We start from the raw sequence: 144,179 nt of genomic DNA, 5'->3' as shown, positions 1-144,179 counted from the left end.
TTGTGCATGCACCTGGCTGTCATAAAATTTGCAATATCCATCTACCTTGCCCTTCTGCCATGATATTTTTGTCTTCCACAGTTATCAGTGAAATCATCTATCTGGCTAAAACCTGAGTCTTTATGACAAAATAAACCTCTCCTTTGATTTATGTCAGAGCAATGAAAAACCAACATACCATGCATGGTTCATCTTTGCTGAAAGCATATGCATCCCATTTTAGGCCCCTTGAATTGATTTTCTCTGTCTCCTTGTCTTGTGTATTTTTATCTCACAGACATTTTGTATTGTTTTCTGGGATGTTAACTCTTTTGCTCATAGTTAATTAGTTTAGATTTTTATATCTCTTACTGTGATTTGTTTTGATTGCTTGGCTTTCTAAAGCTGGTATTTCTTTTTTGGCTAGTAAGAGAACCAGAAAAAATGTATTTTTAAAACGTGTTAATTGAAAGGTAAATACAGTTGGGTTGATAGGGTTCCATGGTGGTTTTATAATTCAACGAAGAATGATCAGAATTCGAATATCATGTTGCATTTTTACTTCTCACCAACTCTGAAAATGCCAACAATAAAGAAAGCTGGATTGTAGAAGACAGCACAGTGGTAACCCCTGTCATAGCATCGGTGCCTGCCACGTCAGGTGCTATGAGCACTACTGTGCCTCCGGCAGAGTAAAGATAACGGGGGGAAAGGCTCCTGAGGATCTATAAATACTCATAAGCTTAGCCTCCCCTTCAGATTTGTAGTGCTTACTTTTCTTTGCCTAGAGTCATTCAAGCTTTGTGAACTTTGTGAATTTAGGACTATAGCTGTTACTGATGAAGGTAGTTGTTATAGACAGGATTTTGAAAAAAATATGTAATATGTAATAAAACTTTCCAATTATTCTAGTCATCATTTTGAAATGTATTTATAAATGTAGTTTCTGTACCACTTCCAGGTTTAGTGTGAGTCATGTGTTTTGTTAGGCAGAGTTAAGCTACTGCACTGTAGGGTTCTGGATTTCAGTTATTGTTTTGCTTTGCTTTTTTTTTTTTTTTGATTTTTGGTACTAGAGACAAATCTAGAACCCTACTTGTACTTGCACTTACTCTGCAAGTACTCTATTTTGGAACTACACTTCTAACCTTTCATCTTGGTTGTTAATTATTTTCCTGAATTTTTAATGAAGACTTTAATTTGTGATGTTAAGCTTTTGAGTTTCATGTGTTTGACAAGTTTTGTACGTTTAGGAATAGCTTCTTTAAAAGACAAAACATTGGGGCTGGGAAGGTGACTCTGGTAGAGTGCTTGCCAGTGCATGAGGCCCTCAGCACCACATAAGCAGAAAAAGCCAGAAGTGGTACTGGGTCTCAAGTGGTAGAGCACTCGCCTTGAGCTGAAGAGTTGAGGGACAGCGCCCAGGCCTAGAGTTCAAGCCCCATGACAAATTAAAAAAATAAGTAAATAAAAGACAACACATTTTGAAAATAGAAATGGTAAAACTAGCTCTTTTGAGTTAGAGTAATTGGGTAGTGCATAAAACGACCATAGTAGGCTGTGGTTGTCACTCACTGGAAAAGCCCTTGTCTAACCAATGCCTAGGCATGATGCTGGTTTTGGACTTTAGAACAACAGAAGATCACATTGCCTATATCATAGACCTGGGTTCATAAATGGAAGCCTGTGACCCTATTGTGCCTTTTTCTGCTTCTCCTACTTCTATACCTCTGAAATTAAGCCAACTATAAAAACAATCATGTACACACTGTTCGCTAATTTTACTTTTTATGTAAATTGTTCTTATGAAGGGTTGGTCCACAGTGCTGCATAAATTTATTAAATGCAGCAATAACAATTTGATTATCATAAAAGACATTTAAATCGAGGAGGCTTAATTGTAATGATAATATCCATAGAATGAAATGTTAATGGACACTATTAATATTGTTAGTATTCTTAGTGGGGATTGCTAATATTGTTAGTGTCATTATACTTTTAACTGCAGGTACTATATCTTTCTAAAGAATAAGTGATAGTGTCCCTCCTGCCTGCCTGGCTTATGGGAAGTGTGAGGGACATGCAAGGTCACATCTCAAGGTCACATCTCATGGTTAAAAGCCAACACTAAATAGGGTTTGCTATACCTTTTTTTTTCTGGTGCCATTTTCTAAGTTTTTTCTTTTTCTGGTGATATGTTTTAAGATTTTGCCTTTATTATTAAAGAAATGCTGAAGTAGTGCTGAAGTAGTAAAGTAGTGGGGCTGCAAAATCTATAGAAAGCAGTGTGCAGGCTGATATTGTACAGTGGCAGATCCTCTCACATTCTTGATGGCAGGTGTAGGTGTGTATGCGCATGCACCTGGGTACTTTTTTTTCCAGAGTTGATGCAGTAGCAAGTTATGTGGCAAGCAGATTTTGTTATATAGATTGATAGTCCTTTTCTGTGTTCTTGAATTATTGATAGGCACAAAATATTTCTGAAAATACTTACTTGGACCACATTATTTTGGGTAATTGTTTTGCTGTTGTGTGGGGGTTGGGAAACAGTCTTTGTTGCATTGGTGGCTCAAGTCTGCCATCATTTCATAGATACATGTGAAATGAAAAATCCCCTCAAGAGGTAGACTGCAGCAGACTAGTGCAGAGGTAGACTGCAGCAGACTAGTGCATTCAGAGGAGCTTTCGGCAGCATAGCTCTGGTTTTGTAAAGTACTTTGCTGTACATTAGGCAATAGGGGGAGGATCTGGGACTGTTGGTTTCGTCAGGAAGACAGGGTTGTTGGGGGGAGAGGAGAGATCAAGAGATCAAGAAAGAGGCAAGGTGGGCAAATGCAGTCACAGTACTCAATAGACATAGGATAAAATGGAACCAGGTAAATTGAGGGAGTGGGTAGGCTGGAAGTGACGAAGGAAAATTGACTAAGATGCCGTTGTACAACTATTTAAAGATAATATTAATAAAGAGGATGCCATAGATCTTTTCTCATATGTTCTTTGTTGTAAAAATACTGTACAGAGGGGTTACAGTTACATGAGTAAGGTAATGAGTACATTTCTTATTAGACATTGTTACCTCCTCCTTTGTTTTTCCCCTACCATCCCTTCTCTCCCCACCTCCCCAACTCCTCTCCCCACCACCCCAAGTTGTAAAGTTCATTTTCAACATAGTGTCTTGTATATCTCATTGTTACAATGGATCAGCCTGTATCCTTATCTCAGCATTTTGTTATTTCCCTTCGCCCTCCTCAAATTAAAAAAATATATATACAAGATGCAGGGCACCGGCATCAAATGCAGTGAAAACAGGGGTTATACCATGGAGGAAGAACATACAAGAGAAACAAAAAATCGTATAGTATATTTTAAATACGTTAAAAACAATAGCTAGAAAGAAAAAACCACTTGTGTCCCTATCTTGGGGTTCATTTCACTTAACATCATCTTATATGGTCATATGTACATAGCTTCCGAGCTTTTCTGCTTGTCCTAGACTTAAACTATTTATTGCAAATAAGGGAAACCATGGGACCTATGTTTCTTTGGGCCTGGCTTACCTCACTTAATATAATTTTTTCCAAGTCTTTCCATTTCCTAACAAATGGGGTGATGTCATTCTTTTTGATGGAGGAATAGAATACCATTGTATGTATGTATACCACATTTTCTTGATCTCATCTACTGAGGGGCATCTGGGTTGGTTCCATATCTTAGCTATGTGGTAAATAATGCTGCAATAAACATAGTTGTACTGGTAGCTTTAGTATAGCCTTGTTTGTGATCATTTGGGTAAATGCCCAAAAGTGGAATTGCTGGGTCATAGGGGAGCTCTATGTGGAGTCTTTTGAGGAACTTCCATACTGCTTTCCAAAGTGGTTGAACAAGTTTACATTCCCACTAACAATGCAGTAGGGTTCCCTTTTGGCCACATCCCTTCTAGCATCTGTTGTTATTAAAGTTCTTGATTATAGCCATTCTAACTGGGGTGAGGTGGAATCTCAATGTTGTTTTGATTTGCATTTCTCTTTTGACTAGGGAGGTTGAGCTTTTCTTCATGTGCCTATTGGCCATTCTTATTTTATCTTCAGAGAAATTTCTCTTTAATTCTTTAGCCCATTTATTTATCAGACAGTTGTTTATTTGAGGATATGTTGTTGGAGGATTTAGTTTTTTGAGTTCTAAATGTATTTTAGATATGAGACCTTTGTCCGTTGTATGGCTAGTGAAGATTTTCTCCCAGTCTGTGGGCTTTCTGTTGATCTTGCACCATAGATCTTTTTGAAGAAATACTGTTATAAACAAATGTCTGTCTTCTTGCAGGGCCCCTGTGTCCATGATGAGGACTCTGGCATGTCACTCACAGGAAAGCCTGCCCTTCAGGCTCTTTTGTATCACTACCACTTTTATGAGCATTTGACACAGATGGTGAAACATTGTTTCCTAGGACGATATATTTTCCATTCGACATCTCCTTTTGCTGGGACTTCGGGGGGCAATGACTTAAGTAGTAAGTATAATACCTTTATATATTTATTTTTCTGAAGTGTAAAATTTCAGAAAGATTTAAAAAATATGTGGTTCTTTTATTTTAAAAAGAAGAATAATAAAAAGTACCCAAGAAAAACAGTGATTTTCAATCTTGTTGTCTGGAGACTGCCCTGGTTGTGTTACGGTCATTTCTTTTGGTCTTCTTTCTCTGTAGTGCTTGTGTTTGTTCTGTGTAATGATGTTCATGTCAGAGCTGTATTTCTGTATTCCCTTCTCTCACTAAACATTGCCTAAGCATTATTCTGTGCTATGAATTCTTCATGGAAGCCACTTTTAACATCTTATTAATGTTTCATAAGCTAATTTATGCCATTCAGTAAAGTTGCATAGCTTTTCTCCTCCAACAGTATCTTAAACTTTTTTTTGAAATATTCATTCTTCAGCAGTCTACAGTTCTTGGTTTTGTTGTTTGTTTTTCACTGTTCTTATTAATGAGTCCTTTTCCATGAAATTTTCAGAATCACCTTTGGTTTGTTACTCATTTAGCAAAGTAACCCTTTCTCTTTGTAGATGGTTAGATTTGCTGGAGAGCAAATTGTAGCAAATAGGAATAATAATTTTGTCTCATATAAATAGCTTGTACTTTTAAGTTAGTTTTTTTTTGGTCGGTTGTGGGGCTTGAACTCTGGGCCTGGGTGCTGTCCCTCAGCTTGCTCTGCAGCTCAAGGCTAGTGCTTTACCACTTGAGCCATACCACCACCTCTGGCTTTTTCCACTTATGTGGTGCTGAGGAATTGAACCCAGGGCCTCATGTATAGAAGGCAAGCACTCTACCACTGAGTCACCTTCTTAATCCCTTTTAACTTAGTTTTAAACAATTTTTTATTTTTATTTATTTATTTATTTTTGGGTCCAGTCGTGGGCCTGAACTCTGGGCCTGGACGCTGTCCCTCAGCTCTTCAGCTCAAGGCTAGCGCTCTACCACTTGAGCCACAGCCACTTCTGGCTTTTTTCCTTTTTGTTTATGTGGTGCTGGGGAATTGAACCCAGGGCCTCATGCATGCAAGGCAAGCACTCTACCACTGAGCAACCTTCCCAGCCCTTAAACAATTTTTTAGGTTGTTACCATCCTTACATACTTAAAAAGAAAAAGGCTCAGGAATAATACAAAATTCCCCAATTATTAATATCTTACTGTATTTCTTCATGTGTTTGCATATGTGATGTGAGTATGAGTTAATTTTATATGCTTGTATGAAAGTACATGCATTTTCATTTATTTAAGATTAAATTACAGGCATGTGGTTCCTGTACCCCCAAGTACTTAAGTGTGAATTTATAACTCAATACTCTGTTCTCTTCTTGAAGACACTGAGGAAAAGTGGAGTTTGACGAAGCCTCTGAGACTTATAAAAACTGTCTGTGATTAAAGTGACTTGCTTAGTTGCTACTTAGAGCATGGCCTAGAAGCAAAGGTCTTGGCATGTCCTGGGAGCTTTCTAGAAAGGCACATTCACTGCTCCTGCCCTGGCTTAGGTCACTAGGTCCTGGGACTAGGGTTCTCAATGACTCTTGTGCATACTGAAGAACCTCTTTCTTTAATTCATGGTTAGTATCTCATAATAAATACTTCTTCTGTTAAGTGTTGCATTCCCCAGGAGAGTGTCCATCCATGTTAATAAAATTCTTCTCTGACACAGGTTTAGATGACTCTTTCAAGTTTTGGAGAGCCTCGTCCAGAATGTCCAGTCAGGATCATGATCCAAGTTCTCTCTCCACCTCAGAAACAATGGTACCTGTAACAATGCCAGAAGTGCTTCATTTTAAATATGAAAAAAAAAATCATGTGTGGTAGGGAGATCAGAATGATGTAAAATTTAAGGTTATGATCATAATAGTTGTGGTTTTTTGTCTTTTGAAGTGCTTTCAGAGCAGAATTCTGCTCTGCATTTACTTAAATTACAATATTTGTTAGCCACATAATGGCTGCCTTTTTGCTTTTCCACGTGACCAGGTTACTGAGAAGTGAGGTGACTCTGGTCAGTGGTGCTGTAAGTGCAGAGCTAGAATTGCTGCCGTGAGAGGTTGTCTGGCTCCACTTACAGCTGTGCTGTAAATTATCCTTCCAGTCTTTTTCAACCTTCTTTCCTGCCTTGTATGGTGCAAACAGAAGCAGAAAAGTGCCAAAATGTTTATCAGAAGTCGTAGAAAAGAACAAATCCCCTGTGATTAAAAATGATTGATTGTCCTGAAATGTTCTAAAGGCAAGGCAATATGTGAAATTTCCCCTTCTAATGATCCAGCCTAACTCTGATCATTTTAAACATGTTTATAAATGCACACATCAAATAGAAAGTTGTATTGCTAATCTGAAATACTGAAATTTACGTATGCCTGTACGCCTTCCTTCCCTCTTCATTCATGCATAAGGACTTTGTTCATAATGATAGATACTAGCTTTCAGTTGTATACAAGCATATAAAAACTTTTTTTTTTTTTTGCCAGTCCTGGGGCTTTAACTCAGGGCCTGAACACTGTCTATGAGCCTCTCTGTGCTCAAGGCTAGTGCTCTACCACTTAAGCCACAGTGCCATTTCCGGCTTTTCCTGTTTATGTAGTACTGAGGATTCGCACCCAGAGCTTCATGCATGTTAGGCAAGCACTCTACCACTAAGCAACATTCCCAGCCCAATTAAATATTTCTAAACTAGAAAACTCATTTACTTCTTAAATATTTCTGAGATAATGGCTATGTTGTAGAACCTATTAGCAATGCAAAAAAGTTTATTAAACCCAGCTTTCAAAAGTAAAAATAATATGAAAAAACAACTAAATAGAAATTGTACATCCATTAATCATACTTACTTCCCAGAATCCTTAACTAGAGTAACACTTTTTTCCTGCAATTTTAGTTTTGTTTTTTTTTAGATTCAGAAAAGTTTGTGCTTAGTGCTAAATTGGAACCTTATGTGAAAAAGTAGGCTAATTATTCTGCTTCCACTAGATGTCATGCTTTCCTTCCCATCCTATAGAAAACATATGTTTGTTTCAGGAAGAAAGATAATACATTTAAATGCCAAAATAATGTAACTTTTTCCCACTAGGCTCTGCTTCCTAAAGCTTCCACCCCCCTCCCAGGAGTGCCATCTCAACAGAAAAATCTGGGTAGAGTGGCATATCCTGTCATCCCTATAGCAGTGGGTAACATAAATAGTAGGATTGTTGTTGAGTCCAGCCTGGGCAAAAAGCAAGAACATCAGAGCAAAAGGGCTTCCAGGCATGACTCAGTGCCTGTCTAGCAACACAAAACTGGGCTCAAATCCCACTAAGGCCAGAACAACATCAGAAACTGAAATAATTCTTACTTTTACTCTTTCACAAAAGAGGAGATAAAAGCATGGCTTGCGGCCCCAGCATCTGGACTGGTAGGATGCTTGATGCGCAGCACTTGGTACTGTTGTGCCCACAGTGCTGCATTCTGCTTCACAGCCAGTGTGATCACTGTCTCTCTGACAGATGTGAAGAGTCACAGGCAGGGTACAGGGGTTTCCACCTTAGGAATGGTGAGATAGAAAGTGGTTTTGTGTAGGAGTCAGCAGTGGAAATGGACTGTAAAGGACCAAGTCCTTGTAGTCTCTCTCATATTTGCATGCATATTTGCAAAGGGTTGAAATATGCAAGTATGTCTTAAGTATATAACGACATAGTTAAATGTGACTAATAACAGTCTAAATAGAAATGGATCCAGGGGACCTTTTGAAGAAAAAGTCATTCTGGCATATGCATCAGGAGTGTCTGTGTACATAACTGCATTTTGCATGTATTTCCTGGAGTTTTGCTCTAGGAAAACTAGAGATGGCAGTGTGCATCACAGTGGGGAGAGTGAAAGAATAATGCACTTTGAGACTAAAAGTCTTGTATATTGTAGTTAGAAAGGAAATAGAAATGGTATCTGAGTTCCTATGTATTATATAGGCCACTGGACTGCAATATAACAAAAACAAATCTTGTTTTGTTTTTAATTTCTTTTGGAAAAAAGTTTATTAATAAAACTTAAATACTAATGTTAGTGACATCTATATATTAAGTTTTTTTCTAGTACAGTAATGTTTAGTATATAACAGTGAACACAAAAGCAGTTGAAAGTATTCATGTGCTCTATTACATAACTTGTATTATGTGGTAAAGAAAATTTTAAAGTTCTTTTTTTAAAAAAAAAAAAAAAACAGTTTAAACTTCCTCCTCTTCCTTCCCTTCCCCTCTCTTTCTTCCTTACTTTCTTTTAAAATATTATATGTAATCTGTTGGATGATGAATCTGTAACAGAAGTGACTTAAACTTGTTGTAACTTGTTAAAATGGATGATTACAAATTGCCAGGCATACCAGAGCTTTTCTGCTCTTGAGTCTAAAAAAGAGAAAGGTATCACTTATGAAAATAAACATGTGTATCTAGAAACCCCTAGAAACTTTCCATACCTCACTATGTTTCATAAAGGTTGTTAGATTTGTACCCTAATTTTTTCAATATGGTGAATCTTTGTTTTCTTCCTTTGTACTTTTTCAGTTAATCTGCTTAAGTACCACATTTTTAATGAGAAATGACAAACAGTATTATAAACTTATTTTGACAAATGCAATGTCCTCCTCTCTGTATTTCAAAATGTTAGTTAGTATCTAGTGAAGTCTTATTTCTGGAAGACAGAATACAGAGATCATTTTAAAATCCTGATTCATTTTGTTTATATGACAAATTGTTTATACTCAAATTTTACTTTGACACACAGCAAATTGGCTCTTCTATTTTCTGCTGAATCAATGGCCTGAAGTCTGAATGGACTTTCATGATTGCGGTACTTTTTATTTTTTTAATAAGGAATTCTTCAGGAACTTGCGTGTCATCATTGTGCATGGGCGTGATGGTTATTTTACATTGAACTCTAATTTAGAAACCATTAGTTATCAAACCTGAAGAAAAAGCATCTTTTTCAGTTCTTTCCAACAGAATTTAAGTCTTTTTATTTGTTTCCTCTGGCTTTATGGAAGTATATATTTAAGGTGCAAAATATAATCTCCTTTGAGTTACTGATTCATGTAAACTAACGGTTCCTGTAAGAAGTGGTAGGAAATGCCATTAACAGAAACCAGCTGTAACTCAAGAGTGGAACGTGGCCTAGCTGTGTACCAAGTGTAGTTTTGCTGTGAAGCTTGCTGTGAATGTTGCCTTGCGTGTTGCTGTTTGCTGTTCATGTGAACACTGCTATGACATCATTTCTCCTTGTGATTCACAGGTGACAGCTTCAGTGGAAACTGCTGACTTTCACCCACTTGTGTCAGCAGTAAATCTTCCGCCTGAAGCTTCGCATGAGCAGTTTGTGGATCAAGGTATTCTTTTGCATGGCTATTCTGCTTTAAAAATAAAAGTAATAAATCAACCCAGAAAAACATTCTGAAAATAAATGAATGGCAGAATACTGAATGTCTCAGAGGCTAATTGGGTATGTGGCCAAAAATACAGGCTCCATCTCAAAGGGTCGTTTCTATGTCAACATCAGAATAGATCATAGTAACAGTATAGTACTCAGAGGACTCCTTGAATTGTACTGAGTGAATGAGTGACTGTGGGGGAGTGCTCTTCAGATACTAGAACATGAAATTGTTAAAAAAAAAAAAAGATGAGAAAAAAATCACTATTTGGCACAAATGGAATCACCCTAGTTTTATAATGGAGAAATGTAGACACTCCCTTCATGAAATAGCCAACGTTAACACCTGCAATGGGAAAACACAAATCAAGTTTCCTCTTATTAGTGATACACTTCCAACCATGAGGAAGCCTCAGTTAATTTTACAAAACCTGACTTCCATTCTTCATAGAATGTCTGGGTCAAGAAAGAGAATGCAAGCTGGGCACAAGCGGCTCAAGCCTGTGATCCCAGCTACTCCATAGGCAGACATTGGGAGGAATGTGACTCAAGGCCAGTGTGGGCAAAAAAGTTAGCAAGATCCTATCTCAAGAAATAAGCCAACCTGGCTTTATATGCCTGTGACTGTACCTGTTGGGAAGACATAGATAGGAAGATTATCATTCAAGGCTAGCCTGAGGCAAAAACGTAAGGCTGGCTATCTGAAAGTTAACTAAGAGCTCCCAAGGGCTGGGGGAATGGCTGCCTAGTAGAGGGTCTGCCTAACTAGCATGAGGCCCTGATTTCAAAATCCAGTATTGCCGAAAACAAACAAAAAGACAAAGCAAGACTGAGGGACTTTTCCACTTTAAAAAACTGAGACAAAACAAGGTCCCCAATGGGTCCAATCAAGAAAAGTAATTTGTTTTGTTTTGCTGTAGAGAAGGTTTGGGTGACGATTGATAAAAGTTGGACATGTTTTATAGATAACATAGTGTTGTTCCATCAGCGTTAATTTCTTGTTTTTTAAATAATGATGCTATGGTAATAAGAGATAATGTCCTTGTTTGTAGGAGATTAATAAGGGGCGTTATATCCTCAGTGTGCACACAATTAAAAATACAGGCCAGTGGAAAGGTAGTAAACTAAATATGGCAGAACAGTACTTAGTTTATCTGGGGTAAAAGTATCTGAGAATTCTTTGTACTTAAGTAAGTAAGTACAAAGTCTGAATTTTTTTTCTGTAAGCTATGGTTTTTTTTTGTTATTTTTTTGGCGGTTGTGGGGGCTGAACTCTGGGCCTGGGCGCTGTCCCTCAGCTCTTCAGCTCAAGGCGAGCGCCCTACCACTTGAACCACAGCACCACTTCCCACTTTTTTCTGCTTATGTGGTGCTGAGGAATCGAACCCAGGGCCTCATGCATGCAAGGCAAGCGCTCTACCACTGAGCCACCTTCCCAGCCCGATATGTTATCTTTTAAAAAGGTAAAGTGTTAAGACAGATGGGACCCTAGCTTCAGTTTTAAAAATCCTGAACTACTGAAAACTTACATTTCCTCAGATCTCAACTTGTCCATACCTGTCAATCAGACTTGACCAGGGGCCCTGTTCATTCCTTTACTCAACCTGCTATGGATTTTTGTTTACTTCACCATTGGAGGTATTAATGAATTTGTGGCACATGAATCTTTTTCTAAAATCTAAAGTATTTCAGTTTACAACTTCTTTTGCCCCAAGAATTTCAGAAAAAGATGATGGACTATCTGTCCCTCAGTGTCTGAGGCCAGGGGTCACACACACTTCCTGCCTGGGCTGTTCTCCTCTCTCCCAGGAGGTACACATGCACTCATGTACACATGCGGACTCAGACATGTGTGCGAGCACAGTTGGTGCCTCCTGTGACTGGCTGTCCTCAGGGTTAAGAGCAGCCACGTAAGCAGGAGGAGTGGCCAGCCATCCCTCGGCATCATTTTCAACAACTTGCCTGTGACTGTAAGGACTTGAGAACAGTGTGAATAACTCCCAGGTAAATAGTAATTTTGATGCCCATTTTCAATAATAGGTCCACATGGAGCCATACCATCACGACCTCTCCGTGACTCATCCCTGTCCGCCCAACTGTCCAAGCCAGTTACCCCATCTCTTGTTACCCCATCTCTTCTCTCAGCAGTCTGCAGCCTCTTGGACAACCTCTTGGTAGTTGCTCCAAGAGACACTGCAGATGCCTTGCAACAAGCCGGTCTCCCAGAGCTTCTCTGTAGGTAAGAGAGCTACTTCATGGTATGTGTAGTGGTAGACACAGCTTTCTGAAAGCGCTTTTCCTGCATTCATAGAAGACACCTTGTGTACTGGGAATAGATTCTCATTCTTTTGTTTAGTCATTATACTATCTGTCAAGCTTTTACTGTTGCTACAATTGTCTCAACACTTTTTATTTTTTTTTTAATACACTTGTATTAACTTTTTATCTTGATGGTGAAGACCAGTGTTGTTGGGTTTTAAGGGTTCTAAGCCTTCAGGCATATTCAAGGAAGGTGGTGCCATCCTAATTCTGCTTCCTTGTAAGTGAAGGACCTGTCTCCCCAGTAATCATATCAGAATGATGTTCCTGGATTGAAATCATGTGGAATATTGGATTATGAGAAACTAAACTTTCCTTCAGAAACTATTCCAATAAAAGTTAGAGAAATAATTATTTCATTCTTTGAATTTTCACTTAGCTAGTTTATTAAGTCTCTGTTATAATTTTTTTCTGATTTTCTTACACAGCATAATAGGAAAGGCCTATATTGAATTCAGGCCTATCTAAAGTCATAATTAATGCAGTCAGTAGTGGGATATTTTGTTTCACTTCACTGGGTTGTGATTATGCCTTTAATATTTATTTGCCATGTTTTTCTACTGTGGTGCCTACAAAATTTGCAAAAGTAACTAGTCAGGTGACTCCCTTCATGCCTGCTCCTTTATGATCAACGGGAGCTCTAAGAGCATCTAGGCTTCATATGAGCCAGCTGAGTTGGCTGTGGTTCTAAGACCATAATGCTCTGGAAGCAAAGGCTTACTGTATTTTCACATTGCTTTTTATTTCTTCTTTTTACATTTATATTCATTTTTTATTATCTTTAAAAAATTTATTGTTCTTATAAAGGGTGAAGTACAGAGGAATTATAGTTTCCTAAGTCAGATAAAGAGTACATTTCTTTTTGGACAGTGTCACTCCTTCCCTTGCTCTCTCCCAATTTTTCCCTTCTATCCCCATCCACAAGTTGTATAATTCATTTTCAGCATAGTGTCTAGTGAGTACCACTGCTACATTGTTCACCTTTTGTCCCTCCATTTCTGTTTCTCCCCCTTCCTCTACCAAAGAGAGATAAATGAACAAATAAGACAAAAGGAAAAGAAAAAGGCAAGAATAGAAAAAAAAAACAAAAACCTCTGTTTCCATTCCTAGAGTTCATTTCAATAAATATTATTTTATATGATCAGATGCACATAGCCTTTGTGTTTTTCCCCTAAGAGTGTTCTCCTTTGGTCTTACCGTGTGTGAATGCCTACAGTCCTGTATAATTTATTATGTCCCAATGTATTTTTTTAAAAAAACATCCAGTGTGTTTACTTGTAGATTTATAGGCACATTCTAGCTACTACAAATGAGAGAAACAATGTAACTTATGTTTTTCTGGGTCTGGCTTACTTTTTTTTTTCAGTTCTTTCCATTTCCTTATGAATGGTACAATATCATCCTTTTTGATGGATGAGTAAAATCCCATTGTGTTTGTATATCCTGTTTACATGATCCATTCATCCATTGAGGGGCATCTGGGCTGATTCCATATCTTGTCTGTGGAAAATAATGCTGCAATGAACATGGTTTTGCTGGTAGCTTTAGTGTGATCTTGTTTGTGTTCTATTGTATAAAGCCCAGGGTAGCTTTATGTTTAGTCTTTTGAGGAACCTCCATTACAAAGCCATTATAGTAAAAACATCTTGGTACTAGCATAGAACAGGCCTGAAGACCAATGGAATAGAATAAAAGACCCAGAAAGGAACCCACAGATCTATAGCCATCTGATATTTGATAAGGGAGCCAAAAACACAGGTTGGAAGATAGACATCCTCTTCAACAAATGGTGCTAGATTCTTATATATCACCTTGCACTAGAATCAATTCAAAATGGACCAGTGGCCTCAATGTAAGGCCAGAAACCATGAACTATTACAGGAAGGGATAGGGGAAGCACTAGGATCCTAGTTACAGGTCGAAACTTCCTATGTGGGGGCTGGGAAGGTGGCTCAGTGGTAGAGCGCTTGCCTTGCATACCTGAAGCCCTGGGTTCGATTTCTCAGCCCCACATAAGCAAAAAGAAAAAAGCCGGAAGTGGCGCTGTGGCTCAAGTGATACAGCACTAGCCTTGAGCTGAAGAGCTGAGGGACAGCGCCCAGGCCCCATAGTTCAGGTTCCACGACCGGACCCCCCCCCAAAACACACACACACACACAAGAACTTACTATGTAAAGATCCAGAATCACAACAAACCAAAGAAAGACTGGATAAATGGGATTATATCAAACTTAAAATTTGTTTCTGTATGTCAAGGGACATAGCTAACAAGCTAAATAGAAACTCCACAGAATGGGAGATTTTTTATCAGCTGTGTATCAGACAAAGGCCTAGAACTGTTTTAGTCTTCAAATAGTTGTACAAAGGGATTTCAGTTCACCATGCCAGTATGTACGTGCATCTTGATCAGTGTCACTCTTTGCTCCTTGCTCTCTTCTTTCCCATCTATCCCAGCCCTTATTCCTTACTTAAGAATAATTTCCTAGCTGGGGACCAGGCTCATTGGCACCCTGTAATCCTAGCTATTTAGAAGGCTGAGAGCTAAGAATTGAGGCTTAAAGTCAACTGGGGCAGGAAAGTACATGAGACTCTCTATCTCTAAGTAACATGAGTTGTGGCTCAAGTAGAAGAATGCTAGCCTTGAACACAAAAGCTCAGGGATAGCGCCCAATCCCCAGGATGTGGATGAAAAAAAAATCCTGTTTGTTTACTTAACTTTGTCTTTTACTTTTAAAAGATGAACATATTCCCTAGCTTGTATTTTTCTTTTTTTAATGGGAAAATAAGCACCAAACTTTTGTATTTTATTCCACTTTTAATAAGTAAGCAAAGGTATTTTTGGCTTCAGAATTCTTTGTTTCTCACAAGATATATTTCTGTATCAAGATATATTCCTGTTTTCTGAAATGCTGGGTAGAGATTCTCTTTAGTTATAAAAGGATTTTCTTTCGATTTAATTCAGGTTTTCTTTCAAACTTAAAGTCCAGCTTTCTTAATCTTCAGTAAGATGCATACTAAGAAGCTGAAGGATATTTTTCTCTGTCCTTCCTAGCATCGTGGATGTCCCACTCATGGAGATGTGCATCCAGGACCTCAGGACCCCACTACCTGCCTCTCCTCCAGTTGAAGACACTCAGGCACAGGTAAGTATCTCATCTGCCTCTCACCTGGGATTTCTTTGCCCTCAGCAGTTCCTGCTGAGGGTGAGGGTGGGGGTGGTGAGTCTAACCATAAAAGGATGACTCTTGCAGTGTGTATAGTACGATGTGGCTGTTGGAAATAGGTTACTTACAACTTTGAGGCCCCCTGCATGCTATCATGACTCCTAATTAACCAGCTATAAACTATTAATGAAGTGTCCAGATATCATGGTGCATCACTTTAAATGGGCATTGGTGTGGCCCACCAACTCTTTCTGTGGTTTTATGGCTTTATCACATCTGCTCTTTTCATGTGAGTCAGGTTGCTAAAACTTAAAATTAGCTGGTAGTTTAAAGCCCAATCTGATATGAATACATCTATTCTTTTTTTTTCCTTCACAGATGTTTACTATTTTTAAGTTCTGGTCTATAGCTAAATGACTTTTGTGTAGTTCTTGCTACTAGACATTTTATTTCAGAATACAAATTTATTTGGATTGTAGAATCATTAATCTTAAGAAATGATGTGTTTAATACAGGTGATAAAGTCAAGGTGAAACCACTGTCCTTTTCTCTGAGATGTGTTCTTAGAGCAGGCTAAATGTGGAAGACCTCACTATGGGGTAGGGAGCACTGTGAATCATCTCTGGAGCAGTGTTCCCATTCCAGTTTGCATCAATGTTTTCTCCAATTCTTATCTGTCTTTTCAGCAAATCTATTATTTTCTGTGTGCCAGGATCTTTCCTACATGAGTAGAACCAAGATTTCCCCCTATTTTTAGGAGACAGAAAATGAATAAATCTCTGTATAACTGAGGATGACAAACCTAGAGCAGGGGAACCTCTCAGGCAGTGATGTGTGAGCCAGTGAGTGGGAAAGCTGGTCTTGCAGAGTTAGCAAGGCCCTGGGGAGGGGATGTGCTTAGAGCCAGAATTGCTGGCGTTGAATCTGAGCTGGACACAGCGAGCCAAGTGAAGGAAAGGCCTCTGGCTTGTGTTGGTCTATTTTGTTTCCTGGAAGTCTAGCATAACACTTTTTCCAAGGCTTACTTTCCATGGTGCTCACTTAATACTTAAGCAGTGCATATGGAGTATTAGTGTCAAACTTCATGGGTGCTTTATACAGTCCCCACAACAATAATATCAAGTTCAGTAGTGCCATCAGGTTACAAAGAAAATGGCAGAGGCGAGGATCTCACAGAGCAGCGGTGCTAACCATGTAGGTGGGTTCCAGTCCCACAGTCTCAGTTCTGCACTGCCTGCCTTATGTATATTAAATATGTCCTGTGGATTGGTGCTTGTATAGGATCTTACAATTATTCCAGAATATTCTTCAGCTTTTATCAAATTTTGCTTTGCTTGATATTGATACATAACGTGAACCAGGACAGAAGATGGTGACAAATAGCTGGAACAAATCAAATAAGGATGAGTTAAAAGGGTATGGAAGCCGGGGAGGCAGACAATATTTTCAGTGTGTGTGGTCAGAGAAGATACCACGAAGGTGCCCTTTGTGCTGATGAGTGAGCACTGTGGTTGTGGGGGCAGAACATGTAGACAGAATGGGTGGAGAGTTTGATGCAATTTAAGGCTTTGTGTTCCAGCTTGTGGTTGGCATACTTCTCTGGAGTCATACATACGAAAGTTACTTTGTGAGTTGTCATGTCAGTACTTGACCACAAGGGTGAACAAACTCCTGACTCTTCATCAGAATAGGATGAAGTATATGTGTGTGTACATGTGTATGAATATGTGTTTATATATATTTGTATGGAATAGCTCATTTCGTGGGTGTGGTAGAGGAAGAATCATGGGGTTTTGCTTCATTGTAACACATTTAGAGGATTTAAAAAAAAGAATATGGATGGTATAATACTTATAATATTAGAATTAGGAAATTCTAGGTATAGGTTTATTGGTAATATTCTGAGTTTAATTTCTTTTTTCTTTTATATTTAAGAATAGATTTTTTTTTTTTTTTTTTTGCCCAGTCCTGAGGTTTGAACTCAAGAGCCTGGGTGCTGACTTTGAGCCTCTGTGCGTGAGGCTAGCGCTGTACCACTTGAGCCACAGCACCACTTCCAGCCTTTTCTGATTAGTTTATTGGAGATAAGAGTTTCACAGAATTTTCAGCTTCAGCTGGCTTCGGCCCATGATCTTCGTATCTCAGCCTCCTGAGTAGCTAGCATTCTGGCTAAAAATAGAATTTTTTATGGAGAAGATAGTGAAAGACAAAGCAACATATATTTATTTTATTTGTAACAAACCTAGGCTGGTAGGCTAGAATTTTCCCCTCTTGTGCACTTTGAGGGGTTTTGTTGTAATTTTTCTTATCAGAATTGTGTGCTTTATGGCTCTGGAATACCCTTCTATGCTTCTTCCAAATACTGATTCTACAGCATAGCTAACTTAAAACTATGAGGACTTTTCCTTAAGAGAGATGTGACTTTGACAATACTGCTTTGTTTGGTGGTAATATAGTCCCTAGTGCTAATTGATGACATGCTTATAATATGAGAAAAACAATGCTGTACCTGATATGTATATATGCATATATACATATATGTGTATATGCACACATGTATACACAGATATATTTATTTCTGAGCTATAGTAATTGTACTTATTAGCATTTTAACTTACATTACAAAAAAGTATTTATTATAATGCATAGAACAGTGAGACACTATCACTCAATGGGAATTTTTGTATATATTTTCTTATACATTATTTCCTTTTGCAAATAGATTTCCTTTCTCCTGGAATACCTGTCCTCATTGTTCAGGCTTTTGCAGTCCTGTTTATTGGTAGATACTAACCTTGTGACGCAGGACAAAATTCTGAAGCCACTAATCACTAATGTCATTGGAGTTTTCACCATAGTCATCAAAGATATATCAGGTAAGTTTTCTTTCTTTTGCCAGTACTGGGGCTTGAACTCAGGACCTTGAGCTACACAACTACTTCTGGATTTTTACTGTTTAATGGGAGATAAGAGTCTCTCATACTTTTATGACTCAGCTGGTTTTGAACTGCAATCCTCAGATCTCAGCCTCTTGCATAGCTAAGGTTACAGGTGTGAGCTGCTGGTGCCCAACCAGTTTTATTGTTCTTTGTGTAGGTCAGAAGCAAATAATATTGGAGAGAGAGAAAGAAAATCTTTGCTCCAGATACTAACTTCAAGGTTACTTTTTGTGTTGTTTTTTTTTGGGGCAGTATTTTGAAAGCCTTTGATGGTGTGTTTTATAGTTTGGATGGTTTTAAATGGTTCCAGGAGACCACTTAAGGCAAGTATGCCGTAATAAAGACTGTCCCTGTCTGTCAGTTGAAATAAGGGCAAAGCTTTCAATGTCTTATTATAAAGTACAGTGGATTTGAGGTGTTAATTATTCTTATAAACTGTGGCTAAGGCCAAGTGATGTACCAATAAGTCATTTGCAATAACAATATAAGCTCGTCTGGCATATAATATCATATTTTACCTAAGGTCTTAAGTTATTGGAAAGTATTTTGTGAAGATAAGTTGAATGCAGTGCTGAAGCTTCCCTTCTACTAAGGGGGAGAGAAAATGAAGTAGAATCTAGGCAGAGGGTAGCGCACAGAGCTAGAAGCACTTGCATTAGGCTCTCCCTAGTGCTGAGAGGAAGAAGGGGAAAAGAAAAGAGATTGTTTATAATAAAATCATAGGTAGTGATAAAGTAACGGACCATTTGGTAATGACTCATTCTGACTTCATTCTTATTTAGTCCTGTGAATTGTGTGGATTTGCTTGGTGTCACGTCTGGAAAGTGAAGTATATGGATGCCAGCAAGCCAGTCCTAGGCATCTCACCCATGTTGAAATTACCCCAGTGCTTGAGGACCAGTAATTGCACAGCTGGCAATTGTGCACGTGACTTTGACAGATTAGACTCTGCAAACTTCACGGGACGGTATCACCCCACTCCCCTCAAAAAGGAAAACGGCTCCTTGGGGGACAAGACTGAGGCAAGCAAGACAAGCAAACAAGCAGGCACAAAGCATCTTAGCTGTCACAGTGGTCTGTGGGCCCCCAGAGCTCAGCTGGGCCTGCTCAGACTTGTCACTTAGTGTTTAACTTCTCATTTGGGTTTTCCTGGTCCCTCGTGAGGCAGTAGCTGGTGGGATATACACAGATATGCGCAGCGATAGAGCCACAGCCTGTTATGAGAAAGAGGCTGGGGACTCTGGTCATCTGCTGACCTGAGAGTCATGTGCAGGAGATGGCTTGAGCGCTCTTGCTGCTCTTGGTGGCCTTTAGATACAGTTTACTATTCCTCTTGCCTTTGTGACTTCTTTGACAAGTAACTAAAAGTAGTCTCTAATTTATTACTGTGTTATTTAAAATATAATTTACCTGCCATTTACTATATTAAGTAGTAAGAGGAAGAACAGCAGGAATATCTGAATGTATACATAACAGCTATCTATGTTAAAAGTTATTTTCTGCCAGGCGACAGTGGCTCATGCCTGTAATCCTAGCTACTCAGGAAGCTGAGATCTAAGGATTGTGGTTCGAAGCCAGTCCAGGCAGGAAAGTCCGTGAGACTCTAATCTCCAATTAACCACCAGAAAATTGGAATTGACGGTGTGGCTCAAGTGATAGAGCACTTTCTTTGAGCAAAAGAGCTCAGGGAAGAAAAAGTTGTTTTATAATGTCTAGCAAAAGTATTTTTCTAAATGTACTTTTAGGGAATTAAGTTTTTAAATTATGTTTTTTGAGAAAACCGGTTTGAATAATATAATTAAAATTTGGTCTATTGTCACTATTTATATGAATTGCTAACTTATACATATAACTCAATGCATTATAATAAATAAATAACTCAATATAATATATAACATTTTATAAAAGTTATTACACAAAGTAATAAATGCTAGTAGTTTTTTTTTTGTTTTTCCCCCCAGTCCTGGGGCTTGAACTCTGGGCCTGGGTACTGTCCCTGAGCTCTTCAGCTCAAGCGAGTGCTCTACTACTTGAGCCACCGTGCCACTTCCAACTTTTGGGGGTAATTTGTTAGAGGTAAGAGTCTCACAGTTTCCTGCCTGGGCTGGCTTTGAACCTAGATCCTCATATCATAGCCTTCTGAGTAGGTAAGATTACAGGTGTGAGACACTGGCGTCCAGCAAATGTTAGTAGTTTTCATTTTAACTTGCTTATTTTGTTTTGTGCAAGTCCTGGGGCTGAACATATGGCCTAGGTGCTGTCTCTCAGATTCTTTTGCTTAAGGCTAGCACTCTACCACTTGAGCCATAGCTCCACTTCTGTCATTTTGGGTAAATTAGTGGAAATAAGAATCTCAGACTTTCCTGCCTGAGCTGAATTTGAACTGTGATCCTTAGATCTCAGCCTCTTGAATAGCTAGGATTTTAGGTGTGAGCCACCAGTGCTTGACTTACTTTACTTTTTAACTTAAATTTAATTTGTTATTCTTATAGGTTAAAAGGGTAAACTTTGTACTGTCTTTTTTAGGTAAAACTCAAATGTGCATATAGAACATAAACATACGTGTGTGTGTATATATATATATATATATATATATAAACTGTGTGTGTGTGTGTGTGTGTGTGTGTAGTGAAATGTTGTGGGAGCATTAGTGAGTAAAGCCTTAGAGAGGCAGTAGTGACAAAGTGATTGAAATACTAAGGATTGCTAAACCCCAGAGTCCAGGGAGTCCTCTCTCCATTGTCCCCTGGGTGCTGAAGGACACCTTGCCGAGGGCCTCCATTCGTTTTTAAGCATAGTTTGATGAATGCTGGTAACTGCCTGCCGCCCTTGGCATTGTGGCAGGGAGCTCTGAGGCAGCCACTCCTGCCGCTTATCTTCACCTGACTCAGACCTGGGAGCTTGCCCTTGAGGGTTCATGGCTGCATTGTCAGCCATAGGAAGGCTGTAAAATCCTCTTTTGAATCAGTTTCTTGATTGTGTAAAAGAAATTTTTTTCTGCTTGACCTTGATATCTTCTGTTTTCCTTCTTACCTCTGCCCAAAGCTGGAAAATAGAGAGAACAGGAGAAAAGTGTCTAACAGAGCTAGCACAATGTCACATTGTTACAATGTGCCCAGTATGTACTTCTGCAGTTGTGGCTAATATTCTGTTTGTCCTACTTTCCAATGGTTGTTCAGTGTGTTATAAGAAGATGAAGGTATGTGTGGGGCAGGCTATGGAGGGGAGATATATTTATGAAATAACGGAGATGGGCATTGGTGGGTCACTCCTATAGTCCTAGCGTCTCAGGAGTCAGATCCATAAGGCATCCTGGGCAGAAAAGTCTGTTAGGCTCCATCTTGAAAATTACCACCCAGATCAGCTTCTGTGGCAAGGCTCAAGTGGTAGAGCACCAGCCTAGCAAGTGTGAGGCTCTGAGTGCAAATCCTAGCACTGCCAAAAAAAAAAAGGCAGTAGAAAAGGTAAGTTCATGGAAATGACTTTTAGGTAACTACCGGTTGTATTTGGTTTCATTTGATTAGTGCATATTTCTTACTATAAGTGTAATAATGTGTCATGGTAAATGTGTTTTTTGAAAGACTCTTCTTTGTTGTTAGTAACTTAAAATCTCTGGATAAATTTTATAGATGCAGAGTTGGAGTCGGCGTTTTATCTCATGTGGACACATGTGTGTGGTCTTCTGACCACACTCCTGAGGAAAGCCGGGTCTGTCTCCCTCCCATCTGTCACTTCCGCTCTGGCCAAGCACTGGGAAGCAGTGACTGGTAAGGAGATGCCTTCCTACCACTAGAATTAAGGCAGTCTGTATTCCCAGTAGTTACATCAATCCTCTGGAGTGCAGTGATCAAGGAGGGATGCAGAAAAGCATGCCAGAGAGCTTAGTGTCAGGCATCTGCAGTGTTCTTGAGGCGCCCTGCCCCCTGCAAATTCATTTGTGCAAACTGAAATACATTGGAAGATGACATGAAAGAAAGAAAAGCCTATTGTCTTATGAACATACCTATGGTAAGGTTATAAAGCAGTGAGGTAGATTTTCCTTTGGTGGTGTAGAGGGATAGTGTCCTCTTTCTAACATGTGTACTCTTTGTGAGGGAATCTGTACACAGAACCTATATGTACAATGCCAGGGGGATTCAAATACAATCTTAACCCTTGTTCATGCTGTCAGAAGTGTCTGCTACGCTGGAGGCTAACTATTTTTGTATTTTCCATTTAATCTATACTTCCTACTTTAAAAAAAAAGTGGTAGTTTTAAGTAAGGAGTTTTTAATCTTTTAAGGAAATCTCTTCATTTATATGTTTTTATTTCTTTTTAAATTTGAGTAGCTGTGCAAAGGGGTTTCAGTTCGACAAGTGGAATTCTGAGTACAATGTTGCCCCTTCCAACATTCTCCCACAGCTTTTCCCATCCCATTCACACTCTCAAGCCATGAAGTTCCAGTTTTACAGATAGATGGATAATGATTAGAATGATCGGATTTGCACACCCTTCCACTCTGTTCCTTTGTTCCCCTTCTCCTTGTTCCACTCCTGACAGTACATGTTTCGGCTTCCTGGTATTCTTTGTTAAACTGTTCCTTAGTTGTTCAGAGGAGTTACACTATTAGAATCCTCCCCAAAGTATGCCATCCTTAGTCTGTATATTTGCATGTGACCTTGTAAGTGTTTTCATATATTTATAACTTAGATCTAACTTCCATATATGAGAAAACGTGCATGCATCATTTGTCCTTCTGAACCATCAGATCCTGTTTCCCTGCAAATGACATAATATTCCTTCTGTATTTTACTAATTGATCACATTTTCTTGATACACTCATCATCTCAGGACATCTAGGCTGTTTCCGTAACTTGGCTCTTGTGAATAGTACAGCAATGAGCATGGGTGTCCACGTGTGTTTATTATATCCTGACTTGTAATCTTTTGCATGGATGCCCCAGGAGTTGCTGTAGAATAGTTCTGTGTTTAGTTTTTGAGGAATCTCCAAACTGCCTTCCAGAGTGGTTGCACTTCCCACCAGCACTGTAACAGGGATCTTTTTTCCCTTCATCCATCCAGCATTGTGTTGTTGGCTCTTGCTTTTTGATTCTGGCTGCTGTTCTATGTCTTTTGATTGGAGAGTTGAGGAAATTGGCCTTTAAAGTTACTGTTGAGAAATATGATCTGTTTCCTGTCATTTTGATGTTTTTGTGGTGCTTGCTTCTTTCCCCTTCCTGTTTCACTAATTTCCTCTAGTGGTGTGTGTTTGTTCCTGTATTTCTTTGGTTTTTATTTATTGCCTTCTTCTGAGGCTTGGATTCCCTTAAGTGCCCTTTGTAGTACTGGTTTAGTGGTCATGAATTCCTCTTGATTTTGTTTAGTATGGAAGGTTTTTATTTCTCTGTCAATTGTGAATTATAGCTTTCTTGGGTACACTAGTCCAGGCTGACTGTTGCCCTTCATAGACTGAATTACATCTTTTTAGGCCATCCTTGCATTCTCTGGTCTCTGTTTAGAGTTTTGTATGCCTATGTAGATTTGATCTTTTTTTTTTGGTCAGTCATGGGGCTTGAATTCTGGGCTTGGGCACTGTCCCTCAGCTCTTCAGCTTAAAGCTAGTACTCTACCACTTGAGCCTCAGCTCCACTTCTGGTTTTCCGGTGGTTAATTGGAGATAAGAGTCTTACAGATTCTGCAGTCATCTGCAGAACCTGGAAAAGCTGTTGCTGCTATTGATGCATAACATACTGCTATTATTGGCCTTTTTATATAAATATATATGTATACATATATATAATTTGAATTTTTGGAAACTTTAGCTGTGCTGTCACCTTTGGAAAAAGTATCCCAGTTTACCGTGTTGAGTTGGCATCGTACAGAAATTAATAGCCATATTGGTCTAGAAATGTTAAACTTAATTTTTTTCCATTTGTACAGGGGTAAATGCACTGTATTAAATATGTAAGGTCTTATCTATGTGGGTTTGATTACAGAAACTAAAGCATTCTCTAAATAATGAAAAAAAAAAAAGAGTCTCACAGACTCTTCTGCCTGGGCTGGCTTTGAACCTCTGTCCTCAGATCTCAGCCTCCTGAGTAGCTAGCTAGGATTCCAGGCATGAGCCACCAGTGCCCAGCTAGATTTGATCTTTTGATGGAGGCTGAGAGGTCTTGCCTGTCACCTAGGTATATGATGAGTGCTTTTTTTCGATGATTTATCTTCTGCATTGGTCTTCTTCAGTTAATTTAGCTGTTTGTATCTTCTTGTTGTTGGTTCAACTTTTCTTACTTTTCATCCAGCTTTTCAACATCTGTTCTTACTTTGTGGATGATTTCTCTCAGCATTACTTTTAGTGAGTCTATTGTTGTCTTTCTTTCTTTTCACTCTCACTTGACTCTTTCATTGTGCCATATTTGATTTTGGGGGTGACATGTTGTATTGTTTATTCATGAATTTTGTGATCTTTCACTGAGATTGAAATCTCTTCATTTATGTAAAGAAGACTTTGAAGACATTTTTAGAGCAAAAATTTATGGTGTGTGTGTGTGTGTGTGTGTGTGTGTGTGTGTTTGTGTGTGTGTGTATTTGTACTGGGCCTTGAACTCAGGGCCTGGATACCATCTCTTAGGTTTTTTACCCAAGGCTGGCACTTATTCTACCAGTTGAGCCAAAGCTCTACTTCTGGCCTTTTAGTAGTTAATTGGAGATAAATCTCAAGGCCTTTTTTGTCTGAACTTTTTTTTTTACAGTTTACTGGACTTTATTTATTTATTCTTTATTCATTCATTTATTTATTTATTTATTTTTATTGTGAGAATACCATACAGAGGAGTTACAATTACATGGGCAAGATAACGAGTACATTTCTTATCAAGCATTGTTGCCTCCTCGCCGTTTCCCCTTCCCATCCCTTCCCATACTCCTCCCCTCCCCCGACCCGATCGCCCCACCACCAAAGTTGTTAAGTTTGTTTTTCGACTTAAGGACTTGTACATCTCATCTCGTTGTTGCAATGGGTCCACCTGTATCCCTAGTTAAACGATTTGGTTTTTTTCCCTTCCCCTCCACAAATTATACCAACATCAAAAACAGTGAAAGTACGTCTGAGCTAACTTTGAACTGTGTTCCTCAGATCTCAGCCTCCTGAGTATCTAGAATTAAAGGTATGAGCTGCTGGCACCTGGCTGTGTTATCTTTTAAATAGCCTATTTAGGTATATTCAAAATTGAGTTCTGGGCTTCCAAGTCATCTAGTAATTCAATTGGCTCTTTTTAATAGTGATTTTATCATTGGTCATTTTGTAAACGTAATATAATACAGATTGGTAGGTTTGAAGCAATGTTTATGGGGAAATACACGCTCAGCCAGAAGCAATTTTCTAACATAGCAGTTTGGAATTTATCCTAAGAGGTAAAATATCCATGCTATAGATTATTTTATTAAACGAGATGGAAATTAGAAGCAGTTGCCTGATTGAAAGATGGAGATGTTTCTTTTGCACCCATCAGGGAAAATTAGTTTACCACCTGAATCACCAACTTAAAGCAAAATGCTTCTCTTGTTAGAGACGAAGGCCTGATGGTCAGAGTTGTCCTGCTACCATTTTGCTAAGCCTTGCTGGAACACAGACACACTCAGTCACCCACGCATTTTCTTCAGTAAATGGCTGCTTTCCTGCTGTAAAGGTTAAGGTGCATAATCACAACAAAATCCTGTGAAATGCAAAGCATTCAGGGCTTCCTGTTCCACCTTTCCCAGAGGAAAAGTTGTTGACTTCTGACCTAAGCCTGTGTATTTGACAGTATTTCCCTAGGATAATATGTAAATATACTAAATTCAGTATCTTCCTAGAAAATATACACACAATATTATAGACTAACATTACTAATCAAAAATAACTTGCTCCATAAATAGGTTTGATATTAATGAAAACAACGAAAATGTTGATATTCCTTGTTTTGGTTGGGTTTTCTCCTTTGTTGTTTTAAACAATCAGTTTTCCTCCTATGCATCCATATTATTTTTATATTAAATATAAATATTTATATTTATACATCTGTGGTTATTATAACTTCTGTTATCTATAGCAGACTTTTTTCAAACGACTAATAGTTGGAGATTATTTAAATTAATACAATTTTCTCAAACCTTTGCTGTTAAGCAAAGTTTTAAGTTTGTATAAACATAAATGTAAGTAAAAATTATGCAATGTTACAATTTTTACACAAGCAATGAAATGAACTTGTTAAGTCCCTTACTTTTCAAATTAATAAAGAGTATTACTCTTTTCTACTCCCCCTTCCTCCCATCACGTATGGGGGATTGAACTCAGGGCTTCATGCTTGCACTCATGAACCACATACTCTCTCCTACCCCAGTTCTTCTACTTTAAGTTTGTCAGATAAGGTTTCCCCATGTTAGCCTCAAACCATGATCCTCTTTTTTTTTTTTTTTTTTTTTTTTGCCTCTTCAGTAGCTGTAATTATAGGTATGGCTTACTCTGCCTGGCCCAAAGCTGTTATTTAGATTAAACTTAATGTGTACTTACCAAAAGAAACTAGAAATGACTTTTTTCCCCTTGATTTTGTTGCCTTGCCTATTCTTTCTCATCTATAGTATTACAGCTTAATTTACAAATCAGTTCACAACCACTTCTGTTCTTCATGATGTTCTATGAAACCTTTCCACATCATTCCACACTGAATATTGTCTTACTTTTTAATACGTTTTTATTTGCTTTGCAGTGCTGGAGGTCTTGTATGCACTAAGTGCTCTAACATAGTACTTTATGCACAGCCCTTGGTCTAGGCTGGCTTTTAACTTCAGTTTTCTGCCTTAGGACTCCTTAATTTTAAATATAGTATAGTTTTTCTTATTATACTTGAGCTTTTGATAGCTTTTCATCTGTGGAAATAAAAAAGCTATGAACTTGATTATTTAGTCAATCTGATTCATTTCATCTTTTAATTTTAAACAAGTTTTCTCCCATTTACCTCTGAACTCCCTTTCCTTTTCAGATATGTTCTGCAGATGTGTGGGCTTGTCCATCAGGTGCCCTGCCCTGTGTTCTGCCAGCCTGCAGCTCCTGTCTGTTCTCTTGATGGAGGAAGAAAAACAGCGTGTGCAGAGTAAGGGCAGAGCAAGTGTATGCCCTGCTCTGACGGTGGCTTCCCTGCTAGATGAAGGGCAGGAACACCAGAAATCTGCAGAAAGACTCAATGAGGTCATTCTTCAGGTATGTGATTTCTTGGTTTTTTCAATGAAGACCCAAACTCAGCCTTGGGTTGTTAAAAGTTATTTCAATCATAGTAATGTTCATTATGACTGCTTGAGGAAAAAAAACGTCCAGGTACATTAACAATTTAAAAATAGGACTAAAAGCGTTACATATGTTTAAAAAAACTGCAAAAATTACTAGTTTTTTTTTTTTTTAAACAATACGAATCTTTTGGTCAGGTGTTGGTAGCTCATCCTTCTAATCCTAACTACTCACAAGGCTAAGATCCAGTGGTTCCAGGTTCAAAGCCTGCCTGGACAGAAAAGTCCATAAGACTCCATCTCCAAAATAACCAGAAGCAACAACAACAAAACCATTCTGGGAAAATGGTTCAGCTTACAGAGCAGTAGCTAAGCAAAACAAACCAATGAAGTGTGAGGCTCTAACTTCGAATGTCAGTACTACAAAAGAAAAAAAAGGAAATTCTCCTGCTTACTAATGATAGAGTTTCATGACTTTTGTCTTCTTCATTGGAAAGTAAAGCCATAGCAGTATTTTGCCTGAGTATTCGCGTCAGCGTCTCAGGAAGCTGGCTGCATTTTACAGAGCTCTTCTATCTGCTGATGCTACTCCTTGGTCACTTAGAATTCGCAGATGACTCACTTCTTTGTGGTCGGTAGGGGTGGTGGCCGTAAAGATGTTTCTGGCATAACTGTGTGTGCATTTTGAGCTCCGGGTTGATTGTGTCTAAAGGCTGTAGAAAGCTCGCAAGGACACTCAGTCTGAAAGCTGTATATGAGGGGTGTCAGCAGAGCTCTTTGAGGATATTTCTTCTCCTGCCCCGTATAGAAGTCAGCTGCCTTTCTGTTGTTGATAAGAAGACTGATAAGATTCTCTAGCATTTTCTCCTTGGCCTCCAGCATCTGTCTCTAGGGGAAAGGGTTTTTAGTGCATTCCTCTAAACCCCTTATTCTCAGAGGCCTCAGTTCCCTATGGCTACTACTACCCCATTCACTCAACTTTCCATTGTCAGAAGGTTGTCCCCTGGTATCTTTCACTAGGAGAACAATGACACTTCAGTCCTCCAGTGCTCAGAGCTGGATTTTGCATTTTAAGAACATAATGGGCCTGGGCATGATGGCATATAACTGTAATGCCAGCTACATGGCAGATAGAGATTGAGAGGACAGTGCTTTAAGGCTAGTTTAGGCAAAATGTTGGGGAGACCCTATCTCAACAAACAGTGGGGCATGCTATTTTATGTTAAGTATCCTTTAGAAAGCGAACAAAACAAAACCCTTGTTGAGGAAACCCTTAGATCATTTCATATAGGTAAGGAGTTAATTCATAAACAAAGTTTAAACTAATTCCTTTGGCTCATATATTCTTTCCACCTATTTTATTGTTTTCTTTTAATGTCTAAATAATATGCTTACATTCTTTTATCCTGCAATTCAGTTTTAGACATTATCTATTGAATTTCTTCAGTGGAAAATGAGACTTAAGCTCTCTCATGCCCTATGTAGCTCTTATGTAAATGGGTTCCTATTTGTCCCAACAATGAGTAAAGAATAGACAGCTTGTACAGTGTTAAAACCTGTGAAAACACTGCATACATTTGAGACAGGTGCTTTTCCTGCACAGTTTTTGTTTGCCTAGAGCTAATTATTGTTTGTCTTTTAATTTCTGAGACTTCTATTATCTCTACAAGTGTCCTATTATTTGCCAGCAGTCAAATGTCCTTGTGTTCAGAACCATCAAAACATACATTTCCTGGAAGAAATTCCTCCCATTTCCCTTCTGAGGACAGCCTGGTGCTGTCCTGGATTCTCTGCTTACCTTGTTCCTAGAGACACTTTTCATCTCTCTGCTCCATGTAGTCTTCTGTGTACTCCCCTGTGTTCTTCACTCCGGGCCAATGACTTCCATTTGGTGTAGAGTCTGTTCTGTAGCTGTCAAGAAAAAGGTATATAGAGGTGTTTCTACTAACTGTATGACGGAAAGTCTTTATTCTACCTGAGCTTTTTTTCCGCTCAAGGCTAGTACACTACCACTTTGAGCCACAGCTCCACTTCCAGTTTTCTGGTGGTTAATTGGACATATAGGGGTCTGGTCTGACTTTGAACCATGAGCCTCAGATCTCAGCCTTTTGAGTAGCTAGGATTATAGGCATGAACTACCAGTATCCAGCTACCTGTATAAATTCTAATTTATAGCTTGGCTAGTAATAATTTGAATTGGACATAATTTACTTCAAAACTTAGAAGACCTTGTCTGTTCCATTTAACCCCCATTGATACTGTGGAAAATCAGGAGGCCATTGTGATTCCTGTTTCTCTCTCCACAGACGTTTTAGAGTCCTTCCTTTCTAACATTCTTTAATTTTCTGATGAAGTGTATAGGTATGGGTCTGGTGTATCCATTGTGTTGGGCTCTCTAGTGGGTACTTTCCATGTATAACTCATTTTGCTAAAGTTCCTTCATCGACTTTACTTCTGTTTCATGTGCTCTGTGTGTTGAAACTCCCTAGGAAGTTAGCTCCTCAATGCATAATCTCTCTTTGCTTTGCTGTCTTTTTCTCTACTTGGTCTCTATTTTCAGGTTAGGGACTTTGCAGAAATATCTGATTGTCTTAATTACCCCTCTATTTAAGACTGGGAGACTTCACCCATATCTGTAGCCCTGAGTCTGTGAGAGGTGCTTGTCAGCTAGTGCTGTGCAAGACATATAGGTGTTGTTTGTGGTGGTGGGGCTGCCTTCAGAATCTTGTCAGATTCCCTAGAGAAAAGCCTCTGGTCACTTGTCTGGAAGTGAGCAACTGCCAAGGGATTTGTGGCAAAGGAGGTCAAAAGAGCAGAGATCTTAGAGTTTCATTTGCACATTTTTTTTTTTTTTTTGTCTTTTCTTTTTTGGTACTGGGGATCGAACCCAGGATGTTGCACTTGCTAGGCAAGCGCTTTGCCACTGAGCTACATCCCAGGCCCATTTGCACGTTTTTACTTAATCTTCCTGACCTGGGCAGAGTCCTCCATATCCACAAGTGTGCCTGCCCTCTGCCCAGCTCAGAATGCTTCTGATTCATGTACTCCAGGGACACGAGCGTGATAGCTGAAGAACTGGGGTAGAAGAGGGCTTGACAGTGCGCGTATTGGTTGGCAGTGGGTGCAATCTGGGAGTCTTCAGCTATTTCTTGGAGATTTTTTCAATAACACTCCTTCAACCGCACCTCCATGCATGGTCTGTCTGAGTGCCCTCAGCCCCAGCCGTCCAGTGCATTGCTGGGGTACGCCTCACGAGTTGTGGGGAATTCAGACCCACGTGTTTGCCATTCACCCAGCAGCTTTCGATGCTTTACTCTTTCATCATGTGTATATAAGTGTGGAATCCATTTTTGTCATCTTAGTGGATCTTACCAAGAGGTGATCAAAGATGTCCATCACAAATCTGTTCCATTAGGAATCTCACCTAATTCCCTCCTGATTCTTCACCTTATTAACATCCTGGTTCAATACAGCACAGAAGTTTTTCTATTAAGGCTTTTATAGAAAAAATAGTAATACAATTCATAAGAATACATATAATTCAGGCTGGGAAGGTGGTTCAGTGATAGAGTACTTGCCTTGCATGCATGAGGCCCTGGTTTCGATTCCTCAGCACCACATAAGCAGAAAAAGCGGGAAGTGGCACTGTGGCTCAAGTGGTAGAGCACTAACCTTGAGCTGAAGAGGATGAGGGACAGTGCTCAGGCCCAGAATTCAAGCCTCACGACTAACAAATAAACAAATAAATAAATATGAAAATGAGAGCTGGAACAAAGTAAATCAGCAAGAAACAGGGTATATTCGGTAGAAAGAAAGGAAGGGAAGTTTGTCCCCAAGAAAAAGGAAGAACTTTTTTTTCCAAAGATGACTCATTCTTGAGAGTGATTATTAGCTTTTCTATATTATAAAGTTTGTATGCAGTCTGCCTACACAGAACATTCTGACATTAGTGGTTTATCAAATTCCAATGAATTTCGCATGAAAGTTGAAACCTACCAATACATGTTAGGCAGAATTCGAGTTTGATTCACAGGAGTTGAGCTCCAGATTTAATTTTTCTTCAAGGCAATTTGGTCTGTATTCTCTGCAGTGCTATGAAGGAAAATCCTCCAAAGATCCCCTGAAAAGACCTGCAACAAATGCCCTGCTGTCACTCCTGGCTGCCAGCAGAAGAGCTCAGAGGCATGCCCTAAAAGGTGACCCACATGACATACCCACTGTTCCATGGCATACACCAATTCATGTTTTGGTCCTTGTTCATTGCAATGTTTATTTGTTCAAAGTGTATAGACCTGGAAGTGGTGCTGTGGCTTAAGCAGTAGAGCGCTAGCCTTGAGCTGAAGGGCACAGAGACAGCGCCCAAGCCCAGAGTTCAAGCCCCATGACCGACCAAAAAAAAAATAATGTATAGACCTTGTAATCTTAGTTTCACTTAAAAATACAGTGCTTTTGCACAAATTGCAGTAAACATTAATTTATACACAGCTCAGTGGAAGGCCTCTTTGCTTATTATGCACAAGACCCTCATTTCAATACCTAGCAACACAAAAAATAAATAAATGAATAGATGAAATTAAAAGATTATGCATATCATTTATTTTTTATTTAACATGTCATAATTATTCCTGTAGACAATCTATAGCTAAATATTATAGAAGATAAAGAAATAAAGGAGTCACATTACTCAGTTTTGTAATGATTAAATGTTAGTATACACAAACATTTTGCGCATCAGTAAAGACAGTATCAGATGATCCTATGTTTTCATGTAATTTCCCCTGTAAAATGTTGTCATTCCTCACCTGGACATATAAGAGAATAATAGCAACATAAAGTCTATTCAGCTTGATTAAGATTTGCTCAAAAACACATTATGCAAGTCCTAAGCTGTAAGTTATTGGGAATATCTTATTGGGAATTGAAAATTAGTGGGCTTCAATATTTTAATTTTTTTCCTCTCTCATCTGTAATCTTTCACTGATAATACTAAACTAAATTTTGTTGGAAATGTAAATAATTTTCAGACTTTCATTATATGTGGTTTTAACTTATTTGGAAGTGAGAAACCTTTTGACTATTGCAGATTTTTCCTTTTAGCTGATCTCATAGACAGCTGCATGGAGCAGATGAAGCACATTAATGCTCAACTGAGCCTAGATTCTCTTAGGCCTGGGAAAGCCATACTGAAGAAAAAGGTAATTCCACAGTGGGACATTCTGGGTGAAGGAATGCATGCACACCGTGGCCAGGTGTCCAGTGTCCCCCGCCCTGTAATTAGCACAAGGTTGAAATCATGACCCAGCAGTTAGAAAAAAGGTACAGTCAGATGAAGTAATGAGATTTTTATAGTGTAGCCTTTGGCTGTACTATAAAAGATAAGTGAAATGTATGTATTGTGTATTTTTGTTCCCATATACATATGGTCATGTCTACATGCACATGATACTGTGTACATGTACATAATACTGTGTCAGGTAAGATTTTATACAACAATAAGAAACTCAAACTCTAGGCAATGAAATCAACTGCAATTGTGTGTTATATATTAGACAATATTTCATATTTCATATTTTTATTTCTTCTCATACGCAAGCACTTGTAACAACATAATAATACAGCAGGCAATTGATAAGGGCACCGTCAGGGAAATTGGGGTAATGTTATTCTTAACCTCTGTTTATCTTCTGGGGTTGATGAACTTCTAGTACTAAGTTGCTGGACAACTGTTTCAACTTCAAGTTCACAGAAACACAAAATAACATATTTAGTAGTTATGGCTAGTAATATGATCGATAACGTGTGCCCCACAGACTATTCAGAAAATGAATGTATATGTATATGAATATATAAACGTACAGATACTTATGTGGTTAGGGCTACTGTAGAAACACTGTAGGTAATACCAGTAATTATTATTTTTATTATTATTATTATTTAATAATTAGTACACTAGATTGATGCATGCTTGTCAGTTTCTCCCATGCCTCTTCCTTTTTTCCTCTCTAACCAAAAACCCTTAACTTCATCATTGAGAAAGTCATCCAGTACCTGGTATGATTGAAAACCAGCAGCTGCCTCACTGGGCTGAAATGAAACATGGAGGCGGTTATATGTCTGAGTTTCCCCCATGCTTGATGGATCAGAAATAGGACTGTTTTTTTTGTGGTGGATGTGTTTCTGTATATAGTCATCTTTCAGAGATCATTGGCTTGTCAGTGCTCTTGAAGTTACCATGGCCAGGCATGAGCAGAGCACAGCCGCATTTACTGTGACCTGGGAGGGGAGAGCGTTGCTGTACATGAAAGTGGACAAGGCCTCTGTGTTCACATCTGTCAGCTGCCTTGTGTTTAAACAGGAGGACGGTTTCACCAAAGAGCTCGGCACTACCATGCAGCTTCTAAGAAACTGCCTGTATCAAAATGAAGAATGTAAAGTAAGTGAAGTTTCCCCTTGATATTTTGATAGCACTGTTGGTATTAAGCAGTTTAATTTTTACATTAGGCAACATAAGACAAATGAAAAAGGGAAATTCTTTGACTTTTAAATGGTGCACAGTTGATTAATCCTTACACTCAATTAACTCTCAAAAAATTGTTGTACCTAATCTCATTGTTATTCTTCCTTGTTAATACACGTTTTGTTTATGTCAGGTTTTAACTTTCTCATTGAAATGTAACTTCACAGACCTTAGCTCATTCTGTACTGTTACTCATTTTAGATGATGTTATTTTTTATTTTTATTTTTTGGTGGTACTCAGTGTTTTAAATCAATGCCTCATACTTACGAGTCAGACATGCTCAGAGTCATGTCCAGCCCTGTTTTTGACTGGTGATTTTAAGGTGGAATTCTGCTTCCTGCCTGGATGTCCACCTGGAGGGCGATCCACCAATTTCAGGCTTTCCATTGTTGCTATGATGGCCGGCACTTCACTGTATCCAGCTTTCCTCCACTGAAAGGAAGTCTAATGGCCTCTTCTGTCTAGGCAAGCCTCCCATACTGAGCTTCTGGAATAGTTTGGGCTATAAGGGTGAGCCAGCACCCCCACTTTAAGTGTTTCTTTACTAGGACAGAATGATGGTCGTGAAGGTCTTATACGAGAGATGTTTAAAAGGTGGTTGTCAGACCACTTATTCTAAAGAGAATGAGAGGGGAGGATCTGCAGCTCTAAGGAGAGAAGATGTGTTTTCCTGCTTCAAGTAGAAAATTCTTCCTGCTGTGCTTAGATTTGCTAGATTCACCTAGAATAGGAAGTTGCTGACATTTCAGTTCTGCTGACCTCACGAGGATTAGACCAGTCCCTGTGGCTGCCCACTGATATGTCTTCCTTAGTTTCCCATTTCTGATGATTTGTCTGTAAGCATTGGTGCTCGCACTTTAAGTTGCTTCATCTATAGTGATGCCACACTCTTGAAGCACTAACTTTAGGCTTAGTGTAGAAACTTTGTGCTGTTACTTGTGTCTGTGAGGTAAATGCATTTAACAGTGGCCAATACTGGGCAGGGAACTGTGGTAGTCCAGGAAAAACATGAGCAGACCTTAATGTGGGGAGAGAGAAAGGTGAAGAGAGAGAGTGGGAGTAAATTTGAAGAACTGAGGAGAAATAAGAAAATTCTAGAATAATTTTAGATAGCTTAAGTGCTTGCCGACGCAGCAGTGTGTGGTTGACAGGATGTGTGTGAGAACAGATCCGTAGTTCTGCATGTGCTAGTGTCAGAACTCAGAATGGAGCACAGAAGGCTTGTAGTCAGTAGACTGTATGGGTCTGTCTGTAGCCCGTAGGTGCTATGACAGGCAGGAATAGTAGGAGTATGTGCATATTCTTTACAACCATGATGTGTAAGCCCAGATCCTATGTTTGGAGAATATGAACATTTAAGAGAAGTCAAGAAGAGTATATTGGAATAGGAATTTGGAGACCATTCAGGAAGCATTGAAGACAATAAACTTGTTGAAAATGACATAGTGCTAACATTGCTGAAGACAAAGGTGGGAGTGTTCAGAATGTTCATAGCAGAAGTCCATTGAATGAACTGAGGGTGAATGTTGAAGTGGGGAAATGGCAGCCGTCACTCTTCTCCCCACAGGCTGATTGGCACAGGGAATTAGTATGCTTGGGTCTCCTGACATGTAGTCTCCTGAAACACATTCAGAGAGGTGAGCAAACTTGGGACTGGCTATTAAAGAAAAGGAAGGAATAACTAGTGGAAGAATGAGGTCCCTGGGGAGGCAGGAGACCATGGACATATCACTCTCTGCCCACAAGAGGAACACCTGTTCCTTACTGCCCAGCAGACAGGGCTTAACAGACCAGCATGTCAGCAGAATGGCTGGGTAGACAAAAGATCCTAATCATGTGTGTGCCTAATCATGTGTGTGGGACAGTAAGCAAGGGCACCTGCGTGCCACACTCACAGAGTGGACATGGAGAGGAATGTTGGGTGTGACTTCAAACCTATGGAGAGCGTTGAGCATAGGAATTGCCTCTCACCTCTCTGTGATGCTGCATGCTGAACACCGTCTAAGTACGTATGTGTGTGTGTGTGTGTGTGTGTGTGTGTGTGTGTGTGTGTGTGTGTGTGTGTGAAGAAATACCTCATCACAAAAAGACACTGCTGCACTTACTGCAGGAAGCTGTCCTTCACAGTATGTCCCAGTGGCGGTAATACTGGCGGCGTGGCTCAAGTAGTAGATCACCTGCCGAGTAAGGCCCTAGTGCAAGCCACAGCACTGCCAAATAAAGTAACAAGACAAAACTAAGATTCATCTAACATACATTTAGGATAAATTTTCCTATATGCAGAAATAGTAACTTCGGGTATATGGGCACACAATCTAAAGGGCAAGAAATTCGAGAGTTAATCAGAATGTTTACTTAACCAGAAATTCTCATTTAAAAAATGTCTTGACCATAGCAGAGACTTTATAAGAGTATTTATTATTGGGAGACCTCATTTGTCTACTGAAACAGGCTTAGTGACACATGCTTGTAATCCTAGCTAGATGGGAAATGGAAATTGGAGGATCATGCTTTAAGGCCAGCCTAGGCAAATGAAACTCTAATCTCAGCTATGAGCCTGGTCTAATCACCTATAATCCTACCTGTGAGCAAGTTGGAGGTAGGAGTCTCATCCATGTCTAGCTCTGGGCAAAAAGGACAAGAACCCCTACCTGAAAAATAAATTAAAGCCAAGAAGGCTGGGGGTATGGCTCATGTAGTAAAGAGCTTGCCTGGCAAGTACATTGCCCTGAGTTCACACCCTAGTACCACCAAGAAACTCACATCCACCATTGGGCTGCATTATTTGCACGGTCTGTAGCATGCTAGGTCTCCAACGGGCAGATCCTCGCTGCCCGCAGAGGAGAGGGCTCAGCCTCGGGGCAGGCACGCACCGGCCTGGGGCCTGGGCGTCCTGATGGCCCCTTGTACTTACCGAAGGTAAATTCAGCTTTGTGGTTGGGAATGAATGCACCTTGACATCAAGTGGTCAGAGTGGTGATCGTCCTCTGTCCTCCACAACAGGAAGCCGCTCTCGGTGCTCATCTTGTCCCTGTTGTGCACTCTCTCTGGCCTTGGCTTTTGATGGACGATTCACTGATGCAAATTGCCTTGCAGCTTCTTTGTGTCTACACCGCAAATTTTCCCAATGGTAAGTCAGATCCATATGGACTTTCAGGAATAAGCTAGTTTCATATAATGTTGTTACAGAGAACTGAAAAGGTTGTTTGTTTGAAAGTGTTTCTTCTACTTATTGCAGATAATGCTAAACAAAGCCAGTTTCTTGTAGGTAGTGTAAGAGGAGACAGGTGTTTTAACACATGTTTAGTGACACGGGGAAGATACTAGACAGTTCAGGGGAAATAGATGGGCCTCATTATATGGCAGTGGTAACCAGAATTTATAGGAAAATTGAGGGGCTGAAAATTATAAAGTAAAAGTAGGGTAAGGTTAAACGTCCTTAGATTCTAAAAGAGATGAGCATGATGAAAATGAGTCCCAAGTGTGATTGCTCTTGTGATAGACAAGATCGTTCCCTGGCTGTTCACTGGCTGAATGCACATTTGCTGCGGACCTGTCATGGGTGGGCAAGCGACAGGAGGGTGCGTCGTGTGGAGCCTCCGAGACCGGAGAAAGCGTGGATTGCAGCTGGGAAACAACAGGAGGGCGCATCATGTGGGGCCTCTGTGTGGGGCCTCCGAGACCAGAGCAAGCGTGGATTGCAGCTGGGAAGTAGATGAGCTGATCGTGTTGGAGAGAAGTGGAGAAGGGATGGTTGGGGGCAGCCCACAGCCCTAGCAGCATGGGCTCTGAGCAGTGAAGGATGTGCAGAGAAGGACTGCAGCTCAAGGCAGTTACTTGTCCATCTGGGCTGCACCGTGCATGGACAGAAACTCAGGCTGGCTCTGCTTTGCCAGCCTGTTGTCTTGTCTCCAGCCAGCATGAACAGATGTAGACAGACCTTCATACCCTTGACTGTTGAGCTGTCGTAGTGTATCTGATGCCAGGCCCAGATTGCCCCTGTCGTCTTTCTGCTGCTGTTAGCGTTTTTGTCTCTTCCTGCTGCTTGGACCATCTCCTGTTTGTGTCTTCAGGGTAGCCTGTCCTAGAGCATGACCAGATTCCATTTGAATCTGGGAAATTTGTATCCATCTTTACCAACTTTTCTTGGGTCCGGTCTGGGCCTGGGCGCTGTCCCTCAGCTCTTCAGCTCAAGGCTAGCACTCTACCACTTGAGCCACAGCGCCACTTCCAGCTTTTTTCTTTTTGCTTATGTGGTGCTGAGGAATTGAACCCAGGGCCTCAGGCATGTAAGGCAAGCGCTCTACCACTGAGCCACCTTACCAGCCCCTCACTTTTTTTTTTAATACCAATACGGGACTTGAACTCAGAACCATGAATTCTCACTAGGCTTTTTTTTTTTTTACTAAATTTTGTGGTGCAGAGGATTGAACTCAGGGCCTTATACATGCTAAGCAAGCACTCCTTCACCGAGCAAACGCCCCATTATCTCTTTGGGCTTTCTTGCTTGTGGCTGGCAATCTGCTATTTGAACTACACCACCAGTTTCAGATTTTTTAATTTTTAATTTTTTTTTCTGTCTAATTAGAAATAAGGGTTTGTGGGATTTGTCTGCTAGAGCTGGCTTTGAACCTTGATCCTCAGATCTCAGCCTTCTGAGTAGCTAGGGTTATTGGCATGAGCCACCAATGCCCAGATACCCTCTTCTGTAGGGTTTAACAAAGTAAGGAGAGATAAAGATGTTGCTAAATATTAATCAAAAGAAACATATACTTTTGGCGCTGGGAAGGGGGCTCAGTGGTAGAGCGCTTGCCTTGCATGCATGAGGCCCTGGGTTCGATTCCTTAGCACCACATAAGCAAAAAAAAAAAAAAAAAAAAAAGCTGGAAGTGGCGCTGTGGCTCACGTGGTAGAGCACTAGCCTTGAGCTGAAGAGCTGAGGGACAGCACCCAGACCCAGAGTTCAGGCCCACGATCAGACCCTCCCCCCCCCCAAAAAAAAAAGAAATATATACTTTAATACAAAAGTACACTTTGTGTTATTTTTAAATAGAAGTTATTAAGTTACTCCTAATGTCTGATTTTTTTTCTAAATAGAACTGCATCTTCTAATGACAAATTTGTGTATCAGGTCATGGAAACATTGGTATTTGAATAAAGCTGTAAACATAGGAAAGAGCACCATATTTTTGTGTTTATTCATCTCATATGTGTTTATTTAGGAGAATATATTTGTTTTTGCTGTGATTATCTTTAAGCTGGTCTCCAGTGTGAACTCTCACAAGTTAAAATTCTCTTTGAGGGTTCCTCCCCGCCCCCCAGTCCTGGGGCTTGAACTCAGAGCCTGGGCACTGTCCTTGAGCTTCTTTAGCACAAGGCTAGCACTCTACCATTTGAGCCACAGCACCATTTCCGTGTTTTTGTTTTGTTTTGTTTTCTGTTTATGTGGTACTGAGGAATCGAACCCAGGACTTCATGCATGCTAGGCAAGCACTCTACCACTAGCCCACATTCCCAGCCCCTCTTTGTGTATTATGTTACTACACCATTATATTGCCTCAACACTAAAATGTATTCCCAATTGTTTTTATGATTTTTCTCCCTCAGTAAATTTCCTATGCTTATTAATTTGCTGAGAAAACACTGACCCGTTATTCCTCTTACGTTCTTCTCTTCCGAGTTGTACAAGGGTTTCATGTAACGTGTCTATTTATTGTGGAATGTGCTGTCCATCATGTGCCCTTTACCCCACCTGTTCCAAACCCACCTGTCTTGCTCTTCCTGCTTCCGCATATGCACACTGAATGTTAGAATTAGGTTTACCCAGCATGCCTCTTTGCATTCACCCCCTCCGTTCACCTGTCAGTCAAAACACTGTACACTTGGAGAGCCAGGAGCCACCACTGATCGCTCTGACTCCAGGGAGCTGGTGAACCACCTCCCACTGGACTCGGAGCTCTCTTCCTTCCCTGCCTCCTGTGGGAATAGTATTTGAGTTGACCTTACTTCATTTGTCTCTCATAAAATGAAAGCAACAGACCAAGTTAATTCCCATTTCTAAAATTCTGTTCTTCCACACAGCTTTCTATTTAGCTGCTTTTAAGACTATATTAAACAAAATCCCACATTTATTTCATTCTTAAAAAAATAAACTTTTAAGTGCTCTGTTGAACTAAACCTTCAGTGTGGACTGGGAATCCATTAGGATGAAAGCACACATCAGCCCGAGGTAGCCTGCGGTGGTAATTTGCAGCTCACAGGTCAATGGCCATGTCATTTTGATGGACAGATGTGCCTCACTTGGCGTTCTTAAGAAGCTGAGCCTTGGAACTGGGGAAACATTGTGACGGCTGTTGTTTTTGAAGGTTGCAGTTCTCTTTGTTGGTCAAGTTACGGGCAGTATGTCCAAGCTGCACAGAGAGGAGCCAGCAGCAGCCTGATGCTGTGTGTCCTGAAGTTGGCCTCTCAGGTTCCTCTGGAGAGCACAAACGTCCAGCAGATGGTCTTCATGTTTCTTTCAAACCTGGCTTTGTCTCACGACTGTAAGGGAGTAATCCAAAAGGTAAGTACTCAAACTTTACTGTGTATTGTTTTGCTGAGATACTCAGCAAAACAGAACTTCCAACCCAAAGCTCAAAATTTAATATGTTAAGACATTTTATTTTAAGAGACTGTAAAAAGATTAAGAGGTTCACGTATTTTAAGCCAATTTGTAGATGATAGATGAAAAATGACAGGCTAGACTGTGATCAGACCATTTCCCTTTAATTCATCTTCTTAGCTTTTGGATTGTGCTTTATCTGTCTCAAAAATGATTTTAGAAAGACAGCTGCCTTACATTTATTGGAGGTCATAAAAGTAATGTATCTGATGTTTAAGTGGACCACTTGAGCAGTAACAATTTCAGTTCAATTTACATTGACAAAATGCTTTATGAGATCAGAGTCCCTTTTCCCCAGTTCGACTTTTACTTCTTCATGACAAAGTAGACTGTTTTATCAGTTCTCCGTGCTTCCACTAGTTCCAAAGCTGGACTTCTTGTCACTGATATTAGCTTAATTGGAAGGAATAAGTGAAATAAATTCTAATGTATATGCGCAGTTGGAGCCTTTATTTACATGTGTATGAACCAAATCCCTAACTGGGAACAATCTCTTACTCTCTTAAAAATTGGAGAGTATGGGTTACCGTGATGCATGCCTATAATACTTTTGAGAGGCAGAGATCAGAAAGATTGCAGCTTGAAGCCAGCTTAGACAGAAAGTGAATGAGACCCTATCTCAATCAGTAGCTAAGTACAGTGGTGCATGCCTGTTATCCCAGCCACAAAGGAAGCTGAGTTTGGGAGGATTGAGGTTCCAGGGTAGCGCAGGCAAAAATGTTTCCAAAACCCCATCTCAACCCAAAAGGCTGACTGTGGTGGTGTGAGCTTTTGATGGCTCCTATTGGGCAGGAACATTTAGACTTTGCTTACATGTAGATTATTACATTCCACGAGGTAAGAAGAGTTTGATGAGACGTGGTGGGAGGGGCTTTATTTGAATATTTAGACAACTCTTACCTTCTGATAATAGAGGTTTCTCATCTATACGTTTAACAGAACGATATGTAGCCATGAGAAACAGTTATCTGTAGTGATAAGCAAGTTATGTATTTTATGTTTAGTACTATTAACAGGGCGTGAACTCAGGGCCTCTCCCCCTTTGCTTTATCTGTTTATGGCTGGCATCCTACCATTTGAGCCACACATCCAGTTCCTGTCCATACATTTAAGTAAATAGGAAAAGGAAACACAGCTCTAATGATACTATACCTTCACTACCACATGAATTGGTAATCCATGTCCAAGACTGAACTGAGTTGTTTCTTTTTCTCCCCCGTAGGACATCTTTTAATGAGTGAAAAATTGCCAGAAGGTAGACCAAAAGAGAAAACGCACGGGGCTTGAAACAATCTCTAAACTGCATTATCAATCCAAAAATAATTGAATAGACTCTATTTAGTCAGTCCATCATCAGGGGAAAAAAAATGAGCAAGGATTAAAATTGGAGGCCTGTTTTGTTCTCCTTATCTTTTTATACTTGGAAATAATGTAGATGGAATATTTAGACAGTATTGAGAGGAAAGACAATATTAAAGTTGGGAAAAGGATATCAAAATGCTAGCTAATTGGTCACCCAGGGAGTAAGAAAATGACAAACAAGACCCAAGAAGAAAATAATATTGTCTCTGTTTGCCCACAGAGTAACTTCTTACAGAACTTTCTATCTCTACCATTGCCAAAAGGAGGAAATAAACATCTCAGTAGCCTGGCTGTTCTCTGGTTGAAGTTACTTCTGAATATATCATTTGGAGAAGATGGGCAGCAAATGATTCTGAGGCTAGATGGCTGTTTAGACCTTCTCACAGAGATGAGCAAGTACAGGCCGAGGAGCAGCCCGCATCTGCCCCTTCTTATCTCTCATAACATTTGCTTCAGCCCGGCTAGTAAGCCCAAGATCCTGGCGAATGGTAAGCTTTCACATTAAACTAGACACACATGCGCTTGTGCTCGCGGCGCGCACACACACAGAGACACTCTCTCTCTCTCTTTCTCTCTCTCTCTCTCTGCATACACTTTTTATACCCTGTGATTATTCGTAGACTGTTCTCTGTCCAGTTCTTCCTAGGGAAGGACTCAGGCACAGCTTCAGCCTTCCGTGGTAAGCCTCGAGAGGTTAAGAGATCATGTCAGTCATGATTACTGGTCCATGTCATGGGCGAGTTGGATGCAGAGGTTCCCCGGGAGGAGCAGTGGGGCAGGGATGCTCTCTGGCGTCCACCCTCACTCCTGGCTGTGCCCTTCTCTCCTGCTCCTCTCCTCTCTTTTTCAACAAATGCTACTCTGTCAGTGCAGACTTCGTAGACTAGCTGGCGACCTCTTCATCCTGTCTGCTCTCCTTGCCTCTCATCCTTTTATCTCCTTTCCCTGGATTAGTTCTCTCCATAGCGTGACCAGTTTCAGCTACCTGAGTAATTGATGTGGATAGATGTTTCTGTGGACACATACACTAGCACGTAAGCTCTATTTATCTGAAGCACATAGAATTGTGCCTCCATAACTTTTAATGAAGGAGGGAGAGCCTAGTTGGAAAGACAGTGCAGGTCCAACCAAATAGCTGAATTAGCCGCTCAGAGAGGTCATCTCCCAGGTGTAGGGTAGATGGAGGTGATAATTGATAAGGACTCAGAAAGAAATTGAAGCAAGAAAAAAGAGAAAGCAATGAAGAGATAAGTGTCTGTAGCTGTGACTGCCTCTGTTGGGTGTGTCTGAGCTCATGTTGGAGGTTTTGTAGGAGACATTGATTTACGGTGGCATGAAACATCCTCCGGCCCCAGACCACCATTGCCTGGGCCTTTCTTTCTAATATCTGCATCTACAAGGCAAGCCTCTCCATGCTTTCACAAGAGACAGTGTGCAAACTTGCGTCCAGTGCCCCACACACCTCTCCTACATGGAAGGTGTTCAGATGCATTATTTTGCTTTTGAACATGTGGATTTTTTTACCTAAGTTTGCTTAAATAATAATAATAATAGTAACAATAATACTGATGGTGTTGCTCCACTGTTTGGGGATGCACCTCAGAGGGTTCCATCCCCTCCTCTCTGCCGAGTCTGCTCCGTCCCCACATTGGCAGAATGAGGATAATACTAAGCACACCTCTGGGCAAGTAGATGGACATGGAATATCTGTTGCCAGTCCTAATACATGGGAGCGACTCATAGCATCTCTTATTGTTTATTCACCCTTTTCAGAATGCAGACTTTCTTTGGGGGCTTCTTACTGCAGTCTCACTGGAGAGAGAGTTGGGAGAAGGAAGTGCTTTTAGGGAACTGAAGGAGAAACCCGCACTTTCCACATTAGATCCCTGTGGGTTTCTTTTGAGCATCTTGTAATCAGGAACGTTTCTCTGCAGTTAGTTTGAAGCAGATGGACTCGTGTGGTGAGCAGAAGCTTCCCAGTGCCTGGAGATGGGGCTCAGCGGGCTTTCCAGGCAGGGATAGGATGAGAGACAGCAGCTGCGCAGGCTCTCTGTGGAGCTGTTAAGGGATGTCGTGGCTTTGGCTTTCTCTTCCACGTGGGGATCTAGTGAGGAGGCCCTGGCAAAGCCGGCTAGCTTGAAATTTTACCAAGGAAATCTGCTGCCTGATCTGAGGGAGAACACCCAGACACCTGGTGTGCCAGGTTAGGAGTGGAGTGTGCCTGGAGTGGACCTTACTGATGGCAGTCAACCACAGCACGCCTGGGTTTTCGTACTGTGAGGCTCGATCTATCCAGTCAGTCAGAAGACCGGACAAACTATGTTAAAACTCACCTTAAATAAGCAACTAAAATACTAATGAGAGAGGGAGGGACAAACCGTAAACAAATGCAGCAGTGGTGCTCACTAACACTATGGTGAATGAACTACACAACTTGTGGATGGGGAGGAGGGAAAAACTGAGAGAGAGTGAGGGAAGGTGCAACATTGTCCGAAAAGAAATGTACTATGTACCTGACTTAGGTGACTAACCCTTGTGTATGTCACCTTTATAATAACAGTTCACAAAGATAATGGGAGGTAATATAATTTTGATTGGACACCTATGTTCAAGTAAGTAAGAAGGATGTAGAATGCTCTGTTGCTCCAAGGACATTTCCTGGAATTACACTGAGCTTTTGTCATGAGTGTGGAGGAGAGGCCAGAAGAGAGGCAAGTGGGGACTAAGACACCAACGAACTAGTCTCCTAGGAAAGGGGTGAATCAGAGTCATCTAGACGATGACTATAACTCGAAAAAGAAAGCAGGGAGCAGCACTACAGAATGCCCCTCCCAGGGCTCTTCTCCCCAGGGATGCTTCGTCTGTGTGGGCCATGAACCTGGTTAATAGATAGTGCCCCTGAGTCCCAGCAGAAGCAGAATTCCTGTCTGATAGAGGAGAGGAATAAATTACCACCTTCTCTCTCCAGACTTCATAGATAGGATTAGATGACTTTAATCATACCATATGTAGGTAAGTAAGTGATAAGCTTGGAAATATTTTCAGGAGCTAGGAAACTAAAAACTTGGCAGATCTGAAAGAGAGGAGAGAGGAGCTATTTAAAAAAAATAATGGCTACAGATTTTTAAAACTGTTCTAAGACATTAATATGCAGATTCAAGAAGCCCAGATCATTTTAGGCACATAAAAATAAATAATGCATTCCTAACACAGCATGAAGGATCTATAGAAAACTAAATAAAAACTTGCCTTATAAGAATAACTGAAAAACAGGAAGCCCCAAAGTCCAAAAACTATGAAAGACATGGAGTTAATGAGAAACTAGCAATATACAAAAATCCTAGGTTCAGTGATGTGTTATCAGTGAGTTATACCAACCACTGAACAAAATAAATGAGTTATAACTCATTAAGTACTTCCTTCTGAAGTACTGTTGTCCTTCAATAAATACACCTTGTGAATTTAGTCCAGGAGTTTAGGTAGTCTTGATCTCTTTGGCTGTTCTTCACCTGCCGTGAAAACCAGTGGTCCTTCTACATAACACAAGTCATAAAAGATGGTTCTGGCCACAGTTTGTCGATACCTACTTTATATATGTTTAGTGGGAAAAGCAGATGTCCTGCTAGTCCGATAGGAAAAAGCAGTATACTGTCTGGAACTGAACTTTTTGGTAAATGTGTTTATTTTTAGAAAAAGTCATTACTATGCTTGCAGCCTGTCTAGAAAGTGATCATCAAGATGCTCAGAGGATTGGAGCAGCTGCACTTTGGGCTCTGACTTACAATTACCAGAAGGTCTGTTTTTAAAGTCATTGTTCCTATGGGATTATCACAGTGAAATTCCCCCATACTCTTAATGTATGCAAAGAAAAAAAGAGAAGTCATTGGTATACGAGGGCAGGACAGGATAAACAACTGGGCCTCTTCGGATCATCCAGGAGACCTGTATTCCTCTGTTCAGTCATATAATTAGTACTCCAGTAATTGAAATCCTTTTCATTTTGTCATTCCATCAGAATGTCACAGTTCAGAAGAATACCCCTGTTTTGAGTTTCCTTGTCAGTTTAAATTGATTTGCCATTTTGTCCTAATTTTATTTTTCTAGAGATGTTTTAAGGAAATGTGCATCTTGATATAAGGCCAAGTAGCAGCGTTTTGTCCAGTTACATGATCTTTCTCTCCTCTGTGTGGTCACTGAGTTCTGAAATCGGTTCCGGTGAGGGCCGGCTTGCCCAGCGAGCATGTCATGCTGCGCACAGTGGGCACTTCCGTCCATTCTCTTCCCTGGTCTTGGTCTCCTCTTTTATGGGAGACATTGCTCACTGAGGAGAAGTCCCTATCAGGCTCTAGCTGTGAGTAAGTAAGCCGATGACAGCTTCCTGGGTTAGGGTCTGCGCCCGGGTGCTGTCGCTCTCCTTCCCCATGGCCTGGGGCACATTGGAAGTTGCTGCTGTGGCCGCTCACCCACTGTCCCACAGGATTTGGCACTTGGTTGCCACTCAGTGAATATTTGTTGGTCCAGTTGTAATATTTGAAATACTTTATCTGAAATCCAATATTTAAAGAATGTGAAATTCCCTAAGGTTGACTAGTTCAAAATGGCAAATTGGGAGAAGGAATAGAAGGTAAAGACCGTCAACAGTAGTAAAAGGATTGAGTTACTTCTGAGAAGGGTTCAGCGCTGCAGTTAGCACTGGGCAGAATTAGTATTATGTTTTCCTGATCCTTTTGGTGGGGACTTAACTCTCCTGGATTGTCCTTTATCATCTGTAGGCAAAAACAACTTTGAAAAATCCATCCATAAAAAGAAGAGTGGATGAAGCATATTCCTTAGCAAAAAGAAGTAAGTTTTCTTATGTAAGAAATTATATTTAAACATAGGAATAACTAAATAAATCCTCTGCTTATTGAAATATTAGGATAGGTCAAAATGGAGTTTTTTGGTTTTTTTTACACTGTTAATTGAACTTTGAGCTTGTCAATGCATTGTAAAATTTGTCAATATTTGGTCCACTCAGTTCATTGGAACATTTTTTACGTAATAAAATATTCTGATACCTCATTTTGAAATGAAATGTTTGAGACATAATGGGTTCTTAACATGTATCTTTGTTCTTTCTTCAAGTCCGTATTTTTTGACTAAAATTTCAGTGACTTCTACCATGCTAAAAGGGTGTTTATAGGGTGTAAGAGCTGTGCCCAATTGGAACTGACCTTGAGCAGAAAACCTTAAAGTAATATCAGGGAGAGGACTTGCAGTCTTCTAAGAATAGATCACAGTGCCCACCTATCCACCTTCCGCTTCAGTCTATACGGTTTGAGAGGATTTCTTTTCACGTCACTCATTTTTAAGTGACACCAGTTTTCAGTGGGCATTGAACATTGAAAATTGAACGTTCTTTATTATTTAACAATTGAACTGTGTCTTTCCTGTACTGCCACGGATCTAGTGGTTACTAATTTGTTTTAATAGTCTGACTATTGATTTTTAAAGGAGGGGCGGTTTTGGTTTGTTGCTAGCTGTGACTATGAATTCAGGAGGAAGTGAATAATTAAGTTCCAAAGTTTATGTTCTAGGAGGATGGTGCCTAAAGTAATTGTGTTCACTTGATCATAGTTAATTATGTCTACCTCTAAGGTGCATCTCTAAATACATTTGAGATAAACTATTAATAAAAAATAAATGTAAGGTCTGTAAATTGATCTTTTAAAATATGAAACATCTTGATCACTTTTAGTGATTAGGAACTAAAACAGAAGTTTATATACAAATCTAATCCATCTGTTTGTGTAAGAGATTCCACTCTTACGCGTGGTACTATTTAATAATGTGACATTGCTCACTCATTATTTTCTGTTTCAGCTTTCTCAGACTCAGAAGAAAACCCACTAAATGCCTACTATTTAAAATGTCTTGAAAACCTTGTGCAGCTGCTGAACTCCTCCTGAGCCATGAGCACTGCACCTCAGGCTGACAGCCACGCAGAGGAGAACTGGACCTGAGAACTGGGCAGCCCCTGCGCCTGCAGCAGGTGCCCGCTCTGCAGACTGCTCGCCGCCCTCATCCCGGAGAAACAGAGGAACACTGACGCTGGTGGGCGACGCCCACCGCGCCCACTTCTGTGCTTCTCTAGAAGACTGACAGACCCCAGGGAAAGCAGCGTTTTTACCTACTGCTATGCAATTTACTCTGTAAAAATCCTATTTAATATTTAATAAAAACAATGTTTTTAGAAACTAAAATTTACCTAGTCATTGCTACTTGCACATTTTTCTGAGTCTCATATCAGTTTTAGGAACTAAAAGACAGTTTTGTGTTTTGGTTTCTTTAAAAAAAATGTTTTTGTTTTTGTTTTGTTTTGTTTGGTGAGGAAGAGAAAGCAATTGAGGATTATTCTGAGCCAAATGTTGTCTGAAACACTATGGTGAAACCCCTCAGGACAGTTAATACACACTAAACACCACCAACTTCCATAGGAAAGTTGCCAGGTGCCAGTGGCTCATGCCTGTAAGCAGTCTTAGCTACTCAGGGCTGAGGTCTAAAGATCAAGATTCAAAGTGAGCCCAGGCAGGAAAGTTCATGAGATGCTTATCTTCAATTCACCGAAAGTGGAGGTGTGGCTCACATGCTAGAGCCTTAGCCTTGAGCAGAAAAGCTCAAGAACAGCATCTAGACGCGCGTGCACGTGCGTGTGCATGCACGCGTGTGCACACACACACACACACACACACACATAACAATAGCTAGGTGCCAGGGCTCATGCCTGTAATTCTAGCTACTATGGAGGTTGACATCTGAGGATCGTGGTTCAAATCCAGCCCTGGCAGGAAAGTCTGTGAGAGTCTTATCTTCAATTAACCATCAGAAAACCAGAAGTGGCACTGTGGTTCAAGTGGTAGAGTGCTCACCTTGAGCTAAAGAGCTTAAGGACAGCGCTCAGGCCCAGAGTTCAAGACCTATGACTGACAAAAAACAAAACAAAAACCAAAAAACCAGGCTGTGATATGGGAGGGCTAATGAAGAACATGAAGAAGATGAATATGGCCAACGTAGTTTACCAAAAATAGAATAATGAAACTCGTTGAAATCATTAGAACAATTATAAGAAGAAAGAGTGGGAAAGGCAGATTGGTGGAGGTGAAGCCAGTTGGGACAGATCACATGTACATGTGGAGAGGTAGCAATGACTGTCCCTTTATGCAACTAGTGTATGATAATTAAAACTGTCAACATGAATTTGGCTTTTGTCAATATAAATCCTTAACTTTTCAAACTTTTATATTATCCAGAGCATACACACTGGTAAACTATAGTGCAAGTAAATATATATAATTCTGTATCTTTCTCATGCCATTTTTTAGTGATATTCCTCTAAATGGTTTCTCAATCAGTTATATCTAGAATTTTCAGCTATAGAAAGGTTGTATAATAAAACGAGAAACGCACTTGTGGTCCTGTAGGCACAGCATGAGCTCTGTGTGGCACTTTAGTACAAAGCATTTATTTATTATATAGACATACATAAGTACATGCATACATAGAACATACATACACACATACATACATATGAACTGCCCTTCCCTTGTGGCCCAGGCTGGCCTTGAACTCAATCTTTCCAGTTTCCCAGGTGCTGTGATTGCCAGTGTGTACCACTGTGCCCAGCTTGCAGAACTCTTAGTTAACTTATAGTTGGGAAATATATATGCTTTAAGATTTTTATTGACACAGTTTTGCATAGTCTGAGGAGTGCGCCATTTTAGTTCAGTACTTATATAGGGTGTAGAATAATCAGTATTGTATTATCTTGAGACAGTGAATTTCATATTTGGCATCTTTTGTGTTGGAACACTCAAAATCCTTTTCTCTAGCTATTTTGAAATACACAGTTGTTTTCAAGTATGTTTTCCTTCTGTGTCATAGAACATTATTACTTCTCTATCCCACTGTGCCCTCTACCTGTGGACCGTCCTCTCCTCTCATGATATTTTGAAACCAGAATCAGTCTAGGTATCGTTTAATTCTCTGAAATCCCAAACTTTTTACATGTAATTCAAAATGCCCTGAAATCTGATCATTTTTGAAAAAAAAATCAGTTTTAAAATTTACTAATAAAGACTACGTAGTTATTACAACATCCAAGAAACTGTAATCTGAGGCATTTCTCGCCCAGGCCATCTGTGATACAGATCCTAAACCCATGCTCACCATTTTTAATAGTTTCCCCAAAACCTTTGAAAGAAGGGGAAAGAAAAAAAGAATAAAGTTGCCTAGTTGGCCTGGAACTTGAGATCATACAGGTGTGTGATGTTATTTAGGGTGGAAGTATGAGGACAAAGCACACGTTAAGTGTTACAATTGAAATGGGTAGGTGTGTGCTGCCTGAGAATCTCTGATTGTGATCTGCAGAGTAAACTTAGCCGTTCGGGAGTTCTCAGCAGCCCAGGTTAATTTGAAGCAATAGCGGCGTCCGTTATTCTAGAAAACTCACCAGTGGAATCTTCAGAATTATTTCTCCCTTTTCTCTTAGGTTATCATATTCTGCCTTGATCTCGTGGCATTTCCTTGTAAGTGCTCACTGATGAGTAAATGAGATGAATTTCATTATGACTTCCAACCAGAGTTTTTTTCCTATGTCCCAGTCATTGTTCTTAGCATTTTGATTATTTAATCTGTCTTATTCTGTATCCTGTGTTCAGAATGAATAAACGGACCTTGGAGTGGGAATTTGCCCGTTGCCTATGCTGGTTAATGGTTGCATTTGGATTCCGGCATACCTGCTCACAAGGCTGACTTTTCTCAACCACCAGGCTCTACTGTCTTCCTCTATTACAATGTCTGACGTTATGTTTGGATTTTGCGGCTAATCACCATTTTCCTATAAAAATTTGCTCTCTTTAGCGACATGAGCCCTTTCTTCACGGTTCACTGATTGATTGCTCCACACATCAGAGTGTGCTGTACCGATCATCTCTTTGGAACCAGGAAGACTTGTGATTATTTCTCACAGGAGTTCATGGTAGGACCATAAACGAATGGGATTTGTAATCCATTAGTCAGACCTCTCCGGGTGCTGCCAGGTGCAGAGGACTGCAGAACTGGGGCAGGAGAAGGGCGAGGTGTCGGGAAAACGTACACTAGGCATGTGCTGTGTCCACGAACAGCAGGCTCAGGACATGCAGTGGTCCTGGTCCTTGACAGCAGTCCTTCCCATGTGAATCTCAGAATTGTGTCCCCAGTTTCACAGAAAATTGCCCAGACCATAATGATGACTTAATGTCCTTGAGACCTGAATCAGTCTCTTGAAAGGCAGCTCTAGTTCAAGCAGGGATCGTGAAAACTGGCAGGGAACTGCTTTCTAGCCTCCATTTTTCCATTTCCTGGCACTTTAGGATGGGTGGGCTGGTGTGGTCTCTGTGTTACAGAGACCAGCACATATAGTCTATAGGTTATGAAACTGCCAACAAGAATGCTGAGCTTCTGAATCTGAGACCCAGAACAGATTTGGGAAGGAGGCCACCATCCATTTCCCCTTCTGTGATGTGAAATAAATTTGTCCATCGACAGTAACTTTCCAGTTGTTCCCAATTCGGAAGGTTTCTGGAGTCTCTAATCTTAAACTATGATCTTACCCAGACTTTGCAGAATGGTGGCAAGAGCATGATTAGCATAGCTGCCTTGCCGATACTCGGGGACTGTTGAGTTCGAGTATCAGACAGAGCCTGAGCCCAGCACAGTAATTCTAGCTACTCAGGAGGCTGGGATCTGAGGATTGCACTTCAAAGCCAACCCATAGCAGGAAAATCTGTGGGGCTCTTTTCTCTAATAAACCGCCAGAAAAGTGGAAGTGGAGCTGTGGTTGAGCAAAATGCTCAATGTGGTTGAGCACTAGCCATAGCAAAAGAGCTCAGGGACAGTGCCTAGGTCCTGAGTTCAAGCCCCATGACCAACAGAGAGAGGGGTGGGAAGGAGGGAGAGATAGGGAGAGGGAGATAGAGGGAGAGAGAGATAGGAAGGGGGGAGGGAGGGAGAGATCCTGAGAGAACAGTTAAAAGCAGAAGTGCCCTGAGCCTTGTGGAGCTGGGAAAACCCGGCTGGGGCAGGGGGGTCACTGCGTGTCCCCCGAGACACGCTCAAGGCTCTTAAGGTGCCTGCTCTGAAGTTTCTGAGAAGGCCGAGTGCATAGCATAGTAGTTGGGACGCAGTTGACTGTCCTTGAGATGTGATCAGTGGTTACAAAATTCCCTCAAATTCCTCTCTAATAAAGGGAGTCAATCTTTTTTTTTTTTTTATCCTTCCAGACTTCTCTCCCTTCAGGGAGGGGATGTGTTGGGAATGTGTTGTGCTCCCACAGCTGAGGTTCCACGTTCTAAGGGACGGCCATCTGCTGGGAAGATCCATGGCCACCCGCTCCAGGCTGAGCCCTGCCGTCCGTCACTCAGTGAGTCATTCACTGGGAACCTCCTGTCTGCAGCCAGGCCCAACATACACCAGCATGACCTGGTACGTGTCACTTGTCCGCTTATCTGCTTGTCTTGGTTAAACGTCATGTTCTCCATTTCGCGTGTGAAGATGGAAAGTTCCAAAAATGACCACCTCACTATCCAAAAGAAAGAATGCATCCATTTGAGAGAAGCCGTTTGTGGTGGTGGTTGTGATTCCCTAGAGGAAGAGAATTGGTCATCAACATGCTAGAGTTTCTGTGAACAAGAAAACTAAGTTCACTCTTCCCAAAGAAATTTCTCCTACAACTGAAGTGCGAAATCGTGTGGGACTGAGCAAGGGGAGCTGAGCCTTGCGGCTCTGGATGTACAAAAGACACTGCAGGACCCCAGGAATTCTGTGATTTGGCAGCCATGCACACAAGGCACTCAGCATGGTGATGTTCTAAATGTTCCGACAACAATTATCTTTGTGTTGCGTCTGCTCCTTCTGCATCTGAAAATCTGTTTCTGAAAGAAAATAATAATAATAAAAATCAACCTCACCAAAAACCCTTTTAGAACAGTGCTGCGCAAAGCATCCTTATGGAACATACAAAACAGTTCTCTTAAAGGAACCCTTTTCCATGCATTTCTTTTTCAGCGGCATGGGTCTGCGTTCTCTCTGCTGATGGGTGTGCCTCTGCTGTATCTGCATCCGTGGGAACATTGGCAGCAGGCATTCTGGCAGCAGATGGCCGCAGAGCTGTGTAAAACTCTGAAATTCTGATGTAAGGCCCTCATGAATACGTGTTTGTTTTTTCTTTGACTTCCCATGGAAAGAATCAGATTATAAAATGGAAACCTACTGTTTTTTTCCCATTGTCACTAGCATGAATTGTAGGGAGGGCTCATTTATGACATGTCCATGTATGTGTACAATGTACTTTCCTTCACTCCCTCTTTTCCCAAACCAATCACAAATGTCTTTGCTCCATTTTCACACATGTACATAAAGTATTTTGTTCCTATTCAACCTTCCTTACTTTATTTACCCAGCCCCCTCCTACCTGTACCCACACTTCAAACAGGACCTATTTTGCATTCTTACTCAAAAATATCACGTTTTTACGTGTATGTCAGTTGTTCAAAGGACTTTCCCTATAGTATCCAAATACCATCATTTAATCAGCTTGACCCACTCACCAATGCTGACTTTCCCCTTTACCGCTACTCTTCATTTTTCAGTGAGGGGAATTGACTAATTTTAATTGTTTTCTCTTATTGGTCATATGACTGGGTTATGAAGAATTTGTTTATGTGTCTAATATCTAGTTCAAATGTCGGTTAGGGAAAGCCATGATTTTATAGGTGTGAAAGTCCGAAATAATAATGGCTTCATTTTTTTTTTTTTTGGGTCCGGTCGTGGGGCCTGAACTCTGGGCCTGGGTGCTGTCCCTCAGCTCTTCAGCTCAAGGCTAGCGCTCTACCACTTGAGTCACAGCACCACTTCCAGCTTTTTTTTCTTTTTGCTTATGTGGTGCTGAGGAATCGAACCCAGGGCCTCAGGCATGTAAGGCAAGCGCTCTACCACTGAGCCACCTTCCCAGCCCCGTGGCTTCATTATTTTGAAGAGATTTTCCTTTCTTTTTCCTTTTCCTTTTCCTTTCTCTTTTTTTCCCTTCCATTGTTCCTGTGGTCCTTCTTGCTCCGTACCTGGGAACGGGCAGGTGATTAGCACTTAGGTGAGTGTCCCAGAGGGGAGGGAGGGTGCCGGACTCTGCTTCCGCATCGCTGTACCTTCCAGAGCGTAAATTACCTTGTGAGCACCGGGAAGGAGGAAGAGAATAGAAAAGGGCTCCTCCAGCTGTCTGTTTTCTTCTCAAGCAGCCTTCCTTCTTGTCAGGCCAGTTCAGTGGCTTGCACCCACATAGAACATGGTTGCTTGTAGCTGCAGAGGGAGGCTAGGAATTGTCCTTTCCTGGGGGTCTTGCCCATTTGGTTGCACAGTCCTTTGGGAGTAGAGAAGGGGAGGAGGTGTTTAGTTAGGCAAACACCAGTCTCAGCCCCATGGGCAATGTTCTAAGAGAAAAATATGATATTCCTTGAGGCAGAAAGAGGCTTCCTTAATGTATCCAATCTGCATTTAGACTTTCTGCAATTCCAGAGCTAGAAATAGCAGTGTGAGAATGAACAAAGCAAGATGTCTGTTCAGCGTTTCTCCTGTACCTCGTGTGAGGCGGAGCCTTCTGAAATGGAAGCGTGGGCTCTTGCAATCCTCTTTGTTGCCATGGAGAAATGAGGCCCGGAAGACAGAACAATCGGTCGGACGTGCTTCCAGTGTTCTTGCATTTGAGAAATTGGACAATATGCATCTCATTTTATTCAAGATATGAAACTGTGTGCTCCTTTTCCAAGCTTTTGGTCCAGCAGCCCTCTGTGACTATAGTTCATGTATTCCTGTTAACTCTGGGGGGAGGTTTGGTCATAAATCACTCAATGCATTTGGATAATTTACAGTTTCTGTTTCTGGAAGGGAAGCAAAAACTGACACACATATTAAGCAATCCAAATGAACTGCTTCCAGATTTGCTTTACCTTTCTTAAAATAAAACAGAAACGAGGAATTTATCCAGGTATCTTACAGCTTTTTACTCTCTTGCCATTAACACTCTGTTTCACATCAGATAGTACTTTGTGATTCATTGCTACCAATTATTCATTTGCAAAAGCCTTCAACTTAGTTCTTCTAGAAAGTTTTTTTTTTTTTTAATTTTCACATCTGTCATGAACAGTTTACCAAGTTCTGTAATGACAAGTCTGTGTGTTGGAATCATCTAGGCGCATGCACAGCCAAAGCTTGGTAAGCAGGAAGCTCACCTAACAGAAGCCAGAGAAAGCTCTGTGCTGGAGCCTGACCCAGTGGCCCATGCTGGTGTTCTCTGGCATTGCCAGTGTGTCTCACGGGAGAATGAAGAGATGGTTTAATCCAAGCACCTCCCTCCTGAGGTGTCAGTTGTGAACAGCCAATGACTATGCGTTTTTGAGATTTCTTCCAACTTTCATTTTTGTCGTTACTACTTGCCTTATTCCCTCTAATTAGAACAAAGACGGAGGCTATGTGTATGTGCTCAGAGTTATTCTCCACTTACCTCTTCCCCCAGTGTCCTCTCCAGCTCTCTGGTTTGCTTAATTATGCCCTCCCCCGCCCTCTCTGACCTCTGATTTACTTCAACTCCCTTCTGGTAGATTTCTTCCATCCACCTCTGCATTTCTGGTTCTGCCCATTGTAAAAGGCCAAAATGAAATGTCACCTCCCCCATGAAGCTGTCGGATTTCCCAGCTGGGATTCTTTACTCTCTTGCATTTTCCAGACTCTGTGTTGGTTTGCTTTGTGTTCTGACTGTGGTATCACTTAGCCCCTTGGCTCTGGGCTCTGCTCACCTATACAGAGTGACTGTTCTGTGGTTGCCATGAAGACAAAACTTGGTTCAGGCTTGGGCCTTCTTCTTTACACAAAGCAGATACTCAATGGATATTTACTCGAATGATTATGAAAAATGCTTTGTAAATAAAAGCTATAGAATTTTAAGATATGTTAACCTCAAAATTCTAATCAATTTGTCAATATTCAAAATCTAGAGAGTGAGTTATGGGGGGGGGTTAGTTTGATTTTTGATTTTTTTTGTGCCAGTATTGGGGCTTGAACTCAGGGTTTTGCATTATCTTGACTTTTTCCCACTCAAGTCTAGCTTTCTACCACATGAGCCACACCTTCCTTTTGCTGGCTAATGAGATAATTTTTTTTTCTCTCTAGCATAGCTTTGAACCTGTGATCCTCAGATCTCAGTCTCCTGAGTGGACAGGAATCATAGACATGAGCTATCCATTCCCGGCTGCTGTGTTTTGTTTTGCGTTGTTTTAGGTTTAGAATATATTTGTGTTATGATCTTTAAAAAAAAAAAAGAAAGCAAAAGAATGCTTCTTGAAAGCAAACTATATAACAGTGTTTTAACTTAGTAGAGGAAAAGAAAAAAATCATTTTTAGCTATGATCTGAAAATATAGTCAGCACCCAATAAAAAACAGAAACCAACAGAGGCTTTCTGGACCCATTGTGTTACTAGGAATCTTACTTGGGATAAAATGTCAGTATCTACTTTTTGAAAATAGAGCAGTAAATTCTGAAAGTTGTAAAAGCCACAGTTCTACTTCAGGAAAACCAGAGACTGGTTAGCACCACCCACCCAGGCTGAGGAACGCCCAAGTCAGCATCCTTCGAATTTCCCCGCCTCAGCGCGCACACTTGGCAGCTAGACTCCCACAGACCCAGAATGCAAATGAATCCAACGTGACACTGTCTTCTTTGTACTGAAAGAGAGGAGGGGGCGGTAGTAAAGTCCAAAAGGAAACGTAATCGTTCAACTTAATGAAAATGGATGGCACTGCTCATTCCCTTCTCTTCTTGCCCCGTGTGGGGAATGGCATTTCTTATGGTCTCACTTGGATTTTTTTTTTTCTAGTTTATTTCTTAGCAGCAGCTGACAACACACAGCTTCATCTGGAAGAACAGGGATGCTGCATCTCCTATGGATAAGTTTGAGTCTGGGCCTGGAGGGAGACTTTCTAAACAAATAAAGTTCAATCACAACTGGTAGCCCCCCACGCTCACCCAGCACTTGCAGTGTGTGTTTAAAGGTTTTCAGTGGCTGAAGGTCTGATACTGAACAAGATGCTGGACTCCCAGGACTGCTGATCCCTCTCCTAAAATTCATGTGTAGGACATGTTGATGTTCATGAGAAACTGAGGCACAAATTGATTGAGAAATAAAGGGTGTTATGTTGAGGTCTGGCCATCGTGGTGGGAAGCTAGTTGGGACAAAGCATTTCTCAAGATTCTTCAATTAACCCACAAAATGTTGGGCTAGAAATATGGCTCAATAGTCTTGGCTGTGAATAGAAAAGCCAAGCAACAGCACCAGGCCTTGAGATCAAGCTCTACGCCTGGCTCAAAAGAGAAGAGGAGGGAGAAAGCAGGAGCGGGAGAAGGAGCGGGAGAAGGAGCGGGAAAGTCCTCCAAAGTCTTACAGATTTCACATAACTTTTCTTTGCCCCGATACAGGTTAGTAACTTTGCGGGGCAAACTCCTTCATTAACACACCTTGGAAGTGTCCTTGTTTCCAGTTTAATCTTTATGGTAAAAGCTGAGCATGCCCAGAGGCATTCTTGAGGACTCAAGTTGAGCATGCCAGACTTGGACATTGTCAGCCATTTTAACCTGTCAATCATCCTGTGTGCTACAACTTTGAGCTAAGTGTGCCCAAACATGTGCCCACCATCTTTCTTTCTTGTGCTATTATGACCTTACACTGAACATCCTCAGGAATACACTCCTCAGCAGCATGCTCAGCAATGTGCCCCGCCTCAAATTTCCTCCTGTAGGAATGTGTACAGGTTTCCCCAATAAGATTCCTAGTGCCCTTCAGTAATTGTTTTGAATTAACTCCACATGCAAGTCATCAACCTTTCTCCATTCTCATGTCCTTGCCGTTCTTATTTTGGTTTTGCACTTCTCGAGATGTCAACCCATTGCAACTGAACAAGGAGCATGTTAATATAAGACATGAAATCTTGAACTACTATAGAAAGAAGTAGAAGAAACATTAGAACAATGGCATAGGCAGAATTTTCCTGAGTAGAATTCCAAGTGCCTCACAGTAGGAGGAAGAATTGACAGCTGGGTTTGCAGCATGATAAAAAGCTTCTGTACAGCAAAAGTCATAGTTACTAACCTAAAAAGATAGCCTGAAGAATGAGAGATCTTTGCTAGCTCTTTATCTGACAAGGGCCTAATATCCAGAATATACAAGGAGCTCAAAAACTAACCCCTCAAGGGATCAATAACCCAATTAATAAATGGGCTATGTACAGAATTCTCAGAAGCGAAACTAAAGTGGGCCAATAAATATGTGAAGAAATGAACAACATTGATAGCTAGAAAGGAATTACATAACAAAGCATCGAGCAGGGCACCAATGGCTCATGCCTGTAATCCTAGCTACTTAGGAGACTGATATTTTAGGATTACACTTTGAAGCCAGCCGGGGCAGGAAAGTCTGTGAAACTCTTATCTCCAATAAACCACCAGAAAACCGGAAGTGACTCTGCCTTGAGCTGAAGAGCTGAGGGACAGCGCTCAGGCCCAGAGTTCAAGCCCCAGGACCAATCAAAAAATAAAAAAAATAAAATATATCATGAAGGGGGAGGGGGAGATGGGAAGGGATGGGAAGTGGAAACAAAGGAGGAGGCTGCAATGCTTGATAAGAAATGTACTCATTACCTTGCCCATGTAATTGTAACCCCTCTGTACAGTACTTTCACACTAAAAATAAAATAATAAAATATATCATGAAGAGTAAGTGGACTAAACATAAATGAAAGTTTGAGCTGAAAACTCATATGAGGCTGAAATGAAAGGATTAAAAATGTAGTAAAAATAAAATTGATATTATTTTCAACTAATTTATTAATGGAGAATAAATTTCATTTTAAGATGAAACATTAAAGATAAAATGGTATAATGATAGAACTTCAACTCCCCAAAAGATTTTAAAATGTGTACATAGATTAAAATAATATTAAAATAGATGAAGCAAAAAGTGCCAAAATTCTTAGGATAAATGAATGAATCTGTAATCACAAGAATAGGTTTTATTGTATGCTTTTGATTACTTGTACCTCAAGCAGGCAAAAATCCAAAATAGACTTTGAAAACTTGAATGACTTTTATCTAGTATGTCCAAAGTTCTAACAAAAAGTAGAGAAAATAAACTTTTTCCTCCTCTACAGGAAGCATTTGAACCGAAATCGATCTATCTGAAAGATTTCACACTATATAAAAATTTCAAAATAAAATAGTATGTACACAGATTGGGAAATGAAAGGCATTTGTAAGCAACCCAGAGTTAGAAACTACAATGGAAATTTCCTGAATGATAATGAATGCAGCATATTTACAAGGCCTGTGAGAGGGAGCAGAAGTGAAACCCTCTTCCTTTATCTTCCTGTGAGCTGTATAAATTTAAACAGGCATAAAAGAAGAAAGCGGTTCGGGTGTGCAGGTCTGAAGGTGCTTTGGGCTACTTCCCTTTGGACTACTTCCCTTGAGGAAGCTGACTAATAAGCCAGCCCTGGCAGAAAAGTCCCTGTGAGACTCTTACCTCCAATGAAGTGGTACTGTGGCTCTAAGTGGTAGAGTGCTACCCTTGAGCAAAAGAGCTCAGGGATGGCACCCAGGCCCTGAGCTCAAGCCCCATGACCGACAATCAATCAATCAATCATCAATCAATATAAGCAAGAGGAAAGAATGAGACTGTTGGGGATCTTGTAAAAGGTCTAGAGTCAGACAGGCCCTGGGACCATAAACACTTTACTCATTGAATAGCCAGGCATGCAATTTCTTTTACTCCCTCCCATGTATTCTCTCAGAAGCTACCGTGGTGTGTGTCTATCACGAGGCCAAGATGTCACACTGGTCCTGGAACAAATTGACTGCCTTGTTCCTCAGGTCAACCTGTGTCCAAGAAAAAAAAAAAGACAAAGCCAGGAAACAAACCAAACCCAGCTTTTGCCCTACTCCTACCTCCCTTCTCCTCCTGGTCTCAATGAGTGCATGCAGTCCCCACTCCTCCACCTGAATCCCTTCCTCTCCCGATTAACTTTCTGCCTGCGAGGTTTCTGCTCATTAGGTCCCTTTCATTTGTAGTTTCAGGGAGACTGAAGTTGCCAAGTGTTTGGTGTTAATTGGTGGAAAGAAAAACATTAAACATCTAGGAGCTAGGATCTTTGCTGGAAGAAGTCTCCAGCCCAGCGTTGAGAGTATCACGTGGCTTCTTATATAGAAATGTGAGAAGAGAGAGATGAATTCAAGATAGAATTTATTTTAAAAAAGAGGAGCAGAAGTCAAAAGGATTGGAGAATGTAGCCAGCCAGGCGGTAAAGGGTGAAAACATGTGCTTCCTTCCATCTTGTCGTGTTGCAATGGTTTGACCACTAGACTATGAGATCAGCAAAGGCAGAAGGAAGTCACAGGTAATTTACCTGAATACTGAGGGAATGGCTCTAAGGCATCTAGGAGATTTGGCAAGCTGCCACGCCCACCGCTGGCGGGTCCTTGCGGGCAAGATGAATTTGAGGGAGGAGCCCATGTCCTTTTTGGGACCTGGGAGCTCACAAAGCAGGCCCACCTTGTGTGCTCCACGCATTGTGGCACAGAAGTCCCTACTCATCCCACGCTGAACAACTTGAATTGCCAGTGAAAATTAAAGGTCTGCGTATTGGATTCTAACCGCCTGCAGAGAGTTGACCAGTGCCTAAATCAAGTAAGTACAGTTACCAATCACAAAGAAGATACCTGTTTATCCGCCTCTGTTTCCAATTTGGAGAACTTTGGGTCCCAGTGCCCGGACAGCAGTCACTAATTCCCTTCTCTCAGTCTGATTTATTAGGCAAGACCTATCATATCTGAATTTTAATATGTGTTTGAGTGTGTATGTGATGCATATTGTCATTATTCTTCTTTAAGAGTGGGTAAACTGGTATTAGTTGGTCTGCGGGTCTTAATTTAACATGTACTCATTGGTACTTTGCTATAGAAACGTAATATTATTATTGACTGCTCCTTAAAGAATTGTTGCTAAACTTAAAACAGGTCTGACAGCTCTGGTGTTCATTTTTACTTCTGTGAAACGGTGAACTAGTTCTCAAATTCTGAGAAATTGAACCCATCAGAAAGGTCTGAGCTGATAAGAAAGGTTTTAGAAATCAGAAATTTGGGGGGTGGTTTGTGTTATTTTGGGTTTGGTTTTGCTGTCAGTATTCCTCAGCTTTTGTTCCCCAGTGCAGTTTCCACAAGAAATCAGACGACTTCTTTTACCTTTTTTCCTTCCCTGGGAAGCGCCTCTGTCTGCTTATGAAGAGTTTGTCTCTTTCCTAGTTGCTCTTTCCTCCTCATTGTCTACCAGTCTTCCTCATGCCTGGACTTCCTTTGTATTTTATGTCAGTCTTGGGGCTTGAACTCTGGGCCTGGGCGCTCTCCCTCAGCTCTTCAGCTCAAGGCTAGTGCTCTACCAGTAGAGCCATAGTGCCACTTCCAGCTTTTTCTGCTTATGTGATGCTGAGGAATTGAACCCAGGACCTCAGGCATGCAAGGCAAGCGCTCTACCACTGAGCCACTTCCCAGCCCCATGCCTGGACTTCTTGTGTCCGGTTCAGCCCTGGAGGAAGGCAGGCTTGCACTTCACTCTGTGCAATCAGTTTCAGAATCTTTGAGCCACCAGAACCTTCTCTTACCTCTGAAAGTCTACTTTGTTCCACTCAGTTGGAGTTCTGGATGGACAGTTTCAGCACACTGCAAAGAATCGCCAGATAGAGTCTGAAACTATTCTGCATCTTCTTGTCCATAGATTTTTTTTTAAAAAATAAGGAGCTATGGAGATTAAGTAATAGCAAAGAGATTAATGTTTGAATCAGAAATAAGTATCCTTCTAGAAGTTCATGTTTATCTCTTCTTCTGCAGTGTTTCCCAATTGTGAGTGGGTAATTTCCCCCCCTTACATCCGCTGGTCTCATCCAGACTGGGACATCACTGAGTATGCCTCATGGCCAGCTCTGGAACGCTCATGGTGATCTTGATCCTTGTAACATCACTTCTTCGAGAATCCCAGCTTTATCCTATGGAAACTCAAGGGGGAGGAGCCTGTGAGCCCAACTGCGTACTCAAATATAAGATGTACCAGTGCACCTAGAGCTTTCCAAAATATAGGATGGCATTTTGCATAACCCATGAGAAACTAGGCTGAGCTCTTTCCTTTCATCAATTGGTAATAGAGGAAGGGAGGAATTAATGCCAGATTTATGGAAATACTGCAGCTAGATCTTTGAAATCCAACTCCTCTTAAAAAAAAAAAAAGCCAAATGGGAAAGATATAAATTCCAACTACTCTCAAGGGCAGGCTGGCTTAGACCACCTTACAGGGCCGCCATGATGCTCGGCGAGCGTCCCCAGTGCATTCCAAGTTTGTTGGCATCATCTGGGTTGGGACAATCCAGCTGTGGTACTTGACTGTAAAACCAAGCAACCAAGTTTGCAGGGAAAATGAAGACCACAGTGCTTGGTAGTAAGGATGGTATAGGCCTGCGGCCCAACTTGCTACTTTATATTTCAGAAGAGGTGGGGATGGCTCTTGGCTAAAAGACAATGTTCAAAAATGATTCACATTTGCAGAGTCATAATGATATTAACATTCATGATCTGTCTTCCTTCATTCCTTCTTTGTTCTTTCCTTCCTTCTTTCCTGGTTTTCCTATCCTTTTGCTTTTCCTGTCCTATTCCCTTCCCTTCCTTTCATTTGTTTATTCTTTTTCTCTTTTCTTGCCTTATTATGTAGTCCTAATTGGCCTCAAATTTTCCATCTTCTTGCTTCCTAGTGTATCACTGCAGCCAGCTGATGACCTCTTTTTTTTAAAAATTAATATGTATTGGGAGGATGAGAAGATAAGGGAGTGAATATGGATGTGTGTGTAAAAGAAAACAACTTCAGTGGGCTGGGAAGATGGCTCAGTGGTAGAGTGCTTGCCTTGCATGCATGAGGCCCACATAAGCAGAAAAAGCCAGAAGTGGTAGAATGGCTCAAATGGTAGAGCGCTAGCCTTGAGCTTAAGAGCTGAGGGACAGCGCCCAGGCCCAGAGTTCAAGCCCACGAATGACAAAAACAAAAACAAAAAAACCACAACCAACTTCATCCACTGTGAATCACACTTGCTGGGCACACCGTCAAGGTGTGTCAGGACATGTCAGACAGATTTGGGAGAAAATGTTTTTGTTTCAAAAACAATCAAGCAATTGCCATTTTGCCTTCCTCTGAGTTTGTGTGCAGTTTTCTCTTTCGTGTGCAAAAGAGGCTATAGCTAAAGGAAGCAAAGCAGAAATAGGTGAATTCGAAGGCTCTGGAGGAGCAGATTGTTTAGGAATAAGATGTGAGAGGAATAACCAAAAAGAAGAAGAAAAAAAGACTGGAGAGTGGTTGATCGCCGGAGGTCACAGGTGAGGAAGTCTTGGTCTCTAGGCCCCAGAGGCATGACCGTGTTCCGGCATCTGTGTGTGCCAGGCGCCCTGGGCCTGTGCTGTGCTGTGCTGAGGTGCGGCTGTGGCCGGGAGTCCAGCACCACAGCCCTGGACGCTGCTGCAGTAAGGGACCACACACCAGGCAAGCAGAGGTGAAGGCTGGGAGGAGGGGGAGGACTTAGACCATGGGGAGGAGGGCTTGGCTGTTATTGGATGCTGGGTGAGAGGAGGTGGGGAAGTGGAAGGAGTGGAGCAGCCTTGGCTTAGGAGAGGTGAAGGAGCCTGAGGACTGGGGATGGCGGTGGTTGATAGACTTATTTTTGCCTGTGCCCACGCAGGACCAGTGCTGGTCCCCCCAGATGGCGCTCGGTAATGTCTGCAGGGAGTCCTGGCTTCGCTAGTGGAGACTGGTGCTGTGAGGGGCAGGCAGGTCTGCGCGCTGTTCTGGACACATCCCTGATTCTAACTCTGCTCTCAGCAGGCAGAACTAAGAATTATGGTTCAAAATTCACAAACCGACACAGATACTTTCCATTTTAGCTCAGTATCAGAAGTTGTTCTTTTCAGTTTCCCAGCCCGTGCTAATCTCTCTTTTCTCCGTAGTGATAACCCTGGATCTCCGTCACACCCACCTAAACTCCTCTCCTCATGTCCTCTATCCTGTGACAGGAATACAATGGTCTCCAAAGCGCTACACGGCGGCTACTGCCAACAAGCTGGCACTGCTTCACAAAGAGGAACGCTCAGCCAACTCCGTTCCTATCCATGCTCTCTGCTCCGCTTGTATTCCGTTCACTCTCTCTCTCTCCTCACCCCTTCCTTGAACAATTCCAACAAGTTTCTTTGTTCTGTCATCACACACCTAAAGGCTCAACTTGAACACATCCATCCTTTCACCCTCCTTGCTGGTCCAACCTCTTTTGCTGTCACCAGCCTTCCCCAGAGCCCATGTGTCTTTCCTCACCTACCCCAACCCACATGATCCACTGGCCCACATCGTTCATTGAAACGCTTTATGAGTATATATATATGTATATATGTATAATCATAAGCTATATATAACATATAGGTATATATTATATTATAGATTTATAAATATATATTTTATAATAGCATTTATAATATATTTCTAAATTATATTCTAGAAATATATATTTATCTAATTGTATATGTAAAATATTCATATGAATTATAATATATCTAATATAATATGCATATTGTATATTATATATGTATATATAATGTAAATATATACTTAACTTGAGATGCTTAGAAAGCTGGATTTTATATTATAGATAGGAACCATATGTATTCCAAAAAGATTAAAAAGTTTGTGGATTGTCACAGTGTTGCTACTCTACCAAAAAGTGGGATTTATTTAAAGACTTGAGAAAAACAGCAGCCTTTCTGTCTCAAGTCCCCGACTTCACGGGCCACAGTGAGCGGCGGTACACATGTGTGGCCTCTGGACTTGGACTCAGGTTCCCCAAGGTCGTCCTAAGACCAGCCTGCTTCAGACTAGAGCCTTGCTTTCTTCAAGTTAATTCATGTGAGATGAGCAGAGGAGGAGACCCTCCCTCTCTCTTCAGAGGCTGGAATACTGTTTTTCTGTGAAAGGGAGGGATGGGTAAGGGATTGGGCCAGGGTAGAGGAGGAAGGCCGAGGTAGTGCTTCCTGCCTGCTCTGATCCAGCATGAGAAAGCAGACCAGAGCGCATCCTGGAAAAAGAGCCTGTTTAACACAAGGTGCTTGGAAAACTGGATGTCAACATGTAGATGAATGAAACGCAGCTCCCTTCCCTGACCCGGTGCAAAAATCAGTTGGGAAATGGAGCAAATATATTAACATAGGATCAGAACACAAAAGGAAACTCCTAGAGGAAGACGAGGAAAATATTTCAAGACTTAGGCCTAGGCAACGACTTTCTCCAGTAGCTCAGGAAATCCACACAAGAGTTGACAAATAGGGTTATACCAAGTTAATATGACACGAGTAAGTGCAATGTTATGGAAGGCTCAAATGGAAGAGCTCTCCACTGTGGGCTCCATGGTGGAGCCTTGGGTTCTTCTGTGCATGAAGCATGTGCTGGCCACGAGGCTGAGGCTTTCAGAATTCTAGTTTAAAAGGACAGACCATTTAATTTTTGGCTCTAATAACAACAAACAAAATAATGACATTCAGTGTGCTTACACAAATATCTGAAATTTGATCCATGCTGGTAAAGGAACGTCAGCTTTCCTAGTTGTACTCCAAGGAAAGTTATTCCTGTGAGGCTCCTCTGAGCAGGAGTGAAGGCACAGACAGGCATGCCAGGGCGCAGAGTGAAGAGAGACAATCCGAGGAAGGACTGAAAAGGACCCCAGAGAACTCAATATGCATGAATTACAGAAAGGTCAGGGAAACATGGCTTCGGTGGCAGTGAAGATGGTAGCGGGTGGGAAACTCGCTAACACTGACTTAAAGGAAAGCAGCTGTGTGAAATTTAGCACACTCCACAGACATCGCAGTGCAATTTGCCCTTTGTGAGAATCGAGCCTGGCTTTTCCCTTATTGCTTTTTTTCTTGGAGAATGCTATTAGATCCTAACCTTTGGGAACCCAGAGGAGCCCTGCTGCTATTATCGGGAAGCAATAGGTCTACAAAGATTTGAACCAGAAATAGTTCAATAGTTTAAGTTTTGGTTAGGACTGTACATGAATGTATGCATGTATGGCTTAGCGTTAATTACAATTTTTCTTCTCTCTTGTGGTCTCTACCTCCAGCAGACTTCAGTATACCAACCATAGAGCTGAACAGCCCGAGCAAGCAAATTTTCCCAGAGAATTCTATTCAGTTGGGTGCTAAGCACTAAAGCTTTGATTTGGTCAAAGCCAAGGCTTCCAGGAAGAGGGAAGGAAATTGACTCATTTGCATTTGGTTTTTGTAGTACACCAATAATGACCTCCCTCCCCGCCATGGCAAGATATGCACATTCTAATCTCTGCAATTTCCTCTAAATATTAATGAGTTTTGCGCCATTGCACAATAGAGTGAGGTCAAGGACTGCAGAGATGGGGAGATGATTCTGGATTGTCCCGTGGAATCGTAAGAGTCCTGAAGAGGGAAGGGGAGGCAGAGGGAACAGTCAGAAGGAAATAGGAGTGGAGACGAACAATCAGAGACACTACATAGCTGATCGTGAAGACTGAGGCAGAGCCAACAGCCCAGGAAAGCAGCTACTCTAAACTATCCAGAAGACAAATTCTTGTTAGGGCTAGTGGAAGGAAATACACCTGACGGCTTTGGATTTCAAGTGAGAGCTCTGTCAGGTGTATAACTTGTCTTCAGCCACTAGATTTGCAGTAATTTGTTAAAACAGCATGCAAAGAGCTAATACAGGAACTATAAATATCTAAATTAAGCCCTGACATAGAGAGGAAAGGAGGGAGGGAGGGAGACAGAGAGAGAGGAAGAAGGGGGGAGAGCCTGAGGGAGGGAAGAGAGACTTAAAAAAAAAACCCACAGCACTACCTAAGGCAGAGATAGAAAGGGAAAAGAAAACAGCAGAACTTATAAGATTATTTCTTTGTTGCTTTGTATGTCCTTCCCCCACAGAATAACCCCTCCTTTCACTATATTTGATGTCGGTATAATTTGTGGAGGAGAAGGGGAAAAACAAGTCATTTAAGGATACAGGTGGGCCCGTTGCAACAATGAGAAGTACAAGTTGTCATGTCGAAAACGAACTTTACAACTTTGGTGTGGGGGTGGGGAGGATTGGGTGGGGGGTCAGGGGGAGGCTGGGAAGGATGTGAAGGGTAAACAAAGGAGGAGGCTGCAATGCTTGACAAGAAATGTACTCATTATCTTGGCCATGTAATTGTAACCCCTCTGTACAGTATGTTCACAATAAAAAAATAAATAAATTAAAAAAGAAAAAGAAAACAGCAGAACTTCCCTGATAACTAACCCACAAAATAGAGAAATTAGGAACTAGCATTTCAGCCTCTGTGCTTTTGGAGGTAGTCAGTGATTATCAACAGATGAATTAGATAAGCAAACAGTCCCTAATCAAGACTGGAGAGGGTGAAGGGTGACAGAGTCTCCTCTAAAAGGTTTGCTTAATTCACAGCATTCTGCGCCTAGGACTTTTCCCAGGGCACCTGCCCCCACACCTCTCCATCTTGGAGAGGAAGAAAGGGGAGCTAGAGGATGGGGCCCCGGGACAATACTCACACTAGCCCAGGCTTTCCTTTTGCCAGGTTGGCAAATCTTTGGTTAACAGTAGGTGGCGGGCGGGGGTGGGGGGTGCGGGGGAACGGCTGAATCTAAGGTATCAGTTAAAAGGGATTCAGGAAAATGGAGTTGAATCTGGATATTTCAGCCATCCAGAATTTAAGACGGGAGAACTAGGCAGCTGAAGTCTAGAAAACAGGAACCTCAAGCGTCCTGCTGGGATCAGACTGACCTAACTTCTGCCACCTACAGCAGGCAGCTACGTGCATGATCTAAATTGGGTGGTGTTGGTTCTGACAGAACTCAGTGCCCACTGCTCACTTCCGCCTCTGGTGCAAGTGCCTTTTGTTGCAGAATTTTGCCCAGAGGCTTTGCTGGCAGGGACTGTGGCATCTGGAGCCTCAGGAGCAGGACCCCTAGCATAGAGAGAGGTCGCAGGGGAGAGGGTGCCATTCCTCTGCCCTCCCCGGGGGCAGGGAGGTAAAGACGAGGCTCTCCACTGAGCCCTGCTCTGAACTCAGAGAACAGCCTGCAGAACAGGAGTTAAGGTGGTAGTTAGGCAATACTCGTTTATTGATCACCTGCTCTGGGGGACGCTGCTCTTGGCATGGGGGTAACCGCTGTGGTCTCCAGACACCCCCTCCACCCCCGTTGTTTCTGGGCCTGTCCTAGTGTCAGTACTAACAGGCCCATGTCTGGGACCCTACTTGCTCCCTCCTTGACAAAGCCAGATGCCAGGTGGCGTTTGACGGAGCAGTAAAGATGGCACGCTCACAGTTGAGGCGCTCGTGTCTGAGTTTTGAGGGTGCACAGACCCAAAGCATGAAAACACAAGGCCGGAGGCACGACCCCTTTCCATCATGGCACACAGCAGCTGATGACATAGGAGATAACGAAGCTATATCATATCTGCATATCCATAGTGGCTCGCTTCTTCAGTTTGTGGACAAAATGAGCTCCTTCAGTTTCCAGCGAGCAGAAGAGCCGTCTCCCCAGGACATAGTTTTGTTTTCACAAAGCACTATCTACCTAGTGTGGAAGCAGGCGGAGGTAGTCTGGCTCCGTTGGCTGGAAGCGAGGCTGCTTTTCTGTCTGATGGCGCTCTGCCCTTCTCAGGACCTCTTGGCTTGGGGAAAAGGTGGGCATCTTCCCAGTGAAGCCACAGGCGTGGAGGAGAGGCAGGTGGAGGCTGCTGTGCTTCCCTGACAGCTGTCTGTCTCCTGGATCACAGAAGTCCTGACTGAGGGCCGGTCTTTGGTCTTTGGGGGGAGGCGGGGCCCTGGAAGCCTTGGTCATTCATGTAACCAGCATCACTACCCACCCTGGCTTTGCTATGAGTCTGTTTTCGTAGGACGTGAGCCTTCAAACCTACAGTCCCTAAGACAGGATTTCTCATCCAAACCAAGACACCACTGTAGCAAGGCATGGAGGAGAACAGGCCCACAGACCTAATGACTGACCAGACCACATGACTGTAACAGGTTCGCGTAATTAGCACTTGACTGACTGGGAGGGGTGGTGGGGACGCAGCTGGGGCTGGGGACCGTCCTTCCCGGGAGGGGGGGGGGGCTGTGGAGATGAGGACCAAATTGCTCTGATGTAAACGACATGACTCACTTCTTTCAGAAAAGCAGGAAAATGGCAAGAGAAGTCCAGAATTCATTTTTGTTTTGTTTTTAAAGAAAGTAGAAAGGATATATCTTAATTTGGGCACAGATAGACTTTCTGTCATTTTGGAAAATAAAAATTTCTTCTAACAACCTGCAGTCATGGCCGGAGTGTGGCAGACAAAGCGGCCGTCCAGCCTTTTCTCTTGGAGGACCACAGGTTGGATGATTCTCCTCTGACCCTGGTGGGGTGGATCCAGGGGGCACAAGGCAACAGGAAGTGGGGTCTGCCCTTCCAACAGCTCCACCTATGCTCACTGGGGTCCTGTGCTTCTCCAAGGAGGCTGAGGGCTGAAGGTCCAGGGCTGGTGAACAGCAGGACTGTGCACATACCTTAGTCTTTGCTTCTCAGATGGCAAACATCTCCATCTCCCTGAGCAGCCCTAAAGTATCACAAGGGGCAGCCCTGAGCGATGTGGAGTACAAAGGCAAAAAGAAGGAGCCGTGTCAGGGGACAGAGCCTGGAGGAAAGAGATAGCCACTGTCTGCAGAGCGGAGCTACGTGCTGCTTCCTGATGCTTTATTTTTTTAGAAAAAAAAATCCCAAAGAACTTAGCTCGTATCATTACCAGACATACTCAAGACCTGGAGTCCCTGAAACACAGCTGCCAGGCAGGGTTTACTCTCCTGGACCCTCGGGTTCCGTGCGATGAGATGAGAAAGCAGGAGAGCTCCGAGGGCTGTGTGGTGAGCTGGGCCTAGGCCTTGGCAGCGGGCGCCCAGGTGAGCAGCAGGGACAGGCTCCATGCCCAGATGGCGGCTCTCACATCCGAGTGCACTTCTGACTCGAGTGGGGCTGTGGGGCAGGGCTGCGGGGGGGAGTTCTTCACTTGGAATATTGCTGATAAGAATATGCTGTAGTAAATATTCATGCATTTAAAAAGGTATATAGCTGCTAAATTTACCTTTTCCCCCTTGGGATAAACACGTGCTATGGTTTTGGAAGGTCTGAGGATATAGCATCTATTTTTATTTTTAAATTTCATATAGGTTGCTTAACTCTGGAACTATTCAGCAAGTGTAGAAAATGTATGCCAGGGCATTCCCACCTACGGAAATCAGCAAACGACGCCCTGACCCCACCCCAAGTTCTTGCTAAGAATGGGCATGACTGTTCTTTCTGTTTATATATTTGTAAATTTGATTAGCAAAAGTTGGTTTATAATTTAATTTTGTGGCTTTGTGAATTGATTTAACAGCCATTGGTTGTCTTTTTTTGAGAATGTGTTTTCTTATGGTTGATACTTTAGTATTTATATGTTATGTTTTTTGTGGTTGATATTTAAGTACTTATATTATTGCTTATCTCTTTGCTTTGTTTAGTTTATGTTTGCCATGAGTGAGGTCTAAATTTTCCTCCTTGTAGACATATATATATACATACATACCTATGCATACATATAGATACATATAAAAATTCCATACATATATATCTCTCTAAACCCCAATTCCATCTCAGTTCCTAGGTTTATAAAATGTATTCTCAGCTTCTGAAAGTCCACTTTTCTCAGCCAGGTGCCAGTGGCTAATACCTGTAATCCTAGCTACTCAAGAGGCTGAGATCTGAGGATCATGGTTCAAAGCCAGCCAGAGACGTCTGTGACACTCTTAACTCCAATAAACCATGACAAAACCAGAAGTGGAGCTGTGGCTCAAGTGGTAGAGTGCTCGCCATGAGCTGAAGAGCTCAGGGACAGTGTGCAGGCCCAGAGTTCAAGACCCACAACTGACCACAAAAATGTCCATTTTTCTCATTAAAATTATTAATAAATAAATGAACTCATTATTCTAAGTTCTGATTAGGAGTCTTTCCAGCTGCTTGTACCATTTTTAGGGAAATTCTAACTGATCATCGGGGTTAAGTTTTACAGATCAGGAACATCTTTTATTAAACAGTGTTCTATTTACCTTTCACCAGATTCTTTCACCTCCTGTTAACAGTTGTCTTGATTTATTACCTTAGTTGGGTGGGGTGACCAAATTGTGATCTAAAGATACATCTGTGCTTTTCTTTTTTCTACTTACTAGTTTTTCTAACCAAGGCTAATTTGAGTTCTCTGAAGATTCCCAAGGGAAAGGGAGATTAAGTGCTTGACTCCCTCACTTTTCTTACTCTGGGTTATAAGAATGAGTTGGTGTTCTGGTAACTTCCAGAAAGAAACCAGAATGAAGTAGTAGTTAATGTGTTGCCCCAACCGGCACGGAAATGTTTTTTTGCTGTTTCTTGGTTCTGCCTAGAGGTGGTAATGTTTTAGAGCATTCTCACTTTTAAACTGTTGAAAAGCCTTTTGCGAGGGTCACTAAAGTCAGAGGAGGAGTAGTCCCGTCCGTGTCTCTCAGATGATCTTCCTTCTGCCTCCAGTTGCTCTGGGGTGGGAGCAAGTCAGGTGACTGCTGTGAGATGCAGGGGGCGGGTAGGTTTGTCCTGTGACAATTGGTTGCTGAGCATGCACGCTTTCCACCTCACTCTTACTTGCTGAGTTATGAACAGGAAGCTTCAGAGTGGGGAGAATATGTCTGTGAATCAGGACTCCGTGGTGTTCCTTAGGCAACCATTCAAAGCTAACTGTTAGGTTCTCTGCTTGACAAAATTTCAAGATTATCCCAGAAGGAACTATCAGGACGACATAGATGATCTCTTCCGACAAACAACAAAAGCTGTCTCCATTCTGTTTCCCTTAATAGTAGCAAAAACTTTATTATGGGTGTAGCTGATCATATGTGATGTGGATGATACAAATGAGATTGATGACAGTGGTGATGATGATGATGATCTGTGTATGTATGTTTGCATATGGATGAGGATTAGAAAAGGGAGAGGAATTTGGGGGCAGATCTTGGCCTATATAAGTCTAGATTATGTGAGGCAGGACTCACACAGAGAAGGAGAACAAACCTTCAAACCTACCTCTCAGCAAGGGCCAATAAACATCTGTGTGGCCGAGGACCCCAGTGCCATATCTCCTTGCATGCTTTCAGACAGAGAGATGGGGTCACAGAAGACTCTAGCCCTGCACCTCAGTGTAAAGTTCAGGTGGCCCTGGTAAGCGCTTTCCTGTCTGCCAAATAAAGCCTTTTGTTTTGCCTTATTTTATTTTTTGGTGTGCTAGTACTGGGGCTTGAATTCAGGGTCTCATACTATTGCTTGGCTTTTTTACTCAAGACCAATGCTCTACCACTTGAGGTTGAGCTTTTTGCTGGTTAATTGGAGATAAGTTTCTTGGACTTTTTTGTTCAAGCTATCTTTGAACTGGGATGCTCATATCTCAGCCTCCTGAGGAGCTAGGATTACAGGCGTGAGTCACCCTCCGAAGGTAATGCTGCCTTTTCTTTCTAGTAGTGTGAATTGCATGGACTCAGGCCTCCTCCACAAATTCTTCCTGGAGGACTAACCAGTAGAGAAGGGCATAACTTAATAAATCCAAATAGTAAACCAAACGGATATTACTGTTCTCTGATCCACCTAAGAAACTAAGATGGTCCTGAAACCTAGCAGCTACTAGGAAGGCGAAGGCATTTCTTTGGAAATACCAATCTGTGTACTTTTGTTTTGATCGCAAGACTGCAAAGCATTAAAAAAAAAGAAGAAACCGTATTTAACAGGAAAGACAGGAAACATGTTTAGATAGGGGTAGAGATAAGAAAGCTTACTGAATGTAAGCAAACGCTGAATATACTGTGCTTTGATTGGTAGGGGGAAAATGGGGAAGAGAAGGTCAGGAAGTTTTTGGCAGGTTGTTTCAATTTAGAATTAGAACAGAGCAGGGTAAGTGCCTCCTCTCAACCTGTAGCGCCCGAAGGATCAAAGTAAAAGAGAGCAACAGAACTGTATCTGAGCTGAAATGATTGTGAATAGCCAACCAGTAAAGATGCTTCCAGAAGAGGAGAAGCTTTTTGGCTTCACAAGTGGTTGCTTCACAAAAGAGTAGCTACTGCATCAGGTGGTGGCGAATGTAGACTTCTCTGTGGTGAGGAGAAGAGCTCAGAGCAGGGGATGAATTTGTTCCCAGCAGGAGGGCAGCTACCTGCGGTTCCAGCTGTGTGAACTAAGGGACAGAAACTGCAGGTCAGTGGCCCAGAAGTTGAGCCACCCCAAACTGGAAGACTTTATCCAACACCCGGCTGGAAGAAGAGGCTGAACATCTGAACTCAGATCGCAAGGTTAGTTTCCTCTCAGAGAAAATCCGTCATCAGTAGGAGGAAGGGTTGGTGTATGATATGACAAGCAGACAGATGTGGCAGGAGAGGAGAGCGATGTCTAATTGGGTGATTTTTATCTCCACAAACCTGGGAGTTAATGAGCTTGGTAAACGTGACATTTAAGTACTTTTCTTCAGCCTATTGCCAGAAAAACTGTATTGATGACAAACCAGATATTATTAGTTCCTGAAACTAAGAAATTTGAGGTAAGCTGTTAGGTTTAACTTTCCTTTTCTTAAGAAGGAGCAAGTAAGGATAAATCCAACAATAGCTGGGCCTTGCAAAGACTGATTTCACTACACAGGTTGGCACACTTTCTGTAGAGAGCGCAGGAGCTAATACAAGTGCAATCCACTACAACTGAATACCTATTAGCCACAGACAACTGGCACACAGGAGGATATTCAGTGTCACTTGATCAGATGGTGCACCACCTGATGAACTCAGTCCTGAAGTTTTTCTGCCGAACTCAGTAAAGATTGTCATCCGAATGGAAGTGGGTATTATAGGACTTGTGTATTGTAGTCTTATTCTTGGTGTGTGTGTGTGGGGGGGCAAGATCTAAGTGTTGCTGGGGTTCTAAGGAAGCCGTGGTTTACAAGACCCCGCATCAGGGATTTGCTGTTGCAGATAGACTCAAGGGGTCTTGATGGAAGCGCGCACTTCTCCCGCAGCTAGGGTAGTCCAGCAGAGGTGCAGTCAGATCCCTTCCATCTGAGAAAAAGACAAGAGAACTGGGACCTCACACCTGAACTTCCATTTTCTCCACGTGTTCTTAGAGCTGCCTGGGCCTTCTGGCTTCACCGGACCGGGCTGGCTAGTAGGTGGTCCACTATCTGAGAGAGTGTGCAAAGTTATCACCAAGCCTTTCAGCATGAATTGGGAGAGTGTGGTTAGGGGGATGGAGTAGCAACTAGAATCCTCCCAATGTTGAGAAATGGTACAGCATCTGGAGCAACAGAGCTTATTACAGAAACAGAAGCATGGAATGGGGGCCACAAGGGAGTGGCTGCTTGTGGAAATGAACAACATGGGAAGATGGCTGTCCGGGTCAGCTGGAGTCCCCATTTAGGGGAAACTCCTGGAACAAATGCTTGTGGGCTTTGCTGAGATGTTTGAAATAGTCGACAAACCCACTGATACTTTGATTAATGGCTTCCTTGAAGACAAAGCGCTTTCATAGAGACAGCTCTATTAGGAAAAAAAAAACCCTCAAGCCAAAACCCCTTCATAAATCATGCAAAAAAATGGCTGCCAACATTACAAAAATAGCTCTGATATAGTCTCTATTTGTCTTTGGTTAGATGTTGATAAATAGGCTCATCTCAAGTGAAGTTTAACAGTGGAACTTTATCTCCAGTCACATGGCTGTCTTGCCTTTCCTGTCAATTCCTGACCTCCAGGGCCCTCAGTTTCTGAGTATGAGTGTGCATAAGTTTTGGTCACTTCTGATCCTTTGGGCTCTGGGTATCTTGGGAATGCAGAGATCAACATGAGTCCTTCTCAGCTAGCAATCTTCCCTTTGCCAGTCTCCTTATACACCCGTGTATTTCTCTCGCCGCTAGAAGAAGTTCTATTAGGGCTGGCGGTAAGAACCCCTCAGGGCCTACAGGGTGCTGTCACCTCTAATTTGTGTTAGTACACTGTCATGGCTACGTGTTTGGTACTCAGGCCTTTTAACTCCTACTTATACATTGGCCACTCTTTACCCAACGCACGCTTCTGACACTTTTCCTGAGCACACGCATAGGTGCGCGCACACACACACATTTGTAAGGGCATTAGTAAGCATTTCTTTGGATTCTCACACCTTACATTATTTATATGACACCCTGGACTCTGATCTTCTGCATTATTTATTTCTTGCTGCTACCAGGAAAGTGGGGCATGTTGTCTATGCGAGGCTCTGTTCTTAGAATGTGTGTGGGGTTCGTTAGCACTGGGGGCCAGGGTGATGGGAGAGCATGTGACATTAATAATACACAGCCAGCAAGCAGCACAATGTGGTGGCTTCCGCACCTGGGAAGATGTGAGGAGCCTTTGAACTTTTGAGATTCACTAGCAGTGATTGGTTTTTCGTGGAAATTTGCGTTACACAAAATTAACCATTACAATGCATGATTCATTAGCATTTGATGCATTCTCACCATGTTCTGGAATGGTCACCTTTGATTATATCCAACATTTTCACCATCCTACAAGATGACCCCCTTCTCTAGCCCCTGGTAAGCAGCATTGGATTTGCCTCTCCTGGACATTTCATTTCAATGTGATGGCACTGTATAAGATTGTTTATGTCTGCTGCCTTTCATATTTCATAGTGTACTTTCAAGATTCATTCACGTGTACACAAATCATTACTTCATTCCTTTTATGGCTGAATGCTATTCCCCTGAATGGATATATGAACATTTAAAAAAATCCATTTACCTGTTGGTGAATACTCAGGTTCTTTCTACCTCTGGCTCTAGAGAATAGTGTTTCTCTGAACACTGGTGCTCAAGTGCTTATTTGAGCATCTAGTTTTAATTATTTTAGGTATATGTCTAGCAATAGAGTTGTTAGGCCATATGATAATCCTGTTTCTAACTCTCTCAGGAACTGAGTCTTTCCCATAGCAGCTGCAGCATTTTACATTCCTATGAGCAATGCACACAGGTTCTAAGATGATTACTTTCTCTATTTTTGATTGTAACTGTTCTAGGTATAAAGAGATTTCTCATTATAGTTTTGTGCTGTGTGTGTGTGTGTGTGTGTGTGTGTGTGTGTGTGTGTGTGTGTGTGTGTGTGTGTGTTGGTAGGGGGGCTTGAACTCAGAGCCTAGGCACTGTCCCTTAGCTTTTACTGGCATTCTACCACTGAACTACAGCCCCACTTCTGGCTTTTGGGGTGGTTAATTGGAGATAAGAATCTCATAGGCTTTCCTGCCTGGGCTGCCTTTGAAGTGCAGTCTTCAGATCCTAGTCTCCTGAGTAGCTAATATTATAGATATGAACATCCAGTCTTGGCTTCTCATTATTTTTACTTTTTATTATTATTTTATTTTTATTCTCACATTGACTAATTATCTTTTATTTTCCCTTTGCCTCATGTGACTAAGTTCTTCTGCTATGTAAGCTATCATCCACTTTTTTCAGTTATCTTCCTATCCCTTTGTGGGACTTTTTTCTTTCCTAATCAGATAGAAGCAAAAATGATCCTTGATAGGCAAAGAAATCCTAAGCAAAAAGAGCAATACCCATTTTAAAATGATCATCCAATCCATAGTAACACAACTGCATGGTTTCATCAGAGAAAGACTCAGGATCAATGGAGGGCCAGAAATAAGCACACACATGTAGTCATCTGACTCCCAATAAACATACTAAAATGCAAGCTGGAGAACAGACATTAACTAGTGCTAGCAAAACTGGCTACGCACAGGTAGAGGAGTGGAACTAACTCCCTCTCTCTCTGCCTGCAAAAAGAAAATCTATTTAAAGTGGATCAAAGACCTTAAAATACTAGGTCCAACTTTGAAATACTAGAATAAAAATATACAGGATTTCCTGATTGGATTCCGATTATCCAGGATGTAAAAGCAAGATATGACTAATGGGATTTCATCAAATTAAAAAGTTTCTGCACATCAAGGAAACAGCGATTGTAGTGATGAGAAAGCCTACTGTGTGGGAGAAAATCTTTGCAAGCTACTCATCAGACAAGGTATTATTATCCAGAATGATAAAGAATTCAGAAAATTAGAAACAAAGAACAAATACCCTACTTAATAAATGATTCAAATCAATGGATCAAACCATTTTCAATAAATAGAACTATTCCAAAGGAACAGACTAGAAGAACCAAAAATAAATCTGTGTATGTACAGCCCCCTGAATTCTGACAAAGGAACCCAAAATATACAATGGAAGAAAGCTAGCCTGGCCAACTGGGAAGGGAGCAAATGGAGAGAGGCAAGATGGGTGAACATATGATCATAACGTTCAGTGTACTTATGTGAAAATAGAACTGAGGAACTTGATGAAGTTGGTAGTCAGATGGAGGTGGGAAAATGATATAAAGCTGATGGATGATGATACATTGTACAAATAGTTGAACTGTAAACCACCGTGGACAGTTCTTTGAAGATAATAATACAAACTTTTAAAAATGTTTAAAAAGAGAGGAGGGAGACAAGAAAGAGTCATGGACGGTACATTTCATCAGATTATATTACGTGTATGTATGGTACCATCACAATGAAACCCCTTTGTAGAAATAATGTACACAATAAAAAGAGGTGATTAGAAATGATTTTATTATTATTTTTATTGTGAAAATACCATACAGAGGGGTTACAATTACATGGGCAAGGTAATGAGTACATTTCTTATCAAGCATTGTAGCCTCCTCCTTTGTTTTCCCTTTCCCATCCCTTCCCATACTCCCCTCCCCCAAAGTTGTAAAGTTCGTTTTGTACATCTCATTGTTGCAATGGGTCCACCTGTATCACTATTTAAACGATTTGTTTTTTTCCTTCCCCTCCACAAGTTATACCAACATCAAATACAGTGAAAGCAGGGGTTATACATGGGGGAGGGACATACAAAGCAACAAAGAAATATCTTATAAATATGTTAGAAACAATTGCATGAAAGCAAAAATATTTTAATACTTATCTTGGGATTTATTTCACCTAACACCAACTTATCTGACCTTTTCTGCTTGTCTCAGACATATACTAGTTATTACAAATAAGGGAAATCATGGAACCTATGTTTCTTTGGGCTTGGCTTCATTTAATATAATTTTTTTCCCAAGTCTTTCCATTTCCTAAAAAATGGGACAATGTCATTCTTTCTGATGGAAGCATAGAATTTCATTGTGTATATATACCACATTTTCTTGATCCATTCCTCTACTGAAGGGCATCTGGATTGGTTCCATATCTTAGCTATGGTAATCAATGCTGCAGTAAACATAGTTGTGCTGGTAACTTTTGTATGGTCTTGTTTGTGATCATTTGAGTAAATGCCCAAAAGTGGAAATGCTGGGTCATAGGGGAGCTCTATGTGGAGTCTTTTGAGGAACCTCCATACTACTTTCCAAAGTGGTTGAACAAGTTTGCACTCCCACCAACAATGAAGTAAGGTTCCCTTCTGTCCACATCCCCTCCAGCATCTGTTGTTATTAGAGTTCTTGATTTTTGCCATTCTAACTGGGGTGAGGTGGTATCTCAATGTTGTTTTGATTTGCATTTCTTTTATGCCTAGAGAGGTTGAGCATTTCTTCATGTGTCTATTGGCCATCCTTCTTTCCTCTTCAGAGAAGTTTCTCTTTAATTCTTTAGCCCACTTATTTATTGGGCAGCTATTTCTTTGAGGATTTGTTGTTGGGGGATTTAATTTTTTGAGTTTCAGGTATATTTTAGATATGAGACCCTTGTCCATTGTATGGCTAGTGAAGATCTTCTCCCAATCTGTGGGCTTTCCATTGATCTTGCTCGCTATGTCCTTTGCCATGCTGAAGCTCTGCAACTTCATGCAATCCCATTTGTCCAATCTTTCTTTGATTTGTTGTGTTTCTGGGTTTCTATTAAGAAATTTCTGGCCTGTGCCAAGGAGTAGAAATGATTTTATACTCATCATTTGAAAGAATATATTTACAATCAATAGTTTTATAGCTAATTATAATATATATTGCTAAATCAACCTCAAGTTCTTACCATACAAAAATAAATAAAAACAGCCCCTTTTATTATGAAAGTAGTATATTCAAGACTTTTGTAAAAGTTTTAAAAAGCCCACCTGTAATTGCTAATTGTGTGTGTGTGCATGCATGTCCATGTGTGTATACGTGCGTGTATATGTGTGCATGTGTATGTATGTGTGCATTTGTATATGTGTGCATGTATGTGCATTTGTGCACATGTGTATGTGTGTGCACACGTATGTGTATATGTGTGTGCATATGTGTGTATACGCGTGTGCATATATGTATGTGTGCATGTGTATGTGTTTGTACATACACATGCACACATACATATAAGTGTGTATACATGTAAGTGTGTATATATGTGTGTGTGCATGTGTGTGTGTGTGTGTGTGTGTGTGTGTGTGTGTGTGTGTGCTGATACCAGGACCTGAACTTAGGGATTTGTGACCTTATTTGGCTTTTAACTCATGACTGGTCCTTTACCATTTGAGCGATACCTCTGGTCTGTTTTTGTTTTTTTTGTTTTTTTTTAATTTAATTTTTATTTTTTTATTGTGAAAATACTGTACAGAGGGGTTACAATTACATGGACAAGATAATGAGTACATTTCTTTTTTTGAGTTATTTTTTTATTTTTATTTTTTGTGAACATACTGTACAGAGGGGTTACAATTACATGGGTAAGATAATGAGTACATTTCTTATCAAGCATTGCAGCCTCCTCCTTTGTTTACCCTTCACATCCCTTCCCAGCCTCCCCCTGCCCCCCCACCCAATCCCCCCACTACCCCCCCCCCCCCGCACCAAAGTTGTAAAGTTCATTTTCAACATGACAACTTGTACTTCTCATTGTTCCAACGGGTCCACCTGTATCCTTATTTAAGCGACTTGTTTTTCCCCTTCCCCTCCACAAATTATACCGACATCAAATACAGTGAAAGCAGGGGTTATACTGTGAGGGAGGGACATATATATACATATATAAAACCTCTTTTTGTTTCTGTGTCTTTCTACCTGAATATAAGTTCAATGAAAGGAACAGTTGTATGTTTCTTTTAGTGTATTATTTTATCCTTACTGCCTAGAAGTGGAAAAAGACCACATTTGCTGAATGAATGAATCTTTGTAGACAATGCAATCTTAAAAATAAGCTGTTTCTCCGAAAGAGAAGTACCCGAGAGCTTCTAAGAGAGAAAGCAGAGCTGCTTTAGAAGTGCAGACTTCTTTCCTGTGCCATGTGTCAAAAGAGAAGTTGCCGCTGATAAGATCTGCGAGGATTGCAGCAACGCATCATGCTGACTTGTGCATGTCACAGTGTGCAAACACTTATTTATTTATTATTTATTTATTTATTATAGACCAGCGTCCTAAACGGCTCCCAGGGATGGATTTCCTTCCTTTCCTTTTGGCTCTTCTTCATGTGCACAAAGGTAAGGACAATCTTTATGTTGTCTTCTTCTTCTTCTTCTTTTTCTTCTTCTTCTTCTTTTTTTTTTTTTTTTACAAAATTTTACACTTTTGTTTCATTTTTGGTGTCAGGGTGTGACACTGCCCAAACTTCTTAGATAACTTATTTGCTTGTTCTAAAAATCTAAAAGTGAACAAGTGCCAGTTGTCTATCTTTAGTATAATCTCAATTAGTACATTTCGTTTATTTATTTATTATTATTATCTCACTGAATCTGTGTGCTGTTGTCCATTTCAGCTCTGTGTGCAGAGATATCCTGGGACTCGACTGTGAAACTGACCAAGCAGCTCACTCTGGAGTGTGCGCACTTGCCGACACAGATACTAACCCAGATAGAATGGCTAAAGCACAATGGCCAGAAGGAAGAGCGGATTGCCATTTTCAACCCTATTTTGGGTCTGGAAATTACGGCACCCTATACTAATAGGGTGTCCATAAAAAACTCAAGTGAGGCTTCCAATGTCATCACCCTGAACTTTAACAACGCCTCCGACATGGACGCCGGCCTCTATACCTGCCGTTTAAACACTTTCCCACACGGGAGTGCGGAAAAAATCATACAGGTGGCCAAGACAGGTGAGCACCAAAGGGTTTTCTTTTCTTTTCTTCCACCTGCCAGATTTGATTCTCAAAGGCCCATCTAGAAGTTTATCTAGACTTTATCCTCCTCTTCTGGTATTTTCCAATTTCATATTGAAAGTCTCAGATGTCATTCTTTCAAAGGAGTAGCACCATGAATCAATTCCATTCTTCCTAAGGCGCTGTCATTTCTGAGTGGCAGTGCCTCCCGCGTTTGCGTGCTGTGCGAGGGAACCCTGGTTTGGTATTGTCTTCCTGGTAACATGAGTCTAGCCTGAATTGACAATAGCCATCTGTAGGTAAGGGGCCAGACCCCTTACTTTCACTGCTTTATCCCACTCCATGGTAGCATTTCCTTAGAAGAGCCTCTCCGCTGTGGCTCCAGTTCCTGCACACTCAGAGTCCTGTGCACATGAGTTATGAAAGATTCCTAGTCAGGTTGGCTTCATCTTTCACTGTTGCCAACTTTGGCTAGAGAGGACTCTTCTGAAATAGTCTGATCTCGTTGGGTGTTTCCTGCTGTATTCACACGTGACTGGGGTGTGGTCCATGTTATACAGAGTAAGTATGGTATCTTGTAAAAGCTTGCCTTGTATGCATTACAGTTATGTTCTCTGTAACCTTGTGTTGGTGGTTCATGCCCTCTGAGTCTCCAGTTCCTGAGTTAATAATACCATGCTCTTTGTTGACTGGCTTAAGGATAAAACGCATTTAAAGAATTTGACCTGTGGTTTCAGAGAATAGAAGGTGTTTTTTATTTTATTTATTTTATTTGTTTTTGTTTTTGGTCAATCGTGGGGCCTGAACTCTGGGCCTGGGCACTGTTCTTCAGCTCTTCAGCTCAAGGCTAATGCTCTACCACTTGGCCACAGCGCCACTTCCTGCTTTTTCTGTTTATGTGGTACTGAGGAATTGAACCCAAGGCTTCATACCTGCAAGGCAAGCACTCTACCACTGAGTCACCTTCCCAGCCCCTAGAAGGCGTTTTTATTCTTACTATTATTTCCTATGCATCTAGTAAAAAGAACGAATAACAAACTTTTCAGACATGAGTGACAGTATAAAGAAAGTAGTATTTTGGTTCCATATGTGATTTTTTTTCCTGGTGATGCTCAAGTCATAACCTATGTGTGTGTGTGTGTGTGTGTGTATAGTCATATAATGACATATAATGTCATATATGTCATGTATTGTATGACATGTACTGGTGGTTCTGTCCAGAAGACTGTGACCATGGAACAAGAATTACTCGTAGTATATTTATATCATCAAGAGAGAGGAGGGGAGATTGGGATAATCCTCAGAACTCCAGAATTTTCTCCATGCTTCACTTGTTCTCCACTTTCCATGGGCCAGAGTACAAGGTTACTTGGGCTTTTTTGGTTTGCAGATCAAGGGGCCTGTTCCAAGAGGGAGGTGACAGGGTAGCAGCGTACAGTAAAGATTAGGGACCCTCATCCTGTCTTGTGGGATGTCCAGCACTCAGAATCTCCTCTCTACTCACACACAGAGCAAGCACACACAAGCATTTTTCTGCTGGCCTTAGGATTTCTCCACACACGCCCTCCAGCCGTACTTTCTGTCACCAGTCATGGTTCCGTGGGACTCTAGGGCCCCACAATATAATATGGTGCTTCATTTATAAGGGATCCTTATTCTAAAAGAAAAATGACAGTATCTTATAAGGGAGGTCAAAGGACCAGAAGGTAAAAAGCTTTTCATATTTGTGAATTTTCCTTTCTTTTGGGTAAAGCCAAATTCATCATTAATCTTGTCTATGGAGGAGTGTCAGTTAGCAAAAACTCTTTAAACATTTATTAAAAATCCCATTTGCCCCCGCCCTGCCCCTGAACCCATTTGCTGTTGTCTACAGATGCTTGTGAAATGCTAGTTGTAACTTTTAGTGTAGCGTCCATTTAGATGAATCTTTCAAATGAAGAAATGAATTATGAAACCCGGAAGCCATTCCGTCTGGGACCTGAGCCTCCAAAGCTGGAAGGAAGAGGCTCCCCATCCCCCCACTCTTCTCTCCGCCTCGCATGGCCAGTCTTTCCATTTTCAGTCGCAAGTCATGTATTTTGAGGTCTGGCAAAGGGCCAGCAATTGGAATCAGGTGGCTTGGCCTTCTCTGAAAATTGAGAATAGAGTATGGAACCAGGTTGCCCATGCTGATTGCTGCACCAAGGTGGGATTTTTGGCAACAACTGTAAACAGTGTGGGAGTGTGTATATACATATAATATGTATATTATATGTATATATATTCTATGTATATATATATACATATATATTATTCAGATTTATTGCTTCTTTTTTTTTTCCAAGTTAGGAAAAGAAAGCCCCACGGGTCTCTCTGGAAATCGTGGTGAGACGTTGAGCTGTCAGTCAGAGGGAAGACCTGGCAGCCCCGTCTGGGCCGGGTGATGAGAACACCCAGGCGACTGCATGTTGTTCTTGCGTTTTAATCATATGTATTTTGAAGAGCATATGATGCAGGGCAGGGGGTGTTCTACCCTGTTTGAGATTTGGAAGGCTGCATTTTTTTCTCCTTTTAATCTGAGGATAAGGACAAGTTGAAACGCCAGTTGCATTTCAAAATTTACCTTAAAAATTTGCCTAAAATTTTCCTTCTGTGCATTATTAGCAATATGCGCTATAAATTTTAAACTTTGGCATAAACATTCCAAGGGAGTTGATTACCTGTTTAACATAAAAAAATGCAACTCTTGGAATCAAGCAACTCTATGTCGTATAGCAGACCGTAAGAACTTCAGATGGACGAAGGAACGGAGCCTCGTGGTCCCTACGCATATTGACTTCTATTACTTGTCAGTATTGTACACAGATTTTTTTTTTTTAATTTTATTTTATTTTATTTGTGAACATACTGTACAGAGGAGTTACAGTTACATGGGCAGGATAATGCGTACATTTCTTACCAAGCATTGCAGCCTCCTCCTTTGTTTACCCTTCATATCCCTTCCCAGCCTCCCCCCTCCCCCCCTAATCCCAATCCTTCTCCTCCCCCCCCCCCCCGCTCCCCCCTCCCCACACCAACGTTGTAAAGCTCGTTTTGGACATGACAACTTGTACTTCTCATTGTTGCAACAGGTCCACCTGTATCCTTAAACAACTGGTTTTTCCCCATCTCCTCCACAAGTTATACTGACATCAAATATAGTGAAAGCAGGGGTTATACTGTGGGGGAGGGACATACAAAGCAACAAAGAGATAATCTTATAAATGTGTTAGAAACACATGCATGAAAGAAAAAAACATTAAAATACACATCTAAGGGTTCATTTTCCTGACATCACATTATCTGATGTTTTCCGCTTGACTCATACATATACTAGATATTACAAATAAGGGAAACCATGGGACCTACGTTTCTTTGGGCTGTACACAGATATTTTTTAAACCACCATCACTCACTTGAATGTGGAAAAGTCCTCAATTCTGGTAACACTGAGAAGAAATGGTGTCTGTTGGTTTTTCCAAGGTCTCAGGGCCTACTCGGTGGCCAGGGACTTGTGTCCTGTGGGGGTGGAGCTGTACTTAGATGTCCAGTGACATCTGGAGCCCCGTGGGATCTCAGAGGAGAAACCATCGGCCATCACACCTTCCCCTGCCCCCTCACACTCTCAACCAACATGAGCAAATGTCTTATTTTGAACCAATGGTATCGCTAGCATAAAATTAGCGTGTTAGTTTCAGAAGATACGTTTCTTGATGCTAAAGAACGTCATGGTACCATAATGGCTATTTACACGATGCTGAGATGACTTAGAAGGTAAGGTTTCAAGACAGCGTTTTCATGGCAGAGGCAGTGGTAGAAGTAGGGTCCTGAGAAGAAACATTGTCTTGATTTCTGGCCATAGTCCGTGAAAGTGAGTGTAGTTCTGTTCATAGGCATGTGCTGTTCTGCTGGTTAACTTCCCCTGGGTATCTACTCTGTGTGAGTTACCAGAGTTTCCCTGGGCACGTGTAAACCATGAGTTCACAGCACAAAGGGTCTCCACTGTGACACTGCCACCCATGCCTACTGGGAGCTTTGAATGCATCCCCTTCCCCAGTACCACCCTCTCCCTTCTCTTCTCCCCTTTGATTAAACATTTCAAGCTGTCTGTAGCTGCTTGTCTAAGTTCAGGATGGAATCTTCGTTCTAATTTGTCCTGGAAGTCAGGGAAGAGGAAGCTTGAAGAATGGTTCCAAGTTTTTATAATGCAAGGATTGAAAATTGATGTCTTTATTTATTTGAGGGGAAAAAAAAGTGGAAATGGGGAGTCTGGCTTGGAAGAGAGGACGTCAGTCTGTTTCCAGGGCGCTGAGTTGTAACACAGCGTTGGACCAGGCACTACTTGTAACTATAAAACAGAAGGACGTTCAAGTCAGCTGACCACCCAGGGCACGTGGTCAGCAAAGAAAGTAATGGCATAGGGAGGGAGGTCTAAAGGCATAGAGGGACCGCCACTTCATGTGTGAAGTCACAGGGGAGGAGTGGAGGGAGGGGAGTGAGGTGGGGACAAAGGGGAGGCGATGAGCCGGCCATTGGCCATTGGCGATGAGCCGGCAGATGGTTTAAACCACGGGAGGCCGAGCTGTCGGTCCTGGTTCTACAGAGGCCAGGGGCTTTGCGTGTGCACCTTGCCCTCCCCCCCCCCACACACACACATAGTTTTTTGACTGCGATCTTCTATGTTTAAATCCACGCTCCTCGGTTTAGGAGCAGAGCTGCTTCTGGCCCTCTCCTGTTAAGGGGTTGGCTGTCTCATGGTTGGGGCAGGCTCTCAGGGGCTGCTGCACTGAATCTTAGACAGACTCTGGTCCTCACTCCCTGACAGCCCATCCATTGCCTGAGTCCTCGTGTCTGTTGCTGGCTGGGGGCACTGACCGGCCCCATCTTGCATGTGCCAGAATGGATGGCAGTGCTGGGGACTCCGGGAATGGAAGGGCCTCTAAAGGCGATGCTCATCTCTGCCCCAGTGCTGGGGACTCTGGGAATGGAAGGGCCGTCAGTTTCTGAGTACAACATGTCCTGATTTCCGTTATCCCTCCCACCATTCTCTCTCTTCCAGAAGGAAACTTCTAATTTGGAATTGTCAGTGGACGCAGAGGAATTTGCTGTGTTCTTCACCCATTCTTCTTTTCCTTGATAGACTCTTTCTGGTTTTAATTCCCGGACGATTGCAGGCTAGTGGCACACATGGCTGAACTGCTAGAGAAGGAATTGCAGCTTAAGTTTTTTGTTTTTGTTTGTTTTTGTTGGTCGTGGGGCCTGAACTCTGGGCCTGGGCGCTGTCCCTCAGCTCTTCAGCTCAAGGCTAGCACTCTACCACTTGAGCCACAGCGCCACTTCCAGCTTTTTCTGCTTAAGTGGTGCTGAGGAATTGAACCCAGGGCCTCATGCATGCAAGGCAAGCACTCTACCACTGAGCCACCTTCCCAGCCCCGTAGCTTAAGTTTTGAGACAGATTTCCCTGGGGCATGTTCTTAGCCAGCTGGAGAGTACTCCATGCTTGATTCTTCCTCTTTCAGTGATCAAGACAACTCAACACCTCTTCCCTGGTCTTTACCACAGCAGCTCATTCCCCAACACCCAAAGAAGCTGCCAACCACAGGGCCCGGGGCACATTTCCTCTGCAGAGCTGTGTGGGTGCTCCTCCTTTAGGGTGGAGAAGGTGGTTTTGTGTATGAGTAAGAGCTGACGGCCGCCATCTTTGGTACCCATTGGGTCACTGTGGAAAAAGCTCAGCCAAGCTCCTCCCCCACACTGTCTAGACATCACAGGTGGTTTTTTGTTTCTTTCTCTCTTTTTTTTCCCCTAAAATTCTTCTCATCAAAGGCTGAAAAATAGAGAGCATTGTTCTGTAGCATTTTCTCTGAGAAACTTTTCTGGAAGTTTGGTAGCTAGGTGTAAGTACACTTGAAAGAAACCTCATAGAAATTTACACATTAATAGACCACACTGTCAACTGGATCTAAAAAGAATTATAGTTTTCATTTTATAAAATGAGGGAAGTGTGTGCGTGTGTGTGTGTGTGTGTGTGTGTGTGTGTGTGTGTGTGTGTGTGTCCCAGTGCGGGGGCTTTAATTCAAAGCCTCCATTCTTGCTTGGCTTTTCTGCTCAAGGATGATTGTTTTCTTTCTTTTCTGGTTAATGAGAAATAATAGTCTCACTTTCAGCCTGGGCTGGCTTCAAACTGTGATCCTCAAACTCAGCCTAGTAAGTAGCTATGACGACAGGCATGCGCCACCAGGGCCCAGCACAATGAGGATTTTTGAATGTGCATACAAATAAGAAAATAAGTAGCTGGAAGGAAAGAGAAGCAGAGCTTCCGGCCTCCCTGGCTTGAAAACCGTGAGAACCGTAAGAAAAGAGTCAATTTCTAGGTTGTACATTTTGCTGCTGATTGTTTTGGTTTGGTTTCTACAGGGAGTAGAGACTGCAAATAGAATGGTCTTTCCTTCAAGGAAATGGTAAGAGACGATTTCTGAAGTCATTAAAGATTGGGAAACTGTTAGGAAATGTAAGACTATCATGTCAATCCTTCAGGGATCAGTGCAGAATGGCTCCCTCAGGCAGCGTCGTGTACTTACTCTAGAATAGTTAAATAACTCAGAGGATGGGGCTGTTGGCCATTCCCTGGGGAGATTATCCACAATCCAACACATCTCAATGTGAGCAAACTTCCTCTGACTTCAGCGATTTAGCCAGCTTGCATTTTCAAACAGTCTGACCCATCAACCGTCCAGAGAGAAAGACCCACATCCATACACTATTGATATGATAAGAACACATGCATAAGGATGGAGATATCATCAAATCATGTTTATAATACAGTAGAGAGATGTGTGTATCATACCTTCTGAATTCAATAGAATGAAGATGACCCGGGCTATGAGAACAAAATCTGGGCATGAGTTCTGTATTTAAATGCCCCATTTAACTAGCAGAATACTTCAGAAATCTAATATTCTCATTGTAGAGAACTAGCTTTTAAGTATATATCTGTCTCTTTTCCTGGCAGGCTGAAGGAAATTCTATGTACTACCAACAAAGGCATTTCAGAATAGCTGAGTAAATGTAGGGATGTATGTGTGTGTGTGTGTGTGTGTGTGTGTGTACCTGCTATTGGTATAGGGTAATTTATTTCATGACATATAAAAAACCCATGACTAGAACATTCTAGATCATCTTTCCAGTTCTCTTCAATGAATGCATAGAACACATTGATTTCTCTTTACAAACTGGGTGCTGCAGTTGGGCATACAAAATTTTTCATTTGAGGAACCACTGAAGAATTCTATTATGATCTCACAGATGGAACTTGGCAATAGTAGTGTATGTCCACAAATGCACCATTTTGTATGTCTCATTAGCTCATGACATCAGATCCTCAAAATACCCATTTATTATCTTTTCAGAAACATAGTTGCGCTTTCATGACCATTTATATATCATGGGGTTTGTAACTTCTTTCTCCTGCTTTCCTTAAATCCTTGTAATGGCTTTTAAACATTTGTTATGACATATACACACAAAACCACTGGTACTGTATTTCTTAGTGCTGAAAGTATTTGAATTTTAATTTTTTTTATCAGTCCTAGGGCTTGAACTCAGACCTGGGTGCCGTCCTGAAGTTACTTTCGCTCAAGGTTAGTGCTCTACCACTTGAGCCACAGCTTAAAAAGCCAACTGGCTTTTTCGGAGTAGTTTTTTGGAGATGAGAGTCTCATGGACTTTCCTGCTTAGACTGGCTTTCCACTTTGATCTTCAGATCTCAGCCTCTCAAGAAGATAGGATTAGAGGCGTGTGCCACCAGCTTGAATTTTAATTCTTAACATAATCTCACTAATATGTTTTCAGTGAAAATAGCAGAATTAGAGTGAAAGGACAATTGTTGTCCAGATGACATTTCCCGTGTATAGAATTCTGCTGCATTCGATGAACGTTGCAAGCAGTGCTTTCAACACTTTCATGAAGCCCTTGTCAGTTCTTCAAATGGACACTTACTGTCCACTGTGAACAAATGCAGATGCCCATGGAATGCCTTTGTGTGTGGCAGGTCACAATCTGAGGGAGCTATCCACCTGCTTGGGTGTAAGCGTCTGGCTAGAAAACATTCGGGATGGCAGAGTGCAGCTCGCTACGTAGCCTGGGGAATCAGGAGATGCTGAGGTTACTTTTGATTTTGGGGGACCCAGGGGCTGGAAGTCTGGGTGTGACTTGGATGGATGGAAAGGAGGTAGCTCCAATGGGCAGAATTGTTATGAGAAGCATCGCAGACAAGAGAAGCACTGTCTGTCTTTGGGGCATAGTGCAATGAGCACGCGTGGCCAGAGTCTTAGGCATAGGTGGGCGCGTGGAAGATCCTCCCCTTTGGGCTTTATTTGGTGGCTAGTAAAGTTGTCCCATAGGTTACATGTGGCCCATTGCCTAGCAGCAATGTGGAAGATGACTGAGAGCACAGAAGCGGAAAGATGAAAGGCAAGAAAGCAGGCAGAGCGAGAGCAGGCCTGTAGTCCTGAGCAAAGGAAGACGCTGCTTCCAAGATGCAATCCCTTTGATTCCTCCACTTCACTTCGCCTCTCCCCCCCACCCCCACGCTCCTCCTCCCCATCCCCTGCCTTCTTTCACTGAGTGTTTATCGAATGTCTGCCATGTGCTGGGAGCGGTCAGAGGCTGTGCATCTGGGAGGCATGTGCCAGTCCGTGAGCTCAGGCTCGCAACCCAAGTGCAGTGTAGTCTGATGTGTGCTCCATGAATCCACCAGACTGGTGGTGGAACTTGGCTGGCAGAAGAGCCATGATTTGTGTCTGCTCACGGAAGGGATGGTACTGGGGAGAGACAGACAGAAAGAGAGAGAGAGAGACAGAGACAGAAAGAGACAGACAGAGACAGAGACAGAGAGAGGGGCAGGCTTTGGGAAGCTTCAAAGACCCAAAGTTGTTTGATTTTACTAAAGAGGGACCTGCATCCTGCTCCTGAGGTCTAAGGGTAGCTGGGCCTTTACAGAATCGCATTGCTATTAGAGCAAAATCCTGCTGACTGCACAAACGCAGAATAACTTGCTGTGCCTAGAATCAACAGGCTAGGCAGTAGATCCCAAAGAAAGCAGGGTTGAGAGGCGGCGCTGATGGTGGAGGCGTGGAAGGGCGGGTAGAATGATGTGTCCTGTTACCAGCAGAAGCGCCACATTGTTTTGTCTGCTTTTGTTTTTCTTGTTTTACTCTTTTTTAAAAAAAATTTTTGTTCTAGCATTTGTACTCAAGAGTTTCACTCGTCAGGCAAGCACCCTACCATTTGAACCATCCCCCAGAAGCTCCAGAGTTTTTCTTCACAGAAGGGAGAAGGGAGATCTCATTAGGATGGTCCTAATCTCACATAGCTGATGTCTTTTTTTTTTTTTGGTCGGTTGTGGGGCTTGAACTCTGGGCTTGGGCACTGTCCCTGAGCTATTTAACTCAAGACTAGCGCTCTATCACTTGAGCCACAGTGCCACTTCCGGTTTACTGAGTGGTTTATTGGAGATAAGAGTCTTACAGAGTCTCCTGCCTGGGCTGGCTTTGAACCGTGATCCTCAGATCTCAGTCTCTGTCCTTTTTTTTTTTTTTAAAGATATAATTTTATTGTTAAAGGTGTTGTACAAAGAGTTACCACTTCACGGTTCAGGTGATGAGAACATCTCTGTTTTGGATAACTTACCTGATTCTTCACTTTCCCCCGCTTTCCTCTCCTGTCCCTGCCCACAAGACTGCTGTCCTTTTAAGAAGTGGTCCTTGTATGGAGAGACAGCCACGTGAGCACCCAGGGAGAGCGAAAGCACGGGAGGCAGGAGTGAGGCACTGGAAGGAAATCAGCCTTGTTGGACCTTAAGTTTGGATTTCCAGCCTTCGAAAGTGTGGCATAATCAATGTCTGTTGGTGAAGCCAGGCCACCTGTGGCCCTTGGTTTTGATGGATACATACAGGCTTCTGTCGGCTGTCCTGTTCTCAGTGAAACGGAGAGAGCAAGTTTGCAGGCACACCTTCTGCGAAGCAAAGACACTTTCCTGAGTGGCGTTAGAGGTTTGTGGCACATCACACTTCCTGAAGAGGTTTGAGAAGGAATATCAGGTGGATTGCCTTAGGAGGCATTAGTTCAGGCATGGAAAAGGAAAGCTAGATCTGTTTTAGAACTACAGTAGGTGGGAGAAAATGAGAATTTGGTCGGGGCCCTATTCTACAACAGGTGATTGGCAGGGAGAGCCGGGTACTGTGTTTGAAAGAAACTTAGAATCAGTAGAACCTACGGATGAAGTGGACGAGTAAGGGAGGTGAAGTTATGTCTGGTATCTCTAGTCATTTTTGCTTTCATTCTGCGATGTCACTTGGGCCTAGAGAGGTTGGCCTGTGGCCAATTCTGGTAACGTGTGACATAGATGCCTATGCATACCTTTAAACTAAAGATTGGTTCCTGTCACATCTCCCTTCAGCGTAACTGTCCTGTCTCAAGGTAATTTTCTCTTCTTTATCAACACTTTTTCCACTCAGAGGGGTCATTTTGTCTAATAGTCTTCTCATCTTGGCAAAGGTCTTAAAAAAAAAAACAACTATTCTTGCTGTGTTCCTAGAACATGTCCATTTTTTGGGCAAAAGGGAGAGGTCAGAAAGAAAAAAGTTCTTTATCCTTTTTTTTGTTTTTTAAATGTACCTATGTTGTAGCTTAGTGAGGACTTAAAGCACAGAAAAGGGTTTCTGTGGACTTTGAGTCAAGTTACTCCTCAGTAAAAATTTCTCTCCAAAGTCTTGGCTTCTGTTTCCCACACCTCATTTTCCCTGATTTCTCTTGGCTCCAAACCACATCATCCCTTAAGTGTTCTTGACCGTCCTACCTTATTCCCTGAAAATGATTGGTTGCCTATGCTGTTTTCAAATTCTTCTCATTCCTTTTCTTTACTTGATGTATTCAAAGCTTTCTGGAACTTTACAATCTTTTGTTCGTTATTTCTCAGCGATTCCTTTGACCTTGTTACTTGTTTGTACCTCTGGGCTTTATCATTTTCCCCAGCTTATTTATTTATTTTGATGGGGTGCTGTCATTTGTCTGTCACCCATTGATAACTGGTTTTCTGGTAGTTAATTGGAGATAAAAGTCTCACGGACTTTCCTGCCTGGGGCTGGCTTTGAACTGGGATCCTCAGATCTCAGCCTCCTGAGTAGCAAAGCACTAGCTCTTAAGGTCAATTAGCATATCTTTTTCCCTATACTTTCAAAAAAAAAATTTAAATATTGGTTTCCTTTGGGATTTTTTTTAGCTTTCTAACTATTCCGTTTTTTTTTAAAACCAGAGTATTTGCATGTTATTATAGTTTCCACTTGTAATTATGTAAAATTTCCAGTGACCTCTACTGCCTTGCCTTTTTAGTCAGAACTGCCTTTAGTCATTTGATCATGGCAAGTGCTCAAAGTGCATAACCTATGCATCTATTCCAACCACAATGCAAACTAAAACTCATCCTCTCTTGTTCCTGTGAATCCAGCAGCCAGGTAGAAGAATATTCCAAATGTTCAGAGAAAGGATTCACAACAAAATGTACATAATTTAAGAAGTCTGTCGGTCTTCCCTAGTTTAATTTTCCTGCCTGCCCTGTTTTGCGGTGTTTCCCCATGGATGGGCTAGGTGCTCTACAGCAGAGCACAAAGGACTGGACTCTACTGTATAAAATGGAGCCAGTTGCTGTAAGATCTAAGATAAATTGTCCTCATAGTTAACACTCTATTTTTTTATTTTAAGTCGGAGGACTCAATATTCCATTGATTTTTTATTGATTAATTGTTTTTCATGACAAATCAGATGTGTCTTAGACATAGGGGTTATGCCTTTTCTTATAAGTTTCCCACAAATCTTACATTTTTAGACCTATGGAATTTGTGGAGGTAAAATCATAACATTTTATTGAAATAGTCCTATACTCAGAGGACTATAGATGCTTCACAAGGAAGCAGCATTAGTATTATTATTTTTAAAGGCCAGAGAAAATGCAATAAAACAAGGACAAAAGGAAAGACACTTTTAGTAGTTTGTGCTCAGAGATGTCAAGAATCCTATGTTGGGGAATGGGACTGGATTCCTGTCTCTCTAGATTTCAGTCCTCCTAAGCTCTGCCCCTAGTCCTGGCTTCCTCTCTGCAACCTGCTCTTCAGTTTAAGGCTGTATTTTGCTTTTGCTACCACATTTCTCCTTTGACACAATTTGCTATGCATTTTTCTTGGCTTGCCTCATTTCAGAGCTCTCTGATAGTGGAGCAGGATTGGCTGGCATGGAGAATACTGTGGTATGTCCTTGGAATGTGGCCTCACTCTCAGGTTCTCATGGACATAGTGGGAAGATGGTTTGCAGTTTCTGTTAAATTCCAGCATTTCTAACCCAGGTCTTTAGCCCTTCAACATTAACTCTTTTTTTATCCCAGAAGGTTGTGGGTTTTTGTTGTTGTTGTTGTTGTTATTTTCAATGTAAGACTTTACAGACATTCAGAAAACACTCAGGCCTTTCTTCTTGATGCTGTAATTATTTTTTGTTCTGAATATTATTTGTATTTATCTTGAGAATAACACATATCCTTTATAGTCAGACCAATGAAAAATCTTGCAATGTGTTTACCGCATCTCCAATTACACCATGCCAATGTTCTGAATGAATTCTGTTGTTCGGCCCTTTTACACCTAGTGCACCACCGAGAAAGTGATAGCTGGATGTTTCTCACGAGGATTTTCTGTATTTGACGCAACTGATACTAATGGGGAATTAAAGCAATGAAATGCCTTGTTGTCTCTTTGGGGTAGCAATCCAGGGGCATAACCACTCTCAGTTTCCTTCATGCATTACACCCTTACTAAATCTTTTAACACTGAATTCATCATTGCAGTAAGATACTTGCAACTTCCTGTAGTATGTTCCTCCAGGGAGGGGGCAGGTTGCTCACATATATTTCCCACAAGTATTTCATCACGAATCACTTTACGTTGGAGCCTTAAGGGCTGAGAGGTTTGCAATGAGCTCACCTGAGTGTGAAGACACAATGGCTGGTGCTGTGTGGGGCAGCCTCAGGTCAGAGATGACTCTTGCTCCATTTGTACTGGTGCAGTAAGTACCTTGGGCCATCCATCTCAGAGTCCTATCTCAGCCAAGGGACTCTTAGCAGGCATGGAGCTTCTTTAGAACGAATCTAAGATGCTCAAGTCTTCCCTCGCCAGCTTCTCCCTGCTACCTAAAAGCATGCGGAACAATGCATTAATTGCTGGATGGGAAATTCTATTTTTGATTTTTTTTCACAGACTCTTGTCCCTCAAAACCTGTGTGAAGTGTTGAAAAAAATAGATATATGCATAATTCAGGCCAGGCCTGATGTTCTTCATGATGAAAGCTATGAAATAAAACAGATTGGGAAGGACATCACATAAGATCTTTGCTTTCTTCAGAAAACATCATCTCTGTGTGATACGATGTCTTGGCATCAGCACTGCATGTGAAAAAGAAAATATAGGTTAAAATTAGAGCAGAAGTGTGGGTGGGTACAAGTGTGTGTGTGTGTGTGTGTGTATCCGTGTGCACAGCATGACATCTGAAGAGGAGTGGTTGGACAAGCTTAATGCACCAAGAAACTCTAGATTCCCCAGAGCAGAGGTGGAGGTGGGAGGGTGGAGGGAAATGTGGTTCTGGGGAGCCAGAGGTGGGAGTACGCATGCGAGTCCTTTATTGGAGGCCCTGAGAAGAAGGTTCGGACAAGGTCTGAGAGAACCATGACAAAGCTGGCAAAGGCCTTGGTTGGTTCTGTGAGGATTTATTATGGTGCTAACAAGTGTGGATTTTTATCCTGAGTACTGAGGAGATGCTTGGAGTGTTAACTAATTTTTGTTAGCGTAAATTAATTGTTTAAAGTTGCACCATGAAGCCATTGTGATGTTTGCAAATTATGCTTTGATCAGACTCTTAACCACTTATATTTTTCTTTCTTAACTTCCCCCACCTTCTCTTTCCCTTTTTAAGAGTTTTTTTTAGTGAACTTCAAAATGCTATTTTCATACATGTACATAATGTATTTGAACATATTCACCTTTGTTACCCTCTCAACTCGTTTTCCCTCCCAGTGCTACCCTCTCAAAACAGCCTTCCTTTTGTAAACATAAAATATTATAGTCTAGGTCTTGATTCTGTACGTAAAATATTATATTCTAGGTCTTGATTCTGTACATAAGTGGAAATATGATATTTGTCTTTCTGAGTTCTGCTTATCTTTCTCTACTAGAATTTTTTTTCTTCTTTACTGTTGAATAATACTCCGTTGTGTACATCAATGACATTGATCCATTCATTGACCTTTGGGCCGCTGGGCCGATTCCATGGCTCGGCTATCGTGAATGGTGCTGGCATAAGCATGGGTGTGTCTATAGAGTGTTGACTAATTCCTTCCCATACAGCTGCTTGGAATTCTAGGCTAAGGACTTGAGACACATTTGTTTCACAACAGTTACTGGGGCAACTTCTGGAGATGGACGGCTGTGAGGAGGGCAGGAGTGGAGACAGCAGGGGAGACCGCTGTCATTGATTGGCACCTAGGGAGGAGGGGATAGTGAGCTCCCTCATGTGGGCATGAGGCACCGGCAGATTGAAAACAGGAGGGAGTGAGCAGTGGTGGGCTTTGCGGTCCCAGGAAAGGAGATGGTGGACAGAGGTGAGGATGGTGGACAGAGGTGAGGATGGTGCATAGAGGTGAAAGCTAGGTTCTTACTGAGCAGCAGGACATCCGGGAAGGCAGAGATCTCCAAAGGACACCACATCACAGAGTGTACAAGCTTTCATTTTTATTCAACATCCTCTCTTTAGAAGCAGAATTGAGGCGAACACAATGAACGTTCACTGGGTACATGTATTTAGTGTAGAAATCTTCTCTGGTGCTCTGTTATGTACAAAGAGAACCAAGCGTATGTTTCCTTTGCTTAGTGGGTTTGAACTCAGGTTGATAAATCACTTATTCACTATACAAGATGAATCTAAAGTCTGTAGACCAATGACTCATCAGAAAATATTATTCCTTGGTTTAATTCTTGTATAAACATTAAGAAAGCATTCTTCTTCCGTACTCCACGAATCAAACACATCACTGTTTATTGTTAAGATGACAAATGCCTTGAGTCTTTTCTTCCTGGAAAACATTTTATTTCATGCAGATGACTCCAGCAGCCTATTTTTTTTAAAAAAGCTTTTGGCTTAAATTGTAGAAGGGTCCCCACTCAGTTGCGGGAGAGGGAAATGGTAGATGAGCAGAAGTCACATTAAATTATTCCCTACGGCGACAGCATCCCCAAATTCTCCTCTTGCGCGCTGGCTTTATGTGATTTCTCTCACACAGGTCTCAGGTTCCTGTGTGCCTGTTAGCCTCCTTCCACCGTGTGCAGCCAGGAGTTTTAGTTTGTGGTACCTCAAAGGAATGGCCATCGTGGAGATTTTCTCTGGTTGTTTAAGCTCTTCGTGATTTATTTATATGCTTCGTTCAGATGCCTTATTTCAGCCTGGGAGTAAATTACTTTTACCGTTGAATACAATCGAAAGGAGGCTTTGTGCTCCTATAACTCTACAGCAATATGCCTCTGAGATGAAATGGCATACTGTGATAAACTTCACCTTGATCGAAGCACATTAGGATATATTTGTAATTGCTGTGGCTGGATGGGTACCTCCTGTGATTTGACTGAGATCCCCAAATTTTATGGCTTTTTGTTTTGTTTTGCTTTTAAAAGGCAAACCCATAAACGTGATAAATGTAATTTCAAGATAATGGAGTTAGGAGGCCATTACTGAAGGCAATTGTAGAAGAAAATGGAGAGTGTAAAATGATGACTTTAAAATATTTAAAATTATGGACGTGGAAATTAAATTACAGACTTCGGAGGGAAGGGTGCCTTGTGCCTGGGTAGTGGAAGCCATCCCTAATTTAGACAAAGAGTTTGCAGTGAGACAAAGAGCTAGAGAGAATGGCAAACGTTCTGTTTAAATATTTCAAAAGGAGCCATCTCAATTAGTTTCAACACTTAAAAATGGCATGTAGCAACAAGCCATATCACGTTGTAGGAGGTACATTTATCTGAGCTCTTTCTGAATAACTAACCAGGAAGAGGATTCTGTTTTGTTTTTTTTTTTAAATTTTTATCTTTGCTTCTAGTGTTTGTAATTTGAGTATAGCTCTTACATGAATTCCCACAAATGGAGAATCACAGCACAATTAAAAGCACCTAGAATTTCTGATTAGTAGCATTAACCAGTACTCATTTTGTTAGATTACAAACTCATCATAGGCAGTCTGATAATTCAGTAAAATGTGTACACATTTCTATCGATTTCCATTCTATTACTTGTAAATTAAATCAAATGGTAGCCAATCCTCAACACTATCAGATTCACTGTTCTCTTTCACAATAAAAATTTTTGTAAATCTTCTGAAGTATTTGAACCCCTACTGGCAAATGAGGAAATCATTGCTACACATAATTTCAAAAGAATAAATATGAGCTCAGAGCATAATATAAATAGGAAATAAGAAGCTGGTAATGTGTAATAAGATGGTATGCATTTTAATATAATTTTATTGCTAATATGAAGGTTATTTACAGAGAGGTTGCCATTCATAAGTCAGGTAATGAGTACAATTCACCCATCCTTCACTTTTCCGTCTCCCATCCCTGCCCACGAGTTGCATAGTTCACTTCCCACACAGTGTATTCTGAATACTAGAACTGCATTTGTTCACCCTTCCTTCCTCCATTTCTGCACCCCTCCTTTTACAACCCTAAGAAGAAAAACAAACCTCAAAAGAAAAACCTAACACCAGTACCACCCACCACCATCATGACAACAAACCCGTGTTTCCATTTTTCAGAATTCATTTTGATAAATAGTATTTTAAATGGTCAGAGAAGTTACACGTTGGGGATCCTCCCCTGACTATGCCTAGAGTCCTGCATAAACTACCACGTACAGTTTTATTTTAGAGCTAGCTTCATATATGAGAGAAAACACGTGTCAGTCAAGACAACATGGATGCGTAGGAGCAAATATTCAGGCACTACATTGTGTGAGAAGGCAAAATGGAGTGGTGAACATGTTCGCTGTCATTTGCAAGCACTGTGAACTATGAACTGTGACTCAGTCACCCTAAATTCCGTAGTTATTAGTGATACTAGTTCCAAAACTAGCAATTCCTTTTGAGGTCCTAACTAATATTTCAAAGGGAGGTCTTTCAGGCTTTAAAATAGATAAAGAATTCCTAGAAACACCAGATTATGCTAATATAGTTCAAAACAATTTTGTAAACATTTTCTTGCACCAATTTTCTTTCAGAGGAGTTAGGACCACTTATAAGCATTATTAATTGAGGGTTCTTAAGTTTGGCCCAGAACTCAAAGCATATTCTTTTTTTTTAATTTTTTTTATTTTTTGGGTCCATTCGTGGGGCCTGAACTCTGGCCTGGGCGCTGTCCCTCAGCTCTTCAGCTCAAGGCTAGGACTCTACTATTTGAGCCACAGCACTACTTCCAGCTTTTTTCTTTTTGCTTATGTGGTGCTGAGGAATCGAACTCAGGGCCTCATGCATGCAAGGCAAGTGCTTTACCACTGAGCCACCTTCCCAGCCCCTCAAAGCATATTCTTAAATACAGAAGGTCCTTATTTGACTGTGTGCTAGTTACTTTAGAGCATGAGCAGTTTTATTTTCTTGGGAATAACAAAGTGACAGTACCTGAAATGGTTTTGGTTGACAGTCTCAATGAGAAGAAAGGCCAAAAGTCTGATCTCTCAAGTTCTTCCTCCTCCTCCTCCTCCTCCTCCTCCTCCTCCTCTTCCTCCTCTTCCAGTAGAAATGCTTTTCTGAAAGGGCAATATATAAAGGAGCTGGACAAATGCTGAACTCTGTGGTGCTTTGTGAGAAAATTAGAAACCTGCAGAGCCATCACAAAGCATTGCCGCCACAGGTTCAAGTCAAGATTTGAAAAGAAGTATTTCTCCCAGGGTCCATGAACACAGTGGACTTATTGCAGTAGGGCATCCATTGTGAGTTCTTTTCCGGTGGTACTAATGAACTTTATCCAAGTCCTGCTTCTTTCTTACATTGCCAGTGTCACTAAAATGAGATGGCTGACTAAAGCAATCACAGGAGGTTTCATTGAACTCCTGGAGCAGGTTAAAAAGTCCCAGGTCCATTCTCAACCTGTCACAAGGAAGATTATGTGGAAAGGCAGAATGTCAGTTTCTCATTTCCTGATGTAACATAGACAGCCAAGGTTTAGGGTAGAAGAGTAGTGTTACTAATAGTGAACATTTTATGTCATTGCTTTGAAATCATGCTAAGAATTTATGATCACAATGGAACCATTTTTTTTCAAATTTTGGAAATGTAGTTAATGAAAGTGATATAGTTCTCTCAATTCCTTTCATTTCCAGAAAGTTCATTAAGAGCAGTAGAGATGACAGAGGAGGCAAGAGATGCCAATGCTTTCCTGCATCCTTTGGTACAAAGCACCTTCCCTCTTCTCCTATGAGGCGGTCTATTATTCTCTTAGCCTGTGTAAGACTTCTTCCATTTCTCTTGGGCTGTCCCATTGTGCATTACTATGCAGGCGGAGAGTGTGACCAGCCCTGGATGGACTTTTCACCCACAAGCAGCCGCTACTTCTCCATGCAACTTTATCAATGACTCACTGTTGGCTATTCATGATAGCTCAGTTATGGAACGTGAGGCTACATCACATGAATAGATAGAAAAAAAGTGGTATGTGTATGTACACAATGGAGTTTTTTTCAGCTATAAAGAAGAATGGCAATGGGTCATCCGCAGGCAAATGGTGGAACTGGAGGCCATCAGGTTAAGAAAGATAGCATCTTTCATTGGTAATTTAGAGTGGGTGAAAAATGGACATGAAAGTAAAGGAGACACTATTGCAGAGTAGAGGGGGAGAAAACAGAGAGGGAGGGGAAATTGGGGGTGAGCATAGTGAAAGTCCATTATATGCATGCAGGAAAATCCATCGTGAAATCTGTTTGGGCCAACCCATGTTTGCTTACAATAGTAAAAGTGAAACTGAAATCTCAAAACCATCAGCTCTCTGATCTGTGAAAATGACAAATCCTTTAGGAGTGTTCACTTCCTCAGTGAAAGCTGTGTTTAGTTTTCCAAGCTCTGTCAATCTAGTGTCTCAAACGCTAGATTGTCTTTCCTTTCTACCATATCCTCAGCAGGATGCTTTCGTCTGCTTTTGATTGTGAAGGTCAAAGGGGAAGGCCAGGGAAGTTGACCCAAAAGGTCTAAGAAAGACACTGCTGGTGGTAGCAGGCCTGGCAGAAATCTCCCCAGATTGCTTATTCACCATTTGCCTCCTGGTGTCCGCTCATCCAGGGGCTTTTTCCCATTGCCTCTACTTTACAAGCAGAGCCACACTGAGGCCTGGTGTAACCTTCTTCCACATATGAGAGGCTACGCACTTCTGTCCCCCTGCATACCCTCCAACGGCTGGCTCTCCATTGTGGTGTGTGTGCTGTGTTCCCTGAGGAGGGATGGAAATGGATTGTCTGTGTTACACGTAAGTCAGATCAGACACGCTCCGGTCCTTACCCCCTTGGCCCAAGTGTTACCATCTGTAAAGGGATGTCTTAATGTTTTAAATATGAAAATGAAATAGAATATGCAAGGCGCTTTGCAGGGTGTCAGGCAGATAATAAGTACTCAAGAACGTATGACCGTTACTATAATCAGGTCAGACACAGAGGTTAGATGCTTATCAACTCTGGGGGCGGATCATGTTTCTGACTGAAGAGCGAGAGGTGAAACTCCCCACAGCCAAGGTGACAGTCCCAGCCCACAGAAGGGAAGGATTTCATGTGTTAAACTTCAAAGAATTTCATAATCAAGATATCTCACTTTCCAACTGTGTGGTTTTATTTTTCCCTTTCTCCAACTAAGGAGATGAGACATGCACTTAAGGCACACATTGCGTACCATTTTGAAAGTAGCCATCACTTACTTCATGACAGCATTGGTGATTTGGGTGTCTCTGGGGTTTGAACAACATCCTTCCTGTACTAGAACTTGTTATTTGCCACTTTGGTTGACATGGAGAATTCAGAGACACATTTTCACCATGATACCAGCAAATGAAAGTTTGTGGTATTCAGTTGGGGAAAATAAAAATTAAGGTAAAAGCTAAAACATTTGAATAATAATAAATTAAATTAAATAAAGACAAATGAAGGCTCTCAAGAGCTCATTACTCATTTCATGTTCAATTCTTATCCACAGGCACACGTTTTTGTTTTGTTTTGTTTTGTTGGTTGTGAGGCTTGAACTCAGGGCCTAGCCACTGTCCCTTTTAGCACTCTAACACTCTGAGCCACAGTGCCATTTCCAGTTTTCTGGCAGTTAATTGGAGATAAAGTCTCACAAACTTTCCTGTCCAGGCTGGCTTTGAGCTGCAGTCCTCAGATCTCAGCCTTTTGAGTAGCTAGCATTATAGGAGTGAGCCACCAGTGCTAGGCTAAATGCAAGATGATAATTTTTGTTTCTGTGCACTATTTTATAAACACTGAGGTGCTGGCATCTTTGTCATAATTTACTTAACCTTGTTTTATGTTTCTGGCCGTTGACATTATTTCCAATATCCCAGGATTCCACTAGTGCTTGGTATCTATATTCACATATGTGAAACTTCTTTGAAAGATATTGTTAGGACTGACTTGTAGACATTTCTTCTAGTGTAGATGGAGTGCAAATTGAATGCTAACTAAATGTGTTTTTTCCTTTTGTTTTACTACCATACTTATTCCCTTATTTCATATGTATACAATGATTATATCAGTGATAATAATAATACATACAAACATACATACTCAGTGCCTTTTATATCTGAACTAAGGAACATGGCACTTTTTATTTCCTTTGTATACTTCTCCTGATTTTGTCTTTCCAGGACCACTAGCCATTCTGGACATATCTGATGATTATATCTAGCTTGGTCCATAAGCCACACATACGGCTTCCAATGTCATGATTTGTTGTTGGTGGTGGTGGTGGCAGTGGTGGTTGGTTGTGGGGCCTGAACTCTGGGTCTGGGCACTGTCCCTCAGCTCTTTAGCTCAAGGCTAGACCACTCGAGCCACAACGCCACTTCCGGCTTATTCTGCTTATGTGGTGCTGAGGAATCGAACTCAGGGTCTTATGCATGCAAGGCAAGCGCTCTACCACTGAGCCACACTCCCAGCCCTCAATGTCATGATTAAAAAAATAGCTTCATTATAGCCAAAACTAAATAATTTCAGCCTATCTTCTCCCACAGGGCTGTGACAAAGACTCCCCCCCACCCCCACCACTCTTTCTTTGGCTGGGGGTCTTTGTAGAAAAGATACTGAAATCACAAACACTGCTGTGCAGGCTGGTGTTTAGCAGATGCCATACCAGGAGGGACGGCTTTGGGGTTTCCTTCCCTTTGGCAAAAGGGAATGAAGGTAAAACATGTAGGACCTGGGGTTCCCCACTAAAGTTATGACAGGTTGTCATTTTGGGAAATGGTTTCTCATCCATTTTTCTTTCCACAAAATTTATGGGGCAACTCAATGTACATGGCATTGTGATAAGACTGCTCCTTCCTAAACACTTAGAGTTTGTTAGGGCAGGGACCAAAGGTGACAAATAAAATATAGGACAGGTGCAAAAGCAGAACAGAGGCATGTGTAGTTAACTGTGCTGGGATGAACAGCAGACTTTCTCCCAGCAGCAATCCCAGCTGACTTCCGCAGCATGAGAGCAGGGCTCGTGGGATGAAGGTTTTTCAAGAAGAAGCATGTCTGATCAGAAGATCTGAAGATTTTTCAAGAAGAAGCATGTCTGATCAGAAAAATGAGAACAGTTCTTGGGGAAGAGTCCAGTAGGAGGCAAAAGCAGAGAGGAGTGGGAAGGAGAAGGGGAGGATTAGAAAACAGGTTTGCCAAGGAGTTTGTGCTCTGTAGTAGCTACAGAGAATGGGGAGATTCTAAATGAGCTGTGTGGCTGTAGACGTCACATGGGTTGGAAGGAAAAAAGCTAGAATGGTAGCGTTCACTTAGAAAGCCACTCTAATCACTCCATTGGAAGCCCTAGAAAGAAACCTCCCAGAAGTGTCTCATCGTTTCATTCCGTTTGATTTAGAAGTTGTTTTTGCTCCACAGATTCCTCAGTGTGGTATGTAACACCTATGCACAAAATAAATGTATTTAGCCAGGTATGACTGACCACCACATACATGCAAGGCTTAATGTAAGTTTATTTAGTTAGTTTTCACCTGAGATAGAAATAAATGCAATTCAGGTCTAATTACTTTGTAACTGCTGGATCACAGTGGAGTAACGAACAGGGAACAAATATTTTAGAAATTATTTTTGCACCTCCAAGGAACTCATATAATTGAGAAAAGCGAGGTAAATCGCCACCCCCACCTGCACCCCCAGCCGCAAATGCAGTGGCTTATAGGTTTCAAGTACAGCAGAATTTGTTCTGCACAATTATAGAAAGTAAGGAGAGAACATGCAGGTGGTTGCACTGAGTGGGAGTAATTGCAGGTGGGTGGCATGTGGGAAAGACGCCAGCTTGGCCTTGGAGACTGATGGGATGAAGCTAAGTCAGAACAGCTCCAAAATTAAACTTTTTCATATACTTTGGTCAACTCGATGGCTCTGGCTTCAATAAAGAGCATGGTTTTCATCGCACCACGGCGCAGACATCGAGAGCTATGTTTTGTTTCTGAGTTACAAGGTGAGGATGCTGGTTTTCTTCAGATAAATCATCTCCCAGTCTGGGGAGTTCTCCGAAGCTGTCCAGGCACCTGAGCCTGGTCTGGGATCTCAGAGATGTGATTCACAAACTCCAAGCAGCATGGCAAGCTGTCTGTGTTTGGGGGTTTAGTCAGGTGCCTTGCATTTTGCAATGCCTGCAAGTCTTTGTGTTATCTAGGCTAGATCCCTACTTTGCTACCAGGGCCTGTTCCCCACTTCTGTTACCTTTCATTGGTTTAGACAAATGACCTCATCCCCAGACCTTCATGAGGGCTCTGTCAGGTTGTATTTTATCTTCACTGTAGCTCGCATCCTTCTAGCTTTATCTGTACCTTTCAGTCAAGCAGTCTTTTAACTCACTTTTATCTTGTTTGCTTCCTTTGCTTCTTATCTGCACTTTAAAGAAAGGATAGAAAATGACATTGCATGGGGGGGGGGTTGTGAAGACGGCTGGGCGGGCTTATTGCTTTGGATTGGGACCTGTGAGGTTAACACCCCAAATTCTGATGACCGCCCCCCCCCATTACAGTTCTAGGACTGAAGAAACGGAGTCCCACAATGGATGGGAATGTGTAGTCGCAGGTCTGGAGACTAGAGGAGCAGGATGGGTGAGGGAGGTAGATGAAGATAAAGCTCCTGAGGTTGGAGGAGAAATGTCCAGAGAGGAGAAGGAAAGCAGGGTGTGAGTGCTAGCACCCCAACTCCTACTCAACGAGGCAAAAGCGATGGCCATTTCTTTGATTATGGCTTGCAGAAACAATGCTCATGCCTTCGATCGTCTTCCAGTTGTCCCAACACAGTGTGTGCATATCTGATTCAACTGTTTCTTTAAATCGTCCCTCATTTTTTCCTTTTCTCTTCCCTTCCTTTGTCCATCTCAATTTCTCTTTTCTTTCCTTGTGGCTGTGACTTGATCTGGTCGGTTTTTTTTTTCATTTGTTTTTCTCCCCTTTTCTTCTTTTGGGTAATAACTTAAGAGATGATAGATGGTGTGTTGTGAGCAGTTACTGGGTAAAGTGTTATCTCTGGTAAACAGTTTTATGGCTACATACTGAGAAACTGGAGAGCGGTGGCTTTTCTTTACAATAAGATTTTGACACCAAAACTGCTTGTTAATAGTGGCTTTTTATTGGGAGTAAACTATTGCAGACATAGAGTGTTTGTTTAACATAGAAACAAATCTTATTTTTAAAATGATCTTTAAATAGTTGGGCAAAGGGGTTTCAATTCAAGATGGCAGTTTATGAGTACGTGCATCCTCATCAATGCCACCCCTCATTCTGTCGCAGACTTTCTTTTTTCTTTTTCTTTGATGCCAGTCCTGGGGCTTGAACTCAGGGCCTGGGCGCTGTCCCTGAGCTCTTTCACTGAAGGCTAGTGCTCTACCACATTGAGCCACAGCCCCACTTCCACGTTTTGAGTGGTTTATTGGAGATAAGAGTCTCATGGGGACTTTTCTGCCCAGGCTGGCTTTGACCATGATCCCCAGATTTCAGCCTCCTGAGTAGCTAGGATTACAGGAATGAGTCACTAGTACCCAGCTTCAGATTTGCTTTATTAGAGATTAATGTGGAGCAAGATTTTGAATGAGAATTTGCAAACACTCGTCCCTGGAGCTAGCAGAGGTCTGAAAGTATCCACTCTATACTGGCGAGATGCAGGGGATCAATGACCTCTCGCGTTATTTGAAAACTGGCTTAACCCTGTGGGTCTTTAGAAATGGAGCAGGGATGGATCCTCTGGGACCCAGGACACAGTATAAGAATGCTGCCTTCTATATCTGAGGGTGATCATGAATCCTCGTGCTGGAGGAAATACTTTAGCATCAGGAATTTACGGATCTTTGCCTGTATAAGACAATCCTGTATATCTGAAAAGATGACTTTATGTATGTATTCCATGAAAAATGACTCAGGATCTTCTTTTTATGACCCGTAAAATCCCAGTTGGTGGTCTTTACCACTTGAGCTCAAGTTTTGTATTTTTCATTAAGATTTTTTATGTATCAAAAGTTCTTGTCTAGAGGGTGTCTTTCCAAAATATTGCTTGTGAATTCTCATGAACTCTTCTGCCAACTCAATGAACTTAGAACAGTCTTATATGAAAAAAAGGTATAGAATCTTTTAAGTTAGAAAAATCTTGATTGTTACAAATGTATTGACTGAAATATAGTAGACTCTGGGGAGAACTCAAACAATGTAATTCCTTAGAAAGACAAAGCCAAACCCCAACAAAATCAGCACCAGGAAGTGGGTATTTGCAGAGGGCTCATGACAAAGGAAGAGATGTCAACTAAAGAGGAGCGGGGAGGGAAAACACAGTCAATAATTCATTGCATATACTGTGGAATTTGGAAAGGTAAGGTAAGGGGTGGGTTGAAGGGGGTAAGGATATTGAAGGGGTGGTACCCATCAAGATACATTGGATTCACAAACTTCTGTGAAGTGGCACCTCCAAGATAATTACAAAAAATTTAAAAAATTCTTTTCTCTTAAAAAAAAAAGCCATATAAAAGTCACATTTAAGCTGGGCACTAGTGGCTCATGCCTGTAATCCTAGCTACTCAGGAGGCTGAGATCTGAGAATCATGGTTCAAAGCCAGCCTGGACAAGAAGATCTGTGAGACTTTTATCTCCAATGAACCAACAGAAAACAGAAAGTGGTGCTGTGGCTCAAGTAGTAGTGCGCTTGCCTTGAGCTGAAGAGCTGAGGGACAGCGCCCAGGCCCAGAGTTCAAGCTCTACAACTGACTCCCCCCTCCCCCCCCCCAAAAAAATCACATTTAATCTTGACACCATGTCAAGTTACACCAGCAACCATTCTGATGGAAGTTTCTGGGTAGATTGCCCCTCTGTGTCCAGGTTTTAGGTGACCTGTTTCTAATCATTTGCTTCTTCCTTCCAGATAAGTTTGAGAGCATTGCACTACTGAATGAGACCATTCCTGAGCTAGTCACCGAAAGTGGACAAAATATCACACTCAACTACCAGTTTCAAATGAAGGGACCTGTGAAAACAGTCATATGGGAGAAGATTCAGCCCCACCAGATAGATATCTTAACATCTTGCGACTTGCTGGAAGGGTCCCCTTACACCTCAAAGTACCAGAACAAAGTCTGGGCTACTTGTCGCCAAGGAAGCAGGGTGAGCATCCTCTTCATTCCCAACGTCACTGTCTCCGAATCTGCCATTTACTGCTGCCTGGTGGAGGCCACTACGGGAGAGAAGGAAAGCTACATGATCAGGCTGATCGTCTATGGCCCTAAGCGTAAGTGTCCAGTGGGTAATTTCAAGGATGGAACATGGAAAAAGCTGATCATGGTGGCTTGGTCACTAATGTTCTTTTCATTTGTGGAACAGCCATTCATTTAGTGTGACTTTATTGTTTAACAATATTCTTGCTTTTATTTGTGTGTGTGTGTGCCTATACTGCGGCTTGAACTCTGGGTGCTGTCTCTTAGCTTTTTCCACCAAGGTTGGTGCTCTGCCACCTGATTCACACCTCTGCTTTCAGCTTTTTGACAGTTCATTGGAAGTAAGAGTCTCATAGGTTTCCTGCCTGGGCTGGTCTTCAGCCAATATCCTGAGATCTTAGCCTCTTGAGTAGCTAGAATTACAGGCATGAGCCACCAGCATCCAGCTTAACAATATTTTTATTTTATTTATTTATATATTTATTTATTTATTGTTGGTCATGGGGCTTGAACTCTAGGCCTGGGCTGGGCACTGTCCCTGAGCTCTTCAGCTCAAGGCAAGCTCTCTACCACTTGAGCCACAGCACCACTTCCTAACAATATTTTTAATGGTGGAATTTAGGTATGTTGGTCATTACTAAACTTTAGGTTTCAGTGTTTCTTTACCTAACTAATCCATCTCCCATAGATATAGATGTAACAAAATATTTTCCATTTTCTTATCTGTTGTATTCCTGGAATTTAACACACACACACACACACACACACACACACACACACACACACACACACACACACACACACACACACACACACCAGTTTATACCATCCAGTTCTACAACTCCTAGCATCTCAATTCTATTTAGCCACCTGACAGAGGTGACAGTGTTTATGTGCCCCAGTGATAACAAAGCAGGGCTGGACTAGTGCCTGCTCAGTCCTAGATCCACTGGAACCCAGTAGGGGTTTGAGGAAGTTGCCAGATTGTCAGGTCCAAGCTCTATTTCTGCACAAAGGCAGTGACCTTGAGGCCAATGAGGCTGACCTTCAGGACCTCCTCCTGAACATTCTCCTCAGAAGCCTCATTGATACTCATGATTTGTATCTGTATTTGCTCCTGTGCTATAATGAAGCCCTAGATTGCGTAGACATCAAGCAGACGAAAAATTGCAGTCTACTCTTGAATACAAGTGAGGGGAATCAAGGCCTTTTCTACTTATAGAAGCACAGATATAGAGAGGCTCACAGAGAGGAGGACATGGCCTGGTTCTGCCTGTCGGTGGCTTTCTTACTGTTGAAGAAAATTCCTGAAGAATTCGTTTTAGCCAGCAGTAGACATTTTACTTTGCTTTATCCTCAGCGCCTCCTGTCCCTCCCCCTCCCTGCCTCCCCTCCCTCCTTGCTGCCTTGTGCACAGGCTTTCAGCCACTTCATTTTCTTTGCTCCTCCTTTCACATTCAGGGGGAGGGCTGCCTAGCCCGTGAGGGCTCTCCACAATCTCCCTTACTGCAAGCTGGCAGTCCTTCCTGTGTTGGCAAGGGAGAGAAAAGGGTTCTTAAGGCTGCAGCCTGCTGCCACCCCTGAGCAAGGGAGAGTGAGACATCTGTCTCTCTGCTGGAGGGGAGCAGGCTTTCAGAGCCAGCCACCCAAGGCCCCAGCAAGCCTCCTTTGCTCCCTTTGCTAACAGCGCAAGGCGAAGGCAAGATGCGTACCTGGATTTGGAACCAATGTCCAAGGATGGCTGATAGAGTATGTTTAGGGGAAAGAATGAGCGGAAATTCCTTGTTATATGTGTTGACACATTCCTGCAGACACACACAGGACATAGTACCTAGATGTGTCCCATTTAGGTAAATAAAGTAAAAAGCTGAAAATAAAATAAAAATAAAGTAAAAAGCTAAAAATAGAAAGATGTTAGTTTTTTTTCTTGAAGTCCAAAGCATGAAAATGTTCTATGCAGAAAAATATCATATAGAATAATCTTTAAAACATCTCCAATGAGGTCTTGTCCATTACATGCTGAAAGATAAACATATTGATTCACAGAGAAAATGGTGTCTCAGGAAACACATTTTCTAAACTTTTACTAAGTAATAAAAATGGCTTAAGTCCAAATATGACTGTTTCTTGCACAAAACAATTTCCATGTACCTTGTATCAAAATCCGCCATTGATGTGAAGGTGACTAGAATATATATATATATTCTAGTATATATTCTAGTGAGCATGGGTTTTGAACAATTGCACAATGGCTTTTTGACATTTGATTGACAGTTTGAAAGACTAACAAGTGAACTCTCTATCCATTAGTAAAAACTGTAATGGATGGAAGATGATAGTCATTGACTGTATATTTTGGCTTAATTCTTTTTTCAATTATTACAAGTAAAGATTGAATCTAAGGAATGAGACAGAAAGCAAGATAGATCATTTATGTGCTCTCTGGTGCAATTTGATTATTTCAAGACCTCAGGCTGTTTGGTCGAAAATCAATGTAGAGATTAAAGCATAGAGACAGGTAGAAGATGTGAGGCAGATTTAATTTATTTTATCTGTCAAGGGAAAGGTGATTGCGAGACAAATTTTATAAACTGCTCTACATTCTTTTCTTAGCGCCCATCAACTCCTTTTATAGGACAACTTTTGAATCCAAAAGAGACATTTTCCAGACTCTCAAACTTAAACTTACATACAATTACACAGCAAGATACACACATGTACTTGTTCTTCATTATTATTTGCTTTAAGTACATCTTCAGAAAAAACTAACTTACTCAGCGGTCATCCAAAAGATTTTTATGTATTCTTCAGTCAAGAATTATATAATAAATGGCGTATCCAGGCCTTACTATGTTTTGAACAGAGGAAGAAAATGGCAGGATTGTGAGATGACTTGCTATTGACTTCTTTGCTGGATAAAGACATTTGTCTCTCATCCTTTGATCTTCTGGTTATACTATAAAATTGCTCTGCATTGACTGTAATGAATTTGAAACTTAAGGCACAGGAACAAGGAACTTTACTGAGGGTGACCAAAACTGTTTGGTCTTTAGTGGCTTCCAGATGTTCATTAATCATAACAGAAGTACTCAAGTTGCCACACTAATGATTTATGAAGCCTTTTTAAAACATTTAATAAATGATGTACAGACATTGTTAAACAGTTTATTAATTAGAAAAAGAAAAAACTATAAATGCACTCAGCCCTCACAGCAAGTTTGTGGACCTGTTTGCTACTTTTTCCTGTGTCACTCTAATCTTCCACCACGGAGGGAGCTCACTCAAATGTGATGCGGGCTGAGAATCCAGTAGGGATATTGGGTGATAGTTTTCTTTCCTTGTGGTGTTTTCTGGTTTGAGTATCAGGGATGCTGTTCTCACAAGATGAGTTTGGAAGTGTTCTTCCTCCACTGTTTGGATAGTTTAAGAAGAGTAGAAGTGTTGTTGGTATTAATTCTAACTTAAGTGTTTGGTTTAATTGATCTGTGAAGCTATCTGGTCCAGGTACTGGTGATGAACCACAAGTCCTGGATTTACCTTGACTGGGGACAAGTATGGCACATAGACACATATGTGTTTGTTATATATTATATATGCTATATATATGTACACACACATATATATGTATATATACATATAGTGCCCACTTGATACAATCTGCCTTGCAGTCCTTGAACCATGAGCCATCTTGAATTTCTCAAACCTTTATAATTAAAAATTGCTACTATTCCACCTATCATCCTAGCTACTCAGGAGGCTGAGATCTGAGGATTATGGTTCAAAGCCAGCCCAGGCAGGAAAGTCCGTGAGACTCTTATCTCCAATTAACCACCAGAAAACTGGAAGTGGTGCTGTGGTTTAAGTGGTAGAACACTTGCCTTGAACTGAAGAGCGCAGGCACAGCACCCAAGCCCTGAGTTCAAGCCCCATGACCACCAAAAAAACAGATAAACTTCTATCAAGAGGATTAATAACTGCATCCATTTGTATGTTCCAAACTTTTCCATGAATTTAAGAGATTAAGCTATCTCTGCCTAAAGTTGTCAAAGTGTCTTTCTAGAATATGCTCTGTAAGTCTTTTTGTTCAATTATATAATAACAATTCTGTTCTAATAGGAACCATGTCCATTTTAGTTTTAAGTTTTCTACAGGGATTTTTTTTCTCCCATCAGTATTAACTGTGTGAATTTTAGTGATTCCTGGTTAGAGACTGGACTTTTGAAGATCAGTATCTGGGAAGGAAATGTTCATGAACTTTGGTTTATAACTCTTAGAACAGTCGATTTCCTTTTCAACCACTTTCACTTTATATTTTGCATGTTTTAACATACATAGTGTGGATAGCTCATGTCTCGGACAAGGGGCTGAGATCTGTAAATTAAGATCCTAGACCACAGCCAAGGCAATCTTCCAGGTGCTTCTGTGAGGTTCAGGGGCTGACAGAGAGGTAGCGTTGGGGAATAGAGGTCTTGCAATTACGATTTTCCTTGTCGATGGCTTGGTGAAGATTCCTGACTTGAGACTCTGCTTTTGAGCTAAATTGTGAGAATATGAAAGGAGAAATTAATTCTTATTTTGTGGGAGGGCCTTTAGTGTCAACCAGTTTGCTCCTAGATTGATTTGGATTCCAGAACAGATTCAGGTCATTGATTCAGATTATTTACTTCTTTATTTATGTTTAAGATTTTGTTAACCCCAAACCTTCTTTGCCATTTCTATGAATGTAAAGTAGATAGACCACTGTGGGCAGGGTGATTGGGATGCACTGGGCTGATGGACATGTCCGTTTCCATGGCATAGTTTAATGAACCCATGTTATTGTCTTAACGTGGGAAACCTCCATGGCAGTTCATTTGCATGACAGAAACACACCACCGTAATCCCAGAGCACCGGTGACATGGCTCACAAGTCAAAATCGCCTCTGTTGAAACAGAGCAAGACCAATTTTCAGCCCATTTTTTTATTTTGTTTTTAAAATGCTGGAGGATCACTGAGTAACCAGGTGGAAAATTCTGTTTCCAACATCACAAGTGAGTTGATTACTCAATCACGGCCTATTATGTCATTGCATCTTTATAGTTGCCTCTGTCCACAAGGTTTTGCATTTGAAAGCATAGGATGGGTCAGTGAATGGGTGGGTTTAGGGTTTTGTAAGGTTCACAGATTGACCTCTGCACGTAGCACACATCGTAGGAGGGAGCAGTACATCTAGCAGGTGTGAGTGATGGTTCAGACGTGAGATGCTGGTCATGATGAAGTCAAGTTCACCCGAGGAGTAGATTAGGGGTTTGTATAATTTAATTCAGGATCTTGATCTCCAATGCAACAATAAGGAGGGCTAGAACCTTGAAGAGGGGACATGGCTCCTGTGGGGTCTGTCTTCACCAGCAGAAGAAGGATACTATCACGGGGTTGAGTGGGTTCTTGATAGAGTACAAGCCCAGCCCTTTCCTTCTCTCCCATTCGGCCTCTCTTGCCCTCTACCTTATCCCACAATGATGAAGCAAAGCCTCAGCGCATTGCTATTGAGTTTCCTGGTCTCCAGACCCAGGAGCCAAATACTCTCTGGTTCATTATAAATTACCCAGCAACAGAAAAGCAACTTAAAAGGTACCAAGACAGTCTACTCTGTCAGGAATAGGTCTTGGGCAAAGGACAGTCATAGGTTCTGATAGAGAAACTATAGAGTCACTGTTAAGCACTGCGCACCTCTGGCCTTAAGCAGATCCCCAACTTTCCTCATGGAAGGGCAAGCAGCCGTACATGCTGCCCAGAAATCTGCTGTAGATTCCCAAGTTCCTCTTCCTTCTCCCTTTTCAAATCCTGCTGTCCTTGTGGTACATCAGACCTTAGCCACATTGTTAGTGTTTCAACCAGGTCTGGGGTTAAAGGTCATTGTAGCACCAGGTACCAGCCTCAGATACGGTGAAGGCTGAAACTCAGATCTCCCAAGAAGAAACAAAAGTTTATTTTCTGTATTTATATATTCTGAACACTGATATGCTCTCATATTTCTAAAGCTTTATTTTTTTTACAGTGAAATATAAAATATTTAGTTACAGTTAAATATTTAAACAGTAAGATGGGGCCTATTCTGTGTCTTATTACAACTTGTACTTGGTGAGTTCTTTATCCTGATTCCCATGTAGCGTGTTTGAAGTATTTCCCACTGAGTCCTGGAAGATAAATGTGAAGTTAACGCCGTAGTGTTAACTTCTAACACCCAGTTAGACCACAATCATCTGAGCAATGCTCTGGGGAAGTAGATGTGGAAACAAAGCTCGCTCCTCAGCAGGAAACTGTTGTGCAAAATGTGCAAGAGAAAGAGAACAATGATTTGTGAATGAACCTGAAGCTAGAATGTGATCATTATCTCTTGGGCTGTCTACCGAAAAGACTTAGGGACAGAAGAGATCTCATCATTTGCTGTCCACAGCAGCCACACCCCGTTCAATGCATGTTCTAAGGGTGATAGATGGGGCATGACGTCACCACCTGTGTTACATAGCGCCCCCAGCTCCACCCCGTAGCCATCCAGATTGGTGTATTGGCTTTAGCCAAAGGAGAGCCAAACGCCAGTCTGTAAGGCAGACCTTGGAGGAGGAAGCCCATGGAAGGCAGAGTCCTGCCATCCACAGAGCCTGGGAGATGGAGGCCACACCTCCTCAAGGGGCAGCTCCTACGTCCCCAGGAGAGATTCTTCCCCCCTAAAACTTAGCTCACAGGAGCCTTCCTTAGCTTAAAAGACAAGTCACATAGATTCTTTTCCAAAGAGTTAACAAAACAGAAACAGAGTGTGCGTTTTCTAAGTTAATAGAAGGGAGAGAGGAGAAACGAATGGGAAGGTGACATCAGCTGCCACAGTCCCTGGTCTGTGCAAAACGGAGCGCAGGGGGCAGGCATTGGAACGTCTGAGGCCAAAAGCTTGTGTAAGTTATGCCCCTGTTTCTCCAAGGCCCTTCTGCGGAACACGCCTGAAGGATGAGCTGTCAGTGTGACGGAACACAGAGCCATCCGTTCTTCTCTGCACCTGATGTTTGCGAGAGGGACTTGGAACCCTCAGCCTGGGGTCGTACTCATGATGTGAAAAAAAGCATCCACAGCAAAGTCAACGAAGGAGAAGGTGCACGGGCAGAGTCAGAAGGGCGGATTCACAGCCTAAAAGGTTATCAGGTCAGCAATGGTAGAAAAGCTCTGAAAATGCAAGTTCCACCTGGCGCTGTGGTCTGGGTATGAAGTGTCCCTGGAGGTGTGGGCCCAGCCACTGTCACCACTGAGAAGTGGTTAGTTCATGGGGGCTCTGTTATTCTGTGCCAGTTCTGAGGCTTGAACTCAGGGCCTGGGCACGGTTGTTGAGCTTTTTTGTTTGTTTCCTCAAGGCTATCACTTTAGCTAGAGCTTTCCTTCTGGCTTATTGGTAGCTCACTCAAGATAGGTATCTGCTAGACTTTCCTGCTTGGTCTGGCTTTGAACTCTGACCCTCAGATCTCAGCTTCCTGAGTAGCTAGATTACAGATATGAGTGAGTCATTGGGGCTGGGCAAGAGAGCTCTATTAATCAGTGTGTTCATCCATTATGAATTCATAGCTGAATGGACCACGAACAGCCTCGTTGCAAGAAGTAGGTCACTCTAGGCTGATTTCCTGTCATTTGCTCTGCTTCCTGACTGCCATGAGGGTACAACGCTCACCACCATGCCCTTTTGCCACCATCTTCTTCTTTTTCATCACAGGCCTGTGATCAAGGGAGCCAAGTCGCCATGGATGGAAACTTCTAAACTGAGAGCAAATCTTTTTTCCCTTTTAGTGGTGTGTATCACATATTTGATCACAGTGTTGGAATCTAACATATCCGCCAAGGGCCCACCTTCTTCTAGAGGTTGTAGCTTGCAGACTGCCGCATGAACTCTGTTTTGCAGGCTAATTCAGTAGAGAGTGAGCAAGACCTATGCAGTTTTTGAAATTCTGACTTATCATGTGTTTCAATAATGCATGTTTACAAAATTTAAGTGTGCAAGAAGTATAAGACCAAGAAATATTTGAGCAAGAAGTTGAGATATCTAATTTAATGGAGCTGGCATTGAAAATTTTCCAATACATGTATTAAAGATGTTTACTATCCTTTTATCCTAATGTATTGACTTCTCCACCATTGCCATCCATAATCATTATGGTACGGTGTGCTCTATGTGCTAGAGCATAATGCTATATTACAGTGCTATAAATCTCCTTAATGTGAAGCATAGCTTTTGGCCACCCTGAGATTGTACGGTTCTCCTCCAAGTCAAAGTTCTAAAGAGCTTAAGCCATGGAAGCCACTACTTTCAACCAAGAAAGACACATTGCACCAAAATTGTACTTCAGATTGGAAATTTCCTTCCTTCTAATTTTCCTATAATGACAGGGAAGTAATTTGTTCTCTCTGACTTACATGTCTCAGCAAAAATCTGGCAATACTTTTACTTTGAGGAAGAGCACTTGCTATTCACTTGGAAGAAGGACTGCGGGTCCTTTAATTCTCCAAAAATTATTTATTCCCTTGGACTTTCTGGCTATAAAACATAATGTTTCAAAAGTACAGAGTATAAAACAGATTTACGTAAAGAACAGATGACCTTTGAAACTTGGAAAAATATTACCATACTAATGTCTACTCAGCGCATATTTCAGGCATACAGATCAACAATTTGGGGCCACCATTATTTCCAGTCGTCCTCTGAGGTCATGCTGACTTTATATTTGTTAAGCAATTTTACTTCTACCCTTCTCCAGAAAAGTGACTCTAGCCACAAGGTCAAGTATCTTCTTTGATCCATTTTTAAAATGGAGCAAATGGGAAGTTATTTACCTTTGATTTTGAATGTGCATGTATAAAATGAGTGCATTATGTAATGTACATTATTAAGAGCTTAAAACTCAAAGTACCCCTGTGTGTTTAAGTGTCATCACTACCCTTGGGAGTTGACTTTTTATCATCCTTTTGCAGCTGTCAAAAAAATGTAAGAGGCCAGGAGCTGTTGGCTCACATCTGTAATCCCAACTACTCAGGAGGCTGAGATCTAAGGATGGTGGTTTGAAGCCAGCCTAGGCAGGAAAGTCTGTAAAACTCTCAGCTCCAATTAACTACCAGAAAACCAGAAGTGGAGCTGTGGCTCAAAGTGGTAGAGTGCTATCCATGAGCACAAAAGCTCAGGGACAGCACCCAGGCCCCGAGTTCAAGCCCCATGATATATTGATGTATTGGTGTATTGATCAGTCGATTGATTGATAGAGGTATATAAGAGATTCAATATTCTGTGTGAGAGCTTCCAGGAGAAGGAAGTAGAAGTCAGGATGAGTCCCCAAAACTTCTGTCTTCAGTGTCTGTGGAATGAAGGTGGGAAGAAGCATTGTGTAGTGACTTGGGATACATTTCAGTGTTCTATAGGGACATGATGATTGGGATGACCTGATACGGCAGAGATTATCAGCTCACAGAGCCCACGTGTTCGCTGCATGTTCCATCAGGCATAGAAGGATCTCTGCTGTTTCAGCTTCTTTTTCCTGGTGTAAAAGAAGAAAAACTCTGATTTACCAAGACATGCCAGGATGGGTTAGATGGCCAAGAGATTCCAAGTGTGGCCTAGTTATTTAGGTTCTATGCGATGTGGGGTCTCCATTTCCTAAGCCACTGCAAACTCCACTAATGAGAAACAGTAGGTAGCTGTGCCGCCCGGCTCTGTGGGCAGGGCCTGGCCTGGCAGCAATTCTATCATGGGACTTTTGAAAGGTTTATAACTGATCCATAAATACTTGTCACTGGCATAAACTTAGCCTGGTGGGTCACAGGCCTGGAGTAAATTATTCATTTATAAATTTCACTGACTTGCTTTAAATTGTTTTAACTGTATTTATCTTTTGTGATGGGAGGAAAAATAATGGCTTTATGGTTCAAGACATTTTTGTCCTCCTATGAATCAACACGGCGTGGGGATGCAAGTGAGAAAAAGTCAGCAAAAAGTGGCTGCTGGAAATAGACACTAATTCTTCTTTCTTTAAGAGCAGGGCTGGAGGGCTGACATTATTCAACCAAAGATCTATTAGCAGAACTTAAGGGAAGAAGTGAATGTCATGTACTATTGATTAATGTCTTAAAGCACCCATTCGTTCTTTTCTGTCCTCCCATCCACACGAGACCCAGCGAGGCTGGATGGTTGTGGAGTGTGGCCATTCTCACACATGTAGCTGAAGAGAGAGGGAAGTAGAGGCGGGAATGCTCTGGCTTGAGGCAAGGCTGGTCTGTGTGCTCTTCCAGCCTGGCTGCTGATTCCCCACACTTTCTCTATGTGCTTATTTCTGAAAAGACTAATTCTATGCTTGCTTTTAAACTGTGCAAGACTTCATAATAACATAGATTCCATTAAATCAGGTATCAAATTTGGATTTACCTGCCACTTGATCTGTAGTGCTAGCAACCCAGTATACCTCGAAAGGGTTTGTGCCCAGATATATTAGCCTAAAGAAAACTTGCTTTACTACCAGCACAACAATGTTTATTGCAGCATTATTTACCATAGCTAAGATATGGAACCAACCTAGATGCCCCTCAGTAGATGAATGGATCAAGAAAATGTGGTATATATACACAATGGAATTCTATGCCTCCATCAGAAAGAATGACATTGCCCCATTTGTTAGGAAATGGAAAAACTTGGAAAAAATTATATTAAGTGAAGTAAGCCAGGCCCAAAGAAACATAGGTCCCATGGTTTCCCTTATTTGCAATATCTAGTATATGTATGAGTCAAGCGGAAAAGGTCAGATAATGTGATGTCAGGAAAATGAACCCTTAGATATGTATTTTAATGTTTTTTTCTTTCATGCATGTGTTTCTAACGCATTTATAAGATTATCTCTTTGTTGCTTTGTATGTCCCTCCCCCACAGTATAATCCCTGCTTTCACTATATTTGATGTCAGTATAACTTGTGGAGGAGATGGGGAAAAACCAGTTGTTTAAGGATACAGGTGGACCTGTTGCAACAATGAGAAGTACAAGTTGTCATGTCCAAAACGAGCTTTACAACGTCGGTGCGGGGGGGGGGGGGGGCGGGGGGGAAGGGGGGGGGAAGGAGAAGGATTGGGATTGGGGGGGAGGGGGGAGGCTGGGAAGGGGTGTGAAGGGTAAACCAAAGGAGGAGGCTGCAATGCTTGGTAAGAAATGTACGCATTATCCTGCCCATATAATTGTAACCCCTCTGTACAGTATGTTCACAAATAAAATAAAATTAAATTAAAAAAAAAAAGAAAACTTGCTTTAAAATTTTTAAATAGGGAGGGCTGGGAAGGTGGCTTAGTGGTAGAGTGCTTGCCTTGCATTCATGAGGCCCTGGGTTCGATTCCTCAGCACCACATAAGCAGAAAAAGCCAGAAGTGGCGTTGTGGCTCATGTGGGTAGAGTGCTAGCCTTTGGGGAAAAAAAAAGCTCAGGAACAGTGCCCAGACCCTGAGTTCAAGCCCCAGGACTAGCAAAAAAAAATTAAGTATATAACTGGCAAATATTAAATACTTCCGTAGTATACAACATGATGATTTGGTATATGTAACCATCATGCAAAACTGCTACAATCCAATTAATCACACCCGTGCTCTGTTCATTGCTCACCTTACAGCTGGCAGTTTGATAGTTTGTCTAATATCCTATTTTCTGCATCCTTCAGCTCTTGTCAGCCTCATTCTACTCTCTGCTTCTGTGATTTTTTTTTTTAGCTTTCACTTACAAGTGAAGTGATATAGTATTTGGCTTATTTCATTTAGCAAAATGTTTCTAGGGCCATCTATGCTGCTGTAACTGTCAAATTATCCAATGAAACAATGGGCAAAAGAAGACATAAAACTAGCCAAGAGGTATATGAAAAAATGGTCAGCTTCCCTAGTCACGACGGAAATGCCAATCAAAACCACAGTGGGTGAGGCCGAACCTCACCAGTGGTGGAAAACTTGTTTCGAAATGCAGCATCTGCGTTCAATCACCAGCATGGCAACACAATGAAAGAAAAAAAAGAGAGAACCCATGTCCCAAATCGCAATGAGATGTCATCGCATGCGTACTTCGATGTAAAGATAAGAGATAAGAAATGTTAGTGAAGATTTGGAGAACAAAGAACGCATACATGGCACAAGGGGATATAAATTGACATCCCCATTGTAGACTTTGATTAAAAAATAGTGCTATAATATAATCCAGAATTCCCCCTGCTGAGTATTTACCCAAAGGGAATGAAATCCATATCTTGAAGAGCTGTCTGTGTCCCTGGGCTCATGATACATGACTCACAGTGGTCAACGTGTAGACAGTGATGGCCCTAAGTGTCCATCAACAGGCGATCACGTGAAAAACACGTGGCACATCTGTGCACACAGGGCACCGCCAGCCCCAAAGCTGGGCGTATTATACTACATGAAGAAAACCCGACATGGAAAGAAGAATGCTGTGTGAGCGAGCTCCTTCATGCAGTAAATCTCATAAAAGCATGGCTGTGTCTAGACTTTGAGTCCTGACTCATAGAAAGAAAGAAAGAAAAAGAAAGAAGGAAGGTAGGAAGGAAGGAAGGAAGGAAGGAAGGAAGGAAGGAAGGAAGGAAGGAAGGAAGGAAGGAAGGAAGGAAGGAAGGAAGGAAGGAAAAAAGGAAAGGAAACCTGCCAGCTAAATAGTTGCTCAGAAGCAGGACAGACAGAGTCTGAAGAAGTGTGGGTGGGACCGTTGGAAGGCACCATGGTTCTCCGATGGCAGGTGGTTCCCAGCAGCCTAGGAAACGTGGTTACAAGGGCTGCAGCTTCGCATGGGAGAAGGACGGCCCTTGAACTCTCCTTTCAGCCTGCTCCTCTTCTGTGAGCAGGGATGGCCCAAAGTTTGGTACATCTGGCAGGGGGCTGTGGGGTGGGGCTGGGTGAGAGGTGCAGAGGCTAGGGTCCACAGGCACAAGGTAGAGCAGTCTCTCACCGCGTTGGGCTCCTGTTCCAGTGCTCGTTTGGGGGCTTGGCTCCTTAGATTCTGATCAAGTTCTGTGACGTCACTAGACTGGCCATCCTTGGCATTACTGGACAACTGGATGAGGCCCAAGCACAGGGTTCAGACAGCTACGGATGGGAAGTTCAGACTCTCGGACCACTGTACATTTCCAGAAAATACTGACACGGAGCGATATACTCTGCCTGATTTTTTAAAATCATTAATTCAAATTTCATAGACAATATTTTAAGCCAAAATTCTTCTGACCAAAAAAAGAAAAACCCCAAACCCAGAGTTACCCACTGGAATGCGCTGGATGCTGTTCATGTATCAGACATAAATGAATCTTCATTAATATACTCTTTGAGTAGGGTTTAATTTTTGGAAAAAGGTTTTGTGCATGAGCTCAGGATCTTATTGGGGATACAATGGCATCGTTGTTGATGTATGCTATTTATAATCATGTTCTTTTTTTAGTTGAGGAACTAATAAAACTGGAGAAGTCATAAATTTTAGGCACACAGTAAAGCAAAATTTATCCTTTCCCTTATCCCATTATCTTTCATATTGGGATCTATGCACATTTTTCAATTGTTATCCAATCATGGTTACTATACCCTTACTTCATTTTATTATTATTATTTCTTTTGTGACTTGAGTTGCATTCCTAATTACTACCCCCCTTTTTTTTTCCTAGATGAACCCAGTTACCTGCAGAACCTCTTGGTGGCAGGAGGGATATTTCTGCTGGTTGCTATCTTAATTACCGTCATTTGTGTCATTTCTTATTACGGGTGAGTAGAGAAAATTACCCTGAATCTTGTTCACCCTGCATAATTCTAACATTAGAGTTGTTGTTTTTTTCTATGAATAACTCAACTGTTTATTGAGCCTTCTCAGGATTCACATACATTCCTTTAGGTAGTGTTTTGAGACCAGAGGGAACAATGTTAGCAAGGAAAGCTAGGGTAGCTCACTTAGCAGACGGTGCTAGCCCAGTGCTTCCCATTTTTTCACCAGCTGCCTCTGTGGAGTCCCCTCTTCATCTTTCCCCTCTGTCGGTGAGAAGGTACTGGGGTGGGGGTAGAGGTTGGGGGCTCATGCTAGAGGGGCAGAGGGGAGGGAGAGAGGTCATACCCGAACCCATTTGCGCATCGGATCTTTCTTGTGTGAAGTCATAAACAAGCTATAATGATACCACATTCTCATAAATTAAAGTGGCTATGATTTTTCTGGGGGAAAATAAAAGGCAAACCAGGGGCTGTTGCTAAGGATGGCGGAGGCAAGATTGTGGCTGTGTTCTTGGAGAGAGGGGCCAGTCATTAAAGTGCCACTAGACTTTCACTGTTTTGTGGCACAGGAAATTTCTAGGATTTTCTTTTTCTTTTTTAAATTTACTTTTATTTTACTGTAATGGTGATGTACAGAGGGGTTACATTATGCAAGTAAGGTAATGAGTACAATTAGAATGACTGTTATCAAGAAAACAGATGATCACAGATGCTGGCGAGGATGTGGCCAAAAGGGAACACTACTACACTGTTGGTGGGCTTGTAAACTGGTTCAGCCACTCTGGAAAGCAGTACGTAGGGTCCCTAAAAGGCCATACATAGAGCTCCCCTCTGATCCAGCAAGTTCTAGCACTTTCTAGGCTCTCTCTTTTCTAGACCTTCTCTTTCCCTTTTAGCTCTCCAAACTTGTTAACCTTGTAGTATAGTGTTGATGGTCCTTGACCCAAGGAATTACCTCCTATTCTGTTTCAGATAAAAGTGTTACCAACTTAAGCAAAAGAGGGGCTGCACTTAGGTTATCTGTATTTTGTATGCCTGCGGGTAAAATACAGACACAACATGTATTTGTTGTGTAAATGACTATATGAATCTCTATGCTTCTGTCCCAGGTAATATTCACACCACACATATACACAGCTTATTAATACCAATTCCCACAGGTGTCCGTATCTTTTCTCTATCTCCTTCACCTCTGCCTTTTCTACTGGCAACTTTTCCGTGAATTCTCTCTGTCCCACTGCCCTGCCATTAGCTCCAATCTCTCCTTCTAACCTATTGATTTTTCCTTGGTCCTCTTTTGAAAGTTGGACCAGCAAAATCACCTCTCTGTTTTGTACTTTATGTTATCTTTTCCTTATCACCAGATAATCTTAAAATCTCATTAACCTCGTCATTAAAGTTGCCTTTCTTTCTGACTCTATCCCAATTGTCATTTATATTTCCTCCTTCATTTACTGCATTGAATGCTAACGAGATTTACAGAAGCTATTGCCTTTATTCTTTGAATGCATCTCACTTGCTTCCTATCTGCTATGCCATCAAAATGCAATTTCTCCCATTTGGCCTCAATCCTCAGATGCAGGACAACTCTCACCTTTGCAAGGTGTGTTCTAGAACAGACATGATGTCACTATTCGGGGCCATCTCCTACTTCCTGTCTGCTGCGCCTTGCGTTCTGCTTTGTACTTGAATCATTCTCCTGCTTGCTCCCCTTCTTCAGTATCTATGGTATTTATAGTGACAGGGACTGTGGTGTGTCCAGTTTTTAACATTTGCTCACAGTTAATCTGTCTAAATGACAAATGTTCAATAAACCTCTATCTGATTATACCAAAACACAGTACAGTGGTCTTACCTTTCTCTCCATCTCCCTTGACCAGAAACTACTAGCACTACTAGTGTCACTGAGGCTTCTACACTGCTTCACCTTGGTTGATTAAGAAATGCAAAGAGGGCAGAGGGCAGCAGAGGAGCGTGAGGCGGGGATGGAGAGAGTGACCTGGAGGATGAACCTCTTAGAGGTGACTGCAGTTGGACATGACAGACTTTTGCTTCATGAAAATATGACATTTCATGTAACGGACTAATTGAACTATAGAGAATATTTTCTTACTTGATTAAATGCAATAAATAAAACATTTAGTAGAGTCGAATGCATAATCACAGATGAACAACACAGAAGAAAGGAACTAGTGTTCCATTTACCTTGTTGATGGCCTGCTTCTGGTTGTTACTTCATATGGAAATGTCTTGAAAAATGATGCAGGCGCTTCTCAATAACCCTGGAACTCTGCCTGACCAGATGTGCTGACTTCAACAGAGGCCCAAATAAATTCCAACTTTCTGCCTTATCCCCAATTGCCCATGTGGCTGAGAGCTTTGAGAACAGCTACTGTCTTCCTGGTTTGTGCTGTTTTCATGTAGAGATCAGAACCATGGCGCCAGGTAGGGAAGACAGCCAGGAGATGTGCAGAGCTCAAGTTAGCATGAAAGGAAGCACAGGGTATTCTGTAGAGGGACACCTGTGTCTGTGGAAATAAATTAAATAGCCAGTGAGACCCTTATTTGCATATTAACTGTCATAATTTTTAATCTTAACAAATATGGTGTGATGGATGGAGATGGCCTGAGCCTTTCCTGGTTTCAACTTTGAAAATAAAATCTCATCCTAAATCCTGCTTTAGTCCCAGACAACCCAGGACAGCTGGTCGACCTAGACATGATAAGGTTTTGTCTTTTTTGCAGATGAAAGTACAGACCTTTAGAGGTGTAAATCACCCATCTGGTAGACAGCAGAGCTTAAATTACACACAGATCACCAGACTAAGCCTCAGGTTCCTTTTGCTCATTATGTCCAATGAACCACACACACACACACACACACACACACACACACATTCTGCTTAGGTACATTTTGATTAAGTCCTGAAAGATTTTGATAAAACTTTACTATTATTTTTATCCTAGAAGTTTCATTGAAGTAAAACATCAACAAATTGGTTCAGCCCAGCTCAGCTTCCCTCCCACAGGGCAGCCACCACCACAAAGGAGAAAGTGTCTGGTCTTGAGTAGCTCAGGCCAGCCCTCCCACAGCCACTATCCTGGGGCGGTCACCCACAGGGCGATCTTGTCTGTCTCAAATAAACCAATGACAATCAAAGGGAGGAGAACACGTGGGGGAAGGACAGTACAACACAGCTGGCCCTGACCACACACACTGGACAAGCAGGCCTGGCTGCTCACTCTTCCAAGTAGCCTTTACTTCCTCTTTGTTAAATAAACTCTTTGTTACTACTATAACCACAGTCTTGTTCCTCACTTTTATTCTATATTGTCACAGAACAAGGACCCTTCATACCCATGCATCAACACTGTGGGTATTTAAAAGCACTTTAATTGTGGGAAATTCTGTTAAGCCCCAAATCATCAAGAGAAGGCCCTAAGTCATTTCTGTAGTGAGTTTCTATGAGCCATTTTTAGTTAACATCAGTGTGATTCGTTATTAATACAATATTCCCTGGCTGGATAGGCATAGAATTGTCCTCACCATCTGTGAGCACACAGAAGAAGAGAGTACAGAAATTCAGCTTATTCTATTCGAGACATTTAGATGAAGCAACGGGGGGTTGCTATGACTACATATTTACTAAGAGCATCTGAGCTGGGGATATAATAGTTGAAATGATAACCAGTGCTGGCAAATAGTGTCTTAATAATATTCTTTCTCGAATTTATATTTTAGAAGGAGGAAATATACAAATGGCCTGTTTAAAGAGTCCTCTGGTACGCAGAATAAGGTGAGTGCACTCAGAACTGTCATTTTCTCATTTGTGATTTATGCATATCTTGGAAATCAATGTATTTTGTAATTAGAAATTTTATTTCTTTCTCCTTTCAATAACATGGGCACAAAGTTGTCTGAAATTCAAGCATCTAGTCTTTGAAGGAAGACTTAGTTATTAATTTTTGAAGGAAAAATGTTTAGTGATTCTCTAAATTTTTCTTTTCTGGCTGATACACTGACATGAAATTGTCTTCATATCAAATAAAGGAGCAATTACACAGATGCAATAACAGTTAATACTATGCACTACCGCAAGGCATCAGCGGCTCATGCCTGTAATCCTAGCTACTCAGGAGGCTGAGGATCTGAGGGTCATGGTTCAAAGCCAGCCTGGGCAGGAAAGGCTGTGAGACTCTTATCTCCAATAAACCACTAGAAAACCGGAAGTGCCACTGTGGCTCAAGTGGTAGAGTGTTTGCCTTGAGCTGAAGAGCTCAGGGATGCAGGGACAGTGCCCAAGCCCAGAATTCAAGCCCCACAACCAAGAAAAAACAAAACAAAAGAACTCAAAATACTATGCACTACCAAAGCCTGGACTAATTTCCCAGGGCTGTGAAATAAACTATACCAATCGAGGATCTTCAAACAGAAGAAATCCATTATCTTCTGATTTGGGAGGATTGATGCCTCCTCTCCCAAAACTGTGAAAAATGATGCGATTTTGGGGGGTGAAGTCTGTTTTATGCTTTCCCTGTGGCTTTCCCGTAGGGAAGAAATCCTGCCTACATTCCTTGGTGGTTTTTGGACTATAGACATATTGCTAAATTTCTTCCTATGCATCTCTGTCTGTCTTCACAGGGAATTTCTTGTGTGAGTCTATGTCTCTTTTCCTAGAAAGACACTGATTACCAGTCACATCAACGAAGATTTTGTTTCTGAATAAGGTCCTATGTAAAGGTCCCAGGGAGGGTATTAATTTTAGGGGATGCAACTATTTTAATCCAGTATAGAGCACAGCATTTTTCTCACATAGTAAGATTATCACAAGGAATAATTAAACAGCATACATGGTTCAGAAGCACAGCATACACCCTGAGGGGAATAATGCATGGTATTAATTACTCTTATTACTTGGAATTCATTTATTAATTAGTAAGTATTCCAATTAGATTATAAAACAAAAGAGCTTGCTTATGGGTTATAAGACTCTCACAAACTATAAAATTTTACTTCTAGATCTACTTTTTCTTCTGCCCCTTGCTGTTTAATTAAAAGTAGAGAAACTCCTTCTGAGTGTGCATGGTCTTCATATGTTAATTCTCTCTCTTTAGCACATATTATTCTGTGTATTAAATTTCACAATGAAACATTGCTTTGGAGAGAATATTCTTGATGCTCTCACAGCTCACATGTTGAAGTCCTAGAGTGCCCCTCCCCAGTATGATAAGAGGAGGTAGGGGTCTTTAGTCTTTGACTGGTAATGAGGGTGGAGCCCTCAAGGTAGAAGCAATGCCCTTAGAAGAACGAATGCACAACCTCACTTCTTGGTTTGTTTTCTGCACTAAAAGACTGGGCACAGGAAGAGGAAGGCCATCTTCAAGTCAAGAAGCAAGCCCTCAACAGACATTTGCCCTCGGACTTCATATCTCTGACAATGTGAGAAATAAATGTTTTTTTTTTTTTTAAGCTACTACTTTATGCTGCTCTATTAAGCAGCTTGGACTGACAAACTTTTTTTTTTTAAATCAATTGCTATCCAAAGTTTCACCCATTTTTCTGCCTGGCTGAAAAGTCAAGGACTGAAAAAGGTCTCCTGCAACCCAGCGCGTGCTTCGCACTTCTCTAACACCTGTCAGTTTCACCTTTTCTAATACGAAGCAATTGCTCTCTGCAAAATGACTATTTTTCCTGCAACCTATGGCTGGCTTTTTGTCACTAATTGGAGAATTTGCCACCTTAGAATCCAGTAAAGTGATGTTCTATCATATTCCAAATTTAGATTCTTTTTTTTTTTTTTGACTTAGCCATTTGCTATACAAACCAATTCAAAGGCAAGTTAATTGTTATCTATTTTTATGGGAGACATTTTTTTTTAACAACCTACCTTAACCATTTAACTCTTTCAAGCTTTTGTCAAGTACTGATATTTTGGAGGATGATAATTTAATAGTGAGTTGGACTGTGGAAGATAAAAGATGGGACAGTTTCTTGATTTTTCTACTGTGTTTCTTTTTTTTCTTGTGAAAATACTGTACAGAGGGGTTACAATTACATGGGCATCTACTTGTGTTTCTTGCCCAAGTTCTTTCATAATATTTAGAAAGGCAACACAGGTAACAGTGTACTTGAATTTTTCCCCTGAAGTTCTCTTAGGAGCACCAAAATTGTTCTGAATTTCCAAACAACTGGGCAAAAGATTTATATGTATGTATGTATGTATGTATGTGTAATCTATCTATTCATATATATTCACATATACATGTGGATCTGTTTCTCTCTCTCCATAAACATGCATATATACACATATACATTCTCATAATATGAACACACATATAGGTCTTTCTCCCACTTGCATATACCTTCTGTTGTAGGCAGGTGGAAAAAGTAACCTGATCAAGGTAGAGAAGATTATTATGTCATATCATCTTAAAAAATAGTAGTTTGTTTTGATAATGCATTTCAGTGTATTTAGTTTCTTATTGTACTAAGCAAGGACATTGTAAGTTTATTAATATATTCACTCAACAGACATTACTATGGTTACTCATTATAGGAAAATTCTTTATTAGACTTCTCATACCAAAAAATGAGAATAATTGTCCAGACAGCCTACCATTAGTAGAAGATATTCTATATTAAAATGGGCAATTCATAACTGATAACCTAGATAAGATGTATACCGCAGTCACTTGGAGTTCTGGAATCTGAGAATGTGATTGCTAACCAAAGTTCCATAAAATTAAAGGAATGAAAGGAATACTTTATGTCATTACTTGTAATGCCAATTTGGTCTGTATCATTTTTAAGTGAAGGAATTTGTTCTGAGTGTTTGTGTTGAGTGCTGCAATATAGGGAATTATTCACCCTTCCCTGTCCTCTTGCTGTTTGCCTTTGTAGAGAGCCAACAACTCCAGAAGTCCGGTCTCCTACAGACAAGCCAAGGACCATGCACAGGATGATATTTATGTGAACTACCCAACCATGCCTCAAAAAACAAAATCCAAAGTCTAAGCTGTTTCCATGATCTGAGTGCATTAGGACCACTATTTAAAAAATATTATCTTGAAGTTGTACAAAAGATGTGTCATTTAATAAAGCATTCTGAAGATGCTATATCTCAATCAGTGCCACCCCTCCACATTCTCATACATCCCTCCCCTAGCCCCCTTGCCTCATTCTTCTTTTATTGGGGGGGGGTTCCGCTCGTGGGGCCTGAACTCTGGGCCTGGGCGTTGTTCCTCAGCTCTTCAGCTCAAGGCTAGCACTCTACCACTTGAGCCACAGTGCCACTTCCAGCTTTTTTCTTTTTGCTTATGTGGTGCTGAGGAATCCAACCCAGGGCCTCATGCATGCAAGGCAAGCGCTCTATCACTGAGCCACCTTCCCAGCCCTTTGCCTCATTCTTCTTAAATGTGTAAGATACATACTGGATTCTTGACAGAATTATCCCCCTCTTCATTCATCCACCCCTTTCCCCTTGATCCCACTCAATCCCTTTCAAGTTCTCATGTTTTATTTTGCTGAACTTTGATTTTGCCTTTCTAAGAAGTTACACTATTTGAGTTCTACATGGGATTTACCATATTTCAGTTAATACATTTGTATACACTTACATGCCACCCAACATATTGACTTGTAAATCTATAAGCTAGATCTAGCTTCTACATATAAAGGATAACATAAATCCTTTGACTCTCTATTGCCTAACTTACTTCACTTAACATAATTTTTTTCCAGATCTTTCCATGTCTTTACAAATGGAACAATATCATTCTTTCTAATGGATAAGTAAAATTCCATTGTGTACATATATCACATTTTCTTTATTCATCCATTGAGGGCCATCTGGACTGATTCCATACCATGGCTATGGTGAATAGTGCTGCAATGAACATGGTTGTTCTGGTGGCTTTACTGTGTGTAATCTTTTGGATAAATGCCTAGGAGTAGAATTGTTGGATCATAGAGTAGTTGTATAGTTTTTTTGAGGACCCCCCATACTGCCTTATAAAGAGGTTGAACAAATTTACATTCCATCAATAGTGTATAAGGGTTCCTTTCCCCTCACACCCACATCAGTATCCATTATTATTTGTATTCTTGACCATGGTCATTCTCGGTGAGGTGAGGGGAATCTCTGTGTTGTGTTGATTTGTATTTCCTTCATGACCAGAGATGTTGACATTTCTTCATGTGTCCATAGGCCTATTTTACTTCTTTTTTCGGAGAAGATTTTCTTTTAGTTCATTAGTCCATTTCTTAATTGGGTTGTTCAGTTTTTGAGGAGTTAAGCTTTTAAGTATCCTCTCAGTTGCATTTATTTCATTTCATGAGAAAAAGAAAAAAAAAAAAAACATTGCCAGGAGAACATTCTCATCAGAAATGCTTCAGAAAGCCTGAATCTAATCAGCTTAGATGTGAAAGGAAATGGACTAGGTCATGTATCCAAATGATTCAGGGGAGAAGAACCTTTGGCAGACGATACTGGGCAGGATTTTCATGGATGTAGATTAAGTCTGGCCAAACGGGGGCTCCTCCACCAATGCTGGGGCTGCTCCCTGGAGCTGGCCTTACCTAACCACTATGCAGTCCTCCCTGTTCCTCCATCATGGCTATCAACAACTGCTGGTCATTCACACACTGTATAGTGAAGGGTTTGCTTCTCCAACACATTGGGAAGAATTGGTTAGATGCATATTATTAAGTAGATAGCACAGCCAGAGATGAGAGTATGTTTGTAGGGCTGGATCTGGACAAAAGCATCTTACTGGGCAATGTAGGGTACTATAAAACAAGGAAAGGTCCTAGAACCTGGCAGGGTGATGAGCAAATGTCATTGGTACCTCAAGACACCTCTTGGTCATGTGCTAAGAAGTGAATATGGAGGGGTTCTCATTTAGTTCTTTCTCTCCCCTTTCTTCTAGAATGCTCTATCAGCTTATCTCAGAAGAATCACTGGCAAGGAAAAAAAAAGAATAATCACTTAGGGAAACAAATCTGAGAAGGTCATCTCCTCCTTTTGTAATTTCAAATAATATCAACTCTGGCTCTCTGTAGCTTTCTTTCCACCATGCCAGAATTTGTCATTTGGGCAAGTTACTAGTTGGTCCAATAATTAATTTCCTTAACAGCCCACCTGAGGGTGCATACACTTGAAATTTGACATCTTCCATAACATTTTTATTGTTTTTTAAATTTTAGTTGCTTTTTTTTTTTTTTTTAAAAAAATCAACCTCTCAAAATACAAGAATGATTTAGTCCCCTTTCTTTTTTTCTCCATGTACTCTCCCTTCAGCGATTGAGATGTTTTTTTGCAGGATTTTGCGATTGTCCTGAAGAAGCCTCATTGGTGACATCCTCTCCTCCCCAGCGGCTCCTCCTCATAAAACTCCTTCCATTGCATCCATTGTCTGTCTGGACATTTTTCATAGCAAAACACTTTCAAAGTAATCTAGTATTGTATTGAATTCACTGGAACTTTAGTACTCTACCTACCAACTTCCTTTTCCTTTGAAAACCTTCTATTCTGGTTGCTATTAGGGAAACAGATCCAAAACAGATCCACAGAATAAAAAAGCAAGAGAAAAATGGAAATAAATGGTATTTAATAACCAAGTGAAAGAAATTATTGTCTGAGAACAGGTAGTTTGTAAAATTCTTACTGTTTATAATGTTTGGTTTGGGCAAGAGCACATCTTTATTAACTTCAAAAGTGTGTGCATTATAATCAGCACACAGACTTTCGATATTTAAAGTTCTTCTGCCCTCTCCTCCCCTCTTCTCCCTTCTCCTTCCCTTTCTTCTCATTCCCTCCTGTTCAGTTTCCTCCCCTCCTGTGCTGGCAATCAAACCCATGGCCTTGAGCCTGCCAGGCACGTGCTCTACCACTGAGCTGCACTGCCAGTCCAAGCTAGCAATTTCATTAGTTGGTAATGAAAGGCAGGTGTGTGAGGCTGTAACTTTATTAGTAAACACTCAAGCTTATCAAACATTTTAAGCAATTCAGTTTATTACTAAAATACTATCCATATTAATTTAAATACATGGAGTATCAATTTTAAAGAGAAAATAAAAAGTGATTTCCATATATTTGTTTTTACCTTACATATGTAAATTATCCATTTATGCAGAATTATATTGACTATTAATTCCAGGTACATTATAGTAATTTTCCAGATTGGGAGAGTCCACATTTTCATTTGAGATCAACACAAAGCTTTTGCTTTTTCTTCTTTTTTTTTTTTTTTTAAAGCAACTCATATAAAATGCTGTATTTGATACTACTTACATACAATTTAAGGCAGATTGAAAACGTCTTAGCATTGAGATGCTTATAAAGTATAGACAGCACTGTGAAATTGCGAGTACAAAACTTTCCCCAAGTGAAACAACATATCTTTGAAAATTATAATGCAGTATATAAAACACATAGAATTGTTATTTTATCTTCATTAGTTTGGCCACTATTAAAATGTGTTGACCTTCAGGCTTAGATTTTGTTTTAGTGATTATACTTCTTCATTGCTCTATTCATGAGAATTTTCGTAGCCACATTTCTTCAACTTTTGTGCATTGTTAAGATTTTTAAAATAAATCCTCACGATTGATTTATATGTTATATTTCTGTAGATTCAAATTACTGTTGAATATGGTGCTGTTTGAATATGTCTTATTTTGGGGGTATGAGTGAGAACTCTGGGGTCATCCTATTTTACTGCCTCTTGTCTCTGTTTAAGTAAGTTACACGATTTCTTCTCCAGTTATTTGAGAGTCTCAGTTTGTATGGCATATGCATATTTGCCTTGCTGCACTGTATTGTGTTATTTTGAATGAATGCAATGGAGCGTTGTGAGGTTGTTGTGGTTGGTTCATTGTGTGATGAGTATTCTTTCTTTTGCCACAAGTTTGGAGGGGATGCTTCTGGGCTCCTCAGGGTGGGCTCCTGGGGGTCTCCCGTGGGAAGCTCATGACCTGTGGAGTCCCTCAGGGCTGCAGCTTCCAGGAGAACTTTACTCATGCTTGCCCGAGACTAAGCGAAGCAGGTCACCCCCCTGACCAGTTAAGTGTCTGTCCTGTGAGTTCCAGCTTCTGTTGCTCCGATCCGTGGACACAGCCATGGGTTCCCGCACCTCTCTGGATCTGTTGGCCGCTCATGTTTGGAGTGGCAGGTGTCCTGCGACCTCAGTTCTCTGGTTGCTCTAAAAATGCCCCAGCTTTTCAATGTGTCCGGCGTTTTCTAGGTGTCAGCCTACCTGAGGCGTCTCCCAAGCTTTTGACATGTCGCAGTGAACACAGAAGGCCTTTCTCCATGCGCCTTTATACAAAGCATTTACCCTTACCATTTGTTGATAGAACAGAAAAAGAAAATTAGTAGGCACTGACATCAACTTCACTCCCGAATATGTATGGACTGCCAATGTATTACAACGGGACAGAGAAATCTCCTGAAACTAAAGACACCAATGAACAGCATCTAGGCACACTGTCTTCATGACAGAGGGTGAGCTGGCTTCTGACTAAAGAAAACCACATATCTAGGTTGATGCTATTAAAGATATGGAGAAAAGCTAGATGGAATGGAATGGATTATTTCTTTATGGTGGCTTTAGTATTTGACGTTTTTCTTTTCTTTTCCTTCCTCTTCTTTTGTGCCTGTTATGGTGCTTAAACTCAGGTCTGGGCATTGTCACTGAGCTTTTTTGCTCCAAGTTGGTGCTTCACCACTTGAGCCACAGACCCACTCCTGGGTCTGTGTTTTGCTAGCTAATTGGAGGTAAGAGTCTTACAGACTTTCCTGCCTAGGCTGGCTATGTACTGCAGCCTCAGATGTCAACCTCCTGAGTAGCTAGGATTTCAGGTATAAGCTACTTGTGCTGATCAGTATTTGACTTTTTTGTTGTTGTTGTTGGTTGTGGCACTTGAACTCTGGGCCTGGACACTATCCCTGAGCTCTTCAGCTCAAGGCAAGTGCTCTACCACTTGAGCCACAGCGCCACTTCGGTTTTCTGAGTGTTTTTTTTTGGGGGGGGGTCCAGTCGTGGGGCCTGAACTCTGGGCCTGGGCACTGTCCCTCAGCTCTTCAGCTCAAGGCTAGCACTCTACCACTTGAGCCACAGCACCACTTCCGGCTTTTTTCTTTATGTGGTGCTGAGGAATTGAACCCAGGGCCTCATGCATACAAGGCAAGCGCTCTACCACTGAGCCACCTTCCCAGCCCCTTCTGAGTGTTTTTTATTGGAGATAAGAGTCTTGCAGACTTTCCTGCCGGGGCTGGCTTTGAACCACAATCCTCAGATCTCAGCTTCCTGAGTAGCTAGGATGACAGGCGTGAGCCACCAATACCTGCCAGTATTTGACTTCTTTAAAAAAAGGATATTTGTACTTAGCTCTCTGAAATGTAATTAGATTTGTTATTTTTTTTTTAAAAGCCTTAGAAGTGGTAATTAATAATGATTAAGAAAACAAATTCTTTCCAAATGCTGGATGAAATAGTTTATTCTGAATATGAATTTCTGTTCTTTTCCATAACAAATTGGTGACAGGAATTTGAGATTTTCTTTCCCTTTTTATCATTAGTAAAATCACAAGGACTCTCCCACTGAGGAGAGTGAGTGATGAGTGAAGGTTATCCCTATTTCCTGTTCAGGGAACACTGTAATGAATTTATTAACTGTCGATAGCAATATAGTGGTCATAAAGACTGAGTAAGAACTGGATAAAACACCTACACATTCATGGAAATGGGGATATTATAGCATGGAGGTACATTAGGGTGTCTGGTTGTTGATTTAAGGGTTATCCAAAGGCTGGTCAATCATTAAATGCTTACTGAGCTTTTACTACTTCCAAAGTATGAATAAAGGGCTTGCGACTGTGTTTAATCTCTGCTCACTGCTTTTGATACCTGTCAATATTCGGAAGTAATTCTCCAGCAAAGGTGGATATGCTTCCCCACTAGCCAGGTGATGGCTGGAAATCAGAGAGCAAAGGAAGGCAAGAGAGACCATGCTTGCCAGCTTCCTAAATTCCTTTCTTAAAGCTAAAATGTGCTTCCACCCTCCTCCTCTTCCTCCTTTTCTTCCTCTTCCTCCTTCTTTCTGCTTCTGTTCAGAAGGAATTTTCCTTCTTCCCCATTCTCTTCCCCTCCCTTTCTAGTCTCTTTGTCTGACTCCCTCCTTTTCTTTCTCTCTTTCTCTCTCACTGAATTATTAGACTATTTTTCTCAGAAAGTTAGCAGTGTGAGTCCTTGTGATTTTAATAATGATAAAAAGGGAAAAAGAATCTCTTAAGTTCATGTCACCCATTTGCTACAGAAAAGAACAAAAATTCATATTCAGAATAAACTATTTCATCCAGCATTTGGAAAGAATTTGTTTTCTTAATAATTATTAATGACCACTTCTAAGTTTTTTTTCTTTCAATTTTCTATGGCCTACATAAAGTCAAAAGGCCTCATCTATTTCCCGTTGCTTTTTCCAAGTTATGACTTTGGCTGGATCTACCTACAGAAGGACATTAACGCCACTGGTTGCTTGACTCAGGTTCTTTGTCCAGTTTGGTTTTTCCAATATTAAGAAGCTTCACACATACTTTTTTCTTTTTTTATTATTAATAAGTTTTTTAATTGGGCAAATACCGTACAGAGGGGTTACAATTACATGAGCAAGGTAATGAGCACATTTCTTTCTTTTTTTTTTTTTTTTTTAAATTTGTGAACATACTCTACAGAGCAGTTACAATTACACTGGCAAGATAATGAGTACATTTCTTATCAAGCATTGTAGCCTCCTCCTTTGTTTCCCTTTCCATCCCTTCCCATCCCATCCCTTCCCAGCCTCCCCCCCAATCCTCCCCCCGCCCCCCGCACCAAAGTTGTAAAGTTCGTTTTCGACATGACAACTTGTACTTCCCATTGTTGCAACAGGTCCAACCTGTATCCTTAAACGACTTGTTTTTCCCCAGCTCCTCCACAAATTATACCGACTTCAAATATAGTGAAAGCAGGGGTTATACTGTGGGGGAGGGACATACAAAGCAACAAAGAAATAATCTTATAAATGCGTTAGAAAGAAAAATACCTTTAAATACCATATCTAAGGGTTCATCTTCCTAACATCACATTATCTGACCTTTTCTGCTTGACTCATACATATACTAGATATTGCAAATAAGGGAGACCATGGGACCTATGTTTCTTTGGGCTTGGCTTACTTCACTTAATATAATTTTTTCCAAGCCTTTCCATTTCCTAACAAATGGGGCAATGTCATTCTTTCTGATGGAGGCATAGAATTCCATTGTGTATATATACCACATTTTCTTGATCTATTCATCTACTGAGGGGCATCTGGGTTGGTTCCATATCTTAGCTATGGTAAATAATGCTGCAATAAACATAGTTGTGCTGGTAGCTTTAGTGTGGTCTTGTTTGTAAACATTTGGGTAAATGCCCAAAAGTGGGATTGCTGGGTCATAGGGGAGCTCTATGTGGAGTCTTTTGAGGAACCTCCATACTGCTTTCCAAAGTGGTTGAACAAGTTTACATTTCCACCAACAATGAAGTAAGGTTCCCTTCTGTCCACATCCCCTCCAGCATCTGCTGTTGTTAGAGTTCTTGATTTTTGCTGTTCTAACTGGAGTGAGGTGGTATCTCAATGTTGTTTTGATTTGCATTTCTTTTATGGCTAGGGATGTTGAGCATTTCTTCATGTGTCTATTGGCCATCCTTCTTTCTTCTTCAGAGAAGTTTCTCTTTAATTCTTTAGCCCACTTATTTATTGGGCAGTTGTTTCTTTGAGGATTTGTTGTTGGGGATTTAATTTTTTAAGTTCCAAGTATATTTTAGATATGAGACCCTTGTCTGTTGTATGGCTAGTGAAGATCTTCTCCCAATCCATGGGCTTTCTATTAATCTTGCTAGCTATGTCCTTTGCCATGCAGAAGCTCTGCAACTTCATGCAATCCCATTTGTCCAACCTTTCTTTGATTTGTTGTGTTTCCGGGTCTCTATTAAGAAAATTTCGGCCTGAGCCAAGGAGACCTAGGGTTTCTCCTATTCCATCCTGTAATGTTTTCACAGTGTCTGCTTTGACTCTGAGGTCTTTGATACATTTGGAGTTGATTCTGGTGCAGGGTGATATATAAGGATCTAGCTTTAGTTTTCTACAAGTAGTTAACCAATTTTGCCAGCACCGTTTACTGAATAGGCTTTCTTTCTTCAATTCTATTTTTTTAGCTCCCTTATTGAAGATTAGATGGCTATAGGTCTGTAGGTTCATTTCTGGGTTTTCAATTCTATTCCAGTCCTGAGGTCTGTTCTTATGCCAGTACCAAGCTGTTTTGATTACTATGGCTTGATAGTAGATTTGAAATTTGGTATTGATATTCCTCAGCAGTGTTCTTTCCCTTGAGGAGCGTTTTTGCTATTCGGGGTCTTTTATTGTTCCATATGAATTTTTGGATTGCCTCTTCTATTTCGTTGAAGAATGAGGTTGGAATTTTGATAGGTATCTCATTGAATTTGTAGATAGCCTTGGGAAGTATTGCCATTTTCACGATGTTAATCTTTCCAATACAGGAGCATGGGAGGTTTTGCCATTTTCTAAGTTCTGTTTTGATTTCCTTTTTCAAAATTTTAACGTTTTCATCATAGAGGTCCTTCACTTCTTTGGTTAATTCCTAAGTATTTTGGGTATTAGTCTCTAAAATTAAGAAAATCTCATAAAAATGTACTTAGTAAACTAGTCAGAAATGCCAAGCCAATATGTAGCAATTAAGTTTGAGATACAGATTCAGCAAATATATTCCAGATTGACCTAAATCTAAGTTAAAGGCTTCTATATCCTGTCATGGGCTATACAACTGTGTGGTAGTAATAATTGCATGCATTTAAATTTTCATGTTTAATCTTACCTACCTGGATATCATATGAATAATTTTCCCTGGCTGTAAAGGAGTGGTCAGAGTTCTAGAAGGAAATCCATGGTTCAGTTTTACTATGTGATGCAAGTCACTTCCATTGTGGGTAGAAAATAAATGCATTGATGTTTAATGCCATTTTCTACATTAATACTTTATGCTCCTACCCAAACAGAATGGACCTAAGAGCAATTAATTTCTGTCATAAGATGGGTTAGGAAAAAAAACCACAAAAATGTATAATAAAGTCTCAATAACCTTCTATTTAATAAAGGGCTTTCACTTTATTTTGAAAATAGCAGGCTAATAAGTGAAGGAGTAAGTAACATTTCAAGGTTAACAGAATATGATTGTCAGAATTCTGCTTGATTACATAGTTACATTTCATCACATGGTAACAAAAGTGTATGGAAATCATTAAATATTGCAGTGTTAGCAATATTAAGTAACCCATGGATAAAACCATCAATTTGGTAGTTCAAGATCTCAATCATGCAAGGTAAGGTGTAAAATAATATCTCGGGACCATTTTATCCTTTTTAAAAGTGATGATGCAAATTTTTAATATTGCACAACTATAAGTTATTTTCTTTGTTGCAGTATTTTTTGTAAATTTCTTAGAATTATGAGTCCTTGATAGCAATGGATTAGGGTTGTCTATTAAGGATTGAAATATGTATAAAAACTATAAATTTGGCAAAAGGTGTCTCTTCAACTATGTATCATACATTCTTACCAAGGGGAAACATCACAGACAGATTTAAAAATAATCACATTTCCTAATTTTATTATTGCCTCATCATGATATTTTCTGTTCTGCCACAAATTCACATTTAGTTTCCAACGATATAATTTTTTTTGCATTTCATTCCAAAAAGTGGTTCAATTACCATTTACATACAGATGTTCCCAGACTATTATTTATCTGCAATAGATTACAACTAAAAACAAAAACTATGTTCACATCATATCATCCTTAACAGAAACAAATTTCTGCTGCATGTTTTATTTTTTAACAAGAATTTAATGTCCAAAGTTATTTTTCAAAGTGATCATAAACATCCTATTTAGTCATCCACAAATGACATCCCTTTATCATGTACAGTAGAAGACTTCACAAAGTCTATATAAATTAATTAAATAAAGATATATAGGAAGGACACATCCAACATATACGTTAGTATATTTAGAGATGCATGGGGCCATAGACTTGCAAGATGTGTGAACCTCCAAAGTAAATAAAGAAGCTTCAGTGGCACAGATAGTATAGCCCAATGTGCGTGTGTGTGTGTGTGCGCGCGTGTGTGTGTGTGAAGATTCAGGTGCAGGGGAAAGGACAAGGAGCCACTGACAATCCTAGGATGTAGATAATGATAAAGCCATCTATCAGCGAGCAGACTAGGTGTAATGAAGTAACTGAGTGTCCTACAATTAGAATCATATTCTATGCAGATGGATCTTTCTTCGGGATTTCAATCACCATTCCCTTCATTTTTGTCTACTTGTATTCATATGTCAAGAGTAAACACTTTGTTCAACTACACAAAACATTTGTGAATCTGAATTTGATTAGTTCAATTATACTTTAATATTGGATTTCTGCTTGCTGTTGAATGCTAAGGTAAGACTGACATTTTATTCTCCATTTTGCCTGTCTTTACATCTCTATTGAATGATCTATGTCTGAAACATCTATGTCTGATGACTTCTTTGAGAGAAATACTGCTGTGACTTCAAATAAAAATAAAATTATAGTTTACCTTCTCTGCCTGGATTTGGATTTTTAAATTTCAGCAATGCTTTTGAGAACATAAATTGATTTCTTGAATTATTTAAGATAGCAACTAATTCTAAATTTAGTATCACAGGTGCTAAGTGGAGCTAGGTACTCCATGAGTTGCATGATCATGTGTACAGAAAGGGTCTTTTTGCACTCAGTATAAAAACCATACTGAAAGATAGAAAAGAGTTGTATGAACTTGGGAAACTGCATCAAAATCATAATTAAAAATTTATTCTGTCTCAATTGACATGTGTGATACAGACGAGGGATGTAGGAAATATGTTAAAAAATCCCTATAATTTAGATGGAATTATTGGAAGAAATGCATTTAATTTGTAAATATATTTTCCTTCTCCTTCAATTATTTACAAGATGTAAAAAAAAGTTAAAATAGGAAATAGTCTGAAAAGCACAATTATGGTTTTCCTGTTATTTAATAATTTAAACATTTCTTTTTCACCTAAACTTCTCTTAATTAGCTACAGAAATTTATAAGAAAAAACTTGATTTGTAAAAACATCATTTCCCAAACTTCTGTTGAGAATGGAAGTTTTATTTAAAATAAAGAAAATGGAAGGTTTTCATTGAGAAAACAGAGCTCTAATATTATCAATTATGTAATGCAGTTGTGAAAAAATATCGTGGACATAAGGAGCAATATAGGTCCAAAAATATGAGTCGTGATTATCATGTGAGGTATTTGTAGGACTTCAAAACACATGCCTAGTTTTTCTTTTTAAATTCTAAATGATATTTTACGATAAATAAGTTTGAATTTTGGACAATGAACTGAAGGATAATTTAAGAAGAATAAAATTTACACGAATCATTCACCACCTAAAGAACAACCAAAACTGAATATGCCAGTGGCTCGGGCCTGTATTCCTAGCCTACTCTGGAGGCTGAGATCGGAGCACTCCTGTTCCAAGACGGCCCAGGCAGGAAAGTCTGTGTGTGGTTCTTATCTCCAATGAACCCCCAGAAAACTGGAAGTGGTGGCGCTCTAGCCGTGAGCCCAAACAAGCTCAGGGAGAGTGCCCAAGCCCACGACGGGGAAAAATAATACCTTAAAAACAAAAACAAAACTAATGTATTGTCACAACTTCTTTATGAGCATAGCTGGTCATGAGTCCAAGAACATCTCAAAAATAGGGGACACAAAGTATAGGGTTTATTTATAATGAAGCCACAGGGTATTTTCCAACTCCAGTTCCCCCCAGAGGGAAGAGCTGGCTCAAGTGCAGGTCCAGGAATGGAGTAGAGGAACCCATTTCTGGCCATTTCTTTGCCTTTAATCAGATTCCAGCCTCCATGGATTTCAGTGTTCTCCCAGGGAAAACAAGAAACAGTAAGACCTTTATTTAATCGACATGGTCATTAAGATCACTTTCAGAGATAGCTAGCAATACAACTGTCCAGAAAAACATGCCAGCCATTTAGGACATTTCCAGGACAGTCCGTAAGGTATTTGTATCTCCTGTGTTGAAATCATTTTTGCAGTGACACAGATTCACATTCTTGAGTAAGAAAGCATGGACATCTTCTAGTTCCATAGGGAAAAAAAGATGAATAATCTTTCCAAATACATTTAGAGTCTGCTCACTTATGCATGAGTGTTGTTATCTTCTCATAATGTTAAGCGCCCTCCGCAGACTCACCGATAATACGTCATGATTCAACTGATCGAGAGTTGGCCATTGAAAAGTGATTCTCACCTTACACATTCTCTTGGGGGTAAAATAGTCTCACCAAGTGCAAGAAGCAGCTACTGGTGTTGTGCTGCCTTTCTGTAGTCTTGACAGCACATGGTTGATGCCTTCCTCCACTTGCATGCAGTGCAAGCATTAGAGCAGAAGGCCAACTCCAAGAAACAGAACTGGGTAACATGTTGGCACATAGAGCCTCCCCGTTACTCTGCACATTCCCATGGATTCAGTATCACCTAGTTACCATCCTCTGCTCTACTATTCCCGTGCGCAATTGCACACTGTAAATTCCACAGCCTACAAATACATAGTTCATAAGTTTTATAGGGCAGAAATTAATTGATGTAGCATATCACCAACTCTTTTCACTATTAAATGCATACCGAGGGGGATTTTTTAAGTCTATTTTGAGAGAGTGGTGGAACAGAAATTGTGTAATTAATGATTTGATAAAAAAAACTGGAAATTGCAAGATATGGTAACATAGTAATAAAATCAGAGATGAGTATAACTCACTTGGAAAAGTTTTCTCATATTTATTTTTATTTCTTTGTTTAGTAAAATATGGTGTTGAGGCCTGCCGCTCAACTTCAGTGACAGTATAGCAGCATTTATTGTGTTATGTTAGACTAATCAAAAGTTTTTTTTTAAATAAGAATTTCCTTAGCTCATTTTCATAGCAGTAATAGTTCCAACAGTAAAAGAAGTTTCAAGATTTTGTAGATAAATATTGGCCCAAGAATGAGGGGCAGACATCAATCTTTAGGATGTATTTTTAATAGCTATTATAGAGATACCACATGCAATCAATTGGATCTGTAGAAACTATTAACAGTATAAAGCTATCAGTCCACTGCCTCTAGGTTGGATAGAAGGTATAAACGGCTGACTGTTTTACAGTGATGAATTCTTTTCAAATGTAACTGTCTAACAAAGTCAGGGAACAATTCTACAAGATACTAGCACTAGTTACTACTTGGTGAGAGAAGTGAGATTTAGTCTTAGTAAGTATTTTCACTTTATTTTACATGCTCTATCAAACAGCGTCTTCTCTAAGATATAAGTAAATATATAATTTTCATTTTGGTAAATCAAATTATGGTAGTGGCCAAAACCAGCTGATCCATAAATATTTTAAATCTGCCTAAATAAGTTAGCCTTGTGTGTCCCACTGTTTGTTCAATAAATTATTGAAGTGTTTTATCCACCTCCATCCTCTGAATACTGAGTTATCAGGTCATGGCCATTTGTACTTTCATTCACATTAAACAATATCCTAAGTTGGCCATGTGTACATTAATATTATCAGAAGGAAAAAGTAAATTCCCCCAGCTAATGTTTCTGTGAAAGGTATAGACATTGGGGTGGTCTCTGATGTCAGAGAAACTGTTCTGCCTGCTGGGATTTTCATTGGTCTCTTCCAGCGTTATGTAGAAAATAGTGACCCTTGCAGTCATCTGTACACATCTCATGCAACCCCACTGAGTCACATTCAGAAAGAGTCAAAAGATGTCTTTGGTTCATAGCAACCCTTCCCTCACTATGAGAAGCTGCATGCACACTCACGACATCACACAGTGGCTGGAGGGAGAAAGGGTCTGCGAAGTGTAAACCTTCTTCTGTCACAAACCGACAAGCTCAGATGAGTTGAGAGCTCATCGGCAGCCGTCCTGCTAACTCTAGTGGGTTCGGTGTTTAACAAAGCTCCAGGAGGTGACTTCCCATCTTTGGTTTTTGTAGATTTATCTGCTTGTGATTTTGATTCCAAGAAACACCGACTTGTGTCAGGTGCCTGTTTGACTAGAAAGTCTCCTACTCTTCACAGAACAGGTGTGACTTGGCTGCGTGGTTAAGTACACTTCGACAGGCTGGAATAAAGCTCCCTAAGTGGACCATGACATATTTTCTAGTGTTTTCTCACCACAATGGGATTGGGCTCAAGGCCCAGGAAGCTAACTCCTTGGTCACGCTCTGTTGGAGTGACATTATTTTCGGAATAAACTGGCCCAGGGTTAATCCTGCCTGATTGTTTACCCACTTTGCTTGTTGGGAACACCAAAAGGCATTCTGCAAACAGCCTCAGGCAGACACTGGTCTGCCACCAGAGCCACAAGAGCAGGCTCGTGTCGTTAGCAGAGTCCCCGGGGACCTGCTGTCTGTGCTTCTGGCACATTAATAACGCTGAGAGGTGAACGTGGACCCCCCTGAGGGTCTTTTCCCATAAGTCCCTGGGAGAAACTCGTGGTGGTGGCTAAGCAACAGCTCGACTGAGCAGGCCTGGGAGAGGCTGGCTGCGCAGGAGCTGTGCGGATGCTCTCAGCTTGGGCAGGGCTGCTCCGGAGCACTTGACTAGTGGTACTTAAAGCAAATGTGACCTTTAGGTAAAGGAGCATCAGAGGTGTTAACCCTGAAAGCTAGGCTCCGGGAAGGAAGGGCTGTGACCTCGGAAGCAGACATCATCTGCTTTCTGCTGCGTCCGCAGAATTCACAGTGCAGAGAGAGTTGGGCTCATTCTCTCTCTCTCTCTCTCTCTAATCCCCAAAGGCGGAGGATAATTATTTGTCACAGCCACATTAACTCTTAGGATGAGTGTCTGGACGGGGTTTTCATGCCTATGTAAGTGATCTGGAGAGTTCTCTTGGCTGCCCTGGGGGCCAATTGGTCAGGACAAAGACAGGGCCATTTTTCTGCAGTAGGAATTTACTGACACGAATTGCGAAGGGGTGGAAAAATGTGATCAGGGATCAGTGAAAAGGAGACCCTTTCAGGAGACTCACCGTGCTAGTGAAAAATCACGCTGCTGTTTGAACAAATAGGGTCAACTTGTCATCGCGCCTGCCCAGTTCTGCCTGGTCTTCGAACTCACCCCAGAGTCCATGGAAGATAATCATAGGACACATGGTAGCAGAGGATCCACACAGAAGAATTTTTATTTTTATTTCTCTTTTACTGCCTAAACTAAAGGCCAGCATGAGTTTCTCTGTTCACATGGAAGTTGCTCCTTCCTCTTGAACCTTGCAAAGTTGTCATTTGTGTCAGGGCGGAAAATTTTACATGTGATCCCTTTTCTTACATAATTTCAGACAAAACAAGTCCAATACAAGGAAAAAAAATCTCAATGCTACCAAGTCCTGGCTCCCCAGGGTATTCTAAGCCTCTGATGGTTCTGGGGAAAGGGCTCTGGAAAATTCTCAGGCTTCCTATTGACTTTCCTGCATCTGTTCTAAGCCTGATGGCAAAAACTAGGTGAGGTTTTCTGGAAGTCTGTGGGAGGTGATCGACGGCCACACAGATCTGCCTCACGCAGCTCAGGTGGGTGGCAAGGAGAGACAGAGTCAAGGACAAGGTAGCACAAACCAGACAGGTGTGTATGTGTGTGTGTGTGATGCCCAGGCTGCCTTTTGTGTCTCCAGAACATTCTCCTTCTAACGTATCCACTTAACTCTTGTCACAGGAGCAAACCAGACAACAGAAATACGTTCACTAGTAAGAAGCCTTTT

The 144,179-nt window shown here is 41.2% G+C and overlaps 3 protein-coding genes across 7 annotated transcripts in view; 2 read left to right on the top strand and 1 right to left on the bottom strand.

Moving 5' to 3' along the window:
* Window positions 1-48,290, top strand: part of Rttn (rotatin) — a 117,892-nt gene extending 69,602 nt beyond the window's left edge. For both annotated transcript variants that reach the window (XM_042693526.1, XM_042693525.1), the window contains exons 33-49: window positions 4,300-4,486; window positions 6,168-6,259; window positions 9,758-9,851; window positions 11,933-12,131; window positions 15,264-15,354; window positions 18,098-18,251; window positions 21,944-22,081; window positions 27,315-27,532; window positions 31,646-31,751; window positions 32,653-32,750; window positions 33,911-33,988; window positions 37,077-37,203; window positions 40,439-40,635; window positions 42,317-42,584; window positions 45,787-45,890; window positions 46,869-46,938; window positions 47,959-48,290. In XM_042693526.1, the coding sequence (XP_042549460.1) occupies window positions 4,300-4,486; window positions 6,168-6,259; window positions 9,758-9,851; window positions 11,933-12,131; window positions 15,264-15,354; window positions 18,098-18,251; window positions 21,944-22,081; window positions 27,315-27,532; window positions 31,646-31,751; window positions 32,653-32,750; window positions 33,911-33,988; window positions 37,077-37,203; window positions 40,439-40,635; window positions 42,317-42,584; window positions 45,787-45,890; window positions 46,869-46,938; window positions 47,959-48,044 (2,307 nt within the window). In that variant the 3' untranslated portion in view covers window positions 48,045-48,290. The remainder of the gene's footprint in view (window positions 1-4,299; window positions 4,487-6,167; window positions 6,260-9,757; window positions 9,852-11,932; window positions 12,132-15,263; window positions 15,355-18,097; window positions 18,252-21,943; window positions 22,082-27,314; window positions 27,533-31,645; window positions 31,752-32,652; window positions 32,751-33,910; window positions 33,989-37,076; window positions 37,204-40,438; window positions 40,636-42,316; window positions 42,585-45,786; window positions 45,891-46,868; window positions 46,939-47,958) is intronic.
* Window positions 48,291-73,224: 24,934 nt separating this feature from the next.
* Cd226 (CD226 molecule) lies at window positions 73,225-128,318 on the top strand. Of its 4 annotated transcripts, XM_042693538.1 has the most exons (8): window positions 73,225-73,681; window positions 80,773-80,844; window positions 81,120-81,458; window positions 107,199-107,561; window positions 121,175-121,271; window positions 125,011-125,065; window positions 126,621-126,708; window positions 128,170-128,318. In XM_042693538.1, the coding sequence occupies exons 2-7, from the start codon at window positions 80,799-80,801 to the stop codon at window positions 126,702-126,704; spliced, it is 984 nt and encodes a 327-aa protein (XP_042549472.1). In that variant the 5' UTR covers window positions 73,225-73,681; window positions 80,773-80,798; the 3' UTR covers window positions 126,705-126,708; window positions 128,170-128,318. The 4 variants fall into 4 exon arrangements, with proteins under 4 accessions (XP_042549472.1, XP_042549471.1, XP_042549470.1 ...); XM_042693537.1 differs by lacking the exon at window positions 121,175-121,271; XM_042693536.1 differs by lacking the exon at window positions 126,621-126,708.
* Window positions 128,319-142,836: 14,518 nt separating this feature from the next.
* The window catches only part of Dok6 (docking protein 6), a 283,082-nt gene continuing 281,739 nt past the window's right edge, over window positions 142,837-144,179 (bottom strand). Inside the window, exon 8 of the mRNA XM_042693499.1 lies at window positions 142,837-144,179. This exon is cut by the window's right edge and continues 932 nt beyond it. The gene's annotated coding sequence lies outside the window, so the exon portion shown is untranslated.

The sequence above is a fragment of the Dipodomys spectabilis genome, unplaced genomic scaffold (genome assembly GCF_019054845.1).
Source record: "Dipodomys spectabilis isolate Male_0828 unplaced genomic scaffold, ASM1905484v1 ptg000169l, whole genome shotgun sequence".
NCBI lineage: Eukaryota > Metazoa > Chordata > Mammalia > Rodentia > Heteromyidae > Dipodomys > Dipodomys spectabilis.
The sequence above is the reverse complement of the archived record's forward strand: the minus strand, read 5'-3'. Positions and strand labels throughout refer to the sequence as shown.

Excerpts from the sequence above, each read along its gene's own strand:
- Cd226 (XM_042693536.1), top strand. The coding sequence starts at position 80,799 with ATGGATTTCCTTCCTTTCCTTTTGGCTCTTCTTCATGTGCACAAAG. Across the intron at positions 107,562-121,174 it reads GATCGTCTATGGCCCTAAGC|ATGAACCCAGTTACCTGCAG; the intron begins GTAAGTGTCCAG and ends TTTTTTTCCTAG. Across the intron at positions 125,066-128,169 it reads CCTCTGGTACGCAGAATAAG|AGAGCCAACAACTCCAGAAG; the intron begins GTGAGTGCACTC and ends TTGCCTTTGTAG.